We start from the raw sequence: 144,179 nt of genomic DNA, 5'->3' as shown, positions 1-144,179 counted from the left end.
CTATGCAAAGCTTTTGCTATTAGGCTTGTTATTCATAAAACCTGTGAAAAGTTTGGTGTAACGGCGAGCAAATAAAAGCATCTCAGAGAATATGATCACTTTTGTGGCTGAGGGTGTGACCTACCTTTGGAAGACTGTTGTGCTGTGCGTTGTTACTTCTGCACGTAGATATTGTAACTAAATTCTATATGAAACCTTGATCGTGCATGAAAAAGCCCTTTACGACCTAAAGCTTTATGAAATCCAGCTATTTATGTTCAACACAGCGAGGACAATAACAGTACAATGTGGTGCATGACTAAGGCAGATCAAAACGAACATCTGAAATGCTCCATGAGGGCAGTGAACTGCTTGCTGATTCTAAAGAATACATTGATTTGCTTTGAACTTCCCTTTGCTGAGAATGAAGAACAGGAAGAAATACAGGGAGAGAGTAAACAATTCATTCCCTAACCATCAGCGCCAGTACTCGAATGCCTGCTTTTCTAACTTGGCATTAGGAAGAACACAAATATTACAGATAACCTTCCCTCCAGATGGCCACGAAAAGGTTTGATTTGCAGCTACACTCACATCACAGCTCTGTCCATCTATCCACGAGACACGTGAAAAAAAAGTTGCAGTTATTATATAAACATTTCTACAGTTAAAAGGAAAAAATGAATGCTTTGCAAAATAGGAAGAAGTAACTCACGTGGCCCGTAGCCAACCAAACCAAACCTTCCAACAGCATCATCCACAGGGGTGTACGAACCCCCCAGCAGCCTTGGACTGGGGGGAGCAAAACTGGTGCACTGCTGCCACCTGCAGCCCAGCGAGCTGCTGCCCGAACTCCCAGCTCACGCTCAGCTATTGGAATGATTTCTCCCTGCCGGACTCCTTGAGAAGCTTTGTTATCACTCTGCTAAAGGAAAGGCGCAGTATTACAAGCGGTGCATTTTCAGGGTCTGGTTTGCTGACAGCAGACTGCAGGCACATGAGATGCGCGCTGCTCTGCGCCGACGGGGGGATCACAAATTCTTCAATCTCAATACTCTGCATCCATTAACAATGCCCTGGACATCTTGGGGAAGCTCAAATATTGCAAGATCCAAAAGGAAAAATTATGATTGATGGACATCCTGCTGTACTGACACTCAGTGGTCACTGAAAACTATTACAAGTCTTCATGCAGGACTCCAGCATAAAATCAACAAGCTGACGGCCAAGAACAGCTCTGAAAACTGTAGACTGAAAACTTTGTGTAAGAGATCGAGAGCTTTGAATGGTCAGTTCTGAATGGCCTCAGTTCTGACATGATGAAAGTCATATATATATATATATATGTATATATACATATATATAAACACATCCATATATATATGTGTGTGTGTGTATGATCATGTTTGGGTACACGTGCACATGTTTATATATTTTTAAAAAGGCATACAGATACACCCTAATAGAATGCAGACCCAAGGTAGGGGCACCAAAACATTAAGTGGGAAGCATTCTGCATAACCTTTCAAGTGACATTTTAAGAAGCTATAAAAGAATAACAACATTAAATCAGAGGAGTGTTGAAGAACCTAGAAATAATGCACCAACATGACAGAAAAAACATGTTGCAATAGTATCAGGTTTGAAAGTTAGTAGATAAAATGTGCCCAGACATCAAATAGTGCAACAGGTGGTATCAGTGCATGGAAAATGAGCATCTCGCGAGGGACCCAGAGAATGAGCACGGAGTGCTTCACATCTTTGTCCACGCAACCCATCCTGTTGGGCACACCAGAAACACGGCTGCCACCACAGCCCCACTGCCTCCCTTCTCCCCAGTGTCACAGCCCTGAGCTCAGCACTGCTCCTCAGCTCTCTTGTCAATCACTATCTACCACATAAAACACGGTGAGCTCCTAATGGCATTATAATTCAATCACAGCAAAAAGAAGAGTGACTGTCATGCTGACAGGCAGTGATTGACATGGCCTGGATTTCTGCTGTCAAAGATTTGCATGTCAATCAGTACGAACCCATATGGCATCTGTTTACACTGATCATAAGTCATCTGAGAGAAGTATTGTAGCAAAGCACTGACAGAAATGAAATGAGACCCCCATTCCACGTTCCCAAGCACGCGGACTACAATAGATTCATTTAGAGTTCTCAGCAGCTGAATTAATGCACATTAATGCTGAAAAAGGTTTGAGAACACAAAAGTTTAACAAGAAAAACATCAGGCAGTGTTTGCTTATTAAATTCAACGAGGATGCCATGCCCACTCCTGGCACTGTCACATGTTCCTATCGATTTTGCAGCTCTCCATTTTATGAAATAATACATCTCCTCTAAACGTGTGCGTGTGTGAAACTCATCACCTCTGGTAATGTCATCAGCCGTGAGTTACTGCAGGGCTGCATTGAGACTTCTTTCAGGGTTTCTTTTGGCACTTCAGGCGCTCACTTCCACTTTCTGTCTGAAGCATTGCAAGATCATTAGTTAAATTTGGAATGCAATTGGAGAACAATCAGGCTGACAGAAGGATCTGAGTGCTGGATTCCAGAGAGAAAAATAACTTATCAGGCAGATATCCTTAAATACCTGGCATGGTGCTCGCCGGGAAACCGTGTTGGACAAGTGCCACAAAAACTCACATGAACTCATGCTGTTTTTATTGCAAATTCTTGATCGCATAAAAATGCATGTCTGGTAGTAATCACAGCTGGGCATAATACCATCCTGTAATGCAATTCTGTGCATCCAAGAACTGATAAAAAGCACCTTGCCCCTTTTTTCTTGTGGCTGAGGAGGCTGCAAATTTACCCAAGCGCACTGCCAGAGCAATAAGGCTTTACTCTCCATAAGTGAGATTCATGTTCTTTACCCTGCCTGCACATGGATGGGTCATATCTGAGCATTCTTTCACACTGATATTCTGATTCAAAACAAATATACAAGAAACCCCATCAAGACTGCTGAATGTCTGTAAAACTCTTTTCTTTTTTTGTGCAAGTCCTTCCTGTTTCTTCTCACAGAATCTCTTCTAATGACTGAGCTGCTCCAGCTAGCTGCTAGTGCCAGTTCTTCCAGATAAGCCGAATGTGCGACATCCAGTCTCAGTCTAGATGTGTGAAGTGCACTCACATTGTATGCAGCCCTGTTTGGACCATTCACAACAAGGCGGATAACTGTCAGATTTTCCGTGTCTCCCAGGGGACACATCCAACCACGCAACCGAATGAGTTATCCAGCAGTACAACAAGGATTTGAAACCTTTTTGATGGGAGAAAAAAAAAAAAAAAAAACCCAAAAACTGGGAGAAAAAATGCTAGGAAAAGGGCCACATCCGTGTAGCCTTGCTCTGTCGCATCCACACTGCCTTGCCTGTATCAGCTGTACACACTTCCTGGATGGTCACTTAATGAAGTAATTACCTCATCATTTTTAAGACTAAGTGCTATGTGCCTGGACAAGTTTTGCTTCTGAATATATAATTCCTTTATTCTTTTATTGGCTTTAGCACAATTCAGCGGTGACTCAGTTTATGAAAGAGAGATGCATAGCTTTGGTTTGCATAAGAATTAACTGACTATCCATTAGTAGCAAGTTTTTCTTCTCTGCACAAAATGTTTTTTCACTCTAGCACATCATTCTTCCATTGTGACCCTCATCAAATAAAGTGATGAATGTAAGCACCTGTAGTTCAGGAGGCATTTGATCACAGCTTTCCTCTGCTTTGAACCCAAGGATTCTTTTCACAATTTAACTGCACTCTCCCAGGGTGGCACAGATGATTTCCCAATCCCCGTTGTCACAACAGACATGCTTAAACCACCCATTGTGTGCACCATCCGTAATGATACCTGTGGTTTTGTACAGCACTCTTTCCTGGTCTGTGAGCTCCTGCCTCTCCTAATCCTCGCTCGATGCATGACGCACAGCTCCAAGGGCCAGAGACCTCGTTACCAACAGTTACCAGTTTCTGCCTTTTTACAACACTGAAGGAATCGAACGTACAAAGAAGATATTAGGATCTTTCAAATAAGGGAATCAATATCTCACGTTGTATACACAGATTAAAAGAATCTATTGGCAGCCCTTTAATAAATCTGGAAGCATTAAAACTACGAAATATTACAGTGACCCCAGGTTAAGTACAGGGGAAAATAGATGATGAAATATGCCTAATGATTGCATTGAATGTGTGCAGAAGAGATGCTAGAGGCTGAAATCGCAGAGCCAGGCTGTTCCCCCTGCCCTTAACCTCATCCCATACGATTATTTTCATTGCTGAGATATGCCATGAATGCTCAGCCTGTGAAACTAATTAGAGCAAGGAGCCTACCCTAAGTAATAGAAAGACTCTACTACATACTTGCATCCCCACAGTCTGGTTCTACAGCAGTTTCTCCATTTTGTCTTATTTCTCTTACTAAAGCCACCAACTAAGACTCCATTGATTTAAAGAAATCCTTAAAAACAATATATGCTGAATACATATTTGTTGTATTTCAACAAACATCAAGGCAGTGTCCCTACAATAATAACCATTCCAGAGATTAATATTTTATAGACAAGCTTTACAGTACAGTTAGTATATTAACTGCATTCTTTTTCCAAGCACAAGAGACAAATTAATACACACATTATGCTGACTACCACGCAAAAAAGAAGTAGTTAATTTAATTGGAATATCTGGTAGAATAAAAGTATTAAAAAAATTGCAGACAGCACAGGAATGCTAACAAAACTTTACAATCTGCAGTATATTTATTTCCTTATTGCCCAACTCTGATGGTTTTGTTTTCTTTCTCCCATATAGAGCTTTTACATTTAAGTTGGATCGGAGAGATTAGAAACCGGCTGGAGAAATTCATTGCAAGCAGCCAAGTTCTGAAAACCCATACATATTAAATGCATTTTAGAAAGTGTAGGTGGACCTTTATGAGTGTATGTATACATGTCAGCCCATGGGAAGTGCCTGAAGATGACAAGCAATATCAAAGTTCAGGTATGCACAAAATCCCAGCTCCGGACCAAGCTAGGCACCCATCTGAATCCACTGCACCACTCTTCTGAGAGTTGCCAGAAGCAAATGAGAAAAGGAACACTGGGACAACTACAGTGACTCCAACACATATTCCAGATCACGGATTTCAAGAGGTGCTGCAGTGTTCTCCCTTACTGACATCTTGCCTTCAGTTCTTGAAACAATTAAATCAGCTCTTGTTGAGCTTTCTTCCATGAGCATTCCTAATGGAATCCATTTACACAAACGACACGTGTAACAACCTGTCTTAAGAAGTCTCACGATTTAATTCAGCAATGCATGAAAAGCATCACAGTCTCACGTATTTCAAACACTCCTCGTGCATTGTTGAACTCCTCTTTTTCCTCAATAGAAGCCTTCCTGTGTACAAACAAAGCCATCAGAATTCACCAACCTCACTGTGAGTGCTTTGGAGGGCAGCCCCCGCTGCCTGGCTCAGGCAGGCACACACATGGGCAGGATCAGGGCACAGAAGCTCCTGCAGGAGCACACAGTTGTTCAGGATTTAGTACTGTATGCAATTCCTTATTTTGAATCCATTTGTTCTTGTTACAACAAAGAAGAGAGGCTAACAACAATAAAGGGCTGCCCTTGTCTTTCAACAGCTCTCAGATATTCCTCTTCTGAACATTCTTACTAAATTTAACCTCATATTGTTACCAAATTAGACTCCTCCCAAATCTTTCAACATGTTTTTGATTCCCTGTCATTGGAGAACTCTTCTTTTTCTCTGCTGCTAAACACACAAGAAGAAACTAGCCTAATCTGCAAAGATTAATGCTGCCTGTAGGAAACCTCTCAAGTTCTAAAGGGAGTGCAGCACTCGAGCAGGCTGCCCAAGGAGCTTACAGAATCTCTTTCACCATAGAATTTTAAGATGACAAGTATCTGGCAAAGATGGTCTAATGACATTTGATCTTGTCTCTGCATAAGGGGCCAAGGTAGAATTTCTTTCTAGTCACATCGTTCACTGATTTTTATGATGGATGGGTTCCTTTCAAGTTCCAGCCTCTGCGCATTGTGCAAACAACATTATTTATTATTATTAATTTCAAACAACTCCAATCACTTGCTCATTCAGTCTGTAAGCTTACAGACATCACAATGCATAAGCAACAGACACTGCATGCCATTCAAACTCTGAGCACAACTGAAGTTTATGCACTAGTAAATCTCAGGGCATTTTCTTCTTTTTAAAGAGAAATAAAGTAAGCCAGTAGAACTTTGTCCTGTACCCCTTTAAATGCGGTCTACACATGCTCCTCAGAGACCTACCATTCATGCAGAGACCAATACAGTCCAGGAAGCTGGAAAGACATAGGTTGTTAAAATATAGTTACAGAAACAACGGCATTTATTGAGCTCGCTGATTCTACTAAATGAAGTTTGATTAAATGACTGTGGCCTGTAACTTGGCATTAACCACTGCAATGCAAATCACTTGAAAATGTTTCACTAGCAGCAGATAATTTATTATTTATGAATGAAAGTCTGCTCTAAAGCACAATACCTTGATATGGAAAAACGAAACTTCATGTTCAGTTTAATCCAAACTGACCAGCTTAAAGCTGGGTTTTTTAAGTTTACTAAAAAATACAAACCTAATCATAATCAAAACGCATATATTTACATGTATTTTCAGACAATTAATTATTACATCATGTAAGAAAATAGGGTAATTTAAGATAAACTGAAACACGGATTTTGTTGATGGCTTCTGCACTGCAGTTGACGTTGGTTTAACAAACTCCTAATAGAACTTCAACCAAACAAAAAAACTGCATAGCATATCTAAACCTCCATTGGGAGAACTACTCAATTATTTTCTACGTGTACAATGACACTGCATAATAATACTAAACTCACATACAAAAGGAGTTTAAGATTTTAACTGGGGATTTAGTCTCACTTCATCAGTATTATATTTACATGAGCTCAGCCAAACACAAGTGAAAGTTTTACTGTCAACTTACTTTGCATGTACTGTTATTAATCCACACAAAGTCCATTGAGGTAGTCCCCAGGGCACAATCAGTTTCCAAATACTGTGAAGAGTGTTTAAAATCGAGGCTAAATGGATTTGCCAAGGCATGAATTCTGTCCTACAACAAGTTTAAAATGCTGAACGCAATTGAGAACAACCCGCAGTATCAGCTTTAAAGGAGAGTTATGTGGGATATTGAGCATGAGAACATCGTGCGTCCGTTTGATTCGTACGTGCATATTACATTTGTACACTTATGCATTATATAAATGATATAATGCATCATTATGAATACCATCGTATACAAAGCAGCATTCTCCCAAAAGATCCCAAAGGGTGCAGTCTCATCACACTACATGTTGTCTAAGCTTATAGCATGTAATGGGCTTCGAAGGATTTGCCATCCAGACAGAGGAGTCCCATCTGTACTGATGGATATATAGATCCTACCATGCCCCAACTATGGGGCAGTATCATCAGTGGGTGTAATAATGCAAAATATTTGATGCAGATTTCTGCATTGCTGCAGTACTTTGTAGCTCTTTATTATCAATTACCAGAGGAGATGCATAGGTGGGAATCTAAGGTTTAAAATGTAGGTGAATATGAGCTACTCTTAAAGCAAGTCACATAAAACCGAGCATTTTAGCACCATAAACTTCCCAGTCTATTAGAAATAAAGCATGCTTGTATTTTAAGAGGTTTTCCAAGCGCAAGTGTGATTTACATTGTTCAGACACTTGCAGTTATTATTCATTTCCGTGAAGCAATGCCCAGGAGAATGGCTTTGCATGATTCATCTGAAACTTGTGCCATTTCTGCCTTTTCTGTTTATACCTGTGTAGATGGCAGTTTTGCGGTGCTTCTGAGTTTTTTTTTTCTCTCCAAAAGCCATATTGTCCCTCTGAAATACCCAAACAGACACCTTGTCCTTTATGTTACAAGTATCTGCAATTCATACACAATTCTTCATACGTTCTATCTGTTGGCTCTAAAAAAAATCAAAAAGTAGTCAGGAACTATCAAGGTCATTTCCTCTAGAAGAATTATGTTTTGACTGGATTTTCCAATTTTTACTATGGTAACACATGGCCAATCAGAATAAGAAAGCCCATCTGGTTGCAATTGGTTTCAGCTACTATATTTTAGACTGCTGGTAATATTTTGCATATTAAACAAGGACTTCAGATTCATTCTAAATAGTCCTCTAAAAGGAGGAGATTCCTAAGCAGCTTTAACTCAGTAGTGGTATTTTCAAAAACAATTTTAAAGTTTTTTTCTCTACTACGATTAGAATCAGTACAATTGCATTTGCACAGTATCTTAAGTTCTAAATATAAATGCACAGAGGAAAACAAAAAACCATCCACAAATACTTCCAACATAAATACTATATACCTGCAAATGTACATTGCACTGAGATCAATACTTTTCCCAAGCTTTGATTTAAAGTATTTAGAGGAAATCAATTACAATAAGGCATGACTGCTTCTGACATTGAAACTGTGTGACACTGGATCTGCTCAACCAGCTGGGAGTGAAATTTCTCTCTCATCACATCTCCAGCAGACCTCCTGCTAAACAAACACCTGGGTGGGGAACGGAGCTGGTTGAACCAGGACTGCAAGCCTGGGCCTACATCCATTTTTTACTGGCTTGCTGCAATCCACGCCATTGCTTCTTTCTACAAGTCTTCCATTTTACATAGTCTTAGAAACTTTTAATACAACTTACCCCTACTTTTAAAACCAAAGCTGCTTTAACAAACAACAAGGAAACAACAATGGCAGCAGCCACTGATGATCAAATGTTAATTCTTGTTTCTATTTTTTAATGAAGGTAATATTTATCACATTGAAGCTTATGTTCACTTCATGGTGTATTACGGACCTCCATACCTTCTGAAGCAATTAAGCAATACATGAGATGCTAGGAAAAGAGATTTAAGAGATTGTTGTACTTACTAAGCATCAGCTACAGCAAGTTGCATACTCACAGAACATGGAAGTCTTTTTAAGATTAGTGTCTGATAGGGGAGTAAATAAACCATGCACCAAACAAGAATAATAATCTAAGCACTGAAGTTATTAAACCTACTGTGCTTCAAATCATCTCACCACTGTATATGATGAAAACTTGTGAAAATAAACACCTGATAAATCATTCATGCAGAGACACCATTAAATATCAACTTATACAATGTACACAATCAAATGAAAATTTCAGGACAGATTTATTAGCTTGTGGATGTTCCTAATTATTTGAAAAACTGTAGTCTTGCTCCCAATAGTAATGGCAATCTGTAATAAGACTCTAAATCTCAGGGATAAAAAAAGAAAAGAGTCACTTAGTAAAGAAACGAGGAATAAAAAGAGAGAAAATTAAAGAAGTCTTGTAATATAAACCAAACATATGGTGGGCAAGGGCAGCGTCCCTTGCATCAGCACTGTTACCTCGTCACTACCAACAAGGCTTACTATAAGCATGAACTCTAAGATACAATGCAGAAGGCATAGCAGAAGGAAGGCAGGGGAAGATTTATTGCATTCAATTATTTTTGTTTAAAAGTTTCCTCTGGGGCACAAGCACATAATATATTGTACTTTCCATTACCTGGCGCAAATGTAAAACATACCTGAAAAACACATTTCATGCTTATAACATATTAAAATAACAAGTAAGATGTCATGGCATGAGTTTGATAGATTAACTGCCAGTTACTGATGTTGTACTATATTAGTTAACAGCAAATTAATATCATCAGGCATATTTCCTCTCTTATACCCAAAAAATATTAGTATGGAAACAGTGTTTCCCATAAATTCTTTCCACTAGATTTCAGAATAGGGCTTTTAATCTAATCTGGGACAAGATAAGCAGCAATTTATTCCTTTATTATCAGAAGTACTACCCAATTGAAACTCCTGCCTCTGTTATCTTTTGCAATTTAAGAACTGTTAGGAGACTAAAAACCTACACGGATGTCCCCATGATTTTTTCACTGTGATATTGATTATACTTGACACACACACACTTGTACTTTATGAAGCAGCCCTTAAAAACCATTTCAACAAATTGTACTGAGCCGACAACAACTGTACTTGCAATAAAATGAGACCAGATGCTTTCATCAACGCCTTTCATTTACATTTATGTAGCACTGTAGATTCACCATTACTAAAAATAAAATGAAAATGTACTTATACAGGCTTTATACCACCAGACTTATTTATGATGCAAGCCTAATCATCTGGAACGCACTGTCACATTATTCCCCTTTTTTTTGCTGTCCACGTTCTTTTTCCTATTCAAGGAGAGCAAATAAATAAACATGAAACAACTTGACATAAAACTTAGATGTAAGCTAAGGTCTAAAGAAGAATCATGTTGAACATCCACTGAAGCTTAGTCTTTTATGCTTAGCATCCCACGTGCTCCAGTGGATGTGCATTTTGGTATAATGTCAGTGAAATAAGAAATACATTGCTACTTGATTTTCCTGTTTCCACCATCAGAAAAAGTCTGCACGTTAGATATTGCTAATAAACTTCAACTTCCATTCAGACGAGAGTTTGTTAAGCTTCAATCAAGTTCTTCAAAAGTTATCCAAAACTCACCAAGTCACCCTACTGTATTTATTCTGAATTACAAAGCTTTTTCTTCCTCTCTAAAACAATTCCATTTCTCAATTAGCAGAACACTATCTTCCACTGCCAAAATTAATAGGTGCAAATGTAAGTTCTCTAACAATTGGCATTAACAGCACTAGATAAGCCAGCCCTTCTAGGTGGGTAACCGTAACTACAAGCAGAGTCGCCTTACGTGACTGGATCAGGAGCAGTAATTCTATTTAAGACAGCCTTGGGACAACAAAGCAAGCCTGTGGCTGTGGCTCCAAGCAGCACTCCTGACCTGTGACTTATACATTAGTTCCTAGCTTAGGCTGCCATACCCAGGCTGCTATTTTGGTTCCTGTCTGGCTCCAGAGCCACTGTCTACAACCCCACTGCTCCCACCACTTACTCCTGCTTCCTGGGGGCTCCAGGGAAGATCCTGTTTGTCCCACACACTCACAGCTTTTCATCCAGTTACTATTTTCAGTTGGGAATCATCAGAGTTTCCTCCATTGTCCCAGGTTCTGAAGGTTCATAGCATAGGGTTGACATGATATGGCTGACTTACATTTCGGTAAAACACAAGCAGGACAGAAATTTCGTAGCCCAAATTCATTAGTTATGCATACATCATCTCATTAGCAACAGTCCAAAAATCATGACTCAGGTCTCTGAAAGCCTGAGAATGAGACAAAGTCTACAAGATTGAATTATACATCTCTGTTCTGCTGCCTCAATCTCTACTGTAAAATCTTGAGGATTAAAAACATTTCATCAAAGAAAGCTGATGTTCATCCATGCTCACTCAATTCTAGGAACTGAAGCTTCATCAAAGCAACCAACTGCCCAACTGCTCCTTGCACTTTGTCTCCTTAACATCATCTACAGAAATGAAAGTAGAAAAGTACCTTGGCTGTTTAAAAGGAAACAGACAAAAAGACAAACTGGAAGGATGTCATTTAAGTGCTAACATTAATACCATTTTCATGTAGCATGTCATGCAGCAGCTAGATGACAGATATTCATGCTCTTTCATGGGAGCAGCTAATAAGATACCTTACCCCTCCTTTACAAAACAAGTATTTTCCAGGGTTCTAACATAGATTAAGTTATGACAACATAAACCCAGCAGACTTCAGAGTCATGCTATTGAAAAACACAGCAAAGAAGGAAGATTCAATCTCCATCCAGGTCATTGAGGACAAATGAGCTATATAAGTTGACATACCTAGCTTTTGCCAAAGGAAAAAGAAAATCAATAGCATCTTACGTGACTAGCAATCATCTTTAATCAAACCAAACAAGTGGTTGAGAACTCTCCTGTGATAACATCAGACCTGTTAATGCAGTAAAATATGATGTGCTACAAAACAGATAAATGGTTTCCTTTGAAGGCTCAAGATGGCATTCATTGCAAAAATACTGGTAATAAGATGATATGCAGAGAAAATACTTTGGGTATATTCACTTGTTCTGTAAGCCCAAAGCCATAAATAAGTAAACATGAATCTCTATTCAATCCATATTTTCATATTTTACAGATCCAGACCACAAGCAAGGATATATTGAAAGAAACAGATCTGATAATTAAAAAAGAAGCAACAGAAGACTGCAGCTGTTCCTGCTTAAGCACATGGTTTCAGAAAACTTTGGTTTTGCAACCTTGACTTGAGGCATCTGTCCTGGTTTCCTTCAGCAGAAAAAGAACTTCAATAATGCTGTTCAAGAAAGCCTACCTTTCATTCGTAACATCTCTGTTTCTTTCTTTTAATGAAAGAAATGCATTTGTATAGAATTTAGGGGGAAATAATCTGATACATATAAAAGCTAGGTACTGAACTAAAAAGAATTGTTATGAGATTTTGATTTTTTTTTTTTAGTGCTAAGCAAAAACTGTCAAAAAATGTCAAACTGCATTTAGAATATTTTAAATAAAAACGGACTGTGTCTACTTTATTAAGAATCTATTAAGTGCTCTTAATGTAAAGGGGGGGAAGAAAGAAGTTCTGTGCAAGAATCCTAAAGGACCAAGTATCAGAAAACTAGTGGAATGTGCAGCCCAGTGAAAGGTTCAGTATCTAATGATAACAGCACAGCAGTGATTCAAAAGCAAATAAATCCTGCTAGAATGAAAAATCAATGAGCTTTGAGAAATTCTGACAATGACAAGGTCTCTCTCCGTGTGAGATCAAGTGGAGAAGCCCCATTAACAGAGCAGCCATCTGCTTTTTCCTGCTTCTTATGTACGGTGCAACCATTTACGCTACTTTCTCCTACATCAATACAAAGGCATTTACAATTGAGCAAATAGGTCCAAACCTTGCAAAAAAAACCATCTCAGGTGACACAGATGGGAGCCAGAGAACAGCCTTTAAAAACAAAAAGCAGAGCATTTGCAAATCACAGGAACAACTTCAGCTGGCTGCACACACGATCTCCGGTGACAGAGAACCAACAAATCCACAAGGCTCTGAGCTCGATGCAGATCCCGTTGAAGAAACCAATTGTTCACACACCCAGAAACCAAACATTTGTGGAAGTTCTTTTGAAAGAGCACCATCTGACACGACAGTGGGGATGGAGTTTAAAGAAGTCAACAGCTTCCTTGTTGAGCGGATAATAGAATTTCTGTGAAGCTGCTAAACAAAACCTCTTTGGAGGTTTATACTGCTTTACGTCCCTCTTGACTTGCCTCCTGTGACTGCCCACCAGCTCACCGTCTTCCAAGGCACGATGAACCTTTTCACATAGATTGAAGGGCACAACATGGAGTAAGAAATTTTACAAGAGGTTCAGTGTAACAAGAGGGGACTAGATAACAGAAGCTTAAAAGTTAAAAAAAAAAAATTAAAAATCCCACACTGTTGTATACTAAATTGGCTTTGGTTCATTCCTTAAAGGTGACACTCGCAATAAACACCAGCACAACAAGTGGTTTGGATTTGGTGTCTGTTTTATCTGATGGTTGAAGTCTTGCTACAAGAACGTAAACATTCAGGTTTCATTCCTGGTAATTCCTGCTTTTCATGCCTTTCAAAGCAACAAAATATTTGGGAAACCAATTAATAAAAATCTAAAGAAATGCATAATATATGCAATATAATTAAACATCTGCATTTACTCAAACACCCCAATAAAGCCAGGTTCTTAATCCCAGCCAGTCATGTGAATGGTACACTGCAGAGGAAAGTAATGAATGTTTTGGCTACAGCACTAATTCTTTTAAGTGAATAAATATATTTGCTTTAAAAGTAATACAAAACATGCATGTTCCTGTCCACATTCTCGAGAGCTGTCTCTTCTTCCCCATCCTGTATTTAATGTACAAACGTTTCTTCAATTTAGTACTGTTACACAGCTAATTAAGAGGGTACACTAGTTCTTTACCACTAGCATTCAGATCTGTTTCTCTTCAACAAACAATATTCTTCAGAACTGAAAGTATAATGTGAGCAGATTGACTTTATAAGTTCTCAAGTTTATGACATGAGAAAAACATTTTCTCATACTATAAATTCCAATGATTTATTTTAAACTAATTTTTCTAGCCCCACTGATGAACTTACATGTACAGTACTGGTTTACCTTTTAAACAGCAAAAGTAGTAATGCATCAGAAAGAAACAAACCCAACCATCCACCACTGGCTTTGTGACTTACAATAAAAATCCAAACTATAATTCACATAATTGCTGTTTGTATGTTTATTTTTCTTCTTCTGAAATGTCCTAAAATGATGAAATTTGCCATGGTATATAGATACACATCAAGCAAAACAGTGTTTTATGGTGATAAGAGGGATGACAAGAGTTTAAGAGATAAAAGTGATAAAAGTGCCTGTTTGCGTCCAGAAGAATGAACTGTAACCTCTCAGTAGGGAGGTTCAAAGTAAAGCTTACTCAAAAAAACCCCGAATTTCTCTGTAAGCTACATATTTCTTACAGCTAAAAAGAATGTACAGTACTATCATGGCTTACTACCATTTCTCAGATGATTTCCAAATGTTTCATTACTCCATAGCATGGGATACAGTTTCTGATCCAGATGCTTAAAAGAACAAATCTAACAAAGAAACTTAATCTGAGCTAGACTTGGCAAATTTTCCAGAAAAGGAGTAGAATGATGTTTTGGAAGCTGCTCAAACAAAAGCCAAAATGGAAATATGCCTCTTTCAACCATACCCTAGGCTGCAGTTAAAAATAAAAGGACACTTATAGTTTCCACAAGTGTGAACTGCAGCTGAGGTTTATGAAATATAAAATGTAGATGTCAGAACTGCCCAAGGAAAGTTGTTTGCTTTTGTGGTTTTTGTTGTTTTTTTGTTTTACTTTTATCTGAAGTTACAACAGCCACTTTTTCCACTGCATTAAAAAAAAGTAATATATAAATGAAAGGTACAAGAAAAATTCTGTGCAATTAGAAGGAATATACTCATTAGCTTTATATTATTACATCTTTAAAAATAGATCACACAGAAGGATATAAATGGGAGAAAACAGACATAAGTCCACTAAATAATCCGCGTGCTGCTATATGAACTTCAACCTGACCGTTTCAAAGCACTTAATGAGCACAAGCTAAACGTATGCAGAAGTTTTTCCGTTTACATATCAGGAAACCATAGGACAGAGAACTCAGAGAAGTTGGGAGTCACGTACGATTTACGTGAATTCAAATGTGCTGAGGTATTGTTTTATCTGATAGTGTTCTTTCCTCCCCTGAAGACAGGCACGGCTAAAAATCTTTGTATAGCCACGCATCTATCTATAAACACCATAAAAATCTTTAAAATCGTGGCCAATTTTTTTTATTATTATTATTTCAAGCCCTTCAGAGAGGAGAAAACCAAATTTATCCTTGGCTCCAATGACTTCAGGCAAAGAATTTGGCCAAGTGTTTGTATTCCATCAAGAGGAAGAAACTATGAACTTAATAAAAATAACCAATACCATATACAAATTACATATGGAAGAATGGTGGTAATTGTCTGTCTTTCTACCCCCTACCTTATATTATTGCTGTATGGTAACAATTTAAGGACTAGAAAAGTTCCCAAGCTAAAATTCCTGCACCGAACGACCCAGACATAGACACTGCAGAAAATACTCCTGCACGCCACAGCCTGCATGGGCTGAGGTATTCTATAGAGTTAATTATGTAAATCTATGTCACACAACTTAATTTTCTTCTAATTTCCCAGAAATGAGGAATGCCTTACAGAACCCAGAGGTATCCAACTCGGAAAACATCTGCATCAAATCTAATTCACTCTTTCATTCTACTACAGCCACTTGGCTCTTAAAGTGTGAAAAATGGCTTTCACTTAGTAAAATTAGTGTCAAACTACTTGAAAGTACCTTAAGAATGAAAGTCAAATTGCAAAATTCTTACCTTGACTGCAGATTTGCGTTTTATGAGAGAACAGAAATTTACAAAAAGGTGGAGTTCAGCATACAGAACTGATGAGAAATTTCAGTGCCTCTAGCGAACGAAAGTTCTGTGGCACTCAGAGCTTTAGCAATTTATAATTTAATTATGTAGAAATGTACAGTAAAACTTCAAAAAGGGACTCACGTATAACAATGTGTATGAGATGTTTAGACTCATGTCAACGAATCATGGAGCTTTTAAATTTTTCCTGTGCACGATTGCTATTCTGTTTTGAATTCACACCCATAATGGCCAAGATATTTCCCATACTGATAACAAAGAGGGTTTTTGTTGCTGGTGATCGAGGGGTCAGTGGCAGCTGCACTATGTGACTGACATAATCAGTATAAAATACCAGCTTGTCACAATGGATGTTCATTAGAATATAAAACAACCAGAATGTTGAATCTGTAATTTCAGCAGCTGCTACTGTACACTTCCCATAACTCTGTAAGCATCAGCTATCGGTGCAATAGCTTCCTGCTTTCCCAGATCTAGTTTTGTTGATAAAACTGTTTGTGGTCTTATACCATAAATCAGATTCCTGAAATGATCCAGCATAAAAACACCCCCACAAAACAATGGTAATATTTTTAATCCAAACCATTCCAGAAATACATTTTCCAGTGCAGCTTCATAAAGAGCTGCCCTAATGCAACAGAGGACTACACTGCTCTCAAAGTCCAGCCTTGGATTTTAAGAAAAGAAATAAAATATGGCAATTGGCAAAACTAGCAAGAAATATGGCAAAATGTGAACTCCAAACTATTCCTTCTCTGCCCATGCTTTTTTTCTCATACCACTTTCACAGCAGCCCCACAGACTGGTGTGCATCCAAGCAGGCCCATTGCCAGTTACTTGGGTCCATTTGGACAATGCAGTCCTAAGGTGAGAAGGGCACAAGATTATGGGTGCAAGAGTACATCCAAAGAGCAATTGTCTGTCAGCACCAATGATTGAAGATTATCCTCAGGTAAAGCATGTTGTGTGGGATGCTGTGAAATCATCCTGCAGTCCTTAAAGAGGCATACACAACTTCATGCCTCTAACCCAGACAACAAAGAAAAATGGGAAAGAAAACGTATCACTGCATTTACTGATATCTCCTTATTTACCCTCATAAAGACTCCTTACACACATGAAGACATTTACAGAAGCTGAAGAAATGGTACTTCTGGAGGGTAAGTCAACTTGGCTGACCACCATAAATCGTACCATGATAAAACCTGGAAGAAGAAATGGACTTGGTGACCTAAGAAGTTGGTTCTGTCCCTGTGCTTTGTAAGCCCCCTTCTGCAGCCATCCTTATCTGATTAGAAGTTACTCAAGAGTTCTCTCTTCTTGCCAGCATGGCAAGATGGTAACATTCATCTGTCAGCTGTTAAGTATCTGGTACTGTAATTCATGGGGCGGAGGAAAATTTAAGTCTTCGAAGACAACAAAAGCACAAACAACTGTAAGGTGGCACTCAGCGCCTGACATGTTTCTCACTAATGAGGATTTAGTTTCACTTAAATATAGCCCTCAAATAACTCAGTAAACAATAATATAATCAGTCCTTGATACATAGAGCTTTCAGGCTTATCAAAGAATAAGGCAAGCATGGATACGATAGTAAATACAAGGAAGACTTTGCAATGACAACATGGCATACACATGTATCTATAAAGACATTTGATAAGACATCATTTACCCTTATTTCCAGAGCCATAAACCCATTTCTTCTTCTTTAATAAGGTACGTCCAACAGCTTTAACAATATTCACAAAAAGGCTGCAAGCATTCTTTAAATGAGAAGGTAGGAGTATCCTGCAAGTACTTTTTTCAACGCGTTCCATAAAATTCAAGCTTTAGTGCCATATGAAAACAGCAAAGACAACAGAGAGAAGACAGAAGCAGCAGAAATGAATGCATTTTTGGTAAAATGAAAATAAAAAAATACGGCGGATCCAAGGTTTCTTTCAGCCATATGCCCAAGAGCAAACAGCAGTGCAGTAAAAAAGAAATTGGTGTCTGCATTAAAAACTTCCATTTTTATTTTTTGGAAGATATCTGTCCCTCATAAATATTCAGTAATGATCCATTAAACATGAGATGTTTAAAAAATAACTTCTGACTAACCTGCCCCATTTATTTTAGCTCTGTTTGCAGCAACCATCACACTGAAATAGTGCCAGCTGACATCAGCAACTATTCAAGACTAGCCAAATACAGTTAAGACTCCAAAATATTTAATGTAAGTAATTTTGGATGAGTGGTATCCTCCTGACTCTCAGAGATACCTTTCTTGTTGCTCAAATGTAATAAATAATTGCCAGCTAGGAATGCTTTTCTTCAGAAATACTCACTGCATTTAGGTTAGATTGTCAACAACAGGCTAAGAAAGCATAAGCTGTTGTAATTGTTTTCATGATGCTTTTTTGACAACAAATCTTGCATCTGCAATCTGACTACTCACAATTTCTAAACCAGATTATAAAGCTAAACCCACACAAACCCTTAATGGATCAGGGTTTTATTTCCAGTGCTGCAAAAACTTCAGTTGTGGCCAAGTCTTATCAGCTATGGTGGCAGACAGATTACAGAAGATGTGCCACGGATAAGTACGAAGCACCACCAGCTTAAACCAATTACACACTTAGCACAAAGTTGTCAAACTACAGACAAATGCCAAATCCTAACATTTAATTTCTATAATGCTTATGAATCTTAAGGAGAATTACACTGAAAAGAGAGCCTGTAATAAACGCAATGACTGGGAGAACATAAGGTGGAAGGAGCAGTATTGGGAAATGGAAGCTTTTAATGGTGTATAAGGGAACCATGCTCACTGAAGAATTACCATTAAAGAATTGACACCGTTTTTATTTTACTGTAACTCAATGGTTCAAGCCTACCTGCATATATTCACTGGCTGACATACCTACTACTAACATACCTTATACCTTAGGCCAGCTGACAGTACTTTCTTACGCAGTATGAAATAGCGTAAGCAAAAACTATCCATAGCTGTCCTAATTACTCCTTACAGGCAGGAAAACGTGTGATAAAATGCATGTTTTGTGATTCACTTCCTCTGGTTTACTTGCTTCAGTGCTGCTAACCTGTAGCTTCTGATGGTCTTCCACAGAACTCTGGATAAAAAAATCTAGACAATCACTGCGCCATTTAAGGCGCATAATTAGCAATTATTTCATGCACACTTCACAATAATAATCTGTTACATACTAAGGGGAAAGAAACATTAATGAGCTACTTCTGGTGCCGCTCTGTGTACTGTGTTTGCATAATAATGAGGTCCAATCTGCTGGAAAACACATAAAGGACAAATTAATAAGGTCGTCATTTTTGTCTAATGATGCTTAATACAGTTTTAGCAATCTGCTCAAGACAAAAGACGGTCACTCAGACATAGCCGATTATGCATTCGCGTGGCAGATGAAATCTTTATTAAACAGAATGATGAATCTGATTAACATGCGATAACAAATATACAGTCTGCGAAAATGACCGCGCCACCTCCTGCAAGCATCCCTCACGTCGACTATTAAGGCTTTACTCAGATTGAGGTCAGACTGGTATTCCCGATAGGCGCATTAAGATAAAAGTTTGCCAAATGTGGTAACATGATGAGCAAAACAATATCCTGTTATATAAAAGCTACTGCCTCAACAGCTGACTGTCTAATCAGTGGTAGCAACAACTCCTTAATAAGTTTAAAAACTTAATCGTCAAAGTTTCCTTCACCTTTTCACATAGAGAAGAATTATATTAGCTCGGCTCCCTCTTAAAGCATCCTGCTTCTGAAGTGCTGTCATCTACCAAGTTGCTCTAGTGGCACAAAGACCACAAACATGAATACACAATTATTTAGAGTCATCTAAGGAACATAAATAACAGTATGAACTTATATGCCACTGATGTCACATAAAGCCTGAATAACCTAATGGAGGTTTCTAGGTCAGCAGCTAGCATGTGATGTAATTGAATTTGTAGAAACATAACAGCAAATCTAAAAATCTTATTTTCAGCATAAATGTGTAATTTATATATAAGAAAGTAGGTTCTCAAAAAAAGATTTACCAAAATTTAATTTGATAATCACACCTGCAATTTAACTCATGAAAATACAGCATTACATCTAGTGGGTTACCAACCCTAGAAGTAAATCACAGATATCAAACCCAGTGATTCTACATTAAGCTTGTTTTGCTACATGATTTCTACTAAAGGAATAATTCCCCATCTTCCAGAACTAACTGTACTTGATTTACAGAGAGCACATGACAGAAAGTACTTTAAGATGACTTACGATACCTCGTGACAACAAACATGATTTAACATAGGGTAGGCAGCACTACAGACTACAACGTTAATTTCACTACCAATATATTGCTCAATAACAGCAGGATCTGGTATTCAACGATACACAACTGGGAGCTAAAACTGACTCGATCACACTTCTTCACTTTAATGCATGTGTGTTTGTTCTGGCATATGGCAGCATGTAACAAATCATAATTTTATACTCCCTTTACTCATTCTACATGTCTTCATTTACATTCACATACTCCCAATTAAGGAAAAACAGCCACTTGATTTAAAGCAAGGAGATGATAGAATTAAAGCTGCATTTACCTCTAACATCATTCATTGCCAGGCCATTCCACCTTTCTAAATAAGGAACATTACTTTTACCAAAGAGAAAAAAAGAAGAGTGGCTTCTCCACAACTCTCACATTCAAGTCATCTGCCACATAAATCTAGGCATGGCACATACAGTTTGCAACAGATCCAAAGGAGAGATGTCAGTTCTGACAATTGTTTTACGGGTCTATTGAAGATAATGGGATCTTTTTTTCCCTCGAGTCTCTTTGAAACAAAGACGTGCATTAAGAGATTAGATATGTTTCTACCGAAAGCCACCAGCTTGCAGAATGACTCCCTAAAGCCAGATGTGGTCTTTTTTAGCCTGTGTTGCTCTTCCCTAGCCTAGGAGCTTACCAAGATTTCTTTCCACTGCACAGAAACAGAACGTAAGAAAAGAGAAAGAGACATATTCAGGAAACATAACAATTAACCACATCTTTCTAGGAAAAGAAACAGAAGAAGTTAGGAGCTGCAGGTAGGCAAAGAGCACAACACTTGTTTATGTTAGACCAGCAAAAGCACATACTTGTAAACCCAATACCAGCTGATTACACATTTGTACCTGCTGCATCTGGTAGGAAGGGAGCCCCGTCCCCCTTCAATTGCCTACACAGAGAGCTGCATGAATGAAACTGCTGACATGGTTCAGTTTGCACAGCTAGTATTGAAAAACATCAAAGTGGAATTAAATTTGATTCTCTATCACAAATTAAATTCAATTATCTTTCTACCCACAGTATAAATGGAGGAAAATTCAGGAGATAGGTATCCTGAGGTTATTTGCAAAGTTCATTCACGATGAATCCTGTTCTTTACCTTAAAGCAAAGCATTATTAAATGTACAATGAAGCATACATACCTTTCTCATCTAGATTTCAAAGAGTTCTATTGACTTTGCTAACAGTGTTTGCTAACCTTACTGGAAACACAGTATGTATAATTTTTGTCCTGTTGACTCCTTTAGACCTTATCCATGTTAATTATTCAGGGTCTGATTAATATTTTTGTGTCTGATGCTTTGTTCTGATTTTCCCTTCATGAAAGACATGGATAGCTGCTGCCTCTTTTCCTATCCCTCTTCATAAAGCATAATACCACAGACATTGCATCAAACTAGATGCAAATAATGAAAAATGTATTAAGGTATCTGAATACAGTTTTTAATATAGAAAATAATTTCAAATCTCTGTAGTAGAAATCAAATGAATAATATATAATCAATCTAGGTAAAATTTTCATTCTATCTTTAAAAGAAATTATATTTTAATATTTACAGTCACTCAGTAACCATTCTAGTGTACAAAATAAACCAGTTTACTTACCCATGACTGTGCTTTATTGCTGAAATGAATAACCTCAGCTCCTATCAAAGGGCACGGAGACATTGACTGGACGAGGCAGTTCCTGCACTGTAAGTAACTTGTCAGAGAATATTCCTTCTCATTCCAAACCGCATTTAAAGATAAACTGGCATTCGTGCCTTTCAGAAAGAAAGAAAAGAAATGCTTCACATCAGCACCGGGAGATATTCTAAAGAAGTTAAGAGATCCTAGGATGCACTTCACAATTCAAAACTTAATTTTCATATTTTAGCAGAAAGTCACATGATAAGGAACTCTTACTCATCTCTGCGAATTCAGTATCATTTAAAATAGAGCCTGTGTGAAAAAATCCACACACGATTGTGCTGTCCTAATAGTAGAACTGCCCATGCACTTACAAATACCAATACTTTCCTTCTGGCTTCTGTCACCTGAATGTTGCTAAAGGATCACACACTGCAGTCTGATATCTGTCTTCATTTCCTACCAAACACACTGCAGCTATAGAGACCTACTTTATATATCCACTGTGGCTGGGTATGCACCTCTAATTCATAAGTTTTATTTGTTATAAGGAATGTGAACAATTCTCTTTTTGCTATTCTTATGCTTTCTTTTTGATCAGAATATTACGTAAGGACATGAGGGATTTGGGAATGGAGAAGAGCCTGGTGCCCATCATCAGTGTTTGATTAAACATAAAGAGTTCCACAGATCTCAGCAGAGTTCTGCTGCTGGCTGGCTGGAGCTGTGAGCAAGCTGGTCTAGAGGAAGAACCAGTGTAAACTCAAACTACCACACTGGCAATAAAACATAATATTGTAAAAAGAATTATTTCTTAGCAGAAGCATCATGAGGCAAGATGATAAAGAGGTGAAGATCAGAAAAATGAAGTCAGGGTTACACAGCAACAGGTAACTGAAAAATCAATACCCAGATCTGACACAAAGAAAGCAATGATTGCAGCAACCGCACTGAGCCAATGGGTAACGAAAGAAAACAAGTAGAGGGTACATTTTATAACTTGGTATCGTGTCACTCAAAAGGAGGAAATTTCCTAATAAGGAAAATATACAGAAAAAGATTTAGTATAGCTTTGAACGTTTTATGGAACAATTTAATGAAAGACAGGTTGCAGTCTTTTTTGAACACTCAGGCGTTTCTCTTGGCTTATAAACATCTTCCAGTAAAAATATCTGCAAAACGTCTAAGTATATTGGAGACTAAATGGGGCAAAAGACTTGTACTGGTCCTCTCTATAGAAGGAAATTTCATACGTAGATTAAGAGATAAAAGCATGTTACCAAAATCAGGAGTAGCTGGAGGAAATGAAAAGTATTTCTTTTAAAGCTGCAGGGTTTGACAAATGCTAAGTGGCATTTACCAATAATCAGTAAAATTTACCTTTGCTTTTCACTGGCATCTGATAAATCTTCAAAGTTTCTTTAAGATGACTGAGACTTGCAACATCTGTGATGACCAACATCATGTTATCATCATCTGAAGTGACATCTAGTTCACATGTACAGTTATTACTGGATTCCTTACTTCTTACATGTGTACTTCTGAAGAGTTTCAAGATTACTTTCATCTCAATATCACCATAACAAGTTTTTCTCAAAATGCCTACAATTTAGAAAGTAGGGTATAAGACTTACATATACACATGGTTTTGAATGCAGCACTGTTCAAACATACTGCAAACTTTCCACATTCACAAGATGGTAACTTAGGCCCTGATCCAATACTGCCTTAAGTCAGTGAAAAGACTTCTATTAACGTAAATGGACCTTGGAAGAAGGCCTTATTTAATTTTATTTTTTTAATCCATCCAAAATTTGCTTTTCAGCAGATAGTTTTCCTTTTGCTATAACTCCCAAATTGACTGAGGAGTTTGAATTCATTTTGGATAAAGTCACATATTTAAAATTTTCTTCAAGCTACGTCAGATTATTATGTTTTAAAATTCTCATCAACTGACATTTGAAATTCAATTTAAACAGCATTAAACTTCTCAGCGACAATGGACACCATGGTAACTGTTAGCATTAAAGTACCTCAGCAACTCTAAGTGATTTTATTTAACACATAGGATTGCATCAAGAGCTTTTCTTCTTGCTACTATCTCTTCTTTGATGCCAGTTCTGTAACTGTTTCATTACTTAAAGAGCTTCTGGGGCCATTGAGAAGGGATGCTGTGGGACTATCCCACATCATAGTGGTTGCTGTAAGCATAACTCTGGGTAAGAAACAGGTCTCTGCTCATGTCTCCATCTCAATCTTCTTATCATTTCTAGCACCATCCGAAAACCCAGCATTCTGGCTTTCTTTCAAGCTCCAGAGATGTACTTCAATGCATACAAAGTCTTCTTACCTTTCAGTTTGTAAAACTGGGACCAGTTAAACCCACAACTATCAACTATCACAAAAAGATTCCTACATTCTCCTGGAAGACAATGATTTCATATATCAAATGTGTTAAGCACCTATTTCTAATTGTTTGTGCATGTAACTGATGACAACACACCATAATTAGATCATTACCACATATGGCCTAATAGACTGAAAATACAGGGCGTTCTTAAGAAGTAGAAGAGTTATTACTAACATCAGCTTTTAGACTTTCCCAGAGTGAAGAACATCACAAAAATAGTAGAGGCAACTTTAGAACACATCTAGTTAACATTTCTTAAAATGTACCAGCGGAAGGCATAAAATCAAGCTGAACTAATACGATGTAGGTTACATACTGAAGAACAGCAATGCAATCCTACGGTTCCAGTTTGTCTTCATTACGACTTGTATTAGCTCCCTAGAGTTACTGTGACAAGACACTACCAACTGGTAGCAAATTAACACTTAATCCTGAGAAGCAACACACCCCAGTGAATGGGCAACTGTGTTACAAATAATCTCTTTCAGCCTTCCATAATACCAGGACAAGTTGCCTTCAGTTAACTCTTCAATGCCACTCAGATTACCATTGTATTTCAAGATAAATCAGTATATCTGGAACAATCAAGACTTATCAAGCAAGACAAATCTGTCTGGAAAACTACAGTAAGAGTAATTTATTTTCATTGAAATACCACTTAGAATTTCCTGTAGAGAAATTTACCAATTATTCTAAAATACCCCCTCAGTATCCAACATTGTGAAAGTAAAAGGGTGAAGAATCCTACAGTTCCCAACCTGAAAGAAATGATCAGTTTCATAGGTCTTACCTTCTGCTTTTGGTAGTATTTCTGCTCCGCAGATAATACAATAAAGTCCTCTCTTGCAAGGCTGTTGTTGGTTTTCCTTCTAATAAGCCAATATACGAGTTAATGTGAATAGTCCTTTGCATATACTAGCTGTGCATCTATGTACATTCAAGGACTTTAAATATAAACACATTAATAAATGTATCAAATCTACTTGAGATATGAAACGCTCAAATTTATTCAACTCCACGTTTATCATTTATATTAACTCATAATGTAGTAAATGCTAAAATCATTTAACCTAACCTAAATAGAAATGGCTTTGTATAAAATATTTTACAGCCAATAATGCTGCAGACTGTCAGAGATTTAGACTAGAATTCTGCAGAGGAATCTTGAAAAATGGCCGACAACTCCGTTTCAGTATGGTTATGTTCTTATACTGCAAGTCATAGAATCACTAAGGTTGGAAAAGACCTCTAACATCAGTAAGTCCAACCATCAATCCTGCCCTAAAAATTACTTTTGAGAAATTGGAATTGTGGCTTATATTGAGGCAAGAATCCCATCTACAATGGGTTACGAGATGAGTCTCTATGCTGGCAATAGCTGTGGCTTCCATCTATGCTAACAGGACTTGGTAACACTTGGCCTTTTTGTTTCACATGGAAAAGAAGGGTTTCTATTGATTGTAAAGACCTAGAGCAAACCATACAGACTACACACACACTGTTGCTGTGTGTTTATCCATGGATCATTTAAAAGATCATATAATAGACTGTATTTCCCCTGCAGCTTAACATTCAACAGTAATCACTTCAACAGTGATATTTATCTACAGGGTACCTTTTTTTCACAGGTGTTGCCTCTTTCCCTAACAGTAGATTTTCCTCTTCTGTACTGTCTCTGAACTTTCAATCCTTTAATAAAGTCAAGATATTATGATTAGACATAAAAGATCACGTCAAACTAATACATATATGAAGAATTTTGCTTTTCAGTAATTTTGCTTTTCTACATTTGGGAAATCAAGCAACTCTAGGAAAGCTGGTTCATTGATTTTGCTTCCCTTCCACTTGCAGACTGGCAGTATTTAATATAATATTTTAAATTGCCATAAATTTTTTAACAAAAGAAAACAAATATTCTTACCCACTGAGATACTGAATGTTAGAACTAGTTAGAAGGATCAACAAAGATAGAATTTACACGGCTTTTACACCAAAAGAAACTCCCCCTTTCCTCTTCTTCCTCCTCTCCACCATTTCCTATGGGACAGTTCTTTCCAGAAGCCAGTCCCACAGAGAACTGCAACCTTCAATCAATTACTTAAATTTTAATCTGAAGTAGCTACGCTTATCTTTAAACAAGTTTTATGTTTAAATGGCTCCCAACATTAGAGCTTGCTTCTACCCTATCAAGTGGGAGCATGCACATAGTTACCATCATTACCTGATGACTATGGGAATTCCATAAACCTAAACGTGATCCTTACATGGCACCAGTAAAAGAAAATGCTTAACCAAATGGTAAACACTGCATCGTAATACTGGTTACAGAAACTGAACAATATTCTTTCCATCCTCGGACCTAATTTTATAAAGTTGTATTTATTACATAAAGAGAATTTAAATCACTTTTGACATGAACACATTCACAGTTATGTAGAGGTGGACATCAGAATGCTATTTAGATAAAATTCTGTAGAAAATGACCAGCAAAATTTTACTCAGCTCTCACTCAGAACATACAAATGGCCATAAAGCAGTTGTAAAAACCTTGCATCTGCATATTAATACACGATAGAAACAAACAGTCTTTTCTTGAAAATCATGCCTGACATTTTATTACAGCAAAATCTTGGTTGGTGTTTTGATTGCAGTAAATCAAAGAAGTTTTTAAGTGATTAAAAAAAAAAAAAAAAAAAAAAAAAGCAGACAGACAGATTTAAAGTTAGTTATGTACAAATTTACATTGTTATATATGGCATGAAGGGCAAATGAGTCCTCATTTTGATGAGTACATACGAAATCTGACCCCCAAAGGTTATTACCTCCCAAAAGGAAATTTTAAAGAAACCTCAACTTCCATATAAAACAAAAAAAGATTAATTCAGAAGTCTATCATCATCAAATATCCAAGTGTGCAAACGCTACTATTGCACAGCCTCTGTTTTAACACACTCATTTTAGCAGAAGAAATGTGAGGGAAGAGAATTCTGAAGAACATACACCTATTTCAGTATCCATTCTCAAGCTACAGTATTACTTGATCTGCAAAGCTGCCGTTATAAATTTTTAATTAAAAAAACCCTAACAAATGCAGAAAACCCTAATTTTATATGGATTTTTTGCTTTCTGATGTAAACTCAACTGCTTGTGTTTAATAGCAGACTAATAAAAACCTGTAAGACTCAGACCTCCTCGCCGTACAAGCAAGAGAATTTTCACACATGATACCTGTCCTCTGGTCATAAAATTAGGGTGAAGAATCTTATATCTGCAGATAACTGAAGGGTGCATAATTTGCACAGTGAAAAACAAAACCAACATGATATATTGAACCTGATAACAGCATGTGAAATAGAATGTGAACTGGAAAGCAATCGTTGCTCTCCAGTGAGGCTATGTTGTAAAGACTGCTCATCACATTTCCTATGGAAGCTATCACTATGTGCTAGTATTGTCCAGTAAAAAAAGTGACACACCTTTATTTCTTGATCTGGAAAGACTGATTTTCCGTTTTTTGGTGTCCGCCTCTTGAGATTCTACCTGTTCTGCTTCTTTTCCATTAGTCATCTTTTCAATATTAACTGCACTATTCTTACTGATATCATTCAGCATTGTTCCAAGTAAATCTGTGTTTCTGACATCATCATTAGTAATTGCTTTTGGCTCACTTCGTGTTTTTGAGGTATTGATTACAAAAAGATCATCAGCTACTGTGGGTTTTCCACATTCAATCTGATTCTCATCTGGATCTAGTGGTCTCATTTCCTGTTCCTCAGATTCTGCATCATCATAGAGCTCTGGAGTGAAGTAAAGGCTCTCATCCTCATCCTCAGCTTCTGCAGACATGTCTAACACTGAAAGTTCAGGCTTCCCTCCTACTGAAGGAAGCTCACTACTGGGCTCAATGTGAAGCTTTTGCTCATCAAGATGCTCCTCAGCAACTGGGGCCTCTGCATTTTTGACTGAAAAATCAGTTGTTTCCAAATGTGACTCTGGTATACTTTGTTTATGTTCTAAAGAGAATGATGACTGGCACTGATTTACACCACCAATAAGTTCACTAGCACTGTTCACATTCTTCCTTTGTTTGCTGCTTGCTGTGGACACGCAGTTCGTGGCTACAGGCAAAGGTGTTGAAGTCAGTGGTTTAAAGCAGCAGTGCTCTTTCATAAAATCAGAATTAGTCCGATCACTCTTTTTTTCTCTCTCTGTTTTAGTTGCAGGCCTTCTGGGTTTGGAGTCCATATGTTTTCTTCTTTGTGTTGCATTGTGAGAATGACTCTCCACATCAACTTTCTGGCCACCTGTGAAAAATCACAACACATTAATTAATTGTATATGCCTTCCCCCTGCTGATTTACAGCATGTTTAGCACATCAAAATTACCACTGTTTTATTAGGTTTGCAGATATTTTATAATGCTCATTAAGATCCAATACAAACAAAAGCCCAGATGTTACAACTATCTTTGCACATGAATTGTCTTAATGAAATCAATAGATTAACTGGCCCATGTAAAGTGAGAGCATATGTACGACTGGATTTCAAAACCTGTATTTTTTACTCTTTATTCTCTTACATGATTTACATCTATCTCACTAGAAGTGAAATGACAAGCTTTTCTAAAATTGAGGAATGGATAGTTGCTTGTAAAGCTTTTATAGGAATTGATTGTACACAGGGAGTCTCACTGTATCTAAACAGCAGATACAGCTTGAATCAAAGCAATAATTAAACCTTGAAATAACGTTCAAAATCACGTTTCAAGCATATTTTAAATTATCTTCATATTTTTCCAATGCCAAAATCAATTTAAGTGAAAGTAATTTTGATTGCACTGCAAACCTTTCAAACATTATCAGTTGTTTTAAGAGTAACTGCAGTATGCTGAGCACAGCTCATATACATATGTGAATAATTATTTTCCATCATAGCATTTCAATACTTAAAAAAAATATATTTGTTTCTTCCAAGAGAGATACGAGTGAACACTTGAAATTGTTAATGAAGCCCTTTCCCCCCCCCCCAAAGGAAATGAACATACTTTGCTGCATTATTGCTGTGATATTACTTGGCTGATTTGATGGTTCGGGATTAATTGAGTCGATGGTTGTAGTTAAATGAGTTCCTGGGACCAAACTTTGCTCCTCAGTTTTAACAGGAACATCTGGTGACAGGTGAATAGTTGCCTCCTGTTGAGAAGCTGATGACAGCTCTTTTGAATTTAAAGGTACATGGGAAAATTCATTGCTACCCTGCGACGAAAAATCAATGCCTTTCTGGTTTCTTTCAGCAAATGCATGTAAGGATTCAAGTGCACTACCAAAATTTTCATGATGCTGGACTTGTTGACGAATCCATTTAGATAATCCTAACGGGGGAGGAAAAAAAGAAGAGTTACAGCAAAACTACTTTATGTATACCCAGTTTTATTATTATATATGCACTGCTTTTATGCCTGGGTATTCATTTTTCTTGTTATTGAGAATTATTAAAAAGACACTCAGAGTATAGATATTTATGACTGTACTAAAAAGTTATGACAAAAACTAGAATTTAAGTAAATCAGAGCTTTATTTCAGATTAAGCAAGATATTCAGAAATAACCACAACTGTCAATTGCAAAAAAATAAAATGCAATATGCTTTCATACAGCAATCATTTTTACAGCTCTCAAATAGCAGAACAGATACAAATGTATCTAAGGAAGCAGAAGGAATATAATTTGAATGCATTTGTTGTGCAAAAGACATGTCAGAAAATGGTTTGACTCGTACCATGGCAGCTGAGCTCCACCTGCTGACTAGACAGCAACATTATCTGCTGACTCCTTTACAGATCTTTTCCAAACCGATCAGGAACAAAGACACACAGTGCATTGCCTCCTAAGCAATTTCTTTTCAACTGCAGATTTTTAGTTTCATGGCTATGCTTTGTTACCTCCTACAATCATATTTCTGTAATCTTCATTTATTAATAGGAACTTTCCCAAAAATATTTATTTATTTTATTATTTTAAACAGCTTACCAGTTATGTACTTGTTAGGGTTATTCCGGAAGCGGTCATCAACTAAGATAAGGGCACCCCAATCACTCCTATGCCTTATACACCTACAGCAATGAAAAAAAGAATGTCTGTATAACTGGAGGCCATATAGTAAAAAACTGTGGGGATCAGACAGGAGAAATAGTAAAGAGGCAGCCTGCTGGGATATGCAAAAATATACAGAGCATCTTCCTACTCCCTTGCAGCAAATAATGTTCATTCTGGATGCATGAATGGTACTATCAGAGTGTATCACAGAAGCTTAATTTTCCTTCATTTCCGTTACTATGTGGAAACAAATTAAAACCAAACAAATATTCAGCATCTAATCAAACCATGTATTTGTTTTCTACTCTTAACCGGACAAATTAAATACTGAAAGGAGAAAACATAAGAAAATAGGAGAAAAAATTAACTCCAAAGCAATGGCAAGCATGTGGGGTTTTTTAAAATGACCTAGGCATTTTCCTAAAGCAATGTATAGAGGTGCAGATCAAAGCTGTGGGTGATACTGTTTAGTTTGTAGCTGAGGTTTTATAGACCTACAAAAATGTTCCAGTATTCACTTCTCACGCATTGACATTTTTAACATTATTTGGATTTCTATACTGCCTCCCAATAATAACATGAGTGAAATATGGAAAACAATCTGTCAGTGATAGTTCAGGATTATTACCCCCATTGCTTAAGAAGTGGACAGTTTTTGAAGATGTTTGCAAACGTACATGAAAACACAAGTGTATCAGTCAGGGCTTAAAGTGACGACACGGAAGAAACGATAATTGTTCACATTTGAGATGTCCCCATGATGAGAAGAGCTTTATTCAGAAACAGGCTTCTTCCCACTTCTCATTTTTTCACTGCATGGGTAAGGGTTGACTCATAGTTTAGATGGATGACACACGCTGGAGAGACATCCTGCACTTTTAGGAGAAGCAGCACTGCAAGGAATTCATTGCATGGTGTCACCTGGCCATACACACCATCTGTTCAATTCCCAAAGGCTGCTGTTTCATGTCAAAGACTCGTGTTACTTCACATACTGTAAGAGCACTGAATTAAGAGAAAAGTGCCAGACTGAGGACTAGCACGCTTCTGCTCACTTCCATCCCTGCAGGCATCTACAGCAACCACTGTTTGTGTACCTACAGCAACTACTTCCTGTGTCTGCCACAAGAAGCTATACTTTATAATAACTTAGTAGGCTGTTCTGTTTTTATAAGAACTGTCATCATTTGCCATCATTCTTCACCAAACCTCAGCCAGTAAGGGCTTAGTCCAACAATAATGCACACCATTTACATGTTTGTTTCAGAATGGAAGCCTATTTCCTCCTGTTAAATTTCGACTAGCACAAGTTTATTCACATGACAAATGACACAACAAGCAATTTCACTAAAGCTAGAATCAAGTTAAAATTTATTGCACAGTGACAAAGCTTCAAATCAATTTCTTACTGCTAGCATTCCACCACTTCTATTAGCTTTTTTCTTAGCTAATTATAACTAAGAGGAACTTAAGAATGGACGATCCAAAGCAACAAGAATTTACAATGAGATTTTATTTACTTAGACTATATTGTCTCAAGTTTGTTCCTAAACCTCCATTCATATCACTGTATGTTGTCTGTGCCTCTATCATGCAGATGTATAATATACATACATGTACAGCATCTACATTAAATGCAGCTGATAGATAGCTATACAGTAGCTATCTGCATACAGTAAACTCTGTTGGGGAAGGATGAACTAATTCTGTTCTGTTAATTAAATTTGAGTGAATTATTTCATTTGAGAAAGTAAGCTATACCACTTCTAAATCTGGAAAGAGATCAGCAAGCATGATAATTGAATTGACCTTTAGCAAAGGCCTGCAAAAAACAGAACAAAACAAATATTTATCCCTTTCAAAAATACTGTAGGATAAACATTAAAAAAAAAAAAAAGTTCTAAGCTCACCAAGAGTATAATTAGTACATTAGAAAAGACTAAGATTTTTTCATTTGATTTGTAAGCTCAGTAATTATTCCTCCTCTGCAGATGCTTTCCTTTCTGTATCTGGAGTAACAACAAGTGAACCTGCAGCCTAACTTTGCAGAATGAAAAATGAAAATTCTGAACTCTTAACAGTGCTCAAATGCACAACAACTGGCAGACAGCTGCCAGTACAGAGCAGCTGAATACCTGATTTATGCAGTATCAGTTTTCTGGTCTGATTTACCCCGTGTTAATAACGAGGAATCAGTCATTGAAGATGTCATACACAAAAAGTTCTACAAATATGCATGTTCTTAATCACACTAGGTTTATCTCACCTTCCCAGGGCCTGATTCAGAGCCCTGTAAGCCTGGATTTCATACCACTGGCTCCCTGATAAAAGGCCTCTTGTAGTTTTATGCTGATCATTATACTTCCTCTTTAATTCAACCTAAAAAAGAAATCACAAAATATTGTTTGTGATTATGCTTTTGAAAAGAAAATATTCTAAAATGGAAAAAGAATCAGAGCCTGATTTAATCAGTGGATATTATAAGGTAAAAAAGAGAGTTTCTTAGATAAAATAGATCAGAAACAACATTAATAGAAAGTCTTCCAAGTTTTGTCTACAGTTATCATTTATCCACAATTGTGATGCAGCAAAGGCTTCAATGTTTCAAGCTGCCAAAGTCAAAATATGCAACTGATTCATACCTGCAATTTAAATGGACCAAGTACAATAAACTGGAAACATATCATCAGATCTGCTATGCAGCAATCGGAATTTGAAAACATTCAGTACAAATTTCTCAACACAGAAGACTGCACCTGCATTACATAAACACTTCAGGAGCGTTTTAACAACAATGACTTAATACACAGAACATTTCTAACCATAAAACATTTGAAAGGTCTCATATCTTTGGCCAAGAGAGTCCCTTAACTACAAGGCTCAAGTTTGCAATCAGCAGGTTATGAAGTTGGGAATTCCTCCGGTGTGCCAAAAGGAAATGCTGGAAGCTCCAGAAGACAGCAGCTCTATAACCTATTTTGCTGCAGAACCCCCTGAACGTTGGTTGCCAGTAGCTGTACTTCAATTATTAACCAGAGTGCGTGCCAGGACACTGCCTTATTACCCAGCATCAGTACCCAGCAGGCAGCAAGCTGCTCTAGCCACAAAAGAATGAATTCCACCATGCTCATCAGGACAACCATTAATACCCCTTTTACTCACAGATCATACCAGGCAGACATAGAGGGTTCTAATATTTACTCAATCTTTGAAGGCATGTTTGAAGTGCAGAAAAATACACTGTAACAGCACAATTTGAAGCAAAAACAGAGGAGCCACGTAATACAAGCTGCAACAGTACCCTCAGAGCGAGCTCCTGCTGCCCACTGCCTTTTGCTGTATGATGCAGTATTAAGCTACCCAGTATTTCAGGCTGGGAAATAGAAGAAGAGGCCTCTCCCACTGCTCCTAAGGCAGCTCTGACAACAACTGCAAAATAAATTCCTCGATTCCCTTTTATGATCATCTGGGCAACTGCGCGTGAACTGCCTGACCTGAACAGGAGCAAGAATTGGTTGAACTAACATTATGCACAGTTACAATAACATATAGCAAAAGAATTTCTCCTGACCGTGGGGGAGCTGATGGTTGCATTTGTTGAGGTTTTTATTTTTAAACAAACAAAACTACACCAACAAGGGTCCTTCCTTTGCTCTTTTGTGCAGTATTAACCTTTCTAAACTGACAAGTGAAAGGACACGCTTCAGGAGAGAAAACAGCAGACTTCTAACCTCTTCTGACAGGTAACTTTCAAGTTGGATTTGGATAAGAAATTTTATTTTATGTACTTATGCCCTTTAAATTGCCTGTCAAATTTACAAATTCAATCTTTACAGCCAGAAAATAAATTCAGTTTGATTTCACAGATTTAATATTTGTTCCAGTCACCCTGAATTTATTGACTGGCATATGAGGTCTCCTTTGTAATTTTCAAAACAGAAGATGATTTCTTCCGAGCAGCTTAGGAGCATTAATACCATTCTTTAAGAAGGAACCAAAGCATAACTGAGCATTTCCACATATGTAGGTGCTACTTGGAGGAACAACAGGGTACTCCTCAACATTTGAAGTGAGGTTGGAGAATTTCACTCAAGTTTTTAAAAGCCTAACCAATGGCAAATGGTAACAGGAGAAGGCAGAACAGCCAGATCATCTCCATCACAACGTATTATCCCGTAAATAAAATACACTGATACTACAAGCCAATACATGTCAGCATTATGGAAATGTATACAACTTGTAATGCCCATCAACAATGGCATTTTGTTTTTCAAATTATAAAAAAATAAGTCACTATTTGCGTTGGTCTTTTCTATCTTATTGAATAAAGGGTTAACAGAAAATAAACACTGGTTTTTCTCACTTTGACGATCATGTCTCAGCACGAGATGACAACTTACGTTGCTGAGAGTTCAGTTTTCATTATAAGTCTACGAAAGGTAAAAGGCCAGGGCATGTCATTTTAATGCAATCAGAATCTATTTCATTGTATAACTCTTACATTACCAAACATCAAATCAACGCCCGATTCAAAATGACATGTTGCATATGTGAAAAAGCCAGTCTCTCCTGCTAGCAAATATCCTAAATGCGCAGTAAACCACAGGCTAGAAGGGATTAGTTAAAATGTCAGAAGACAGCCTTTTACTTTTACCTGTTCATCCTTAAAAATATACTCTTAGCTATCAGGCATGCTTTACAGACAAATAGCTTCAGCAGGCAGCAGCAGAAGGCCCGTGGCAAGCTCTGCCATCTTGTAGCTGTCAGACAGATTAGGCTTTGATCTATCTGGGAGGTCACGGTCACATTCACATTTACTGAAGTCTAACAGCATTATACCTGCTAACCGCTCGTTCTTTTAATGCTTAATTAGTTCGACATCTTTCACTACAGAATATCAACTGAGAAATAGCAACAAAAAGTAAATGCCATGAACAAACTTTCTTATTTAAGACTTGGAAAAATCTTTGGAGGCCGTTTCTACTACCACTCCAAAGAATTTTTGAATGTTTTTTTTTTTAATCCAACTTAGTAAAACGAGTTTGCTTTTTTCCCCAACAACTGCATTAAATATTCTACAATTCTCATTATACCGCATTTTAAAGTGTTGACAACTCAGGAAAAGAGGATAAACAACAAGTACACACCTGAAGAAACCCAGGTTAATTCAAACGATATGTAAATAAGCAACAAAGTGGGTTTATACTGTAGTTAATATGGACTGTATTTGTCAGCCTATGACACGAATCTCAGAAGAGTAGAGATTGTTTCTGACCCCCAAAATAACATGCACATGTACATGCAGAAGCCTGCAGCCTTTCAGCAGTATGCCTGCCTGACCCAGATGTATTCAAAATTAACATAACGTGGCTGTATCTAACAGCAGGATATAAAAATAGTTATCTATTATGAGCTGCTTGCTTAAACAGGAAAAAAAAAAAAAAAATCAGTGGAAAAAACACAAAACCAGAAGAGGCATTTTTTCTTTCCTTAGAATTGAGTTCTTTCATTTCTGCAAACAGAATTCTGCTCCTTACCAACGTCTGCCCTTAGATCAGCACCCAGCAGTGCTGTACTAGGCTAAGGAGTCAACTGCCGGAAGGACAAAGGCAAATAACCTGAGAACTGTATGAATACAAACACACACACGTAGGCAGGGATACAAAGACACACTTGGAAACTCATGCCCAAACCTCCTCAGCATTCTCCTGCATGGAAATGAAAAACAGAAAAGGGGTATGAATATTTTCTGGCATTTCAGTAGCTTCTTTATCACAGGACAAACGGCAATGGAAATGAAGACTACTGTCTGTGTCATGCAGTGAACTTCACAACATGCATTTAAGTTTAACATCTAATTCCCCGCCTCCTGAAAACCAACAAAAATTCAGGTGATCACCTCATTCCCCACTTTCACCCCTTGTCCCCTAAAAAGACATAAAAATGGTTTTTAAGCAAATCTACCCTCTTAAAAACCTCATGCGTCTCTCCCCCACCTGAAATAGCAATAATCAGAATTCTCCAAGAATATGCTTGCCATCTACTTTCCTCCTGACGAATGCCAAGGAATCATAAAAATCGTGCAAGTGCAGGAAAGTAAAAGACACGAAAACTTTTTTTTTCTTTTACATGTGAGAACTCTTAAATGGAAGAAGCATTAAATGGCACAGCTTTTAACTTTTCCTTCCTTGCTTCGAAAGTAGTAACAGCATCTGAGAGATTTAAGACTAAATAATGCACGTACACAGACACAGGCAAGGCACAAGACTCACCTATCTAAACACAGCACCTCAACTTATTAGCCCATTATTTTAGATGAAAAGTATTACAGTAGGATATTATCTTCAAATGCTCCAGGCATTCCAAGTACAAACAGATTTAACATAACAGTACGAAATAAGCAAATGCTCATCATCTACAGTTTATTAGAGTCTGTGTATTACAATTACTTATTAAGGCCATTCCAACCAATTCATGTATCTAAATATTACAATCAGATACATAAATAACACTATTCTGCTTTCACACACAATGCATTTAAGAAAAGAAAATCAAAACTTTGAGCAAAGTAACACTGTATACTACGAAAAGGTTGATAGGGGCTGGAGAGGCTCAGTGCTGCAGCTCCATCCTGCACAGGTCTCTTTACCAGGTGAATCACCTCTTCCCTTGCAGGGGCTTCCAATTCAAACCAACAGTTCTGAGCAGCAAAGCCACCCCATGGCATATCAGACTACTAACTGGCCAACCCTACCTTCAGGGAAGAAAAGCAGCAGTACCACTTTATGCAAAGCCGTATTTCCTCCCTTATGTGCTCACAAGTCATTTTATGACTAAACGCTTCCCAAGTATTCTCGCTCTTAATCCCAGTGTTAAAGAGATGGGAAGCTTATGTAATGCTGCAACCTCTGAACACTTTGAGTATTGTCAACTACACCACGTGGCATCTCCGATCCTGGAGTTTCACAGTTTGACAAACCTTGTAGCACATTCACCCCAGGCCCATCTACTCATCTCAGTCTTGTAGGCTTGGAGGGACTGTGAACAAGTGACTTGATTAAAATCTAATGCAACCAAAACTGTGCTCTGAAGAGAAAATTCAATCCATTTCCACTGAAGCAGAAGTGAAAAAAATCAAGCAGCTTCCCCTGAGGTACAAGGTTGCTGTGTACGCTCGGTGCCGCTGCGGCAGAGGTGAAGTGGTAAGTGTCAGTCATCCTTACAAATCCCCAAGGTGATAGCTTCACTTTTAAAGCTTTCAACATACTTTGACAGTGAAGTAAAAACTTAAAGGTCAACGCTACTTGCTAAGGATAAGATAAACACAAGAAAATCACTTCAGAATTTTTTATGGATCATAAAAGTAAACTATTAAAGGTAAAGGAAAAGTTTTGATTTGCGGTATTATTTATCCAAAGGCTTAACTTCCAGATATATTCAGAGATGATTTCTGTAATCTATGGCAACACATTGACATTAGCCTTGCACCAGTAGAAGAAAAATGCCATCCAGCAGCCTTACAAGCAAAGCTGAACTGAAACGTTACCTTGCGTAGCCACAGGAATGCTCTATTCCACAGGATTTTGCAGCTACTCCCACAAATGGAGCCTCCACTTAAGAAAAGTGCAGATGGCTTTGACTTTCTACAACCATTCTTGTTTCAGGAAAGGTGGGAAATGAAAGGCTTCTGTGACATTCTCCTGCTGATATAAGCAGCTGTTACACCATCACCTATTTACTGCATTGCCTGTGAAATGTTACAGCAAAGCAGAATGAGACCTCACCTCTACCAAAACTTTGTTTGAAAAGAGACATAAAAATAATCTCAAGGAAAAAGCTCATTTTAATATACACTTCCACATACATACTTGGTAATGGAAGTAGCTCTATATCCTGACCTTTTCCTTCGGGGATAAGAAGAAAAGTGATGGAGGTGTACAATATCCAGAGCCAGCCACCTTGTGAATGTGCGACCCAGCATGCTGCCTTAGTCCTTCATGAACATCAGAGCAGATTGAAATATCTACAGTGTGGTGCCGCAAGATACTACCAGAGTTGGCTGATTTTTTAAATAAATATTATTATTATTATTTTTACAAAATTTAGAAGTAGGTTGCCCCAGTAAATGTATAAATTTAACACTCAAAGGCTTACCAAATAATATTGCACATTCCAATGCTCCATTTCTTCCTTACACACTTCTTGTTTTAAGAAGCTACTTTACAATTAAAGCATAAAATAAAATTGAATATGAAGTGTGGCATGGAAGAAAGAAATGTAAGTGTGCACACACAAGAATGAACATACATTGCACTTTCACCCTACTCTATATGTTCCTCTTAAAAGACATTCAATAAATAAGAGGACATTCAACAAATAAAATACTGCAACGCATGGCTTTCCTATGAAAGTTCCATTCATTTATCTCTGCTCCTTACTTTATTTTTTTTTTCCCTTCAGTAATAGAGTGAAGGAGGAAGTAAATACAGATCAGGTTTAGAAAACCATTAGAAGAGATGATCACACACAAAATAAGACCACTTTCTACAATCATTTAAATCACACCGATGCCAGGTCATCTGCAAATGATATCTCACACATTTTAGGCTTCTATGACATCAAATTAGACAGGAAAGATGACGCAAAGTTTCTCAGAAACATCTGAAATGATACAAAGATGTCAATTTTTTCGATCCCTCCAGAAGAAACTTCAGCCTTTCAGCTGCTTGAGGTTGCACGTAACCAAGAAAATTGTAACTGAAATTGTGTTACTTCACATTCTACAAAATACAATCACTGGAAACAGTGAAGAAAAAATGTGCTATCGTAGTTCATAATCACAGTATGGCAGTGGTGGGAAATACTTCTCATTAACAGTAAACTCAGCTACAGTTCTTGAGTAGTGTCATTGCACAGGAAGTCCAGCCTTATCTAGTTTCTTTCTTTTGCACATCTATTGCTGCTAAAGGGTTTGACTCTGTTTTCCTCTCTATTTTGCTAAGTTCTCTTTGCTGTTATATGATTATTTACACTCTACTGTACTACGATCAAAAGCATCTGGAAAGGTGGAAGTGAAGAAATGCTCTCTGGGAAAGTTAGCTTAATGCTTGCACTTCAGAGCCGCCCATTATCAACATTTCATAGCGAGTTCCTTTATTTTCAGGTCCCCAGGGTAAAAGTAGTAAATTATGACTTGAACTACACAAGTCACACTTGGCTCCAAAATCAGATTTTCCTACCTCTAGTTTCAGGTCCCAGAGGTGGGCAGAGGAAATCCTGGTCACAGCCAAAGAAGTCATTTTTGGCTCTGAAATACATTTTCCTGCTTCACAAGAGCCAAACCCTACCATTGAGAGCACCGTAGCTTTAAGCAATACTTCAACATTTCTTTTATATATTTTGCTTTAGCAACCTGATTCCTCAGCAATATGAAACCATTTTCAATCATAGAGAATTACAGGTTTGGTCTCCCTTTCTTAACACAGTATTGTTATTATGAAGTACACTTATGAAACCTAATCATTGCTTTCTTCCTAACACTGACAAAGAGTTTTAGACTCCTCTCTTTGTGGCAGCGATTGAATGTAAGTTACCATGGGCTTAAAATTCTTAAGTGAAGCAACTGGAAAAGAAACAAAAATACATTCCTTAAAGGTTCTACACAAAATAATGCACATACAAAAGCATACAGTTACTGAAAGAGACCAAACGCTCTCCTTTTAACACCTGAAGTTGTAGCACTTATTTACAACACACATATGGAGAACATAATATCACATATTTTACAACATATTTGGTGATGAGTTTCTTGTCCAAGAACGATGCCTGGATCCAAAATGCTAAACAGTGGGCCTAAACAGTATGTTAGCATCAGATAACATGTATGTAGGACTACGCATCTTTTTCTGCCACATTATTTATGTTCTCTAATATTACGGTTCACTGGAATTAGCATCAAGTTACAAACCATAAAATTTATTTAGAAAGCAGGTTGGTCACAGACAAGTAATATTAGTGGAGATGAGCCAATATCAAGCTGCCAACATAAAATACCGGTCTCCAAAGGCACAATTCAATAAACCCTTATGACTGTGCATAGTCCTAGTAGTATTACAGGGATTACTCACACAAGGAAGAGCTATGTGCAGGAGTAAGGGGTTATAGAGCTGAGTCTTAAGAGGACTTTTACTAGACTTCTACTAGCCCAAAAAGCAGACAAGCAAGTGTGGTTTTACGAAGAGAAAGCACTTTTTTGTTATTTACCCCAATTCCAGAAGTATCCCATGATTTTCCCTGGGGAATTATTAGCCACTTGCATTTTCTATTTATAAAGGGATATAATTACTAATAATCTTATCAGTTTCTTCAGTACATCTACCAAGCATCAGTTGCTTTGTAAAACAAGAGATGCAACTCTTGTTTCCATAGGTGTTAGACCTACTTAGCTCTAACTTGATTTGCATCGCTGTGTTTAGAATTATCTCCTCAGAATTTAAACACCATACTAATCTTCAAAGCTGGAAGTTTTAAGGTTTTCAGTATTTAGCCTATCTTCTGATGCAGCTAGCCATGTATACCACAAAAGCAATCGTCTTAACTATCCTATGAACTCTGAACCATTTCAGTTAGCAACTCACACTTCCTAAAATCCTACAAAAAGAAAAGAAACAAAGCAGTGTCTTCTAATATTATAAAATCTGGATTCTTCTAATCCCAGGAGAAAAAAGGATTTCAAGTGAAGAAATTGTACATTCAATGAAGATCGAACACCCTAAAAGAAAGTCACTCGCTTGTACCTGCAAGAGAGAATTCCTCTATTCTTACTATGACAAACACAACTACTATGTCTTGAAAACAACACTGAATAGGAAAACGTATTTTAATGAAATACTGCAATTATCTTTCATGATAACTCTTATAAATTATTTCCACTGTTTAAAGCAAGTATTTGAACATCAACTTTCACTTTAAAACCCCATTCCCATCTCAGTTTCAAAGGATTAAGATCTAATTTTAATAAGTATGGATAACAAAGCTACACCACAAACAGAATGGTGCAAATATCATTTAGCCCCAGCAATCAGATATTACATTAGTTTTACATAAAATTTACTTTTTTTTTTTTTTTAAATGATGTAGCACATACTTTTTTATGCCATTTTTATTACATTTCTTCCACTCCTTTGTGGGAAACAGCACTATAGCTTTAGTATGCTTTCTGTGTAGCCTCCCTTATCCAGCTGACTACATGAGCTTAAGTGGTAAAAGAAGCACGCAGTAATCCAGACCTTGGACCAAACAGAGCATTATTCAACATGCAGGGAAGTACTGCTAGTTGGAGATCATTTTGAATCCCAGCTGTTGAGCAGAAGACACACTGACAGTAAGAACAATTTCCCCTAGCACCATTCTAGCAGCACTACCACACACCAGCCAGCTTCTCAGATCTGATGCTAAGAGACCAGTGCATGCCCTTCTCTCATTTAGAATTGATCAGTGCAGTGCTTTGTGCATTACTGTATCTAAATATACGCACACAAACCTTTAGCTGTGCGCAATTTGGCAGCTACTGTTTCTATCCTTACTTAACAATTTAGAGGTTTTCTTCAGTCTGATTTAAAAAAAAATAAAATAGATAAACCTAACATTCATATTTTGGAACTGTTATCAGTAATGAGGTGCACTGCCCAAATTTCTACTATACTACATATTTGGTCATATCCAAAAGAAAATCAAAAGCAGTATTTTTAACCTTAAAGAAGATAATCCATTGTGAGCATAATTCACCATAGACACATACTTTTCAATTCAATTTTGTACAGTTTAGAATACAAAAATATTGACATTCTGGAAATCGTTTAAAGCAAAATGTAACAGTTCCAGCTCTACTACAGACTGAGTGTTTCCAAAATATCATTTCAGAGAACACTTCTAAAACAAAGCATTTCTAACTCTAGAAACCGTGATGAATTTTCTTTGAATGTACATGTCTTTATACTAAAGGACAGGGTATTATGTTCTAGTAGAAGAAAAATGTTATGGCTGAATAAGCGCCTCAAGAAAGTTATGCAAACATTGAGAGAACACCACACCAGGCAGCCACTGCTAACACAACCCTACTAGTCCTCATAGGATGTGGGTTTTTCCTACCAAGGCTTTAACTAGGCACATGCTGCAGACAACAAAGAAGTCTTTGGCTGTTCATTTAAGCTCAGAACACATCTCTAAAACCAAAGCTGAGGCAGCTCGAGCTTTCAAGTGCAGCCCCATGGTTTTCTTGTTTGATTTGGCATTATTAATAATAAGAATCCAGCTGTTTCTGATATTTATTCTGTAATACTTTTTTCTTAGTTTCACAAAGAAGTCTAAAAATGCTCTAAAATGCACACAAAAAGAAGGACAGACACAGTGGTCATCATACTGAGAAGAAAAGTGCCAGCCGTGAAGCATCATGCACTTAGCTTATTTTTAGTGATCTTCCAGATGAGTTAATAATACATATTCCTTTCATTAAGCAGAAAGTCAGTCTAGAAAAATACTTTTCCATATTCATTGGCTTTCTTTTCCTTAATAAATGCCTGGTCTCAGCTAGAAACTGCCTGCTCTCATGGAACATTATCTAACTACACCACAAGCTCTGCTGAAGTCAAAAGAAAGGAAGTGTTGATGTGGGCAATTACACAGCAATGGAAAAGCAACAGGATGTTACTTTGGCCACCTGCTGAATAATACAAATAGTCTCCAATTTCTGTAATTGGAGACACATCAGAATACCACTTTTAGGCAAAAAAGAGCACTTTAACAATATAAAAGCCTTCACTAGCAGTGTCAAAGGAATCTATGGTATTTTTCCCTAGCGTGATATACGTGTATTTAGAATTATAGAAATGGGTCAACAAAACATGCTGGGCTGCTCCTCCTTTTAACTGTGTAGAAAGCAATAAAGGGTTCAAATAAGACTGGAGTCCAAGGGTAAACATTTCCAACAAATGTTGTGCATATGTCATATTTCAAACAGGATACAAAAAACAACATACAACTCTTTCAATTAGACATCCATGTCCTACCTGAAGGTCTTTCACATTTGGGAACGGAATACCTATGGTTATAACTGCTCGAGCATTCTCATCACAGAAATCCAAGCCTTCACTAACTTTTCCTCTGCACACAGCTATTAGGAGTGCTCCATCTTGAAGAAGCCAAAGAGGGACATGCATCATTCCCAGAGGTAAAGTAAACATCAAAAGAAAGTTTCAGCAATATCTTTTAAAAGCTCAACATAATATAGCATAATACATTGTGCATCTGTCTGGAAAAGGTGAGGGGATTTAAATTTAGAAGTGTTTTTTGTTAGAAAGATGAGATCAACTGTATTTTCATTGATAAAATTGTGATCTTTAATACAAGTAGTAAAATAATTTCCATTATATACAACAGTGGTACTTAATTTTGCATGAACTATACACATTTACTACAGTGTTTCAAATTGAAAACTTTCAGTTCTGTATTCCAAAAACTATGTTACTGTTGATATGCTATCATGCTGTATTCTTTACACTAACATTCAGGTATTATGAAAAGAAATCCTACAGGAGCTGCAATGTATGGTATAGGTGATTCTTTGAGAAGCCAGTCTGCACCCTGCTGGATACACAAACCCACATTCCTACACAGTTCATTGCCTCTTGGACACCACTATCAGGATTGTGCATCATTCTGTGCATCCCTTTCTCTGCATGCAACAATGAAAACAGCTCTTAATCTTCCTCATTTATAACAATAATTTCTTAAGATAAAGCTAATTTCAGTATTTAACCATATCTTATAATTTTTAAGAATAATTTATTTCTTTTTTAACTTGAAAGGACAGTGTAACTATTGTCTGCAGAAAGTACCTTTTCCTCCTTTAAATTTTATTGCATCGTAGTATATTTTCAGCAGTTCATCGAAGTCACTTTTTGCTCCTCCTTGAGGCTCTGCAATGACTGTCTTAACAAGCTCCAGGTTTCTCCACAAGCCAGTGTGCATCCAGCGATCTTTCAATTTGTCCAACAGCTGAAAAGAGAAAAATCCAGAGGAGCTGAAATAAATTGTCACTTCCTCAAACTGTTCCAATAAAGTACAGACACTTACTGTAGTGCAACTGCATTATTCAGTTTTTGCATTTATGAAAACAAGTTCCACAGTTATGCAAAACTGGTATTGAAGTCGGTATTTATCAACAGCCTCCTCTGCTTCAAGGCCCATCAGTTCTGTTATAGCTACCAGATTCTGAGCTGCACTATTTTACTCCAAATCAGCACGCAGTCAAATCTTGTAAGCTTGTTCTATATATACTGTGAGCATAATAAAAATATGTATTGCATTACATAAAGCTAAGTCTAGAAGTATCACAGAAACTGAATTCAGGTGGGCAGGGGTTAATTTTGCAATTACCTGCTGTCATGTCTCTTTCCCATCAGTTTCTAGATGGAATATTAAGAAGTTAGGGAGCAAAAGTCATTCCTTCACCTAATACATTTGTTTGACAGTGCACAGCACTTCCCTCAGACCAAAGAAATGCAACCAATACATTTGAGCACAAGCTGAGCTGATCCGGTTCAGTGGACAGAAGGTAAATACTTGATCTCACTCATCATAGCGTTCAGTGTGCCATCACTAACTGCTGGGCAGTAGAGCTGCTACACTCTGCAGGTACAGAAGATTTTAGACAAACAAATTCCATAATATGGGTTACACTCCTAATTCCTACTTCCCTCAGCTCCACTCATTGAAGACTTGCTCACTATTTTGCTCCAGGCTGTATAAAGTGCTCCAACTGGATCCAGCACCAGTCCCAGCCCAGTGCTCAAGAGCCGCAGCATCCCTCGGTCCCTACCCCACTCGCCTCTTTGATGCACACCAGAAAAAAAAACAACAAAGGATCCTGTATGCTTGCAAAATTCATTTCTTCATACCAGAAGAATATGTTAAGAACATGTTTCACGTTCTTAACGCTAGATCTGAATTTATTCTGTGCTGTTAAGTACTTGAGTTGATCCCTTTTGAGGTACATCCAGATCAGAGGGGACAAATAGTACATTGCCTTCGGTACGATGACTATCTTTGTTCAAGCTCCTATTCAGGAATACTGATTACACACTGGTGTTGGGACACTGTTCTCAAACAAGCACAGAAAGACCAAATGATGAACAGTACTAACACTTCCTATGTGTACCAATGTCACTGCAAAAGAAAGCATCTCTTCTAAAAGTGCCTGGCCCTGTGTTCATCCACTTCTCTGCCAGCTCAGTCATTTCCTGGCAGCATCCTATCTGTAATCTCTTTTTGTAGAAAGGGTTATATTATGAGCAAGCAATGAAGTGCATCTGGCCATCCACAGCCTGCCACTAAGTCCTCAGTTCTTGGACATGATGTGAAGATAATTCTGGTAAAGAAGAGAACCGAACAAATGATGCACCTAAGGACATCCACTTAAGGTGTATTAGAGCTGCCACTGACTGTAACATTATCAGCTTTTCAGATTTCATTCTTCCTTCTGCAAAGCTAATATCTGCCCAGGCACCTACTTGATGGGCTGTGCTAAATCCACTTCTGCCTTCTCTCTGCCATGCCTGACAAAAGGAAGCTGGGGAGATACCACAGACAGGATGCACTGGGGTATAACTGAACTTGAACTTTACATCCTTAAAGCTATTCATGTTCTGGGGATCATTCGCCCCAGCCTTCTCCTGCTCCTATCATCTCAGCTACTGAAATCACTGGGTATTTTTTGCAAACACAGTCATATAAAGCATCCTTGGTAGAAAAATAATTTCCTAATTTAAATGAATCAAAGCCTCAGAAAGGACAAGATTCCTTACCAGAAGTACTCAACACCCCTCAGCTCCACCGGATTTCTCCCATACTTGAAAGCAGCATAACTTCCATGCATCACCAAAAAGATGGCATTAGAAAACCTCCCTCCGAATTCTTAAGAAAATCTCTTTTCTCCTTTGTGTTGGCCCCTCTAGGCACACATCTATTAGACCATACAAGGTTCAAGTTTTAATCAACAGCATCATCATCTACAGTTTTTGATGGAAGTTATTACCTCTTCTATTTAATGGCACTTCCAGGATATGAAAACTTTCCTGTGCACAGAAAACTATGCAAAAGCACATACAATACCCGGGCTATTGCCACAGGCACTAAAACAACCAGAATTACGGACATGACTGCGTACAAATAAATAAAATATGAAACACATACATGGCTCGTAAGAGCTACGAATCAAAGGCAAGGTTCTCATAAAAAATTATTTCACTTCAGATTGGAAAAGTGTAAATGGGAGCAAGATATAATGCCAGGAATCACAAGGAGCAACCATTAATGCCCACAGTCAGTCACTTTTTCAACCCAAGGGAATAATAGCTTCTGCAGTGGAAGGCAATCTGCGTATATTTTATTAAATCCCCTAAAAATGGATTCTCAAATGGTTTATTAACAAACGCTCTTCCTCCAGAAGAGCAGAAAATCTTGTTAGAAAGAATCTGTCATCTTCCCATGCACTGAAGAATGTTTACTTTGATAGCTTTTTCCTTGTTTTCCTTCCTGCAACTTGAAGACACCTGTAAGCTATGACCCACAGAACTTCTGAGCTCAGTATTTAGATTTACCATTCATCTTTGTCAGCGTTCTCTTTTCGAGGCAGCTTTTGAAGCACTCTTGAAGTTTAGGAATGGAGGAAAAGGTTTTCTTAACATCTCTTGCCATTATGTTGTGCTCCTATGCTAAATCCTCTCATCCTGTGTCCATGAAGGAAAAGCTTTGCCCCTTTCCATTTGCTGTTTTGTTTTATTCGATGCCAAAAATTGCATTAGGGGTTTCCCATGTCATGAAGCGAGACCAAAGATTTGTTTAATGTGTTTTACCCTGAGGCAAGTTCACTGTAATTTCCAGCATCTTAAAGAAGCCAAGAAGCTAACTCGCAGCACTCACACTGCTGCACTGCAATTTGGGAATGCACTTTGTTTTTGCAGCATTCAGTAGCACTTGATGGTGATTGTTAAAGCAGCAAGTACCTGTGATGAGGAAGGGTCTCCTGGCACACACAACAACACATGGAGTTACAAATTCCCATCTACAGCTCCATAACTCATCCTGCTACAAGCACCTGTTACTACATTTCTTTATATAGATTATTCCTGCAATATTTTGGCTTTGGTTCAGATTGTGGATGGATTGTACCTCGGTAATAGCTTAAAAAGGGAACACAGAAATAATCTGGCCATCAAAAGTGCTTGGGAAAGCTTTGGAACACTTAAAAATAAAAGAGGATGATCAAAGGCAATACAGAAAAGGATAAGAAGCCATCATGACCCAAGTAGCAGCTGATATAATAAACTTAGGTTTTATTAGCTAGTTTAACAACTATTAACTAATTTAATAACTGTTGGTTACAGCTGCAGTGCATATTCTTGTGCATCTTTAAACGTGCTATCTTGTTACCCATACATTTATGTAACAACTGAACAAAAGGTATTTCAAGGGACAAAATTTCCACAAATCTCTTGTAACCCTCCTCAATCTGGCATTAAATACCAGAAAAGCACTTCTCCCAAACTTCAGCATTTTTCATCTCATTTGCATGAGATTCATTTTCATGATAAAATGTTTGTTTTCAACTGTTAAGATACTGAACGTTTTCTTCGTTATCTGGATACAGAGGGTAGCTGAGGAGAAAAAGGAAGCAGACATTAGGTTTTTCTTAATAAAAATCACAGTATTGGCACCACTGTTAGTGCAAAAAGTCAGAGATTCTCAAGAGACTAACATTGATCTAAAAGCCTTTTCCCATGCAGAACTCTTCATGTGTTTGCTACTAGAATTTTCTTTTTGAATAAGCACTGCTTCAAATCAAAGTGTGCCTCCAGTGGGCTGGAAACGTGTTTGAAGGGTCAAATAGAAGTTCTACACACAGTCAGCACAAAACTTCAGAAAGGGAAAGCAGGCATCCCCAGCTAGCCCTGAAGCTGAGCAACAGAAGTCCATCACTTGCTTCGCTCTGGTCAAACCAAGAGGGCTCAGGACTGGGAGAATGGGAGATCGCTTGCAGAAAACAGGGTTAGCATTCAATCCACCAACATGTGCAAGTGACACATAAAGATGTGGAGCTGCTATAATGAGGAAAATTTGCATCATCTTTTGAGCATTACTTCAGTAAGGCACTTGTTACTCTGCAGTACCAAAAATTAAGAAATTGCATGAAAAATGAAACACAGTTTTCTCATCTTACTACAAAATGCTTCCCACTATTTGGGCTGTCTGCAGGCAAACAACACAGGCTGCTTTATACATCACAGATAACTCACACTGCATTTGCATCAGCTGCATCTTCTTCCTTCCAGTGGCAAAAAATTTATATATATATACATATATATAATATTTATATATACATATATAAATACATATGAAATCTACAGACTGACAGATCCTTCTGCAAATTTAAGCTATTACGAGAAAGATCATCATATTTTCCACAAAAGTAATCCTCTGAAGATCCCAAGGCACAGATGTTTTTATAATGTATCTAATTCCATAGGCACTGCATTACCTTTAATAAGCTCTCAGGACGAGGCACAGCTTGCTGAATCAACTGCTTAACTACAGCTCTAACTTTTTCTTCAAACCACTCTCCTCCTGCTCTGAAAGCTCTCTATTCAGCATGATGGCTAATTACCTGGTCAAATGTTCTTCTACTATTTTGAAAGAATAAAGCCATTTCCATATTAGTGATAATCCCAAAATAAGGGCAGTACATGAATGCATTTAATAAGTTGCTTAAACACGAGTGGCCTCAAATTCATGCCATTTCAAAGGAGACTTGGAGACCATCCTTTGCCAGACTCCCCCCTTTTCCAACATCACTTGCATTCTGGTATTACAGGCTTCTACTAAAAATACTTCTTTAAGAACTCAAGACGTTCTGGAAATGTATAGAGTTGGCAGAATGTATTCGAAAGTTCTCTGAATGTCAAAGAACCTCCAGGACCTATTAGAAGCCTTCAGCTTGGGGAAAATGATTGTTTACCAAGTCACTGTGGTGGCACAAGAACAGTAGTTTCATTCTATTTCTATGTTTAAAAGAAAAAAGCCATTTGAGGTTAAAAGTGAATACAAAGGAAACAGAGTAATGAAATGGGAAAAGAGGACTGAAGGGACAAGAGACAGCCAACTGCCTGGAAGGGTTTGGGTGAAACGAAAGAGCTGAGATTCCTTCCAGAAACAAGGAATAAAACATTTGGATGAACTGATCGAGAAACTCCGATCAGCATTATTCCAAACAAATCCAGAGATAGTACTCCAAAACTACTAATAGAGAGTGCTCTAAAAAGCAGAACATCCTTTAAATAAAAAAGAGGAAAAAAAGGTCATGTCATGAAGAGAAAACAATCAAACCCGATGTTTAGGAGTATCATCAAAAATATTAAAAGTTTACAAAAGGGTGTGAAGAGCGTGCACCTCTCAGCCACAAGTCATCTCCTACGCTGTCAGAGCTAATCCGTACTTCATCTTTTTACCTTTTTCTTTTCAGACTCTGTGATTTTTCAACTGTGATTTTACTCTTAATCACATCCATCACCACAACAGAGAAAACTCAACTCCGCATGACACCCAGTCACTTGCACTGCACGAGGCTGAGGCTACACCAGCCAAGAATAACGCGGCCCATTGAATTATTCAAGCAGTTGTTCGCACTCAATTAGATTTTCATGAAAGGTTAAGCAAGAGACTGATTCATGGAAATCTCTTCATGTTTATGGAACGTAGCTAACACAATACAAAGAGGTCTTTAAAACGCATTCTTTTGAATGACTAAGCTGATACTAAATAATAACTTATCTATTCACACGCAAAAAAAAAAACCACCTAGAAGTATTTTCAGCTTCAAATTGAAGGAAAGCAATAAAATACCTGTGCCCCAAATATTTCACTTGTCAAGAAAATTTGGTTTCAGAATAGAACATCAATTCGCCACTGTTAACAGGTAACTGAAGAGAAATACCAAATGCACACATAAATGCATACAGAGGTACTGCTTTCTTTACGTGCCAAAAGTAAACTTATTTAATATAGAATTTTAATGGAAACAGGCCACACAAAGATGCTATTCTTACTCAAGAGAGGCTGTGCCTCCCTTCTAAAGCACATTTCCCCAGCTATTTATTATCATTGTGGGGCTACAAGCAGCAATGAAGTGTTGCTTTTTAATCAGCCTTCCTTTACAGAATACTAATTCCAGATCAATTTCTATCTCAAAGTGTCATAGAATCTCTGTAATGAAACACTCCATAACTGTAAAACTGAAAATACGAACAAATATTATCAAGCATTTTTCTCCTGCCAGGAAAAAGAGCATTGTACTTTAAACCCAAAAATTAAACCAGGAAACACAATATGTTTAGAAACTTGAATTTCTTTGTTCTAAGGAACACGAAGCCTAGGCAATACAGAGAGGAACTCTAATGTGGAAAGAGCTTAGAGAAGTCCTGAAATCAAAAGGATTGCAAAGGAACAAGATCTGAATGTATACTTAGATGAGTACAACTTCTGAAGGAAAAAGTGCTGCACACTTTAAGCGCTTCTCCTTTTCAGCTGATAAAGATTTTCTAATGTGAATTTTACCACTAACCCTTCCCTCTTATTACAGCAAAACGTAAATCAAGTGATAAAACAGGAGTGCATCTATTTAAATAAAGCAGAAGGAGTTAGAAGGAAAGTCACTTCACAAATTCAAGCCTTGCACCGACAGCCTTGATTCCAAAACTCAAACTGCTGAAGTTGATCAATACTAAGCAGGTTAATCTCTTCTCCATGAAAAGTCCATTTCAGCAGAAAGAACCCCAGCAGGATGGAGGCAGAACACAGGAAGCTGAAAAGAGACTTCAACCCAAATCTCACACTTAACTCTGACATCTTGCATTCCTTCCCTGAGTTATGATGAAAGATCACGCAGGCTGTTTTCTAATCAGCTGCTCTGCCATACACATCTCCCAGGAGAAAACTGTCCGCAACAGCAAATCTATATTGCTACCGTGTGATCCATTGTAAGAAATTTCTCAGCTAAGTCTGATACGCTATCTTTACAACAGAAAATCAGCTTGAAGAGTAAAACCTCATAGGTGTCTATGATTTCCAAGAACTGGTGCAGAAAATGTGTCGTCTTAAGTTTAGAAGTACCATGCTTACTGCCCCAAGCACAATTTTATACAATCATCAGAGGAAAAAGCAAACATTCAGGACCAAGTCTCATGTGCTGAGAGAGGAAACATGGGGTAAAAGCTGTGCTGGGCCAGGCAGGCTGGCAGGCATGGGGAGGGAGGGGGAAGAAAAAAAATAAAACAGATAAAAGCTGCTGTGCAACTCAACTACATAATTAAACTAAACCCTGAACATGGTGAAAAACTCTGTATTAAGAACAAGATTCTGATCACCATGTGCTCACTCCAGCACAATAAAAGGTGAATAATTCATAATCATATTTGAAGGAAAAGTATGCATCACTCAACCTGGGGGAAACACAGGGGATTTCACTGGTATGATTTTTCTTTAGGGACAGTGACAAAGTGCCGCTCACCAGCAGGAAACTGAAGCACTGAACTGTGTTCCATGTGCCATAAATCAACACTGCAGCCTACAGGATGTCTCTCTGGTACCAACATACCATCAATTTTTCAATAACCTCCTTAAATAATGGAATATGTGAACGGCGACAACAGTAATGAAAAATGAAATGTTTTGCACGCCAAAGATTCTAGAATAACATGGTTAATATGTTACTTCTACAGTTAAAGGAGGTGGTTTTTTTTTTTCCTAAATACACAAAATCTTTTTCAAAACACAACAACTTGTTTTACCACAAAACAATTTGGAGGCTTTGAGCTCTGTCACAGCTGTTTCTAACCAACCTGGTTCAAAACGGTTTTGTTTCCTGCGGTTTTAAAATTAACCAAGACAACAGCTTTCTGTGCTACAAGAATTGCTCGTACATCCACCCTAGGCTATCGCTACACTTCCCAACAAAAAAACAATCCTTCATGCATAGAAAACTCTCCAGGAAAATCTGCACATAAAGGGAGCGTTTAGGATCCTGGTTCTGAATCAAAATATGAACAGCTCATTAATGAGGTCAGCATCTTGTACTGCTCTTCTCTCCTTCTGCAGCCCCAAATCATGCTCAGTCATCCCTGACCTCTTTTCCCCATCCCGAGGAGGAGGAAGGGATGAGTGCGGCTCGGCAGCAGCGAGGCGTGGGGCCACGAGGGAGAACCAACCTGAAAAAAGAGTTAGGTCATTTTTCCCTCATTAGGCAGCAAATCATGGCATGCAAAAGGACTCGGATAATTTCTCAGCAACAACCATGCAACGTATGCACAGAGCTCAGCTCTGAATCGGTGATTATGGAAAAAAAATTAAGGAATGATTTTAAACAGGGAACCACATCAGCTCTGACTGTCAGAGACATCTGAAACCTCTCCTTTGGGAGTGGACCACATCCTGACAGATCTGTGCAATCCCAGCTCCAAGTGAAAGAACGGAGCAAATGTTAGAATACAAAGATGCAGAGTGACAGAACTTTCTGTAGTCATGGCAATAAAGAATTACTTTCAGAAGCTATGCAATGACTTTAACAAAAGTTATATATAAACAATATACCACAGCTAACTAAGTAGATAATATTTTGATAACAAATGAGAGATAAGATAGGGTTCCTTAGACAGAAGAACAGAGGTTTCTCACCAATGTTTTTCCCCAGTTGGAAACTAGATCTTGGTTTTCTAAGATACGACTTCGTAAGCAGTTGCAGGTCACAATGGTACAGAACAACATTAATGGCAATGTAACCTGTGCAAGGTGCAGCCTCTTAAAAAAATGTTTTTTTTATGTATTTTGTTCTTTATTAATAAATACTTCTCTCCAGCCCACTTTCTCAAGGAAAAAATAATTCTGAGTGTAATTGTTGTTTATTGTTTGGACTTCATCATCCACAAACTGGGTGCAGTCACTCCTTGACTGCCTAAAATCATTTCCAATTACTGCTTAGCAAGTAGGAAAAAATATGGTAGGAAAAAGTCTTATTAAAATAGAAATGAAAGTACATGTTAACTAGATACAACAGTTCAGTTTGCAGCACTTTGACAAGTCAGAGCTCAAAAGTGAGAAACAGTAATAGATTTTTAGTTTATTTTCCTGATACTGTATGCTAAGGGTATTTAAACTAACAGTGCAATAAAATATTAAACTGCACTGCTCTCGGGGTGTGAAATTCACAAGGAAAGCACTCATCTACCAACACAGCATATAATTTTTTAATGCACTATTCCCAATAATCTGCCGCAGGCTGTCACTGCAGATCCTATTCTCTATCAGATGCAATCAGTAAGTCTATCTGCACTGCGTAAAAAGCAACTGCCAGAGGGCACTTCTTAATTTCAAGTCTCTTGCAGTACTGATTTCCACAGCCCAGAAATTACCTCCCAAGCTTGCATTCGTATTCTGCCTCCATCTATTTGATATTTATCGTGGTACTACTCTGGGGAGGAGATACTATAGTAATGCTCAATGAAGAACTGAGGGCATCTCATCCTCACTTCTCACAGAAAGCAGCAGTTGTTTGGATAGCTTTGTAACCAAAATGGCTCCTGTTGCCATTTTCCAACAGGATTACCTGAAAACTTTGTTAGCCAGTTCAATTGCCCTGCTCCTCAGGCAAAATTATTTGGCTTACAGATTGAAAATGCTATGAAGTTTCAGAGTCAGAAAATAATGAGTCACTCAGATTCTGGAAACCAAGAGGAATTGGAGTCCCATTTATCCTACAGCTCAAACTTCACTGCTCCTTTAATCTAGTCCTGGAATTCTCACTTCTTCATGTAAGTGAAGTCAAAACATCTCATTTCTTTCATATCACTTCACCCAAATTCCCACTCACCCAGAATATCCACCTGAGTAACTCTCCACTTAAGACACAGTCTGAGATTACAGCGCTACAGTTTCTAACAACTTGATTACAGACCATACTTCATCAAATTATCACACCTTCCAAAGCAGCACCTTCACAGATACTCATATTAAGGTCAACCTTTGAAAAAGGCACGTTAAAAAAAAAGCACAGGACATTGTTCCATCTCCAAGGCTGAGCTCTAGCTGTAAAAGGGGTGACCACGCTCACAGCCATGGGTACACTACATGAGCTCTTCCCTTGAGTCATCTCTGACACTTTTCTGACCTCTTGATGAGCCAACTCAGTTCACAAGGCCAGAAGAAAACTAACCAGAAAAGAGGAAAAAAAATAAAAAGAAAGAAATCCCTTTCCATTGCTTACACGAAATTTAGAGCAGCAGGAAAACAATCGCAAGGAGAAAGAAGGTCCTTGGTCAGCAGTAAGCTGTTGGATCATCTCATGCATGGATTACTTCTAATTCCCCAGAAATCAGGAAAATTACTGCCATAACCACAGCATTCTTAGGAGCCGGTCATACTACTTAGAACAGAAATCTTTTGCAGCTATTCAGATTGTCAGCTGTAAGCCTGAGAAAGTATAAAAATTATCTTTGACACATCTTTTCTTAGCCTGCTTTGCAAGTACTGCAAGTGTATGGTCAAAAGCAATCAGTAACCAAGCAGTGGATTCAAACAACTCAAAAAGTTAAAAAATTCTAACTGAAAACACTGTAATAAATCTTTACAATAAAACAAGCATCAGCTTTGAAAGCTTAGGAGTTATTTTACAGCGCTTCAATTATTCATTTTGAATGTAATTCAGCACGACTCTGGTTTTCTTATTTTAAGGCAATATTTCTGCTGTAGCCTCCAGGATTATCTAAGAAATGATCATGCCAAGGTGTGATCCACCTGTGCTCCGTCCCCAGGTTTAGTTTGGCAAAGCAACTTGACTGCACTGACGACATGAAGCAGGGAGGCCTGCACCAGAACTTGAGGGCAAAGATTATACACCTGTTTAGAGAAGAATCTTTACTTATCTTCTCGTATAAACTTCAATATTCCTTCTGCTGCAGTTCCTTCCTATGTGAGGCAACACCACCTCAGCAGTCTTCAGTGAAGAGTTCTGCGATGCAATGGCTGAACACTTCCATCACATGCAGGGCCTTTCACATACCTCCGTGCTCGAGTCAGCGCGATAAACTGAAACTGTAGACTTCAGAAATTGCATTAAGATTTAAGAAGCCATTGTAGCTCTCAGAAGACACCTCAGATAATCCACACCAAGCCTGAAAATTGGCCTTTTGGATGAATGCAAGGGCTCCAATATCAAGACAGTTTATATTACAGACATTTAAAGTTCTAAGTGACGAAAAACTGGAGAATAAAAATGAAAGAAAAGATATTGTATATGATTAATGGGAGCAAGAAAACCATAAAACATGAGGAAGTTGAGATAAAGATCAGAAAGAAAACTACTAGTACAGAGTGAGAGTAAAAAGCAATGAAAAAAACAGTGGTCAACAAGAAAAGAAAACTTCATCTGCATTTATTAAGTACAAATGTTGAAATGCACTGTTCAAGTCATTAAAATTCAGCTTTTTTAGACCACTTATTTTCTGCCCCATCACACGAAAATCGGTCTGCTAAGATTTTCATCAGAGGAAGGCAACAGACACAGCTTTAGAATCTGGCATAAGTCTTTCTTCTCAAATTAAACCCACACCAAAAGGGTCACTTCGGTGTCACAAGACCAACCTCAGCAGTCTGCAGTCCCTGAAACAAACCTTAGTGACTTCCAAGGGGCACCGCACAGAGCCACGGCTGCCAGGACACAGACTGGTTCTCACTTGTTTAGTTTCTCTTCCATCATTTTACTCTACCTCAGCTGTTAAGTATGGGCACATAATTTGAGTCAGCAAGGATGACAGAACTCTATTCCCTAAAGCCTTTTCTTGGTTTTAGGGTTTGTTACATACTGTAACAGCAGCATTGCAGCTGTTGGTCTCAAACAAATACGGCTTCTGAAGTAAGAGAATGCCTTTCCCTTGAGAGTAGCAAGCAAATGCTTTGCAGAAAGTGAGTATCATTATTAATTTACAATTATTTCATAACTTGTCTCTGATATGCCAGCCTGCTTAAAGGCCTCCTTTCTTTTCATCCCAATGAATGTGATGCTAGATATTAAGCATGGTTATGACATATGAAACTATAGACACATTGAAATCAGCGGGCTTGATAATCTCCAGAGATCCCTTCCAACACCTACAATTCTGTGATATGAGAAACAACATTTTACAGACTCATTTTTAAGCTGTATAACTCTGAATTACATTTTATAATATTAAAATGATGCAGAAAGTTAATGTTTATGCAATTTAAAACTACGTATTTGTGTCATAAAACATGCTGGGTGCAAACAGATTTCCATTTCCTGCAAAGATCTACACATTGGAGCACATCTCTTCCTCAGAGCACTCCTACAGCTACCAAACAAGGACACCAAGGAGAATGTTAGTCCTGGTAGATTATTCATCCCTGCAAACTATACCTAAATGCAGCCAACAGAAAAATGTGAGCAACCTTGTGGAGCCCAGACGGTGGCATCAGGTAATTCCTCTGCAATCAGTGCAACTGCACCTCAGAGCCCCATCTGGGTGCAAATCACAATTTTCCTCTTTAATTCCAGGTTTACCTCTTAACTGCACAAACCTAACGGTCTCCAATTTTTCCTCCACATACACTGCAAGCAAAAAGGCATCATGGAATGTTTATCTCTTATCTGGATATTGTCATTTTACTGTCTCAAACTTCTTAAAACAAGCTTTTCGCTGGGGAGGAAATCAGTCAGCATCAGACCTAGTGGGGAAACCCTGCACTTGCTCAATGTCTATGGCTCTTACACAGTTCCAGATGTTCAGAACATTAATAATGCACTAACTCAAAACCTCTTTTTGAAACTTTAGAACGTGCAAATTGCATTAAAACCTCTTTGCCCTCATTAATGGTATTGTTACAACCCCAGTACTCTGGAAAATGTTTTTTGGCATTTGTTTAACTTTGTGATATTGCCATTTACTCATTTTAACAGCCAGTGCTCAAATCTTAATGCTTTTAATAGGCCTGGCCAAACAGACTACCATCTTTTGTGAATGTACTGAAGTAATTCATTAAATAAATAGAAGTTGTCAGAAAGCAGCATTTTTTCTTATTGATGATAGCAAAAATGGGTTTCATATAATTTGTTTACAAAACTGCATTTCAGGAAAGTTTTAGAAATGAGCAGATTCTGCTCTTTTTTCACTGTTAGGCCCAATTCATTTTCTGCCACTATGACAAAACTCTGAAGATTATTTTTTTCCTACCAACCTCAAACGAATCTCAGTAAAGAAAAAAAAAAAACAACAACAGAAAACCAAGTCTTGAAGTAAGAAGAGACAGACATTCAGAATTAATGCTGAAACTGGATCCTCCTCCAGCCTGTCATACATGGAGGTGGCACATTTATGTCCAGGCCAGGAGACAGAATATCCCAGGATTTGGGCTCATATCCAATGCAGACACACTGCTGTGCAGTGGCAGGAAAGTCAACAGTCAGAGGTTAAACTGAGGTCCAAACTACCTACCTAAAGGGAATCCAAAGAGCCTGCCTGCTGAAAACAGCCTGAGTTGGACCAATTGCTGTGCTCTGCTCAGAGAGTTAAGTGATGTTGATGAGGTGTGCTTACCTAAAGTCAAGTAGCACTGCCAAGACCAGTATACCAAAAGAATAGGAAAAAACACATGTCTGTAATGGCACCTCTACTTTGGCTGATACCTAATTGTGAAGAGCCTAAGTGACAAACACAGGTGCTCCAGTTCAAGCAGGTTAGCTGGCTGCCTGCTCTGTCTGTCCTTACTGAAGACAAGGTGACCAGTCAAGACACTCAAGAAAATGGAGTAAGATGGATAGAACTTCCATCAGGATCCATGGAAACTCCAAAATGAAATTCAGCATTTATTTCTGCCAGTGAAAAAGTGACTCTCATAGTTTAAAACTCAACAAGGGTGGAATTCTTTCACATAGGAGCATAGCTGCAAACCCCAGTCCACTGCCACCTGCATTTTAAAACACACTGCAATGCAAATGGTACAAGAAAAATCTCTGCTACAGACATTTGAATATAAATAAATCATAGAGAGTACAGCAAGTAATATTTAAACTGTAGATTTAGGCCATTTAGCCACTTCTTAGAGGTTCTCAAAAGAAAGAATAAAGTTAATATTTCTATATTCTTAGGCTTGTATTCCTGGAATTCCCTTATTTTCCCAGCTATCCCCCCCACAAATCTATTCGAGGCAGCATAACAGAAATACACAGCAACACTATGCAAATATCAATTAAAATTGGTATTTGACTTCAAAAGTTAAAGTTTTGTAAAGGAAAGGAGATACAGAAGAAATACGATCAATCTGAATCAAAGGTGGGCACTACCTACCTTTTAAAGGTGCAGAGAGAGAGTAGGAAAAAAAAAAAAAATCTGATTCTCAAGCAAATATCTTAAGAACCAAATCATCCAAAGCCTTTTGGCCACCTATTTTAAAGATTTTAATTCTAAGTTATGAGTCAATAATTAGCAGATACAAATTAACAAATATCTTAAAAAAAAAACAAAAAAAAAAAAAAAAAAAAAAAACATTAACATTATTGTCCAGAGCTTATTTTGTAAAAGAGCTACTAAAGAAAGGTCAGTTAATTCATCATGATGGATTATCACTAAAATTTATAAGCATTAGCATTTTTCTCCTCGCTGGATACCTTGACTTTGATATGACACATATTGAATGAATCATCTAAGATGCAGGCACCAGGCAAGATATATCTTAATGCAGACAGGTCGGCGACATGAACCTTAATGGTCCTTATCTTAATCTTGTTTAAAAGCATCTTAGATTTCTGAGTAATCTTTTCACCTTCTGATATTCTCTTTTATAGAGTGTTTTTCCTGGAGTTGCTACTGATTTTCACATAAATGCATTTTTGTTGCACGGTATCAACGGTGTGTTTTTTAGTAGCCCTGAAAAGCATCTTGGTTTGCAATTTAATAAGTTCAGCTTATTTTAAAAAGAAAAAGTCAACAGGCTGGAACTTGTTAATTACTTGTTAATTGTTGTTAATTACTGAAAAATAATGTTACTGGAGACTACTCTGTATATTAAATACATCATCACAGCTCTTTATAACAGAAGACTACAAAATGTGCACTGTTTTCTGCTTGCGCATGCATTTTTGTCCGTTGTATTATTGATCTCAGGTATTTGCTGTACATATACAATCAAATGCTTAATTAAGGTAAAGGCAAGTTTCTCTGCTACTGCTTTTTGGAGTTTTTGACTTAAATGCTAGCTCCTATAGCACCATACCCTGGTGACATTCCTACTGTTCCATAAGAAGCATCTTGTTCTCTCACGATTAGGTTAAAGTTGCGACATTTAGACATGTGCTTGCCTTCCATTTATTTGCACACTGAAACTTTCAAGTACCTGGCATCTGCACTTGTTGAGTAGACTTCTATTCAGCACTCGAATAGTCTGAAACAAATCACTACATCTCTGCTCAAGTTTCACAGGCTCTGACATGAATACATGGCTCATCACTTTCACCTGGAATTGGTGCATTACTATTTACAATGCTACCTGAAATCCCAGGCAAAATACAGAGAAATAAACTTATAAAAGCCCCTTAAACTTCAAGAGCTGAAAGAAGATTAAATGGTTCAATTTGTTCTACTTTTGCCATAAATTTATTCTATTTCTGATGTTGAATAATGACATTGCCCTGTCTCAGAGGACAAGCAATGACAGAACAGCACCTGGCTCCTGGCTCCCTGCTCCCAGCACAGTTCATCACAACACACCGTGCCACACAGACTGGCTTCTCTACCTCTGCTTCCTGTGGGCAGTGGTTCACCTCCATTCCCTCTGTTTCCAATGATAAAGGCTAGAAAGCACACCATTCTCACAACAGAAAAGAAAACGCACTCATATTTTATTAAAGCCTAAGATGCAATTTCTGCCTCTTTTTTTCTTGTCCTTTTATTTTTAAAGGAGTAGAAACTGAAATTTTGGAAGTAACCTAATTTTTGAAGATATCAGACCAACTCATAATCATTAATTTAGTGAGGAACATGACCAGGTACATTAATCCTATCTCTACAGCCTTGAAAAATTTCTTGAAAAGGTGCAATCTCCCCATGAAAATCTCTGAGAAGCAGTTTTGAAATGCAAATCTGCAGGTAAACCATATTCTGTATGACGATGAAAGAAAAATATCTTCTTTTCCCTGTACTAATATACTTATGCTTACATTATTCTGTATTTTCAACAAATTAATCTCTTAGTTTTAAAGGCAACCCAATCCAGAATAAAAGCAGCAGCAGAATGAAAAAGGGCATCCATAGAAAAATATTGGCAATGTGATTTTAAAATATCATCCTTCAATTGTCTGCAATTTATATTTATCAATACTTTTGCTGGGTTCATGGAAGTATTCCCACAAAGAAAAAACACTCAACGTGTTTAGCTGGGTGACCTTTAGCAAAGCATAAGGGCAGTGAGAGGGGGAAGGGTACCAGAGCTGTCCAGCAATCTCTTTCCCTCTTTACTAAATGTCATTACAAAGTCTTTCCATACCTTCAATTCAAATTATTGTTCTCATAAAAACTTCCCAAAGCATTTGCCAGGTCTGTATGCAACAAGATCAACTGTCACATGCTGCTTAACATTAAACGCTAATTAGAACAGCGATGATGGTGGAAACTGAAATATGCCCACAAACTCCTTAAGAAAATGAACCGAGTACAAAATTTGTCCTCAGATTGTTGCCTTTGTGTATCAGCAGAGTTTTGCGAGCTAGGCTGAACGAATTTATAGTCAGTAATCCACTTTTTTCACTGACTGCACATTACCTGGTCTAATGTGGTCACCTAATGGCTGCAGCCAGTAACTGCACTGATGACTGGAACCCTTTAAAGACGCTCAGAAATAAAAACGAAGAAAAATCCTTGCTTTGCTAACCCTTGTTGGTTTTATCATTTGTCATTCAGTTAAATGATCAAACTAACATGAAAGCTTGGAAAAAAAAATAATAGACAAGTCTTCTTTCACTTTAAAAAATATTCTCTTGCAAGGAACCCTGGAGATGAGCAAAAGGGTCTGAAACCTTTGTTTTTCCATTAGACTGCAGGGCTTTTTTTTTTGTTGTATAGCAGGGGCTTTCATGGCTTTATTGTGGTTGGTTGTTGAGTTTGGATTTGTTTATTTAAACATTGCTAAGATTTTTTAGAATTTAAAATGAAAAAAAAAAAAGTCAAATTCTTGCAAATATTACCTGAAAAGTGGGCAAGAATAACAGCTTAATATTGCAGGTTAATACTCCTGTTCCCTAGAGCTGACCATAAATAACCAGAACTAATGGAGAAGAAAGCAGAACTTCTGTGAGGTACAAATTAACCATAATTAGATATCTGTTGTTAGTGAAATTTGATATCACATAGTCTGAAATTGAGAGATCTGATTCTTTTCAGCTGATGCCAGAGAGCAATTCCCATCAGGCTCAGGAAAAAATATACCACAATCTTCAGCACAATGAAAGCAAACAAGAAAGAAGGAAAGCAATGAACTGGATGAACACTGCATTCAAATAGTATACAAAGAATATGCAGAGTTGTTCTTTTTACTTCATAGGTTCAAAGCACTCAAAAAACAAAGAAAAAAATCGTACTCCTTTCATCATTACTGAGATGCAGACATTGCTGAAAACAAACACGAGCCTGCTGTTTCAAAAAACAAATCAGCATAGCAGCCAACACGAGCCTGAAGAAATTGCAGTGCAATATAATTATGTTACTGCAATATATTTCTTCTATGTGCACCCACATGTTGATGTGTAGAACGAAAAAATTCACAGTATGTTTTTCAAGTACAGCAGCTGTTTTTTAAATGAAAAATATGAAGAGAGATTTCCTTACCTTATAAGATGGCAAAAAACACAGAATTCCTTGGCCAACTCTTTGACACACTGAAAGTAGAAGTGCTCCCACCTCATCTTGGAACTCAAAGGTCTCTGTATGCTGGAACGTGGCGCACAGCTTCCGACCATTCGGGCCTGCTCCAATGGTGCCAACCCAAACCTTGTGTATTTCACAATTAAAAAATTAATACTAAAGTAAGTGACACAAAACGTGCTAAATTCCATTATGCTAAACAATGAAACTTTAAAGACGAATTAAAATATTGAGATGTCTCTCTAGGCAAATGACTCCTGGCACTTAAATACTTCAGAAGAGCACAGTAACTGAGATGAAACTGAATTACCAAATGGCACAGCATTACATCTTCAAACGGAGGGGGCACAATCAAAAGGTTACTTTACAATTGCATAATTCCACGTACCAGCCTGGTCTGCACATTTTTTTCACACTCACAGAACGCATCTGTCAGTATTTTTATTTGCAAGCTACCTTTATTTCACAACGGCCAGCATTATACCTGAAAGGAGGGAACAACTCTGCAGGAGCTTACCTGTGAGTTCCGGACAACATGATTGGCCTCCAGCTGAATGGAAAACTTCACGCCAAGTTCGGAAGAAAATGAATCCATTGGAGAGAGCGTACCAGAGGTCAGAACAATTGTTCTGACATCATTTAGGTCTGAAAAAGCCTAAGTTGGAGAGAGAAATGAATTCAGAAAACAGATGCAATCAGCTACATCTATTTGCTATCATTCAAAATTAGTTCCTTCACACCCAGCTTACCACAGCAGGATTCAAGCACCAAAAATTAAGCATGTGGACTGCAGTTTTATGTCGCAAATTCTTTTTATGTTTGGTCTTTGCAAGGAAAGCACTTGTATCTGAAACATCAGGTTGGTTTTCATTGGTCCAAGCGTAAGTCTGTTGCAAAGCAACTCTGTAATCATCTGCAAACCTACGAAGAGGCACAGAAATATTAAAACTACAGTTAAGCAAATTGTAAGCATTAAGTCCACAAAAGGCAAAGACGATATGTTGCCACAAGCCTTTACAATTTAAGTATAAATAATTTTATATGCTGCAGTATCTGAAAACAGAAAAGCTGTTCGTGCAGGCTGTGAAGGCTTCCTCACTACAAGAAGGTAACTCTGCAAGAGATGTGAAGTTTCAATAGCTGTCAGTTCTCCTTTTGGATAAATAATGAAGCCTCGCAATAATTATTATTTTTAAACATAAGGTTTAAAGCAGAAAGTATTACTAGCTGCTGGAATTTAGTAGGCAGAAGTCAAACAATAAGTGCTACATAGAACCATGCACATTTAACTTGGCAATGCATCAAGAAAATTCATTTCTAACCTTCAAATAAATTTCTTCAACACTTGAATTCATTCCTGAGTGAAACCAATATAATTTGGTAGTATTTAAATTAGTTCTCAATGAACTCTTCCCACATAAGTAAATTTCCCAAAGCTTTTTGAAACGTTGGTTTCTCCTCAGAGTCCAGACACTATAACAAAAGTGTCACACAAATGAAACAGACTGGCAACGCAGCTGAATTAACCACCACCACTCAGCTCAGGCTGTGTGTTTACACTGACCTGCTGTTATCTTTAAAAAGATATAGAAGAACCATGAATAACCCTTTCAGCACAATCTGAGTGGCAGAGCTCACGATAGGTATCTCAACAAGCTCCTCTTTACCAAACATTGATATTTTTTCTTCTTTTTCCAAGACAGCAGAAAGGTGTTTCTATGAGAGGCAAACAAATTCCACGTTAACATTCTGATTTATCTTCCCAAAAGCAAAATTAGTACAGATGCAAGACAACCTGCTTTAAAAATTCACCTACGACACCTATAAAGTCTGACTGAAGATAGAACTGGAAAGGAAAACTAACAGAGCTTTTGGCTTACACAAAAAAGAAAGGATAGGGTTGAAAATACTCTAAGTACATTTCAGCAGTCAATAAAAAATGCAGACAGATAGAACAGACAAAGCTATCAGTGACTAACTGGCTCAATTTAAGATAATTGTACATGATCAATTTTAACCTTTAAAACATGGATTTTCTGCAAGTTGCAGCAGCTCAGATGGATTACTCCTGGTTTTCATCACGTATAATTTTTAGACAGCTTTTCAAAATTGTAGTAAAGTAACAGATGTGTTAACATTTAGTTTACGGGTATTTTAAGATGTTTAACAACTCTGGTACTCGTTTATACAGCTTACAACATTACCTGTAAAATGGGAAAACTAATATTGGTTATTCCCATTTCGTGAAAATGGTTGAGCATTTCTTTTCCACTCCAAACCTTACAGGAGGTTTCATACCCTGTTTCTACCAGCTGACTAGAGCTTGCCCGTAGCCAGCTATAAAAGAAAGAAATCAGAATCAATTTTAACACAAACTTTGAAATACATTCCAAGTACCAGAAAAATTGAACCTTGAATTGCACCACTCTTCCATAACCGTGATAAATACTTGACCACATTTTCCTTTCTGCCAGCTGATCTCTCTTGAAATGAGTTGCTCTTGATGCAGCTCAATGACAAGAGAGGAAAACTTCTCCCTATGCATTCATATTTTATTGTTATGTATTATTTTTACAGTAAGGAAAAGAGATTAAAATAAAATCTGTTCTTATGATATAAGATGTCAGGCTCATTTAGGAAAGATTTCTACCGTACTTTTAAAGCCACTCGTGACTCTAACTGATAAAAGTTGGATTGTCATCCTCTCAATTACAAACCTCTCTAAAAGAAATAAATCTTCAGACATAAAATGATTCCTTTTAGTACCTACACAGATACCTGTAACTCTGCTACAACTTGAAAATTAAGCAGAATTATAACCACAGTAACAATGCAATACATGATAGGGCTTTCTAAAACCAGGACCTAAGCAGGCACATCATCTCATTTGTGGCAGTGCTAAGATTTCCACTACCTAAATATGTCTTTCATCATCTCTGCACCGTTACAAAGGCTCTCCCCCTCTGTCTAGAAAAGCAGGCAGGCTCCTTCTTTCTCAGGAAATGCCGAAGCTGTCTGTCTCATCAACCAGCAGGAGGCATCAGAAAGACAGCTGTCATTTCTACAACAGTTCAAAATATGTATCTGTAAAATCAGTTAATCATTATCAAATAAAGCAACAAGGCTTAGTAACTGTTTCAGCTCCAGATTTCCTGTCCTGTCACTGCAAATCATCTGCTCAACAGAACAATTAGAAAACCTTCCTTTTTGCCAGGTTACACACAAAAAAACAATCTCCATAAATACTACCAGAACAATCACTCCTTTGGCCATAATTTGCTTTATCTTGTTGAGGAATGATGATCACTAATACAGGCATAAGTTCAACAGTGTACTACTCAGCCCTAATTCCTCAAATGTAACAACAAAAAGACCTGGAACTAAAATTAGGAAGATGCAGACAGAAATGAATGCGTGACAGCACGCATGAAACAAATGGATAAAACATTTCAGGAAATGTAAAACCTCTGTTTCCCTGTTCTAAGCCTTAAATACCATCACATACTTTAAAGATGGTTTTGCTATAAATGCAAATACAAACACTTTCCTAATCTAATGCAAAAGGGCAAATTCTAGAAAAGAACAGTCATCCTATTAAATCTAACAGTAAAGCATTTACCTGAAACACCTGTTCATTATTTTAAATAAGTATTTATTTCCATAGAAAAATCATAAGCATAAATAAAATCAGCTTCATTCTCACATATCTATGGTACTGAAGTGGAAACATCAGCATATGCAATATTTTTAGGAAAGGATTCAGCACGTGTCACAGACTGCCTTCAGCTCAAGCATGTTTACCTCTTCCCTCCCTACCAGAAAATCCTATTGTTGACACCAAACTACCAATTGAAGGAGTGATTGATTGGTTCTCCATTGACCAAGCAATCTGCCCTTTTAAACCTGCATCTCATCAGAAGAGCTTGCTAGCAAACCTCCATTGCTGTATCTTCAAATTCCTCAGAAAGGTCATTTTGGCACCTCAGTGGCAAAAAGCCCATTGCTTAAGTGCTGCCTGGAACGAGGGCCCAGGACCTTTCCAAGTGAAATCAGATTTTTCTAATTACCCATGCATTTGGCAAAGCCACTTCACTTTATGCAACAGCACATTACCAATTACTGGCCATTTACACCCAGTCCTCTGCTTTCCAACCGCTTTCCTTATTGTTGGCAGTTGCCAAGACAATCAACCTTCATTTTTCTGATAAGGTTAAAAGGCTTGGGGCAATCAAATCTCCAACCATGCTATTCCCATCTTGTACTAAAATACAGCATTTGAAATAGCTAAAGTAGGAGAACTGGCTTCTGCAGAAGAGAAAACCAGAAGCCGTTTCTCTGACACAAGCATTAACTCTCAGGACAGAGCATAGGAAAACGATGAACTACTTGCTGTAGTGCTGCACAGTGTATTCCACCAGCCACTGGCACAACAAAACAATGATCTGACATGCACTGCTTCAGAGCTCAGATCACTTCAAGGCCATGGCGTTTAGCTTTCTCACGTTCCCACTCCACACAAAACACTCTTGTGCCCTCGTTTTCTCCCCTTCTTCCCAAGCTTCTGCCCCTACTCTACTGGTTTATATTCCACTTCCTCTGAAGATTTCCAGCTTCTGTTGAGGCCCCCTCTTCCAATTCTCTCTGTGCTTTCTGGATTTTACATGCTTTTTTCCTCTTACTACCTTTTCCTTTACATGAACAGCAATAAAAACAAAGCAGGGGAGAGGAGAACATTTTCTACTTTCTCAGCTTCATTCTGCCTTACTTATCAACTCTAGCTCCCAAAACTACACTCTCAGTTACTCATATTTCTCTGTTCACTGAACTCCATGACACTTGTGTTTCAACAAGGCAGGTGCGCAGAGATTCAGCACATCCTTGGTTTCAAATTCAGTACAAAAGCAAATCATTAAAATCATATTCTGCTGACATAACGTAGGGAGAAAATGATCAGGAACAGCCGTGGACAACTTGTGCCTGAGAACGATCAGAAAAAAGAACAGGATGAGCTTGTGCAAAGTGTTTGCTGACGGAATCCTCTGAAGACTTAACAGGTCTCTACTACAAATCTGTACATGCTGCAGGTTTTCAGAGCTCTCCACTCAAATTTGAGCCAAGTTTTGCAGGGAAAACAAAGGGCATGAGTGATAAATCCACTTTCAAATATGAAGAATCTGCAACCAAATCAAGAAGGGACTGAGATTCCTACTATTGCAGATTATGAACATTTTAAGAAAAGACAAAAGGAGTTTGAATGCTATTATCTAAATACTAATTGACATAAAGCAATTAAAAAGAATTGTCTTACTTTGTCAAAGAGTAGCACACAGCCCGTAGGTGCTCATGATTCTTCTGTCTGATGTTGTTATTGACCATGAAATCTAGCTCTTCTCGAGCAGCATTCAGCTGACTTTCTGTAACACTGTAGCTCACTGCCTCCCGAGCACTGTCCTCAATATTATGGGCTTCATCCAAAATGACTACCTGGCCTTTCAGGTTAATTTCCATCTTAAAAAAAAAAAGGTATCTGGTAAAACAGAGTAAAATGTAACAATGAGAAATAGCAACTAATAGGATTCTGTTCAAAAATGGTCTCCATGAGCCCAACAAGTGACTGATGAGCTAAGCTATATGAACAAAGGAAACATTGCTTGAAATACAGAAACATCCATTCAAAAATAAATCAATAAATAATTTAACCCAGGAGTTACTTGTAGATTATATCTGGATACAAATAGGATTTCAGTGACCACTGAACATTACAGCTTTGTTTTTTTTAACTTCACTTATTGCAGTGACTCTTACAAATATACTTACACTCTCCCTTATCTGTGGATCTAGGAGGTAGTTATAAGGACAAAATACAATATCTGCCCCCACCATGAGTTCTCTGGCTGCAAAGTATGGACAGGCCCGAAGTTTCTTTCCCAGGCTCACTAGATCCTCAATGTCCCAAGCCTGGTATGTGTTATGTGCAGAGTGCAGGGCATAGTGTTCAGTGAGTTTATGAACACCATGATAGTAAAGACAGGACTTGCCCTAAAAGCAAATGAGCACAGAACATTTCAGGTTACAAAAACAACAAAAAACAAGCAAGCTTAAAAGCCTCACAGTTGTTACATACATCTGACTTTACTTCCTAAAAACATTTCTACCAGTTACTATTCTTTAGTAGGGGCAATAATGAAAAGCACATCTTGAAGAGATTAACGTGGCCAGATCTGCAGTTCATTCAATAAACAAAGGGCACTTTGCATTTATGTATACAAGAAACTAAATGCTTGCAAAAATAAAGATAGCTACTTCATTCCACACATTGTAGACAACATTATCAAAGCCACATACAGGCCACAAAAATACAGTGCAGAGGTACCAGTCCTTGATGTGTAACTTCATAATTTAAAGGAAAATATTTTTAATAGGACTGTAGAAATTATAACTGTGCTCACAAATAGGATGAGCAATAGAGGTTATTTCTAGTGTACATTTTTCAACATAGAAAACGTTGATAGATGGTGTCTGTCAACTAAAAATGTAATTTTATCTTAGTTACCAGAAGAATGTAACCAACACAGCATGAAGAAATAAAAACAAAACTCAACTACCTTTCACTCTACGTTTATAATCATATGCCCAAAATTACTCACATGCTTTCCTTCCAGTAATTCTACACACAGTTCATTCCTGTTGCTACTACTACTGGACACCACTGGGTGAATACAGCTGTAATCCCGGCTGGAGAGAATGGTCATAGAGACACCGGAATACGCTGTCCTCTTCAACTCCCTGCTAATCTGGGCAATTTGTTTGTGAGTTCGCGTTCCAAAAAATATTTTGGGAATGAACGTCTGATCTCCATTTGCTTTCTTCTTTGTGTTACCAGCATCTTTACGAGTTTCTTTTCCAGAGGAACAGGAACACTCTGTGCAAGGGATGGAAAGCTGTAACCCAAACCGAAAAAAGATTAGCAAAATCCCACTGCAAGATGAACAAGCCAAATATTTTTACGGTCTATTTAGAAACTGCCCTGTGGGACAGTTCAAGATATCCTGCTAAATCATCACACCGGCCTATCAGCGTTAAGAAATGTTAAAGAACATCACATCCTCTCACACCTCAAAATCTTAGAATACTTTCTCCTATCACCATATTCAACTTCATCAGAACCCAATCTCAGAGAAAACTGCTGCCCCCATGGAGTGCGCACACAGGTAAGACACACAAAGAACGTAAAGGAACTTCTGACATTTAAACTTGGGCAGAAGGATACTACTGTTTCAAAACAAGAAGCATCCAGAAACTTAAAGGGAGAAAACTTTGGGATGTGACACCTAAATGGAACTACTGAGAGCACTTTTCCTTAAAGCACACAAAAGGAATCCAGACAGTTTAATGAAATCTGCAGAAAAAATACCAGACTACCTCACACAGACTCAATTAGGAACAAATTTGATGTGCTACTACATGAAAGGCCTTCTAGTAACTATGAAAAAAGACAAAATGAATAATTCTAAGCAGAACCCATAAAATATTTGTTAAAAGCATTTTCTTTCTTCTTGAGAAGCACTGCCTTTCTAACGTCTGTCATAACACGAGACAGTGGAACAACTGTCTCCAAACTGTAACAATTAGCACAAAAAGAAGCACGGAAAACAAGAAACTCATGAGTAAAAGTTCCTATGTACATCTCTCATAAAAATAATGAATTCCTCCAGTGTACCAGGATTTGTATTTGGTTTTCAGCTTGATAGTGCAAGTACCAACACGTAGCTGCCAATTTTCCTCTCTCCCTTTTTAATTGTAATCAGTAAGATTATCCATTATAAACAAATGCTAGCCATGCTGTGTGTTACACCACAACTGCGGATCAAGCTGCCTTTTAGCCTCCACTCCGAGGCAAAGCAAGTTGACATTACCCTCAGCCCCACTCAGCCTTGTCCACCATTAAATATTACAATACATGATAGGATGCATGTAAATGTAACCCTTCTGGGGCTGTCACTCACTGGGATAAAAGGTTCACTGACGTGCCAAATAAACAGGCCCTCAAAGCAGATACAGTTACACCCGTGCTGGAATTGTTACATTCCCCTCTCAGGTTGCCAGTAACAGCAGATTTCGTTACCCTGTGCTGCCACATTAAATAGCCAGTTCCAAATATCCTGCCTTCAATATTGAATAATTACTTATTCACCGAAAGGATAAAAAGAAGAGTCATGAATGGGGCTCTTGTCAACAGCGAGGCAGGAAACAGCTGACATGTGGTGTATGTTACATACGTGGCAACGCTCAACTCTGTTTGTACTCAACACAGAAAGCTGCAAATTGCACCTTGATATTTCTACTTTGCTCTTTGAAACAGCGAACAGCATGTCAACATGCTGACAATTAATGCATAAGAAGCAGTTTGCCTACTCCATGAATGCATTTGGCTTTTCAACTCAATTCAAATTGATTTGCAGAATTCAAAGATAATAGTTATCACTGACACTTGGTGGAGCTTAGCATTAGCATATTTCACTTATGAAATAAAAGTAATAGAAAAATATTACAACCAGTCGAGCAGCCATTTTGTAAAAGTTGTTGTAACAATGGGAAAATGCAGATCAGAAATATATAGAAATATATATACACACAAAGAGAAATGATGTAAGAGTGTATAAATAATTAAGAAAGTAGAAAACTATTTCATCGGGGCTACTGGCTTTAAGACCAAACCTGTTTTCAGCTGTATGAATCCGGGATAAATTTTTAGAGAGGAAAAACATATAGCCTTCTGCACTACTTCATCAGTGACATCCAGTGGCAGATGTTAGAGATCAGATACCAGCTATATGGACCTGGGGCAATCCAGCCTGTTCTCCTTCTGTCAGCAGGCAGATAAAGCTGCCTATCGCATAGTATTTATACAGCAAAAACGCCCAAGTCAGATTAATAAAAGAACAATCAAGTCTGCCGACCTGTCCTACGTGTAAAAAGGAGCAAAACAAACATTGAGGCTGTGATCTGTGAAACGCAAAGAGATAAGAGGAGTTCTTCATATCTGCATCTACATTTCCCCGTTACAAAGCCATCTAGATGATAAAACAGTGAACGCTGCTTGTGTGAAGTATCACACAAGCGCAATCTAGGAAGATATCAGCAGCGACATTACAGAGCTTTTCAACTCCTCCTTTATGGGCCTCGGAAAGCACAGCACCCTGCGGCTGCTGCGGCCCCTTGATTAAGGCACACAAAGCAGCTGTTTATCCTCTGCACTAACCAGCAGGTGAACCCAGTTCAATATTTATCACAGGCTTTCACAGATCACTGCTAACCAAGCAAACGTTTTAATTAAGCTGGAACCTGCTTCAAAGAGCTCATTCAAAACGTCAATCAGCAGGTAAAGGATCAGATACGGTGTCAGGTGAGAGCGTGTAACACAAATCCACAACTTTCTTCATCCCATTGCGGTAAATTAGCCTATTCTGGAGTCCAGACCCTGATTGTAACAGGCTGCCAGTCTCCTGGAATGTGTAACAGAAGTCACTCAAACTCCATTGTGAAGGTTGTAAGCAATATGTTCAACTGCAATAGGCTAGCACATTAAGACAGATTCTTTTCACAGCTGTTTCTTGATACCCCAAGTGTTTGTTACACTACTCTCCATTTACTGTTTACTTTTCTTTTTTTTTCAAACCGAGTATAAATGGGGATTCCTCAACCCAGCTGCCCCAGTTTCTCAGACCATGTGCTTTCATGGGAGAAATAAAGAGAGCAGCTTAAGAGTACGATTTCTCAGCCGAAGCTCCTGGAGGGCTGCCCCCCTCAGCTGGGCACGCAGCAGTGGGCACCTGGCCGTGGGTCCTGCAGGTGCACAGCAGCCCACCCTGCCTCTGCTCGAAGCAGAAGCAGAAACCTGACAAGGAGACAAGGAGCTGGTTTTGCCAAGTTCCTTTGCCATTCAGCAAGTACCAGGCAACAGCGTTCAGGCGATGCGCACACTTGGAATTAACAGGAACGACCTGCATAAAAACAAGGGACTTCACTGTCTGTGAACTGATGTACTGTTATGAAAAATGGCCTTATCTTGAAAATAATAAAATCCTGATTCACAGTTGATTTTTTAGTAGAGATCAAGCGACTGTTTTCAATTTTCTTCGCTACCTAAAATTCCTTGAACTTGAAAAAAAAGGAAAAAAAACAAAAAAACAGAAAGAAGTTTTGCGCTAAAGTACCAAAAGCAAATCTGACAATCAAATAAGAGAAGCCTTTTTATTTGAAAATCAACAGCACACTCTGCTGGCCTTTGTATTTCAGAGTGCCAATTGAAGTTCAGGGGCACAAAGCACTTCATATCCTACTCAAAAATCTATGGAGCTTTCCAAAGCTCATGAAAAATCACATCAAAAGACCCAGAGAATTGCTTCCACTCATGATAAGACTCAGCTCCCACTCGCTCAAAGTGATACCAAAGCTTGTGGCTCCTTTTGCCAAAGCAGAGCACACCGAAAAGCAGCTGTTGAAGTGAAAACAAACAGCAATCAAAATAAAGGCTACTCTGAGTCATACAAAGGCCCAAGTCAAAATAATTTCAGAAAACTGCCCCTGACCTAATAATCATGGCATAAGAGCTGTTTCTACGTTACTTACCGTTTTGGGAGAAGTGTTTTTCACACTTTTTTCAGAGTGAACAACCAGCTCCCCATTTTTTCTCTGATTATAAACTTCTAAAGCATCAACCAGCTGCACCTCTTTTGAAAAGCAATGACGTTTTCTAACCTGTTGGGGTGAAAAAAAGGTATTGTGATGAAATGTATTGCAGAAATACTGCACTCCACGCTGCAGGCCAGCGAAAACTACATTTGCAAGGATACAGTACATAGTTCTAATAATGTATTATTTGTACTTTTTATATATATTTGTAAGAGCACCCAACTCTAAAATCTCATACTTCTTCAACTTCATATTACGTATCTCCTAATGATAAACATACTTTGTGGATATTGTGCATTTAAATAGGCAAGAAATCATTTAGAACACAGTACTCTTCATAACTTAATGCAACAATGGGCTCTTGTTACAACAAGAATGAACAAAATCCGTCCACCTAGATCACAGCCATGCCAAGGATTCGCCTTTCTCTGAAACACCTTTTTCTCTGAAAAGCTGTTTTTGAGGGCTGCACCTGGATAGCCTCACTGCCAAAGAACTCTGCTCACCTGCTGCTCTGTTTCTAAAGGACGAATCCTCTTCCTGTCTACTTGAAAGTCATCGCTCTCGTTTCCACATACAGATGCCCTTTTTTTGGCAGACAATTTTGAAGCTAGGGTATTGTTTTCCTTGCATTCTGTAAAAATTAAAAGGAAATAGTGAAAAAAATCATGTTCATTTGTAGAAATGCATAAAGCAAGGGCAACATTTTAAATATATCATTTATTAGAAACATGGTTAAGACACAACATAGGGGGATTTCTACATAACAACATCCACGCAGGGCAGAATCACACAGCACTCTGCTATTACGATGATAAAAAAGTCCCTGACTTGAAAGCATGAGATGTGATGCCAATGGCAATGCCTTTTAGTGCTAGAACAGATTTTCATCTTCTTCTCTTCAAAATTACCTGCGTCTGTTTGTTGGCCTCCAGTTTTTACAGAGCCTCCTGTTTCATGATTACTGGAACACGCAGCACCATGACTCGCTCCCGCAGCCTCCTCGCTGCTCTTGGATAGGGAATGACAAACACAGCAACACGGTGGGGAGGCTGCTGGCTCCTTTCTGTCCTCCTTTTCACATGATGATTTCAGCAGTGATTTCTCTAAGGAAGATAAAGGACGCAGCTGTTTGTCTTCCAGAAAACTTTTTCAGGCTTGTAGATGAGAACTAGACTTTCAGAGCAGTTAAGATGAAAGGCTTCATGTAGGTACTGGTTATAAAACTCACATCTCCCTACATGCTACACAGCCTGAACAAGCTGTCATCACTCATTCAAGATCTGCTGAGCAAAGAAACTGTAACAACTCACACAATTAAAAAAACCAAACCCCTCTTCTGCAATTCAATCCACGTCACTGCAAACCACAAGTATTTTCCTTTTAAGTCCAGAAGCCATATCATTCCCATACGATAACAGACAGCTAAATCCACTTGAACGTGAAAGTTATTTTGCTCAGTGCTACTGGCAATTAGGCCATTACTCCTGTGTTTGCCTACTGCCACACTGCCAAGGAAGCAACGCATGTAACCACAGATGGAGCCCTACCAATATCAAGTATTTAAGGACTGAAAAGCAACAAGAGCAATTCATTCCAATACATTTTGGTAATCAAAAGCTATGCAGACAGACGTTACACTTACCATACAGAGCCTGCTGCCATGATAATGCAGAACAAAGTAATGCCAAGCTTTTGCCACTTCCTGTGGGGCTCTCCAACAAGCAGTGCTGCCTGTTATTTAAGCCCTTAACGATCTTGAAGGAGAACAACAAGAACAAAACAAGAATTACTAAGGAAAAGAAAATTCTCAGGAAGGTGAACACTTACTGAAACACTAACATTTTGTTTCAAAGGTGTGTTGTATTAAATCATTCTCTCCTTATATATTTGCAGAATTTTATAAAATCTAGATTAGAATACACATGTATTACAGGCATTTACAGCATTATAGAACTTTCTTCTTAGCATGAATGTTGACAAATCCAAAAATGCATTTCAACATTCCCTACCTGGGGCCATTATTATTGCACAGCACAAAAAACAGTAAGGTCCATCATGAGTGAAACTCTCAAGATGTTGGAGAATTAAATACGTTATTGGTGAATGAAATTATTTTTCTACAGGCTAATGGGTACTGAAAGCTGGAAGCTGTTTGCTCAGTGGATGGTCGTACAAATGCTACTTACAGCATTCATCATAGCAAGCTGTGAAGGGTAAGCCTTGCAAGGGAACAAAATCTTCACTCCCCCAATAGTATATTGTGACACGTCAGAAGACATTGCTGCTTTCTCCTGTTTATTTCAGATTTAACTGCAGTAAAAAACAGAATCAAGTCAATGTTACCAACAAGGAAAGCTCAAAACAACAAATGGCACCAAACCAAGCAGGAAGAGAGCTGAAAGCTCTGGACACTGGCACGCAGGAATTTATATTTTGTGTCTTCTGTTCTGGCTTACTTGTTACAATGAACAAGTTACTGCCATCTGACGAGTAACTCCAGCAATACAAATAAAACAAAAGATATGGGCACAAAAAGAAAGAAAAACACTATGAATGAAATGCACGCATCATTTTAGAGTCCATTTCTCAAACTGAGTATTTTTGAGATAACAACCCAGATCCCATGGGAAGGAAGGCAGAGGTATTTTAGGGGACTGAAATAACTACTAAAAAGAAAATGAAATAATTCTTTAAAAAAATAAAAATAAAAATCAGCTTTCCAGTCCTTCAGGCCGTTAGCTTGAACTTCAAGATGCTATAATCTACAGTGACACAACTGGCCAAGCTTGCAGTGCTTGTTTCATAGCTACAAAAAAGTGAAACTGGGCACTGATGTTAAAAAGGAAATGCTTTAAACCAATACCACCTTTATATTAACAGTTAATCGAGGGTAAATGGGCTGCCACTAACTTTGCTGTTCTACTCGAGTTACCTTGCATTTCCCTCACTGTGAATGATAAAGGAAAGCCTGCTTCATATCATGCTAAAATGCTGAGAGTTTGAGATACTGGAAAATACATACATGGGAGGAAGAAACAAAACAAACAAACAAAAAAAAAGCACTTATTTTTAAAAGACATAAATCTATCTTTTTCAGCACGTACAAACCAAGAGAGCAGCCTGATATATGAAATGCATCCCCAACTGACTTTTCAGGAGGAAACACAGACATCAGAAAACCAGCAGCACAGGGCACGCCTCCTCACCGTCAGCTCCCAGCAGCACAGAGAAGCCCTGCCAGCAGAGGATCGCTGACGGGTTTCTGCGGTCACAGCCCTTCCTGCCAAAACGCAACCGCGACAGTCGAGGGGCTTTTCTCTAAGACACTCGGGGGTCTCCCCAACGATCAGCTCGGAACTGAGTTTATGCGATCTCTGACAACGAACAGGGGTGGGAAGGACTCCCTGAAGGACCGAACGGGGCAGAAGGCGGCAGCAGCCGGGAGCTGCGGGTGGGACCGGGCGATTCTACTGCTGAGGGCGGGGGAAGAGAGCGCCGAGGGAGCGGCTGCAGTCATCCTCCCGAGCGCGTCATCCCCGCTCACGCTGCGCACCTGGGCGTTCCTTTCATCTTCTCTAAGAGGCTCCCAGAAAGCCACCCCGCGGCCTTCTCCGAGCCCGCTCCCCTCAGGGCCGCGCTCCGCCCCGCGGAAAGCGACGAGCGGCTCCGCGCGGCCGCTCACCTGAGGCGACAGCTCTGTCAGCGTCCGACCTTCCCGCCTCCCGCGCGGCCTCGGCACCGCCCGCCAATCAGCTGACAGGAAAAGGCGCGGAGCCACCAATCAGCAAACCGCATACTAAACAGCGCCCGCTCCACCGTTAGAACCAATCGTGGAGGACCTTGCTGGTTTCCGCGTTGTGCTCGTTGCTACGCAACCGGGCAACGCGGCTCCCTAGGCCGTGCCCCTGCTGATACCAAAAATTCACTCCAAATAAAAAGTTTGTGCAGCTCTGAACCGTTCCGCAGATCCACTTTTTTTTTTTTTTCCTAAAAATTATTTATTTAAATATCAATACTGCATAGAAAATCGAACATAAGAAAAAAATATATATTTACATACATTACACCGAGATGACAAAAAATATAGCTGGGTGTCACCACATGGTTACACTCAAACAATCCTGGAATGGTGGTGGGAACTCAGCATTAGCCTCCCAGTTAACGTCCAGCAGAGGTCAAAGACAGCTATGCAGGACTTCCTCCAGCCACACTAAAAATCAGACCGTTATTTCTGAAATATAAGCTGATTTTAATGGAAGAAAATATTGTACTTAATGAGGGATGCTGAATGCTGTCACTTCAAATCCAGTAAAGATAGGCTGCCAAGCTTAGCAAGGCAAGTACAACATCCAGTTCTGGCACAACAGCCCAACAATTTTATCTCTCTGCTGCCTCACACCAGAGCTTGCGCAACCATCAAGAAAATTGCACCATAAGCCTCTTCTGCAATGCTACAATACATCCATCAAGGCCAAATCCTGCAGCTGTAAATGAAAGATCATGTACACACATGGATTTAGCCTTCTTGTTCTCTGAGCTGGAACTGCTGTGGTCTGGCTGAAATTCATCACCCTTCTCACTCCTGTGACTTCTGTCACAGTCATCTCCAATACTAATTTCTTATTTAATCTTATCCTGATGACAAGTTATCTCTACACTTAATCTAACAACATTCTCATCTCTTTTAAACTGAGGTTTAAAAATACTGAACAATCTGTGCTACAGTTCAGTTTGTTCCTACACCAGGAGGTTTTTGCTTGGGTTTTCATTTTTTCAGTTTGTCTCTTTAGTTTAGTTTGAAACTGGATTCAAACTTTTCATGAAGGCTGGCTGATTTTTAAATCTGTTTTGAACTTACAGATCTCGAATTGTCGACAGTTTACAGGCCAGTTCAGCTCAGTTCTATGACTAATTCACACTGTGACCAATGATTCAAAAGGCAAATAAAAAAGTTAAAGCTTTTTCTTAGTAATCAATGTGATGGTGCAAGTTATTTACATAACTCTTCAAGTGTTCCTTGGAATATTTTATTCCATCTTGCTCTGCAAGGCTCTGAAACAGTCGTTCATTTGAGTTCTAGTAAAGCTCTCCAATCTCAAATTTTTCTTACCCATCATTTTGCATTTTGCTCAACAAATGAAGTCCTCACTTCACAGTGTTACAAAACCCATTATGGGTGTGTTGCTGTATCAAATCAGATATAAAGCACACCCAAAAATTCATGCCTACATTCAAACGATCTACCAAGCAAAATAAGTCCTTTTGAAGTATTCTTTTCCTTCAACAAGGTTCAGCCGTAACTGAATCCAATGAATTAAAAAAACAGACTTGTGCTTCAATCCACTTTGGCAGCTCTCTCCAAATCCAGACACCATTTGCATTCTTCCTAAACTCCACTTACACTCATGTTAATGATTTCAATTATAGTACTCTCAACACACTGGCACAACTGAACATCAGGGTCCACACTTGTAATGTCCCTTGAACAACTTTTGTAAGGCGAATCTTTACAAAGTCCCAACACTTCATTTGGTCTCTCCTTTAGCTGCTGGAGACCTAAAAAAAAATTAAGTTAGAAAAACAAAGTGCAAATAAATAAATAGTTACATTATATCTGTAACACCATTAAATTACTTGTGAAATACAAGCTGCCTTACTTACGTGTAATTATTGGGTCAAAGTCTCTTGTCTGTGTAGCAACATCAGAAGCACAAACTTGCCCTATCTGTATCAGCAGAGACATAATATCCTCATATAAAGGAGGGAAGGCTTGACAGAACGACACCAAACAAGGCAGGGTTGGCATGAAAAAGGCATAGCGCTTCGACTGGGTTAAAACTATGGGGAAAAAGGAAATAGTTAAGTAGAAAGGAACTATTACCAAAATCTAGTCAGGAATTGTTTTGTTACCTTTACAGTTACCATTAACTTGTTGGCATTTTGGTACCACTGTACATGACCTAGACAAATCTAACTTGCACAGCAATGCATTCCGGTGTTGCTGGACTGCTCACCTGTGAGTAGGGTTCCCATCACATTGATAGCCAAACGAGCCACACTGAGAGATTTCGGTAGAGCATATTGAATGCACAAAAACGAAAGTAACTGGATGGCAAATATCTGGGAAGTAGGTAAAAGGCAAGAAAGAAATAAACAGTGAGTTATACATTGCTTTGCAATTATGATCCTCTCCACATAACTTAGGAGTTAGTAAATATTCTCCATTTCACAACAAGGAAGAGAAGCCTTAAAAATAGTTATTGCAAAATTTTTCTGCTGACTTTAAAAAAAACACAACACAGATGTTTGACATTAGTCAAGCATTAGTTAGACTTCCAGAATTTCCCTCACAGACATAATTTGTTCCAACACTTCAATGAGCAACAAAGGAACAAACAATTTACAACGTAATCCTTGTAAAAGCTGTTAAATATCCCATGTGTTCTAGCTTAAATTTCAGCTGAATGCCATCTCACGAGCAGTATTTAAAAGGGATTAAATAAACGCAAACAAGAAATTTGTTTAACACAGAAAACAGAAGAATCTTTAGCTCCCAACTATCCAGCTACCTAGGACTAGAGAAATTTGTTATCTCCTATGTTGCAGTATACCAAATCAACATTTATCATTGCTTTAAGAACTACTAATTAACAATTTTTTGCCCTTGTTTTTCACAACCATCACAAGAAGGCCTTTCAAAAATCAAATTTCTGACTCTTCCTTTGCTAAGCTTCAATTATGTAATAATATTCCTTGGGGAAAAAAAAAGACTTGGTGGTCAAACCTTTCACAAGGAAAGATAAAATTTTGATCCTCAAGCTGCTCCATCTGTTCTGCAGAGTATCTCTGCAAAAAAAAGCTTTTCAAAATGTGAACATTCGTGCAAGTTCCTCTAGCGATCAAGTATCAGCTAAAAAGCTAAGTAGGCAAAACTTCTGCCAACTGAAAGATACACAATATAAAAAATGAAAGCTGTTACTTAAAGAGCTTTTATTCCCGTTCTTAGAGGTGAAGTAACACCGAAATTCAGGAGCATCTGCAAAACAAATGTACAGAGCTACGTTGGAGGAGTCCTGGATTTGGTGGCAGAGCCTTGAATTCAAGCTAAAAATGCTACAGATACTACCTTAATATACTGGGCAGGTTAGAGAAAGACTTTTTTTTAAGTGTTCTTTTTCTTTTCTCCCCCTAAGACTGTATCATGGTTAATTACTTACAGTGATTCTCTGACTAGATGATTGCACAGTACCTGTTTTTCAAGTTCAGGCTGGGCAATGAGCTCAGGTATGAAATCCAAACAGATGTGCATCGATGGAATCCCTGCCACTGTCAGGGCCAGCAGTTCACACGGATAACCCTGCCACATTGAGAAAACAGATACACCAAAGGTGCTTTACAAATTGCTTCACTAATGTTTTTTTCTAAACAAACATACACTTTCAACTTTCCTTCGCTCAGAAAGACAGCAACAGGCCTGCACCTCTAAGGCAACTTGAGGGAGGCTTGGTGAATCTGATCCACAGGACTCCAACATTTAGTGTTTGCCCTAACTTGCTTATTTCACAACAGAACCATCAGGACTTTTCCAGCCACTTAATCAATCCCAGGTCGAGGCAAATTAGCTGCTTTTAACGAGACTGCCATCTGGCAATGTACAATTTAACACACACCAAAAACCAGATTTATATTAAAAAATTGCTAAGCTTCCCAGGCTTCTTTTTTTGAAGGCCTACAGTTGCCCTGACAGGGGCATTCTTTAGCCTTCGACTCTGAGGAGATTACGTGTGCCCTAACAAAAATGAAAGGTAAGAGGTTTACATCTGAAACCACATGACGGCTTTTGAATAACGGATATTTGAATTTCAGATCACTGCCAGAAAAAAAAGTAAACCCCCCGCAATATGTGGAACAAGTCATTAAAAGATGTGCATGCCAGTTTTCTTTGGCCTAGAACGGACACGCTATTTCAGTATATAATAGGGCAAAGGCACAATCAAAGCTTGTGTTTAATGATGAGGAACAGACATGGCTTTGCTGCTCCCTCTCAGCTACAACAGTGAGCAAAAGCTCTGAAATTCGGAGGGAATGTGGTTACTACAAATGTGGGAGGACGGAAAGAAGAGTGTTTTTGTAATTTGTAAGGAACACAACAATAGCACCCAAAATCCTTTGAACACTTTGTTTGGCTCTTTCCTAGCCAGAAAAAAAAAAAACCACCAACATAAAAGAACTACAATAATGCAAACCAGACCTGGAAATGAACTAGCTTTACTATGTTGGGGTCAGCTATATACATCTGATGCAGCAGACAGCAGATCAGACACTGGACCTCTCGAAGGTTACACAGCAAGCTATCTTCCTCTTCCTCTAGATCTGAACTCTTAGGACCTGTGGTATTCTGAACACTCTTTAGCAAACTGTAGGTACTGCTGCTCTGGGTTTTCTCCTCTTCTGTCGGTAAGCAGATCTCTAGAAGAATCTGCACGGCAGCGCTGTCCTGTGAAGAAAAGCAGCGGGAGAACATAAATAACAGAGAAACAAACAAGGCACAAAACAAAATACAAAGTAACGGCAATTGGAGAAACTAAAGGCAATTAGATTGCTGTAATTTCTGGCCAGTGAACTCTTTTTTTTATGGAAAAACAAAAACAAGAAGCAAGAAACAACAGATCAGGAAATATAAATCCCAGAAAACATTAAAATGTTACCTGAACAAATGCTCAATTCCAGTACATCAACATAACTATAGATTAGAGCAGCCATTTCATGGGAGTCAAGTATTATTTCAAAATGTATCTTCGACAGACCATTAAAGCACCCAGATCAAACAGAACATGCATATGCCATGCAATTCACAGTATTCAGAGGAGACTACTCGTTTAAATATAAAAACTTTTACTCACTGAAAAATCATTCTCTAAGGGACAACTTTGTATGTGACATGCTTCCAGACAAAGGTAAGGAAAGAATGCCAGTGAAACACAGTTAATCAAGAACTCCCCAGAAAGTATTTAACAATCTGAACGCAGAGACTGCTTTTTCTTTTTCACCGAAAAAGAAAGTCAACTTAAAACAAAGCAAATAATCTATTAGGTCCCCTGTCTTTCCTTCTTTTATTTTCTATTTCTGTATTTCTGTTACATCATTTTCTTTCTTCATGACACTGACTAACCATTTTCCCTCTTTACCTGAGCAGCAAGCAACGCATTTTTCAATTCTTCCCTTGTAACTTCTGGGGTTTCTGGACCCATGGCATTGTTCTGGGATGGCCTAATGTCCTGCTCTGCTGTTTCTTTCAGGTGAGCATTGAGGTAAGCTTTTGAAGCAAGAAGATATCCATTCAACATGTGCAAAGTTATATCCATCAGAGGAGGGCTCCTGGTACAGGAACAGATCAAATGGAGCCTTTTCAGTAAGCAGAACAGTAAGACAGTAAAAACAAACCGAAAGAACTCAAAGATGCACTTGGCTGTACTCTGAATCATACTAAAGCTACTTTCCCTATCATCACAGAATACTGAAATAATATACTATAAGCCCTTCTGCTGCCCTGCTGTTTATTCCTGCTTTTGTCACGCACATGCTCTGCAAAAACAAGGAACTACTGAAGACAGTAATGCTTGATAAACAGACAAAACTAGAACAGAATCTGCAGTACTGATTTAAGTAATCAATGCTCTGAATGATGGAGGAAAAACAAGCTCCACAAAACTGCTCCCACAGTACAAAGACGACAGCTTTCAAATCACACCGTCTTACAGATCTCTCTCAATATTGGAAATGTGAGATTTTCATCCTAGGCTGAAGGGACGTACGTGTAAATATTTCACCTATGGGTTGATGTTAAAGATGTCTCCAACAGAAAAGTCCAGCAGAGTTGTAGCTGAATGAAAATTGGATTAACAGTTCAATTGCTGAAAGGCTAGGAGGTACAGATACACACAAACAAGAACACATCAAGATGACTGCCACTCATTTATTACTAACAGCAGGGTAGTAAAAAAAAAAAGAGTAAAAAGGGAAAAATTAAACCACAATTGACAGAAGACATAAAAAAGCTTACAAAAAGGAAAAAAGCTGGAGGCTGAAGTACTCCTAAAACGGTTAACCATATCCTTTTTAGAACAACAAATGCAATTTTCATCAGTACTGTGAAAAAATGAAGTTATAATGTACAAATTCTGACTTAAATTCTTAGCGTTATTTATTTCAGGTTCTCCTTACAAGCTGCTTTGTTGCTATCAGTTTTTCCACTACTGACATTCTCAACTAGTTCTTCTGCATCAGAGCCATAACTCAGCTTTACACATCCTCCTCTGTCACCATGACAGCTCCTGGAACACATTTCTGAGTGCTGCTAAACGAGTTACTTGAGAAATGAGGCAAATCTACCTTTGTTACAAGCACCAAACACCCTCTGGCAGAAACCATCACCCAAAAAGATGCAGTTATCGACAGGCCCATGAAGGGTGGTAGAAGACAGCTGTGAAGAGGCAGGATGCTGCAGTGACAACCCTCCCCACCATGTGGCAGCAGCCATTTTAAGCATATTGCAAGATCTAGAACAAATTCACACAGACAGATCTAAAATGGATGACCTATGTGTAAACCCAGAGTTTCCAAAACAGAGCAATGTGTAAGACTATTTAACAAGGCATTCAGCTGGACAGTAAGACGTGCCCAAGCAGCACGCACGGTTCACTCCTCAGACCAAAAGTTCAGCACAAACAAAAAGGTGCCCTCAAAGCTGGAACTTACCAGCTCACGTGACAAGTTTGAAAATATGTTGTGAAGTACTGAAAGTTGTTGGGTTTTTTTATCAGACACCTCGGGGCATAAAAACTAACGGGGATGCTTACCTATGAACTCTCTGATCACACCTCAGCACGATCAAAGGATCAATCATCAGATCATTCTGAGTGTACTTCTGCTGTCGGACCATCTTCACCGAAGGCTGCAGAGCATTAACAGTCATCACCCACAACCTAAAATGAGATAATTTTTAAGATATATATTTTTTTAATACAGAGAGAGCAAAAGGCTCACATAAGCATCCGAGTACTCACCGCAGTCAGCTGTATTTTTCTGCTCCCTGACAGGCCTACAAAAACCCACACTGCATTTGCAGATGTTGAAGCTAACCATGATACAGTTAACTTACATTCACACCAGAAACACAGCACTCTGTTTTCACTGCAGTCGTGTATCCACTTCCTCAAAAAAGGCCCCTTCTTACTAGAGTCAGGTCCTACTTCAGAAAACAATCTTCCTATACTATAAGCAAACGAGAGACTTCCTTTCTCCTGAAAACAGGAACTATCTTCCTCTTCAATATAAACAGTTAAACATTTTAACAAAGCAAAAAGGAATGCAACTCCAACACATCATATTCAGTCATGATCTACACTTCCTCAGACAAAGGAATTAAGTTAGTACTTACAGAACAAAAAGTGGCATTCCACCTCTATCTACACTAACAGCACCTCAATCCTACCTTCTTGGCATCACAGTGTTAAGAACCATCCACAGTTTGTTGACAGTCTGAAGAATCCTCCGTGGGACTCCAGCATTTAGCAAGCAATTCATATTTGATGTCAATACTTCTGCATATGGGATCAATTCACCAGCCGAGAGAAGTGTTAAGTGTTCTAAAATCTGCATCAGCTGGGTATGATTTCCAGGCAGCATGGAAAATGCTATAAAAGAAAGACAATGGGAGCTTGGTGAAACTGCACTTCTAACATCCTCTCTGATTTTGCGACCTGAAGACTCACACATTAACAAGGCTGCGGCAGAACGTTCTCATTACACAAATGCAGTATTATGCTCACATGAACCGAATGACTGCAATTTCGAAACCCCCCACATTCTACCAATTTGAAAAGAGCACTGCACAGTACAGCTGTTACCTTCCTGGAGCTGTTTGGGAGAATGATTCTTCGCAATGGTTGTGAGGAGCATCCTCCTCAGCAGGGCGTCAGTGCCTGTGATCTGCTCCTCGCAGATCCAGTCTTCCACAATGCACAGGTGTGGATAGTTAGTTGCAAGAAGGCGCAGCAGTGCAGAATGCAAACCTGTAAGAGTATTAGGCAAGTGCACACCTTTGATTTAAACAGCTACATCACTCACCTGAACATAATCCTGCCTATTATTTTAACAAGAGACCTTAACAGACACCGCTGAACATTTCTATGAGCTTTGCACATTTACTGCCTGAAGTTCTACCTCCAACAGAAAGGGAAAGTTCTATTTTGGAGACGTGAGAGGACCCTACAGTAACACTTAAGTTCAGCCTGAATGAAAACTTAATCCTAGGTCATTTCTACTTTAAAAACTAGTTTATTACTCTTTAAATTTCCCTCTCATCTCACTAGTTACTACTGACGTTTCAAAAGAAGCAGAAAGGCAAGCACACTATGAAACAGACAACAGCAGCAGAGCTGGAAACAAGCTTAGCTTTCCATCCTGATGCACATTAGGCTTTCACAGACAGCTGTACCTCCCAGTTCCTGCTGTAGCCCCTGTGCCTGCCGGATGAGGTACTTGATGGGAATCTGATCCATTAATGCTGAAGAGTAAGACTTGGGTTTTCTTTGCATGGCAGCTATAAAAGAAGAGGAAAAACAGCCACATGTAGCAGTTGCAAGACAGCATTTAATACAAAAATCTAAACCTATTCACAAATACCCAGTATCTTTGTGTTTGCCAGAAGTGCTTCTTCATATGACAGGACATAGTAGAGGACAAGCAGTTGCGTTGTGATGCTGTACCGCTGAGTAGGACGAGCGTTTTCTCCCTGTACAGAAAACCACATATAAAGGTCATATCACAACCCCAATAGCAGGGAACAAAAATTTGGATTTACCTACAAATAGGAAGGAGGATAAGGCAGCAAACCTTGCATAAGACTGTCAAGCCATATGAGGTCTAAGCTGAAAGCTGTAGGGAATTTTGTTTTTTCAATTATCTTCAAACATAAAATGTACTTTTGATTTCTTGGAGCCCCAGGATCCCAGCACAAATCAATGCTTGCCACTCATTCTACACGTATCCACATGACCCATACTTCTATCAAAAAGGTGTTTCTTACAAGAACAGCCAGAATGTTTCAGTTAATTTGTATTTTTGACCTAAGAAGGCCAATAATAGAAACCTTAGATAAACACTACTCCTTTTCAATCCATTTTACTGCTAGAAAGAGTTCATGACTTTTCAGTGTTTTAGTTTCTATTCTGAACAGCACAAACTGATCGCTTCCAAAGGAACAGCATGAAAGAGTGACAAACAGCAATCCTCCTAGAGCATGGGCAGCATGAACAAGATTCACTTCTGTACTAACCATCACTGCAGGGCAAAGCAATTGACCACGTAGGGATTAAAGACAAAAATACAACTTTCACCATGTAAAACAAGCATACATACAATGTACTGAACCACACCCACATTGACTGTAAAAAAATAAAGAGCTTACCCCAGTAAGCCCTTGAAAAACATTCAGTATCTCCTGTTCTGTGACAGGCTGGTTTGTGGCTTCTGGGTTGGATTTTGATGCAGGAGTAAGAATGGAGTTAATGTAGACATCAATAAGAGGAAGCAGCTGAGGGTGGAGCGGAGTGGTGGTTTCACAGAGCTGCCGGTAAATCCAGTCCTGGAAAAAAAAACCAACCATGCCACTATGCTTCATTCCAGAGCTGAAAAGAACCACATTTTTTGTTGGTAATGGGCTGTAATAATCACAAATAACACTGGTCATATTTTAACTTTTTTAGGCAATTCTTATTGGAAAAGCCAAACTTGAGAACAGAAATGAAATGAAGGTCATACCTTAATGGATACTTTGTGCTTGGTGAATGATCGGCTCCTTAACAGCTGGTAAATGCAGTGAATGGGCAGAAACCCAGTAATGTTGGCACTGAGACTGCCTGTAACGGGCACACGGACTGCGTGGGCTGTGACAACCTAAGAGGAAGTTACAAATGTCATGAACAATAACACAGCTATTCACCGTGTCACAAAGCAGCTCAACGCGACGAAGCTGCAGAGCTGCACCCTGTTGGACATTGACTCAGTTTTGATTGTTTGGAAACTAATGAATGTTTTTGTGTGGTTTAACACAGTGCATACGGGATGTAAAACTGCAGCACAAATACATTGAAGAACAATTTCCCACTACTACATTATTTATGTAATTGCATCAACGTGCAAAAGAAAAGGCCAAAGTTTTTCAGTCCCGGGAGGGCATGAATTCTTGTAGGTCAAACTTAAGTGACTGAAGAAAAACAAACAAAAAAAAACCATAAAAAGGCTAAAACTTAAAATACCTGTTCAGTGAAAATCTCCTGTGTGAAGATTGTCTTCATTCTGCTCAGAGAGCTGGGCTTTATAACAATCTGAAACACAGAACAAAGCGCTTATGATGCTAAGTTCTAGCTTTAGCACTCCAAAGACAGATATTTCTTAGAAGTACTTAAAAGAAAACCTTAGCAGCTCATTTTGGAAATGAATTCAACCAGTCTTCTTAAAAATATCTTTTCTTGCAAATGATTTCTACAATCCACTCAATAACTTGATGGTATCTTTTATCATAATGTTCCTCTTCCAATTCTACACACAGGGCAACGTTTTCTAGATGAGCTTAGATACTCTCTTCTTCAGTATACATCTGCTGAGGTACATCAGCAAAACTGAAGCTTTTGTATAAAAGCAAAGTAAACATAAGAGTTTAAAAACACAGAAAAAAAAGCTCATTTTAACAGAGAGGTACGTGTCAGAAACAGCTTGGGGTTTACCTTCATTCCCAGCGTGGAGCAGACCAAATCAATGATAGCACTGAGCTGATTGCTGTGGAAATACATGGCTACCAAGAGAAGCATCTCTCCGAAGGAAGCAGACACACCAGAAATGCTACAGCAGCAAAGAGGAAGAGTTAATTTCCAATGGAAATAAAACCGAGATTACTGGAATCATTGAAAACAAAAGCAGCCTCCTCTCACCTTTCAAAGTAAGCCTCTTCCTTTATCATCCAGCTAAGCCACATCACCATGAGCTGCTCCTGTTCTGGTGTACTGCACAAAGAAATCACATAACAGATTATTTGCCGCAGATTACAGTTGGTTTTACTACCCATTATAGCAGAAAGAAAAAATAATATAAAAATGCATTAACTGGAGAAGTACCTGACAAGAGTGGAGAAGGCCAGGAGCATACAAAAGGAGAGAGACACAAAGCGAACACCAGCAGGGGTTGCGGGCGGCCGGCTGGTCATCAGCTGCAGCAGCTGCTCAGCTTCTTCATCTGTTGGTCTGAACAGGGAGAAAAACCACAGAGAACCACTGAGCATTTCACAGTGACTTCCATCTCATCACAAGGTTAAACGTGAAGTTTTCAGTATTATTCAATCTGTTTATCAGGTTACTATCAATATATGAGTGTTAAAATTCAACGGCACTTCTCTTGAACTGAAGAGTCACGACACAAATTCAAAGTTCATCTGGTGTGTGTTGCTACAGCTTTCTGTTCTACTCTGCTCCAAATGCTTAGGCTTCTTTTAATGAGTCTGTAGAACTGATGTTGCAGCTTTAAACAAGAGCAGCGCATTTCCCACATTAAAATTTTAGATTAAATAAAACATCAGTGAAGTTCATACATGGATCTTCATCATTAGAAGGAAAAACTTTTCTGGTAAGAAAAGTACCAGAAAGTAAAAAGCATACAACGTCTCTGAAGGCCTTCGGCATTAAATAATAGTCACTCTCAGCACTCATTCACATTTCCATCAGCTCAGGCAGTCCTGAGCACATGAGAAGTGCCTCCTTCAGTACTCAAACAGTCTGATTCTACCAAGGAGGGCTTAAGGATATTACGATACAGAGACATTAGCAGTGCCCAAAGCTCTCCTCCTCCGTTTCAATGAGCAGACAGTGAGTAAAAGCACAGCTCATTACTTCAGCCCAGCAATTCCCATCAAAGCGCAGTAGAGCCGTAGCAGCGCGCTGGCTTTCACAACGTGCTCTTCCTTCAGTCCAGAATACACAGACACATTTGGCTCCGTATCAACATCTGCTTCCTCAACAATGTGTGTGCTGCGAACCGTGGGAAGGATTCCCATGAGCTCCAGGAGCAGCTGTCTCCTCATTTGCCAAAGCACAGAACTGATATTATCTCTTTTTCTCTGTGAGGGAAGTTAAAAAATGAGAACAATATAAAACTCATCAGACATTGTATAAGAGAAGAGCTTCTGCAGTGATGAACTCGAGAAAAAAATAAAATGAAATGCATGAGAGCAGGGAAAGGAGGGTTTTTTTAAATAAAAGCTCAGTACTGGGGGAACAGGCAAGACATGACCGTCTCACAATGCTTTATTTCGAAATAAACACAAACAGCTGCCAGTTGGGATTCAACTTCTTATTGTGAACACTGAGCATGAACAGTAATCACTGACACCTCACCATTCACTCGTTTCATGGCCTGTTTGCTTATGTACCTAAAAATCTCTTAGAAGCACAACTGAAGAGCCACCTTCAGCAACTCTAATTACAGACCTGAAGATCCCTTACCAGCAAACTGCCTCGTGAAGAGAGAGGACAGATGTGCATTCAGAAAAACATGGATGCCCACGAGCGGAGGATTTACAGCAAGAACTACTTGTTAAAAGCAGTTCATTCAACGACTGCCTTACCTGCTGGCCATTTCGGATGAAAGTTCCAAACCAAGTTCGAACTTTTGCATTCGTTCCAAGCAGCAAACCACTCACAAAACACACCAGGTCGCTCACTCCATCATCCGAAGATTCATTTTTGGTGTGATCCAATGTCAAAGCCACACCAAGACCTGGTAGGTGGCACTCTTCCACCTAGACGAAAGGTCCACACTAATCACCTTCTTGTTGTCAACATTCCAGTACGGACCACAAGAAGTCTCACATCTCGTCTCACAAGAGATGTGTGTCAGACTCACCACCATGCCTCGGACCCTCAGAGCTTGGGAAGGGTTCATCTTACAGAGGTGACGGAGCGCTTCTGTTCTGCGACGGCCTCCAACGCTTTCCTCATCTTGCCGTTCCCCGTTCTTAATCAAACCCCTACAGACTGAACAACCAACAGGAGGTGAAATTTAATCTCATCTTTCCAATAGAAAGCCACAAACACACAGAGCCAAAGCGTTCTGCTGAGCTCACTATGATCTATTAGCTGGATTACACCAAGAAGCAGCGATCAACACTGAGTAGGAAGAACAAGGAAACGGTCTTTCCTTTCTTCTCTAAGAAATCACAGGATGTTCACAGATTTATGCATCACCCAATTACTGCTTACACTCTGCCTAATGCAAGCTGTGCATCTGACAGCACTGGAGAATGAAATTTTGTTGTGTGGTAATAGATTCTGTGCAGTCATCGTCCTGCAAATGTTTCACCTCATAGTATGGCTCGATCTGAGGGGCAGGTACTGATAGCAAGGCCAGACCAGGTTCATAATCCGAGTAGCTGGGATTGGACTGTTGGAAGCAGCCTTAAGAAAGGTGGCCTACAAATGGGAATGCTCACACAGTGATAACTACAATTATGCTGATAAAAGGGGGGTGGACGTACTGAGAAGGAAAGATCTACCAGCATCCCAGTTCTAATATCTACAATAAATAATTTAGCTCAGAATCAACTTTATTACAAATCTCCAGAACAAGTAAGCTAGACAAGAAAGAACCTCAGCTCACCCTCATTAAAGCTATCTGGAACATTTGCCACCAGCAGGCAGAGGAACCAGGCTCCATTTTTAACGTGCAGCAGCGCTTCAGCTACATCAACTATAGGCAACAGCGATGGCAGCTCTGGACAAAAAGAGTTTTCACAGTTAGAGCGTTTCACTATAAAACAAATAAAAACATGCTGAGACACATGAATGACAAAAATGCATCAATCCGTGGTTTGTTCCTCTTTCAAAGAGGTGGAGAGCCCAGATGAACGTTCCATCAGCCACAGCAGCTCAAGAAGTTATTTTTTTATTTATTTGTAAAAAGTTATGAATTCAAAAGCAAAGCAGTATTAACGAACACAGCACGACAGAGCGCCATACCTGCTTGCAGAATGCAGAGAACATCTGCTGCCTCCTCCAGATAGACAGGGCTCTCAAAGAGCTCGGAAGATTTGAGAAAAAACTCCCCGTTCGATTCCGACACCTAGGAGGCATTTCCCATCAGCACACAGAATGAAGAAGTTTGTCTAATCAGACTTTCATGGCATTGAATTCAACAGATACAACATATTAAAATTACCAAAAATGTACAGTTCTAATCACAGAATAGTCAAGATGAATGTTTAGAATAATTAATATTTACTGGCAGAAGTACTCCAATAAAACCAGTATTATTGTTTCTTTCCAGAAGAAAAACAGCTCAGTGAGAGCTCCAGAAATAAGTAAGTTTGCACAGGGAAAACAAAACGCAGGCAGAAAGAACAAGAGAAATGCGTTGGCCAATACCACGCTGCAGCAAGACTGAAGAATAAGATAGAAGCAAAAGGCATGATTTCATTTTCAGATATGGCTTCTGCACTGAAGCCTCACAAAATCACGCTATATTTGAATGAAGCACATTATGAGCCATATTGAGTCTCTATCATATTAGAGAAGATTATCCTCGTTCGTTCTGAGCAGGAAAGGTTTCCTCCAGGGCGCTGGGTTCACACAGAGTTGAACCACAGGCCGGTGCTCAGTAAGACTGAATCTTTAAACCTTAGTGAAGCAGACCAGAACCGGACACACGCTGACACGACAGCAGCAGAAGCAGGCAGTAAGTCAGCCCACCTTGTTCATGATGGCCAGCAGCTCGCTGAGCACCAGGCGGAGCCGGCGGGGCGAATCGCTGTGCTCAAACTCCAGCGTCAGCCCGTGCTGCAGCTGTGACACCAGGATGCTCTCCCCGCTGCCTCCTCCCAGCTTATGCCTGCCACACAACGAAAACACAGCGATGCCATTTCATGCAAATTCCAGCCATTTCAGCAGGCATTTTTTCTATCACGCTTAAAGTTGGAAAAGAGCATCGGAACTGTGCAGCGTTATGAAGTCAATTCCGTATTAAATCTATTCAGGCATTAAAAGAACGCACTCGGAGAACAGAGGCACCATTTCAAAGGCCTCCACTCCCCAGCTGCACAATGGAAGCGCTGCCCCTCGGTTTGTCCTCAGCACCGTGCACTGCCAGGTCACATAAAGCCATTTTCGACAAATTGAATAAATAAAACGATCAAATTAACATAAAACCGCGGAGAAAGCGGCCTCGATCAGACCGCCACAGAACCCGGGCGTTACCGGAGCTGCTGCTCTTTGCTGGCGTCCTGCTCCAGCGCGTGGAAGTCGACGGACAGCAGAGCAACGATGGAGTTGACGGCCTCCACGCCCGAGAGGAGCCGCAGGATGAGCTTCTTGTCCTGGGCCCAGCTCTGGCTCTGGTCCGCGGGAGCGCAGAGAGCCATGCGCACCAGGCAGGGCAGCAGCAGGCGCAGCTCGGGGTCGCTGAGCGCGGCCAGGCGCACCACGTCCACCTTCTGCATCGCCTCGAAGGCGTACGGACTGACGAACTGCAGCCCCGAACACTCCGCCATGGCGGCCGCAGGGCCGCGGCCCCGTCCCACAGCCGCACCGCGCTCACTTCCGGCGCGCGGTGATGACGTCACGGCCGGAATCGGGGCGGGCTGGGCGCGGGAGGTAGGCCTCGGCGCGGCCCTGCCACCTCCCGCCAAGGAGGAGATAGCGCGATCCAACCCCCGTGAATTATTTATTCCTCTGAAATTCTTTCCTGTTTTTTAAAAATTATCAACCTTCTTCCCCCGCCCCCCCCCCCCCCAGTTTCCTCGATCCCAGTTCGTACAACTCAGTGTTTACAGCATCGGGCAGCGACAGCGGCCGTTCCTCCATCGCTTGTCGCGATAAATGTTGGGCCGTTAAACAGCACAGCTGTGAGCGTTGTAAACAAAAGGAAAAAAAGAGACAAACCTCCCCGAGAAGCGACCCAGCGCCGCGCCCCCAGCCCACAACGGCTCCAAAGGAGCCCACAGCCCATCCTGCTGTAAATTCAAAGCGCACCCCATAACCAGTAATGATTAAAAACCAACAGCCCCTGAAGGATGAAGCACAGTGCCGGGTCCTCCAGTCAGGAAGAAGCCCTCAGCTGGGGCTGGCACTGAGCTGACAGCAATCCCACCCAGCCCAGCTCCCAGCAGTGCAGTGCGGCAAAGCAGAGGGGGAAACAGCCTTAAAAAAACCCAAACATTTCACTCGTGTTGATAGCTTTAAAATAGCGCTGCATCGTCCTGTGGTGGGACAGTGTTAACAAAGACAGGGGCCGTCTTCATAGCAACACGTAAAGTTAGAATTAGCACTGGAGGTAAATATAGAAATACAGTGACTTGTGCCATACTGACAGCTAAGGAGGAAGATAGCTGAGGATTTAAATATAAATTCATTTTTAATTATTTTAGGAAACGTCAGGAAGATCTACACGTGAGAGCTACTTTAAAACAGAAGCATTACTGACAAGTAGGAGTGGGGGCCTGCTGGTCTGCACTGCGTGCTCAGAACGGACCCAAATAGCAACAAGGCAGAGGTTACTATGTGACTTGATTCCTGCAGAGCTCGACTGAAATACGTATTTTTAATTGGAATGGAAGGATCTCAGATTCCTCTTCGTTGGACACACAGGAGGAGTAGATGTAGAAATTCCCCTCAACAGAGCACTGCCAGAACAACATGTTTTCACAAGACCACTTTGAGAAGCCAGGGCTGAGGTTTTCAAATATTTAAGATTGCACTTGCTAAAGAACCCGAGTTATTGGCTCGTGACAGTTTTATTTATAAATCTGCAATTATGTGCACTTAAAATAGTGGAAAGAGAGTAGCTAATGAAAAGGTTTGCTCAGTGTAGCAGTTAGCTGCACAGTGTTGGCAATTCTGATGTGCACACCTCCAGCTGTGACTATCGCTTCAGAAATGGCCCTCATTTTTTTTAGTAGTCGCAGTATTAATTTAATTATCATTTACTTTAACTGCATTGGAGATGGGAGGGGAGCACGTGGGAAACTGGAAACTGGCAGCTTTCACGACTGGAGAGCTTCGCAGGGAGGGTTATGGTCTGGGTAACAGAACTGAGTTATATCACCGTTTAGGCAGCTGATTCACTTACCTGTATGAACAACACAAAAAGCCACACCAATCCCAGCCCTTGGAACTTGGCTAGCTGAGCCAGGATTAAAAAAGACCATTTAAGCAATAAAACTTTTTTAAAAAAATAAAATAAAATAAAAAAAAATTAGGACATGTACTTTGAAGATTCAGTTTTAGGAGCAGTTCTCCACTTCTACAATCTCAACCAAATGAGGGGAAAAACCCTCTGTGAGACAAAAACAGGTGCTGCTTCATCAAGAGGACTGAATGGACAGACCCAGTTAGTAACTACGTATTAAAAGATGCTAACTGCTGATTGCACTCAAATTACTTGGAAGAAATGACTGAAAGTTTTCATCAATTGTACAACTTCTTTATACAAAACAAAAGAGGCGCTAATAATGTATATACATAATTCAAGGAGACATTATAAGAAAAAAATTCTCAGGCAGGTATTTTGCATTTACAAAACCATAATTTTCATTAACATAGTACGTTTTGTAAATACAAGTGATTCTTCCTTGTAGAGGATTAACAGTGGGTGCAAAAGTGGATCTTAACTTGCTCCTGTACAGGTTTAACCAGCTCGACGGACGGCGTTAAGACCCAGGACATGATTACAGCAACAGACTCACGTGAGCGCTGCAGGAGTTGAGCTTTCAATCTGGCAGTCAGAAGATGAGGAACCAAAGAAAAGCAGATGCAGTTGCTCTTCAGCACCCGTAGGGGCTATTTTAGAGCACCATCAGACATTTGGTGTCTGCTAGGAGGAAGAAATGGTGAAGGAGGAGAGGTTTACCAAAGCCTTGTCATTTCTCAGGCCCTTCCTCAGGGAGGGCTGAGCCTCATTAGCACACACACCCCGGTCTGAAAAGGGAACATGGGGAAGGCCATACACTGGTACTTGGAACCTTCACCACAGTGACAAAAATACATGAACAAGGAAAGCATTTGGGGCATTTTGTTGTTGTTTCAGGTTTTCGGGGATTGGGATTTATTTTTTCTTTTAGTTTCCCCCTTCCCTCCCTCCCCCCAACTAAGGGAATAAAATCTGAATACCAGAATTCACCGAGAATCTATTTACATCACGTTTTAGTTAAACACACACCAATCTTAAAGTCAAGATTGACTGTTTTTGCATTTGTAAAATGGCTAGAGCTGGGCTAAATTTCAGCCTCACCAGAGACTTTGGGTAAGATTTGTGTTCCGTGCCTTATGCTTTAGGTTTGTGTTTCATCGCAAACAGGAGGAAATAATGCTCACCACAGTGCCAAGAATATCTAGCAACAACAATGCACAGCAGATATTCTTGCAATGATTAAACTAGGATACTGGAAATAGATCTGAGAATCTAGCCACAGCCCTGAACCATAACACAAACTTCAGGTGAAGAGTTTATTCGTTTTATTCTCACTACAAGTTAAACCACCTACAATATCACTGATATATTGCCATTGTTACTCTGTAAAGGTGTGATATAAAATGCTGTAAGACCCGGTACCTTTTCAATTTATATAAACACAGTGAACTTCATTACTGTACATGTACTCTGCAACTACAGCTTAGCTGTAAATCCCCCACACACAATGGTATGGACATTAACCCCTCTATACCCATTAAACTGTACATCAAGACAATACAAATTTACTGTCCCCGCCCACCCCTTACAAAAAAATAATACTCTAAAAGCAACCTACTGCAACTTTTAATTAAGACGATTACATATATTTTAGACCAATTGCTTTAAAGCAAGAAGGCAGTATAAACCTTCTAGGAAAATTTTTATAAAAGAGGTTAAGAAATATAAGACAATTTATACATTTAAAAACTTACAATAAATAAGAGATGCAGGCATTTTTGAATACTAGGTACTATAATCCAATACAAGAACATCTTGATGTTCTGAAGCCATAGGGTGAAACTCATTGTTCCTCACGTTTCTTCTCATCTCCATGCTTTTAATATTCATTAACCGTGACTGGGTACTATGGCTCATTACTCTTCACAAATACTGTGACTGGGGAAAAATGGTTAATTTTGCTACTAAAAAATGTTATAATACACTTTCTGATCATCATTCTAAAGCGTCCCCTGTAGTCAATGACTCAAAGACAGCAGGTGATAAGTACCCCTCTCACAAGTCAAAACAATATTTGCTGGAAGTAACAAGATTCATACCCCATCACAAACAACTTGCACTGAGAAGAATTATAACTTAGTCCTGCAGTGAAATATCCCTTTTCCTCATTTTTGTCTTGCAAAATTCAGGTGAAGATCACAGCATATTCATGATAAAGTTATACAACTGATTCAGCACCACAAAATGAATTGGGAGACATGACCGTCTGTCCTGGGTTGCAGGATCACAGGTTAGCCAGGAGAGTGCATTGTACTGTTCCAGAACAAACCTGAAAAGCAAATAAGCTTCCATCAAGCCAACAGATTTTTCTCACCAGCATTTTACAGCACTAGTTTAATGTGATGCAGTTGCTTTGGTATTAAACATATCAAATGGGTTTGCCAACACTTTGAAATAACTGTAGAATTATTGAGAGCAGATTAAAGCTAAACTTCATTTCAGTAGAAAATACTCTATTATTTTAATCAATAATCGAATCAAATCTAATCAATAATTAACCTAATCATAGTTGTTGATGATAATTAATGCTGAGAGATTCACATACTAAAAAACAAATAAATGTGATACTTTCTCATTAACAAGTGTCTTATGTGCACACAACTACCTGCAAACTCCTCTACTTCAGTATTCCCACAACTCACATAAGATTCTGGCTCAAGTATTATCATCCTCCTCTCATTTATGCACTACTTTTTTAGTGAATTTAATGTTTTTCAAATAGTTTCAGTTGTAATCAACATTAATTAGTTAAATAAGAGTTTAGAGATATTTGCATTTCACCGCTGCCTTGTGGTGAAGACGTTTTTTCATTGTTCAGTGCACAGCAGTTTGTTTTGTTTGTGATGTACAGGGCAGTGACAATGAAAAAACTAATGGCAAGAAAAACAAATATCCAGATCCACTGCAGCACTATTAAAAATGAAACGCACAACTGTTTTTGCAAGCAGTCAATCATAAATACCTGAGCACATCAGAAGTTTGATTAGAATCAAGTGGATGGGAGTGTTTACTGTGGAGTAGCTCGTCTGATTGCACTGAAGGCACGTGGAGGTGCAAAGAGGCCTAAGGAGGAAGGAAGATGTTAGCAGTCAGTGTCTGATTCAACTATAACTTCCTTCCCTTTGTTCTGCTGACCCAAATATTGCAGCCACTTCCTATTCTCCGGCATACAAGTTAAATAAATCCTATCCTCGTGCAGCTCATCAGTGCAGGAATTCTTTCTCCTAGAAGCACAGTGCTAACAGTGTAATGCACCTTAGGAAATTGTTTTTAAAATATTTGTGCCTACATTCAATGATGACTAAAAAGGCAAACTCCAGTGGCACAAGATTTCTAATAATACGCAGACTTTAAAGTTCACTTGCTGTCCCCTAAGGTCAGACTATTACATGCAAAAGGTACTCAGGGAAAATAAATCCTCTGTTCAAAAAAAATAATAATAATAATTAAGAAATAGAATAAAAAAGCCAGTGCAGCCTGCTGAAGGAACAGTACCTTAAGAAACAAGGGACACTGATTTTGTGCTTGAGGACACGCTGACCAAAACCAGTCAGGCAAGGGACCTGCTTTGGCAGTTGACACAAAATAACCAAGGGCCAGTGGCTGCTGCAGTATGTTTGTTACTTCGTCGTGAGATTCTGTTGAAAGCAATCGATCTGTACCTTGACCCTATAAAAACAACAGGCGACGGTTTTACTATTAGGAGACCGCAAAGTTAGGAGAAATTATCTGCAGCTTTCAAACCACAAAGTATTTTGAAAGATCCAGGATTTTGACAATGACAATCCAACCTCCAATTAATGCAAAATATTTCATAGAAACCTTCCATTCCAGAAAGGAAATAAGCAGGTGTCAGAAAGCAAACAACCACACACACACACACACACCCCTCTATATTTACTCTAACAGTTACCTTGCCCATATCACCTCCATGGGGGTAGTGGGACCCTGGAGAATGTACAGGGGATCCAGTAGGGGATGCAGGAAGAATATTTATAATATCAGGATCAAGATCATCTCCAGTGTCTAACAAGTCAAAGATGCCCATTCCATCTGCTCCATCTCGAAAAAGAAAAGGAACAGTTAATTTCTACAGCTTCTCAGCTTACCTATGGCACATGACAGCACACTGAAATCAAGTGATTTTCCACATAAATGTTGTGGTTCAGCAGAATAAAGTCTTATTCCTCCTACAGTGGGAGTGATGATGGGTTTTTGGTTGGTTTGTTGTTAAAACAAGAATAAATCCAATCTACTTACCATTGTTTGTGTTGAAGGCTAGATCCAAATTTTCAGTGGTATAAGTTGACGATGCTACTTGCACAGAAGCAGATGTGGGAAACACAAGTATGTGAGTGCACGACGTGTCCTGTGGGGTATTCAGCTGAGATGTCTGCATATTTAAAGTGGTGCTGCGTCCAAACACAGAGCCTGTCGATACAGAATCTTCGGAAGAAAAATATTTCCTTAGTTTTGCAAAAGCAAACTGTAAGTTTCCTCCCACCAAAATATGCTTTCTCACATACCTGGCATAATAATGAAGGACCCCTGTGGTTCCATTGCTACCAAACAAGCACTGAGAATGCTGGGAGAGTCTGCAGCAGAGATACCACACATTCTGCACATGTCTTTCAGCCTCTTACTGAGGGACTGAAGATTTCGGCGACTCAACAAACAACTCCAATCTGAGGAAACAAAGGACATACATTTGCCTAGAAGAACAGTGCATGCTGAAGAATGCTTATTCTACATATGATGTAGTATTCATGTGTGTTAACTTAGAGCTCCTTTGCATGCTTTACCAAAGTTTCCTTGCAGAAAGAGACTGGCGCTATACTATTATACTATTTAAAATGAAAGCTTCAAATTGAGTTTTAGCCTCTAAAGTCAAACATTACCTTTTAATTCCCCATGCCCTATTCTTCCTAAGCGGCCTATTACGACTCTCCAAGGCAAAGAACTCATCTGCACGAGTCCCAGGCACCATTCCCAGAGTTTCTGAAGACCAAGCCTGCGGGCAGAGCCCTTTTTCCTGCGAGCTCTAGAATTGAAACAGAAGAGAAAACAAAACTTGAACCCATCTGCAACAAACTTCTATTGCCACCTTCGGAACTTATTTGCACTAACCTGAACGTTTACAGGACACAAAAATGTGAATACTGTGGCTCATTAACAGCAACTTCAAATCAAAAAAGGTTTGACTGGTTTGCCTTTCATTCATCACATCTTAACACTGACATCAAAAGTCAGAAGGAGGAGTGGAAGGGGAAATCACACAAACAAAAGCACTCACAAAGCACAGGAAACCATATGACATTCCTTCTAGAAATTTAATTCAATATACACGTAAGACTGAAATTATCCACTTGGTTTAAATTTGCAACATAGTGGGTCTACAAAAGCAAGAGATATTCTTACATCATCTTGATGAAAATAATTCTTAAAAAGAAAGAACATACACATGCTAAAAATAAAGGAGTTTGGCACTTACCTGTTTGGTACATCAATATTTATTATGCACGTCTCTAACTGTTCTCCATAGAGATCTGTACAGGATGCAAGAAGCCATCTTTGATCGTGAGACAAACAGTAGCCTACAAAAAGCACATTATACTTCTGGCCAGCTTCTCCAAAAGTTTCTCCAAGCTCTGTTTGCTTGTCCTTTACAGGAGCCAATATAAAAGGAGGGGTGTACAGTCGAATACACTCAGGTCTCTATAAGGATGACAGAACAGAAAACCACGTTTCAAGTAGTGATTACTCTTAAGAACTCCGTTCAGTCCACATGAAAGACACCAACAATTGAATAAAAAGGGACGTTTCTCTCATCTGCATATTAACAGAACCACATTAATCATAAGAATACTCACATCAGGGCTCTTAAGAGCCGTTTCCATGGCTAAGCCTGGGCCAAAGCCAGTTAACGTTTTCACGTTGGTGGAAGATGGAAGAGGTCTCCGACACTGAGTAAATGCTGAAAATGCTAAAGACTTCAAATGCTGAGTGTAAATCTGCCTGTCTTCGTGTTTCACAGGCTGCAGAAGGTACTGACATGGAACGATCTAGAACAGGTCACACAGGGAAATAAAATGGTTTCATTACTACATTTCTTGAGATAGTATTTGTGTATGCTGCTTTCAGGATTTAACTCTATAATCATTTCTAATTCTTTGAGGTCTGCCACTTCTACTAAAGCTACGTGGTGCAGGAACATGATTTAGTGGAGGGTTGCTAGAGTTAGGGTAGTATGGATAGGTCGTGGTTGGACTTGACGGCCTTAAGATCTTTTCCAACCTGAGTGATTCTATGATTCTATGACTCTCCTTGAAAATTTCCTCAGAGAACAGAAGGGCATTATCACCTCCAAAACACAGCTAAAGCCAAAGATATTTTGTTAGGCACATTTCTGCGGATGTCGGCTCACCTGCACAGAAATTATATTCTTGATGTTAGGAGGAAGAACCTGAACCATCTCTAAAAAGCAGCGCAGAAGTCCAAGTGTCCACAGACTAGATGAGCTACTGTTCTCATCCTTTTTTTCATATGTGAAAGGATCAATTATGTAAACTACAATGGCAGGTGGGTAGGTGATAGCATGTGAATCTCCATCTGTAGGAACTCCGACTTTATCACGATCCATAGTGCTGAAAGTGAGATTTTGAAAGCAGTTACAAAACACTGAGTTTTAGAGTGACTTACTTTTACTTACGTTAGAACTAAGACAAAACCATCAAAGATTAAAGACCTTTAACTGTGGTGTAAGAAATCATGTTCATAAGAAATCATGTTCATAATTCAATTTGGTATGCGAGCTTGCCAGCAGCTCAACATTACTTGTTTTTTTTTCTTTTGCCTTCTTTCTTACAGAAGCTCATCAGCACACAGCTCTGTTGGCAGAGTGAGTTTTAACAGCTCCATTACCTTTCAGAAACCTCCGGGTGGGGCTGTGCAGGTGCTGCAGTAGCATCTCCAGACATCCCTGCCGTTTGCAGCACCGGCTGTTGCTGCTGCCCTCCTGTTTGCCCATTTTGGACCGTTGCAGCCTGAGAGGGCAGGGAAGCAGAAGTGGTATTGTTCATACTGCTAAAAGGTGGAAATGAAGAAGGCTTGTTTGTTGGGATCCCACTGCCTATGTTAGCAGACGAGGACGACGTGGCAGTGGTAGTCAAAGTTGAGTTAGCTGTGGTAGCTGCAGAAGACATGGCACTGTTTGACGTTGCTGTCATGGTACTACTGGTAGAAGCTGCAGGAGCAGATGGAGTGTTGGGATTTCCAGTGCTGGCTGTCACTGGGGGCAGGGCAGAGGCTGGCTGGCTAGAGGGAGGGACCAGATTTGTTTGGGCAAGCAATGAATTGTCCAAAGGCTGAGAAGCAAGATAAGGACCTAAAAACAGGAAAAAAATGCATACATTTTATATTGCAACTAGTTTTGTGTATACTTAAGCTAAGCCTACAGCAGTTTTAACAAAAGTTAAGCATATTTTATCTTTCAAAAAAAAAAATGCAAGCATTAATATTTCAACTTCTAAGAGTCTCATAACACTTCCAGAAACACTCAGAAATCTATTTCTAAAGTAATTTTTGTTTTCAAGTCATTAGAACTTGAAGAAATCACTGCCTCAGAACCTAAGATAGCAATGGAAAAAGACAGTAGCAGTCTCCATCAAGCAAGAGCACTGCCATTCCCTAACAAATACTGATAGATAAGCAGCCATTTTAGAACGTATCTAAGGATATGGATTTTCTGTCTTTTTTTTTTTCCCTAGCTTAAAATCAGAAAACTGCAACAAAGAGTAGATTCAATAAGTAAATGCAATGACTTTTCTTCTGCAGTGGATTAGGTGTTAACTCCATGAAATAACAACAAAACAAAAAATATTCATACCCAGCTCATATCTGCAAACTTGGGCGTACAGTTTGAGTTTGGAAAACGCTTCACTGTTGGCATTAGCTGTCTGTGAGAACCATTCTGTGACCAGCTTCTCAGAAAGTTTCTTTGAAGCAGTAGGTCCAACTCTCATGATTCCATCAGGCAATAATTTACAGATAGGTCTATGCTGGCCAAGTCTGCATGACTGCAAAGGCAAAATAAGATGTAAGGTAAGGATTAAAAAATAATAATAATAAAATATCGAACAAATGAGCAGAGAGAGACAGAGATTCATAGCTTAGTTATGACATTCCTAAGTAATATTTTAATTCTAGAAAACTACATCAGTATGAAATGCTGTATAATGATTTTATAGCACTGTATAATGATTTTATGGTTTATTTTCATGTTTTACTGAATACAAGAAAAAAAAGCTTGACCTGCTCTAATCTTAACCACAAAGTAAGTAACACAGGCGTTTCATGAATTCACTGAAGTTAAAGTGGCAATACACAGTTTTACCACTGAGCGGCGTTCATCGGATCCACATTACATCTATTGCTAAAAGGAAAGATGAGCAGCGTGAACAGCCCTTATCTTTCAAGTGCCCGTTCCTAAAATCCTTCCTAGCAGCTTTCTGAGATAGGATTCTGAGCAAGCATTTATATCACGGGAGACAAGCCTGATAAGTAGTTATGAGCGCGTATTAGAAACAGTTTTTCAAAAACCCATTTCACTGCTAACTGCCATAAATAATGTACCTCGTATATTGCAGTCAGATCCCTAAAGAAGCTTTTTGCTCCATTTAGCAGAGCCTCGTTCTCAGGGCACACCACAACATAAGCAACATCTCTTTGAGATCCATAAGGTTCCAGCATCAGCCTCTCCCAGTACGGCAGCGCAAACGGAGACAGCACCAGGAAATCGTAATCGTAGCCCAACAAAAACGTTGGGATTGGCAGTGGTTCTGGGGACTCATCAGTTCCTGGAAAAGCAAGATAGATTTTTCCAATATATTAAGCAGCAAGCTTAAAAATTAACAACCTGCTTCTAGGAAAACACGAAAAAAAGGAACACCAGCATTCCCAGCATCTAAAAGGAAGTAGCACTGATTACAAATGGAATAGTTCTCCTTTTAACAAACAAACAAAAAGCATGGATTGCACGATCCAACCCCCGGAAAATAAGCACACAAAAAAGAAAAAACAGCTAATTATTCTCATCTGAAATCTCTCAGGGCCTAAAGAAATTACACAGTTGTTTATTATGTTCACCACCATACAATCAGGAACAGATCTTCACTGTCTAGGAAGCCTTCCTCATAGAATCTAAGGAGTCAGCGATCAAAAAAGAGAGGGAAAGAGATGCAAATAGTTTAAGTGGATACATGAAGGACCACAGAAGGAAAACAGTTAACAACACACATTTACACATATCCTAAATGTGTAATTAGGGTGTTCTAAATACTTGAATAGCTCCAAAAGATCCACTGGTGAAAGGCTGATCTTTTCCATGTTGGCAAATGAAAATCTCACACACGCAAATGAAATCAGAGTTTAAAGCTTCAGGTGAGTGCACAAAATTGACTGCCTTATCTGTAAACACGCATCACATGCTGGCTACTCCAATTGCTTGTAATAGTCATGGCACACTGGATGATCTCAGGTCTTCACTATAACCCAAACCACGGATCGATAAAGCACACTTTACCAAGTATTTCAAAGCTAATATTTAGTAACTGCTCCATTTTCAACACTAAACCCATCCTGATAATTTCAGTCCCTCACTTGGATGAGCGCCAAACACACACAAGCAGCGCAATTGGCAATTTTAAGTACACAGACACTTTAAATTCATTTACTGTTTAAAAAAAAATATTTTCTGCTCCTGCAAAGAGAAGAACTCCCCCCAGTCTAATGGCTCTCATTAGTGTAAAGAGCCGTCCAGATGCTGTTCAGAATTCCAACAGGCTGGGCAGCATCCAGACAGTGAGGTTTGGTGGCCGGATCAAGCAAAGGCCAGCAGACAGGAGTCTACACAGCAGCTTACCATAAGAGCCTCTGCCAGCCATTTTGTGGAACTGCTGCCACGTGAGGGGGCCTTGCACACCCCATGACCGGACCGTGCGCTTCTTCTGAATGGCGTCTTGAAGAACGGGCTGCAGTGAGAGCAGCATACGAAGGATGTCCTGGGAACACTGCATGCTCACGTCCACAACTGAAAGGACAAAAAAGCTGTCAAGGCCTGCCGCTACAGTAGGGTAAAATACAACTTCCACAGATCCTAAGACACCTTGACTTTAGACAACTGCTTTCTCCCAAAAAGCGTGTGCTGTTCATGCAGGTCAGCCAAAGGCCAAGATAGAAGTTTGTACACAGATTTAGAGTTTTCTTCTTCCTCACTCAGTCATTTAAGAGTAACAAACAGTTTCTTGTCTGTAGAGTTTCTTCTCCTGAAAGCCTTAATATCTTAGCGTTTTTTACTTCTTAGTCTAAAATCACAAAACAAAACAAACTAACCACCCCATCAAGCTGTGCAAGTTAAAAACTATAGAATTGTCCCCTCCCAACAAGGAAGTTTAGGCAGTCTGCCACCCAGTGCTCACTCCAGAGGAGCCAACAGAAGCTTCTGACGTGGGTCCATTTCATCCTATTCCCACCACTATGCCATCTAACACACAAACTTTAAGAATAATGAAGTAAAATTTGTTAGGGCTACAGTTTCACAGCCTTCCTTTAAAAAGCATCTTGACATTTTTACATCCCTAACCACCAAGGTCACATAATACCAAGTGTTTTTTCTCCTGGGTGCCTGAAAGCATTGATTTATCTAGAACCAGAACCAGGGACTTAATAAACTTTAATGCCCCATACAGATACACAGAAACCCATTCATGCTTTGCTGTTCACCCTCTTTGCCCTCGCCAATGACTATTAACTGCAGCTAACTCCTTCAAGTTCCATGTTTTACTGTTTACCCAGCTATAGCTGCTACTTGAAGGACTGCTTCTGAGAGGAGAGGTAGATATGCAAAGATCATAGGCTGTACCATGAGACAGTACATTAGCAGACAAGGCACAGAAAGAGAAGTCCAAGCGCGTTTGGTAGATCCAACGTACAGCAAAGGCCACAAAGAAGCACTGTTTACCACACACACCATTAAACTACCACCCCCTCTTACAGGGGGCAGAAGCCAACTGAATCACACATCTTTTCACTCTACTACAGTAGCCTTTCAAGGCACAGTCCCCATTTGAACCACCTACACTTCCCAACACTCACTCATTCCACAGAACCTCTATGGATGCAGTCACCACGAGTTGCCTAAAGAATCATTGTTGTGAACACAGTTCAAACATGTTTGGAACAACACTACATCTATGCACACAGGTGGAAAGTCTGTTTTTTAAGTATCCAGTAACCAACAAGGAAAACACACAAATAAAAATTCATAGGTGGACAAGTAGTAAATAAGTTGTTTTCAGGATTTACCGTTTCTTTTTGACCAGTGGTGCAAGCAAGTAGTTTTCACAAGTGCTTCATCAACTTTCCCTCCTGACATATTGTCCATGAACTGGCGTCCATGTTCCAAGGCTAAGTAGCAGTCATTGCAACAATCCCTTTCTTCTACGCGTACCAGGTTGCTAACTGCACCGACTTTGGGAATAGGATCTTGATCTGCTGCTCCAAACGGTGAGAACAAGTTGGTGCATTGATCTTGCAGCAACAGTATTAACTCATCAGGCAGTTTCTCCGGTTCTTTCAGTCCTGCACTGCCATGTTCAACAGAAGTAGCTCTGAGAGCTTCAAAGCGTTTTTCTGCTTCTTTGCCACACTCTGTGTTACGACCTAAAATATCTAATTCATCTTCAAGAAACAGCCCAGAACTGTTGCCAAACTTCCTATTCATAACAGCACTGAAACCACAGGTACACCGATACTGGGCCTCTTGTGTTGGATCAGGAATGTAAACTCCAACATCAGCACCTTTGATGTTCATATTGCAAACGCATATGCAGCAGCTGTCAAAGTTACAGTCTTTGAAGAGGTTCATTACAGACTCTGAGAGGATGAGATTCACGTACAGACTGTGTGCCTCTGGGATGGAAGGCACAGTTGCAGGTTCAACAGAGTTAAGTGGTCTACACGTTGATGGCGTGGAAGCTGGTGAGTACAAATCAGAGTTCTCGTATTTGACTGACCCCTGCGCGCTCGCCGGCCCACCAGCTCCACGAGGAGTCCGAGGAGTCCTTGGTGTTCTGGGAGTTGGGAAACGAGGGGTGGAAGGAGAAGGGAGAATCCCAGCTCCACCATTGCTGGGTGGTGCGCTACCCGGGGGCATTCCAAACGGAGTATGAGTCTGCGGCGTGTATGCAGGGCCATACTCTTGATCCATAGTGCTTCCGTCACTGATAGGAGCCACGAGAAGAAAGAAATACTTTAAATCAATTTCAAAATCAAGGAGTCAGTCTCAAATTGCTAAACAAGGACCTCCCTAATTAATATTTGCTTTTTTTTGAAGTAGTCTTTCACAATCTACAAAAAGATTTTCATTCCCTAAGGAACTTCAAGTGTGTTTGTTCTAAATGACTTTGCAGAATTCCCATTGTCAGTGCTGTTAAAGAATCCTCCCCCTCTTCCTTTCTTGTCTTTTTCTTTCCACAAAGCTTCCAGGAAACAAGTGTAGACAGTAAAAACTACAAGTTCTGTGGATACATGGAGCCTAAAGGGCACCTCTTTCTTTTCATGCTTTATTTATATGTTGTGTTGACACACAACATTAAGAAAATATACTGGGTATACCAACAGCAGACTCAGCCAGATCCACGAGGAAAATATCACCTGGAAATGTTTAAATTCTTTTTTTTTTTTCCCCCCTAAGCAGCTGAATAACTCCAAAGACCTGCAAGACTGATGAGACTCGAGAACACACTGATTATGAATAGCCTTAATAGAAGCAGCAAGAGCATTTACACATAAATCAAAATTCACACACTTTTTTCAATAAATACACAGCCTCCTCATTGCCTAATCTGTCTATAGAAGTTACTACTGCAAAAGAGAAGGAAGAATAAATATTTTCTTCAAGTGCTGCCAACAAAACCATCACTACCAAATGCAGATTACAAAAATGCCTACTACTGGTGTTACCAGGCAGTGGTACATAGTGGTAACACTGGACATAGCTTTCAACCAAAGGACATGTTTTTTCTGGTCCCAGTATAGCTGACATGATGGCTATTTAAGAAAACATTTTAAGAAACAAAAGAATCACCTATGAAGCCTTTACAGTACCTACAACACCACTGCAAAAAATAGTCCCAAGTTTACATGCATCTTCATTGTTACCATCTCCATTACTTATTTAAACACTGGACTTCCACCATTAAGCTTCCCCAGCAAGCCTTTAAATGAGACAACAACTAAGATGTATGCACAGTTAAGAAGCCATTGAGAAGGCAGCCTCTTGAATAAGGTTTAAGTGTGAAGTTCTATTAAATCTCCTGTCAGTTGTCTGAACACAGGGCCTTTATAAATTTTTCTCGTTATGTGCATAAAAAAAATATAAAATGGAGTACTTGCTATGTTGTCAATAACTTCAAGTCTTACAAAGATTAAAGATAATTCATACCTATCTTTGATAAATGGCATGGCAGGTCCTGGAGGAAGCAAATCCAGCTTTCCCACAGTCCAGCTCTGGCGATATATGCACTCTTCTGGCAGTTTGATGGGAGGGAGACACTGGCTGGGAAGTGTTTTCAGTGGTGCAAACATGGAACATCCCACTAAGGCTTGGCAGTTCTCAGGTTTATAAACATAAGAATAATCCTGGAAGTTATACACAGTAAAGCATCAGCATGCTAATTAGGTTATATCAGCAATTAAAACGCTTCTTAAAAAGAATGGCTGAATGAAAGTTGAGATTTACACATTTGTTGTTTGCACTCAGAAATGATACCACTATGCATTACTTCAATTTACTGATGGCTAATTTGAGATCACGCTTTCTTCAAGTTTAAAATATTAAGTAGTACATGGTTTTCTAGATGCCTCTTACCTACCTCAGTGTAATACAAGGCACAAATTACAAACTGCACACAATTTCCCACAGTTCTTATTCAGGATTAATTCATAGATTGAACAGTACCACAAGAAACATATCAGGGCTATCAACACTACCTACCTTTATTTCAGCAGGTTTGGGGCTGCAAAAACCCTCATCTACTTCAATCCTGAATTGAGCTCCCATACTGGAACTATTCCCTTCAAGTACTGTTCCTCCAAGTGTAGTGTCCATACTGCCATATTCCTTGTTATTCATGTTCATTGGAGAAAATCCCATGATGTGTTGTTCCAAAGAAGGTGGAGTTGGATACATTTTATGGAGATCTGCAGTGCCTAATTTCAGATTAGAAGTTCAGATTAGGCTTTAGAATACGACAACATTTAGAGTTATTTCCTTTGTCTTAATATTTCAGTAGGGCAAAGGAAGCATATGCTTCCAAATTCCCACAGCATATTAGCAATTAAATGTTTAAAGCTAGTATTCTAATTAGAGAAGAAAATAAAGCGTACTTATGCATGACAGTGGATCTAAATTTCCTGCTTTTGCCTCTTTGCAGTTGGATTTGTCATCAGCACCATTCACTGTTCTTTTAGATCCAGGCTAGGAAAGAAGGGAAGTATTGTAATAAATCATTTCAGACACAAATGCATTCATTTTTCCTGCTAACAGCAACTTTCACGTGTAGTGGATGTGCAAAACTGGGATTATAAACAAAATAAAATAAGCTGAAGCCTAACATTAGTATTTGGGGCTGTGCTTGTAACTCAGAATGCTCTCCCATAAAATCACAATGCTATTAAAATGAACACCCAGTTACAAAGTAACTCTCAGCCTGTTAGCAGACACTAAAAAAGCAACTAAATAGGGCTACCTACAATCTCTCAGATAAAACATACATACTCCCAAAGCCATGCTAGCATTACTGATGTTACCACACGAATAGAATAGAGAAACAAGTGCTGGAACAAGAGGTACAGGGAAGAAAAGGCATTGAAATTGAAACAAAAGATATTTTACAATGTTTAGACAGTACTGTAATCTACAGAAAAGAGTCTCCATGCTGAAAATCAAATACACTTGCTTTATGCTTTATATAGTAATGACCTTTGATGGCTATTAAGATCCTTCACACAGCTCCCATTCAAGCTGATGGGTATTTTGTTTGAGTAAGGGAATATAGATTTGTTAACTGAACAAAGTCCAACTCAAAAAAGACAACTGATTGCTAACAGTACTGAAACAGAACTGTAGAGATGATGAATTCAGAACCATTGGAGACTGCAAAAGAAACTGCATTAAGAAAATAACTACTGCAATGAAGCATCTTATTCTGCAGAATGTCCACATTTAAATTCCTGTTTTCCTTAATGTTTTTGTTATGTTTCAGTATCACCTGTGTTGACAAGTTAAACAGTACCTAGGCCACAGGAAAAGAGCACCAGGATCAGTGCCAGATCTGTGAAACTATAACTAGAGATATGAATGTCAGAAGCATATGCTGACTGTGTAGTAAAGATATAAACAAGTTTTTGATCTTGCGTATCAGAAACGATTGCATGCATCAATCAGAACAGTGCATCTGCTGTATCTGCTGTATCTGCTATAGAGAAGTCATGGCACTTGCTTATTCACATGTGTTGTAAAAGCCAACACATACACATTCCTTGCAGTTTTTTGTCTAGCTGCTACCATTACTTTTGCACATCACTTACTGTTAGCTCATCCTCATCAGAATTGAAGAGATTGTCAAGGTCAGTGTAAGAGACCACCAGGTCTGTTTCATGGATCAGGCTGGTTGATGCAGTGCGAGCATGAGCAGCAATACGTTGGGCATCTATAAGGAATAACAGATTACAGAAACACTGGTGATAAACAAAACTAAACCACATTTCAATTACTACTCTGACAGCCAAAAAGAAAAACGTGTAAGATACTTGAGTGATACTGAGAACAGAAGTGAGATCCCTACAACTTCATTACGTTTGGATTTTATAGCCATCTTTTATCTGCAAGGTTCAACAAGTAAAGTATGTTACTGAACAGATTCTGAACCAATTACAAGAAGAAAAAAAAAAGCCTCTTTACCTTGTTTGACAGAAGGACTAAACAAAGACATAGCATCCTCTCCTTCATGGGACAGAACTGTAACACCAGACGTACCGTCCTCAGCCTATTAAAGAAAAATGTAGGAAAGTTTGCTTAAAATCAGTTTGGGTGAAGGACACTTCATCTCCCTATGGGAATTCTTGCATGTATCAGAAGGATCAGGTTCTCATTAGCCTTCTAGCCCAGTAAGGTGTAGCCTGGGGCTCTGGTTAGCAGTACCTGCTCAGGGAAAAGGAAGTCTGCAATGCACAATGCTATCAACACACAGAGGGAGAGCAAAGATTAGAAATAAATTGTAGCTTTTGTCTTGGGGATAAACACTTTAAATTTAAAAAGCAAGCTGAGGATTCTTGGTACAACACCTCACTGAAAAAAGCACATTATATCAAACACTATAAATTAATTATACTGGTAATTATTAATGAAACTTGATACCAGGAGAGCATATGATAAAGAAATTGTCCTAATAAGTGAACTTATTTCATATGCAACCTCCCAGCACAGCTGTATTTTCTCCCTTTCTGGAGGTGTAGGGATGTAGGTGGTCCTTCTGCTTTAAATACAGCCTCACCAAGTCAGCATTAGCTAAAATACAAAAAAAAAAAAAAAAAAGTGTAATCCACTTCCCAGGCAACTGTTCAGAGCTCACCCCAGCTACCCTCAACCTTTCCACACACAAACAAAGCATTTGCCTTGGTTTTAACCTCTTGCACAAGCACCTGCTATCACCCATTTCTAGATAAGCACATCTCTGTTGGGATTCAGCTGTGTTCTCCTAGCACAAGCCATCAGCCCCAGTGCAACAGCACCAGCAGTGTGCAGTCATTGAGGGAACGCTGCTTGCTTTCATTGGTTACTTCTGCTTGAATGCACGTATTTAAATGTACTTCTTAACACATAGGAGAAGGATTAAAACTGTATTTAGTGACTAAAGCAATTTTTTCAGTCTCTGATTCGCATTCTCATTCCCTTACCTTGTGTTTCTTCCCAGTTTCCCTCTCGATGTTCTGTCGGTCTTTTTTGCTGTCAGGAAATAAGAACTCCACGTCACCTTCAACGAAGGCATAAGGATCAATTTCAGGTTCCTGGTCAGCTTCTGACACTACTGCTGCTAGGTACTGGTTTTTACTCTGATACTGCTGCACCAGTTCATCCGAAACCTTTAAAGGCTTCCTACATTGCACCATTAATCTGTGCAGACAAAAAAGGACAAGATATTATTTATCACTAATGTGCAAATAATGTTGCTATCATGCAGCCCCTTACAAAAACAACTTCATCTTTCCTTCTCCCTTTCTTCCCTTCCACTCCAGCTTCAAAAAACTTTTTGGGAAAAAGACAAAATCATTAGTCATGTAATTCATCCTCCATACACGTGTCAGCTCCAGCACTGTGACTCATTCTGACCAGCTCTCCTCAAGCATTGTCAACCCAGATAAAGATTAGTAATTCATCCCAGGCTATAGCTGTCACTTATTATGAAGTACAAATGGATTAAACAGTCCATTGCCACTGAAGGAAACTCACCAGGTTAGAAAATTACTTATTGCCATTCCCCATCCACATCTAAACAAATGGTCAGAAAGAAGTGGCTCAAGTTTTCCGTATTTTAAGAATTTAATTCCCAAGCATTTAATTCCACATAGAAAGACAGTATGTCAGCCTTTCCAGTAACACCTGGCTGTGCCTAACCAACAAACAATGCATGTCAGTTGGTTTGTTGGAAACTAAGGCAGGCTATCCAAAAATCCCAAGAAATAACAAATGCTGCTACGTTTAGTGGTCACTTATGTCACTCCTATAAATACCACATGAAGGTCACAGCACACCAATATCTAATTTACTAAGAAACAGATTTCTCACTGTCAGCATTTTTCTTTTTGTCATTCTTGGAGCCAAAAAAGGAGTTGATAAGCACACAAATTAAGTTTTTGTAACATTCATTGGTTTCACCAATGTAATATTGCACAAGCAAAAAGAATTTGGGAAATATAAAGCCATATTATGAATATTAGCTACAGATATGCCTCTCTATCTTCTACTTTATATATCACAGTGCACAGGAGGTACCATGGGAGGAAGATATTTCCTCAACAAGGCAATCATTCCAGCAGTGTCACACCATCACAGCTGTACAATTTCTTCTTGCTCAGAGACCCTCTTCATCCCAAACTGACACAGAACAGCCAGTAAGAAGTATTCACAGGGATTTCACACATGAAATCAAAAGGCATTTTCCAAGAATGAAGATTACAGGTACTTTGAGTCCAAACACAGTTTCCAGCCCATCTATTCTGCACTTGCTTAAGCCACTAGTTAGAAGGAAATGCTACCCCATAGGAAACTAATGCCCCTCACAGTTAGCAGGGCTTGGTTTTGACTGCCTAGATACTATCTGGAGATCAGAATAAGGCTTGCATTTCTCCTTGAGGAGACCAGAAAGCAAGAAAAGTGTTACAGAACAATTCAAACCCCTAGACCTTGAGATTTTGTAAAGAAAGATACACAGTTATTCCTGAAGAATTTCCTCACTGCCTTGTATATCCCTGTCAACTTAAGTAGTCTGCAAAAGGACACAGTGGCAGTTTTACTCTGTCAAGCCTTCCTAGAAATAAGCTTTCCAAAGAAACATCTCACAGCCAACAACATCAAATCCATCTATGCTGCTCGTGGCAACAGCCCCAGTAAAATCTTTAACATCGCCATTACCCCCAGCCAACAGTGCTGTGAGCGTGGCTTCATGTCAAGAACCATTGGCATTTATGTATGGAGTAGCACTCAGAGCTGAGAATTTCATCCTCTATAAATCCCACAGAAGGAAGAGATGGAAGACAGCTTTCTAGGAACAAGGAATTCAACACCAAGAAAAGTACACAGCAAAAGTGAGCAGCAGCTTCCAGTATTTTCTGATGAGCAGAGGAAAAGAAATTAATGGTAAAATACTCCAGGATAAAATACACACACACACACACACACACAATAAATTGTTAAACTACAGACCATGCAAGGAAAGATCATTTCTTGAACAGAAAAAGGAAAATACTTAAGTTAAGCATGTCTTTGGCTGACTGGAATTAATTCAGGGGTGAAAAATGCAAAAATCCTATAAATTCACATCTTGAAAAAGCTGAGGAAAAAAAAATAAACCTAGCTAATGTAAGTTCTTAACAGTTAGAAGATACAGCTTAGAACACGTGTATGACAACAGACCAACAGCTACAGCAAACGTATCTCTTCTCACAGCTTTCCTATGCAGCAAATGCAGCACGACTGCTCTCTGTAGCTTTCCACTGCCAGCAGTGAAACAGAACAACCACATCAATTTTCAGCCTCGCAAGGAGCTGCTTCAGCTCTATCACAAATTAAGCACACCGTGTCCTGGGGGTGGAAGGGAACTCAATTTGGTATCGGTCACGCTGAGATTCTCTTTTCACCTGAACAAAAACACAATTCTGGATCAAAATAATCAACGGCAATTGAGTTGGCAGAGGCAATTCTTGGTGCACTCGCAGTGAATTTTTTTTGGTCACTGATCAGACCCCTAAAACCAAAGTTTGTCACCTCCGCGCCTACGACTGCATCAGTACAGTTTACACAACTATTCACAGCCCTATCAGCACCTGTTGCTTCCCATTACCACCCCTATCCTGCAGCATTCCCACTTCAAACTACACCTTCACCAGGAACTGAGCTAAGAGGGATGGCGAGAAGAATTTCTTAAGCAGTTTGACAGCAAAGGAGGCAACACAGAGGCAAGAGGCTTGGGCGGGGGGGGGGTTCTGCAAAGCTGTTTTTTGTTGTTGCTGTTGGCTTTTGTTTGTTTTTAAATTGTTGTCAGTGGTTGTTTTAGGGTTTTTTTTTTTGTGTTTTTTTGGTGTTTTTTTTTTTGCTTTAACTGGGAGAGAAAAACCACGTTGATTCATTCTGCAGCAAAACAAAACTCACACAGCTACACCCCTGCTTTGATGGAATCAATACAAGCTTTAACACTAAAAACACTATTGTTGTTTTTCCTCAACTGCCTCTAAACTTCACAGTTTATCAACACTTAGACAATAAACCACCACAATATCAGCTTAAGCAAAAATAAAAAGAATTCAAAGATCCCAGACACATTTCCTGTAGCTTCAGGCCTGTGGTTTTAAGACGGAACCAGCATGACTCTCAATTTAAACACGCTTCATTTAATGAATGGGGGTTTTCCATCTGATCTGAGGCCCAAAACAGTAAGAGCAGACAACATTGGTCACTTGTTCCATTTGAATGATAACCTGAAGCCCTTAAACCTGCTAAACAACAAACCCAAGTCACAGCAAGAACATGTTATATGGAATCATAGAATGTTATATATGTTACATACTCTTGAGAAATTTCTGGTATTAGAAAGTAGTTGTCATCCATATTAGAGTAAATGCCTTCCAGGAAAGCAGATTAGCTTCTCCACTGTTCTCAGTCATTTAAATAACCAGCTTTCAAATTTAAAGAATAAAGACAAGAGCAGAACTGTTTGGGACCGTGAGTCTCAATTTGGCTACAGATTAATCTTTGAGCAGAAACATAATATTCATTATCATCTGCTAATTCAGAGATCTAACGAGGAAAAGCTGGAAAGTCTTACTACATATTTGACTGTGCTTTGTGCCCACATCTCACAAGTATTACATCCTTATGGACAGACAGCACTGAAAACAAGGCTCATTCAGCAATGCTGCTCAAGCTGATGAGAGCAACATTATGCTTTAGTGTCAAGTTTGTTTACTGGGAGAAACCACTGCCTTTGGCCTTTCACTTTCTCACTTTCTCACATTAGTACAGTAACTAAGTATTACTTACTCTGTAACTGATGTTATGTTCTCCTGTCCAGCAGGTATTACTGGATCATCTCTCAACTTATCATTTGGAAGCTGAGGTGGTAAGAATTCCATATCCTTTTTCTTTGGAACTTTGTAATACTTCCAAGTAGTATCAGCTTCATCTTCCTCCAAATTCACTGCAGTACCAACATACATTGTAGGCTCTATAACTTCAGGGAATTGAGCTGGAAAAGGCTGAGACAAGCCATCGAGTCTGTCTTCCATTGCTTTTGCGGGAACCAAGGGATCTGGCGTTGGCATCTGGTAGAAATGTTGACTCTGAGGAGTAGAAGGAGCTTTAGTTACCCCTTCATCAACTACATCACATGGGTGAGGACTAAGTGGTGGTGGCTGAGGTGAATTTGCCATTTCAGCATTATGCATCTCAGCATTATGCATCTGAGGAGTCTTTGCTACATCATTAGTTCGGATATTTGAAAATCTCACTTGACTGTCTGGTGCAGTCATCACAAGCCTCTGACTTGCTGAATCTGCCTCCATGGCAACATCATCACTGATAGATACACGATGATGAAAAGGAGTCAAAGGGCGTTTTTGTGGCTTATCCCCTTTGTCTTGCTTCTCATTTGTCTTGTGCTTTGGAGCTGCTTGCTGTTGCTGGCCCACAGGTGGTGCCTGCCCCTGTTGACCTGAATTCCTTGGTTTGAGATTTTTGTGCCTGCAGAATTAACACAGGGGAAAAGACTTCACGTTAATCTTTCAAATGTGCCTATCATGGCTTTTTCACTAGGTGAGAACTGGTTCTAAGTCATTAAAAATGTGATTATAGAAATCCAAAACCGATACCACTTTGAAATGAAGCTGCCTCTGACCATAGCTTAATTTGAATGACTCGAGTATCACTGCAATATCTCAGAATACCAATTTAAAAAATGGGAAAAGCTGTCCTATGAGCCCAACGTGCACACAATCCTCAAAGGCAGTTCTAAAATATCATCTTCCACTAACAGAAATAGATAGTTATATGAACAAAACGTTGCTTTTAACTTCCACCAACACTGCTAAATCAATAGAAAAAAGCTAAGAATTAGCAAGTGACTTCTTGGATTCAACCAACAGTGTTATGCAAGCCCCCGTGTTAAGGAGTTAGAAGTCAAGCTGTCAGTCCCACAAAAGCTACAAAATATTTTGCACCTTTTGTAGCTATTTACCCCTGAGAAAGGTTACATGCCTCCACTGCATTAATGCAGATAAATTGTTTCTTTCCCCCCCAGCCCCCCTCCCCCAGTATAAATGCACTTGAGATTAAGCATTTCAACTTCCAGTTCAAGAGACCAACTTTCAGGATGATCTAACAGAATGGGTGACACAAAACAACAAAGCCTAGAATTAAGCATGTAGGATTATGCTACTGAACTGCAGGGCCCGGGTACTCTCTGCCACTCTTCCATTAGTAAAGTCACAAAATACACAGCTCACATTGAAACCAGAAAGCTAAAACATATTTCAGTAAAGGAGAAAAATGCATTTCTTTCAACACGCTACACCCTCCAGACATGAATTCTGAATATTCTAATACTCAATTTGCAAGGTAATAACAGTAACAATTTAAATCAGAACAGTTTTGAGCCTATGCAACACTTCAGTCACCTGAACATTCTACAAGAGTGAAACTTGGGTGAAATAAGCTGTGAGTCTGCCGAGTGCCATACCTTGAACAATTGCAATTTGTCCTCTGTGTGGCTTCAACAAAATCCCAGGATGCTACCTTGTCAGCTGTCTCCTCATCACACAAGCTGTTTGATGTAGCAGAATATTTCCGCCTATGATTCAGTATGGGAGAGTTATTTGAGATCAGCACATATTACCTTCTGTCAAGCCTCAAGAACAGTTTTGCGACACAGGATTCAGCAAAGAAATTATAAACAACCATTTATGGACACATTAAACTTGAGAGATAAGCAATCCACTAGCTAGGAACAAATTAACTCCTTTAAAATGTGTTATAACAAGAAGAAAAACACATTCTACTAGCAGACACAGCATATTTACCACAGCTACCTTCTACAACACACACAAAATATCACATTTCCCTCTGTATCACAAAGGGAGAGTACATACTTGTTCTGAGTTCTATTCATATTGCATTCTTGCCAAACTCTGTCCACCACCTGATTGGCCAGTTTTCTAGGTATTTTGCCACCATGATGGCTAGTACTGTCAGAGATAAATCCATCAGAAACTGAAGAAAACTTCACCCATTTCTGGGCAGACTGAGCATCAACTGAAAAGCAGTCACAAAGGAAAGAGTTTTAGGCAATGAAGTGATATGCTCACAACCACTATTCAATTCAACCAGCTCTGGAACATCAGGTAAAATAAGCATCTTCTTCAATTATAGGCAATCAAAACAGACAGAAAGTTTAAGTATAGCAAGAAAAGAAAAAAAAAAGACAAAAACCCAAACCCACAACCCCCCACCACAAACTGCTCACACATCCCTCTTCTGAAAAGAAACAAAAAAAAAAAAGCCACACTATTTATAAAGCTGTCTGAAACTACTGCTAAGTCTTACCTGCTTTGACTTAACATTTACTGTTCACACGCAGCCTATTGGAATCTCAACTACAAAGAAACGTCTGAGGACTGTGAAAAGGCTGAATGCCATCTTGCCAATTTCTGAGCTGCACAACAATGCTTATAAAACTGCTCCAAAATGCTTGGATACACACCACACACACAGAGGAGGAAAGTAATAGACTACACAGCATCAGGTACAAGAGCTTGATCTAAAGAAATGTCCACACAAACCGAGTTGCATTGTACCTGTTTGAACTTCCTCAGGGGATGTTGGAGGAGTCAGAGTGACTGAGGACATGGCAGGATCTCGTGTGGAAGCAGGCACTTGGTGGACACCCAAGCAAGTAGTTGAACAGTGAGACGTCCCAGCAGTGCTGGGAGCAGGGATGTCTGTTTGGGGAACCAGGACGAAGCACGCTGGATACACCATTCGCACACCAGCTAAGAAGGAAAAGAAAGCAGGCCTATTTTACAGCTGTTCACCAACAACTTACATTTAAAATAGCCAACAAAGGATCACCTTACCAGTTGCTCTTAAATTTACCAACCTTGCACAGTCTATCATCATTACTTTATGCTTTGCTTTATTATATGGAAGATTTTGGTGAGTGAATAAAAAAGGTTTATTTTGTATAGCCAGAGACAGCCCTGTCACATGCATCCAACTACTTGTGTTCATCTTTTTTTTTCATTTATAAAGAAAACTGAAGACAACATTTTTTAAGCATAATATAAAACTGACAAGATTCCTATCCCCATCAACATAACAGTCTCCAGCTACCACTGCAATACAAGCTTTTAGCACATATTACAGAGAAATGATTACATTTGTTGGCAAATCAAAGGTCAATAGCCCACCGCAGACAAACAAACTACTGTGTCCCAGGAGCTTACACTTTAGGAACAGCAGCAGATAAATGCAGTGCTTGAGTACATTAAGTTCTTTAGGATTGTGGTTTTGAAGAAATCCCTGAAAGGCATGTCTGTTCTGTTTGAATTTGCACAGATTCCGAAACAGCACAACGTGCTTTTGATACATCTCAGATGCCAACAGTGATAGTCTAGTGGTTTGTTTGTTTTGGGGTTTTTTGTTTTGTTTATAATATAAAATCAACTGTTTCGCTTCTAAGGGCACAAACTGAAACTCCTCACCCACCAGGTCTGCAGAACCCAATTTAAGTAACCGTTCATTTCAGACAGGCCTGAGAATAAACTAGAAGAGCAAAATGGTCACAAAAAGTTGCAAAAGAACAAAAGCTCTGAATGCAAACGTGACCCCACTTCAAACCTAACCTGTTAATTTCAGTAATCAAAAGACAGTGAGAGGACATACCAACAAGGACTTCAACAGCAGCTAAAGAATCATCCTCCCAATCCATGTCTTCTTGTTTTTCCTCAGACCCCTCCTTCAAGTTCGAAGTGACAGGATAGAATTGTTTCCATTCACCAATAAGCTTTTTGGTAGATGAATCAGAGAGCTTGAATGACTGCCCTGTGAGCGTGCCATTTAATCCAAAGGGACTTAGAATAACTAAAAAGATAAACAGAAATAAATTAGATTGTATCTAACCAAAATTTGCACTTGCCCATTAAAACAGCATTAGTGTTATTTCAGCCACACCAAATTAACAACTTACCACTGGCAAGTCAGAATGCAACCTGATCACATTTTACTACATGGCACAAGTTGTAGGCAATGTGTATGCAGTTAAATGTACATGTACTGTAAGAATCAAGTTACCACAATTACAAATTAATCTGTTTAAACAAGCAGCAATCAAGTTTTGATCTTGACCAGCAAAGACTCTGCAATACACAGGTGGGATAAAGAGGACCATCTCAAATTCTGGCAGAGTTAAGGTGTTTCCCCATTCTTTTGTTCTGCTGGGTACTGTAACAACAATGCCACATGTATAGAAGGAAGTAATCTGTTTCATGTTTAGTCTTGTCCATATTAGGAAAGCACAGCTGCTGTTAAATTGCATTCAAAGAAAGCAAGTTTGGACAATGAGCATTAATAAACAAGGGCAGCACGTGGTCATGCAGGAGAAGTGATTTCTGTAGCCAACATAAGTGTGTCTAACATAGGGAATGATCAAACAGCCCACTAACCAGACTCAGGCCCCATCACTCCTTTGTCTTCGAGAGCATAGCCTGCATCTGCTGGTGGAACCAAAGGAATTTACAGGCAAGGGAGAGCCAAATAAAAAGGGGGAAGGGGAGTGAATAGATTACTTAAGTCAGGGCAGAAATGGACTCCTAAAATAGAGTCGAGGAAGGTAGGTGGGGGTTATAAAGCATGTTGAGAACACTGTTGAAAAAGCTAAATATTCGAGTCACCAATAGGACAGCGCTTGGAAATTAAATTTACTGTGCCATAAATCACTTTATTGGGCAACATGCCAGAAGAGGAATATGGAAATCATCCACCTGCAGAAGATCTGAGATAGACCAAATACTTAACCAGCTATGTCAATACAGCAGACGTTTGAGTAGAACACAACATGTAACATCCCTGCTCCCACTCCCAGCCTCTATCAGAAATCCTCACTCTGAACAACTCAAAGGACTGATTTATTTCAACAGACATTAGTGATAAGGAAAACCTACCTTGAAAAGGGCTGTTAGACTGCTGGGCAAGGGTGAGGTGTTCTTCACTAAGCAGATACACAGGTTGATGCTGACTGATCTCCACACTGGTGCAAACATTACTATCCCCATGTAAGAAGAAGGTGAATGAGCAGGACAAGTGCTCGCTGGGGAGAGGAAAAAAGCAAATCCTAAGTATATACATCTTAAAACAATAGGTTGATAAGTTTTTTTGCTAATTTGAAAGAATGTCATTCCAGAAGTCTTACTTAATTAGCACCAAAAAAAAAAAAAAAAATCCATTCTATCTGAATAACAAGGAAATGCTAAATACACATTCCTTGAAGTACTTACAAAGTATTTCAGTTTAAAGATAAAACCAGAGATCAATCAGGAGGGTTGATCAAACAGGAGATGCTAAGTCTTCAGTCTCTTTAGACTGAGATTTCACATTTTGATTTCTGGAAGAAATTTAAACTCTGCTTTTTGCAAATCAATTAAAAGTAAACTCTGACAATGTTTGTATAGTGTATTTATTTAAAAAGCTGCAAACGTATTTCTGAACATTCATTAATTTTAATGAGGTCGTATCTAGTCCTCTTGCCACAGATTCAGTCAGCAGAATTTATATTTTAACATTTATATATATTTTAATTAAACCTCAGGCAAAGATTTGGAAGGAAAGAAAAGCAGAACCCAGTGAGCAAACTGCAGAAATAGTGCATCTAAGTGTACAGTTACATCTGAAAAAAAAAAAAAAAAAAAAAAAAAAAATCACATATATATATATATGTGACAATTTGAGTTCTATAGCTATAAGTTATCTCAAGTGTGTGACAGACCAATAGATGCTCATAGGAAGACAGGCGTTAAAAGCAAGATGCTGTTCACCTAGGACATCAGATTAGAGCCAACATTTCAGCAATAGAAGGATGAAAGTCAAGGAGAAGCTTAAAAAATCCTTCATAAGCTACTGATCAGAAAATAAATCTTTCTTTTTAAGGAGGGCAGCATCAAGCACCTGCTCAGTCTCAGGAAAAGAAAAGATACAGGTCAAGGGAAACAGACTAAATGAAGCGAGTCAAAATAGCAGATGGCAGTGCGTTTTTGCAAGGTCAAACAGAAAGGCACTTCACAAACATACCCTAAAAAGACTGTATGAATGCAACATCACCTTTTGCCCCAAAAATAAAATTAAATTCTGTCGATTGAACAAAAAAAGTCCCCAGGTCATAGAAGAACTGAAGTATCCCTATTAAAATAAAACCTGCACAGGCGTGGTTACCAGATACACGAGTGTCACTGCCAAGGCATTTCCTCCAGCAGGAGGTAGATGGTAAGAGACTGAACTGTGTGGGGAAAAATATTTCTGAAACTGGCACAGCCTGTTCTATGTCACCAGAGATAAATTGGTTTACTGATCCACACCCCAAAGAGCAGCCACCACGATGGGCACTGCAACAAGACCACTGCTGTAGTGTAAAATACACGACTCTGACTATCAACAACTTAAATTTAGGGACCCAAAGCTCTTCAAGGATGAGAAAACCCACAAACTGGTTGAGGAGGAAGAGCAAGTGAAGCACAGGGTTTTTTTAATTACAGTAACTGAAAGCTGCAGGCCATGAAGTGAACCAACAGAAATCTCTATGGGAGTTTGCCTTGACTGCACCACGACCATTTTCAAGGTGCATCAAACCTGTGACAGTATGCTGAGCTGCCCTTCAATTTTATTTCTTTTATTTTTAAAGAACAAAAAGAGCCAGGATCCAGACATACAAGTGAGTTATCACTATTCATTGACAACTACTTAGCATAATTGCTTCAGTAATCCAGCTCAGGACAACCTACTCCCTGCACATGAAAAGCTGCCCAGGAATCCCAATAAAGATAGTTGACAAAATCCTGTGGTGTTGGAGCTCAGCATCATCTTGATGACTTCAAGTTCAAGCCAATCCACACGGTTATCAAACACCACCGAATTCCTATATAGAAATCTCATTAAACTTTAATCCTTATGCAAATAGTTGAAGACTGATCTTGTCCAATTGGATTCTACTTTCAAAATATTGGGTGGTTCAAACTGAAATAGTTGATAGTGTTGTTGGTCCCAAGTGACAGAAGCTTAGCATACATGAGGAAGAGTTAAAAATAAAAGCACATATTCTTTAAATACACTTTAAATGGGATTAAGCTATGTCTCTAGTTAGCTCTACATTACTACACAGATAAAGGGCAGACATCTGTACTATTATCTGAGAGAATTCAGATAAACCAAGACAAAGAGAAGCATCAGCATGATAACAGAAGCACATCAATTCATTATGCTGCAAAACCATACCTAAATAGAAGCAAAAAGTCAAGGTCATCATGCAAAAGCCACATAAAACAAACCAAGAATTTTTTACATAGTGAAAGAAAAAAAAAGGCATTCCTCCCCACATTCAGCAGGTGGGAAGTTGCCATCAAAATTTCATTAGTAAGACAGTAGCCATTGTTGTTACCAACATCATTCAAACTGGCATGCAACTGCGGCATGAAAGCTGCAAGCAAGCTGTTTCTATGGGAGGAAAGCAGACCCACTGTGCTACAACTGATTCTTGCAAACCTGAACATCAATCTATAACCCTGAATTAGTGAATAGTCTGAACATGAAATAAAAGCTATGCACATCACCTTCGATATTTGCCTCCGCATCTACAGTGATGTTGTTTCATGCACAACAGAATAAAACTGCTACATAGTAGAAATAGAGCAAAACGCTGCTCCTTAAACACGAGCTGAGGGAAAGATTTCCACATGGTATCTCCTGAAAACACGGATCTTCTTATCTAAAGCTTAAAGCGAAGGGTAGAACTAACGCTTCATGTACTCAAACACCGCATTAATTTTTGTCCTAACTAGTCACACTCCAAAACCCTTTCTTCACATGTAACATCGTTGGCACTGTGATATTACACAGCTGCAGGAAATACAGGTGCTTGTAAAAAAAGTCACAAGAAATACAATAATAAAGCCAGAAACACACTGAAGCTCTTTGTAAGGGGGTGGAGAAGTGGTGGTAGGAAACATAGAACCAGAGTTCTAAGTGACCAGCAGTACCCATGCACTCCATTTTACAGACTAGCAAGATACTGCAAGCATGCTTGCTTTTTGTTAAGGTTTTTAACACCTTTGCACATTCTCCAGTTCTCTGTATTTCCAGAGATTCATTGCTGCCTCAACCTCAGCTCCAGAGTGCTCTCCTCAAACCCTTCCAAAAGCTATTAAAAAGATCCCGCTATTTCTCTAAATTCCTCTCCTGTTCTCAATGATTCACACTGCAGCCAAAAATCCTAATCAAACAAAAAAAGCACAGTAATTAGCAAGTCCACTTAATTGGTCAAAACGCATTTCACTTAAGGGTAAATAGGCAAATTGCCTTTACAATTTAGTCAAGCACACAAGAACAGTGAGAAAATTGGTGGTTTCCTGCCCATCAATACAGAGTTCAGCCTACGCTTCTATTTGCAGACTTGTTCGTTTCTTTAAGCAGCTCAAAAGATCATTAGATAACCTGTGCAGAGCATCTCACCACTGCAATACAAAGAACACCTGTAGCACAGTGCTCAGAACTGACTGTACGTGCAGAGGGCAGTCCTTGAGGAGCAGACAGACATCCCCTCCCAGCACCAGAAGCTTGTCTTAAAGCTGCTGTTCACAGCCCACTCACTTTCTGTTAGTTTTTCGCTATGATCATGCCTTGCCACATGTGCACATGTAAGAGTAGTGCACAGAATTTTAAATAAAGTTCTGAAAACAAACCCTAATTCTGCCCAAATATCTCATCACCTCGCCCCACCCTGAACAGAGAGTTAATTTCAGGGAAGTCCTAACCATAAATTGTTAATACTTATCATCCAGTATTGGTAACTGGCCACTGAATTATAAAACGTCATCAGAATGAGCATTCCTGATGAATGGAAAAAAATAAAATCCTTCAGAGGTGGAAGATTATGTGAAAAGCAGCTGAAATTCATATGGACAATTTCAATAAATTTCCACTTCCACCTTTGTAAGAGAACTGGAAGGAAAAGAGGGGAAAGCACACCAAGGAAGTGCATATACATGCTTCTGCATCTCCATTAGCAAATATGAATGCATCTCCTTGATAAAAAGATAATTGGGTCTGAATTTTTCCCCCCTCCCCTCCTGCAGTTGCATATCTTCAAATTGCCTCACACACATCAGCTGCACCAGAACTTCCCTAATCCACACTTCAGTGGATTACATCGAGTCAGCACTGTGCTGAAAGGCAAGGAGACTGCAACAACATCAACAGCAATGAGAAAGTCTCCAATTAAAAAAAAAAAAAAAAAAAAAAAAAAAAAAAAAACCTACAGCAAATTTGACGTTAAATTCAAGAAAGCATCCAAACGTTTCCACTGGAAGTGTGACTGCTTCTGTTTTTATAACTACCACCACTTTCCTTCCTAGATTGCCTTTCTAAATTACTTCAGAGCTGAACCAAGTAGCTGACCATGCCAGAGTGCTTCCAGCCTACCAAAATACCCACCATATTCTCACTATGTATTTTTCTACTCCCATTTTGTAGATCAGGAAAATGGACACTGCAAAGCTAAAATTACCCTCCCAGAACTAATGACTTACACAATTACTTTTCAGTTGGGAAGAACAGTTCATTCAGGAGCACAAACACACCAGATAGAGTTAATATCCTATTAATATGCTTCACTGTTTCTGTTATGTTTGCTAAAAATCAGTATGTAGTGGCCAACAATCCAAAACATCAGGCTGTTTTGACCACAAATCATTGCACTGTGACTGGCTGACAACGGCCCACAGCAGCCACTGCCCAGGGAACTCCCAGCCAACGCATTCTATCTGCCTAAATGAAAGCATCTCCCAACAGTTATTCCTCATCACAGCCAACCAGGGGTGGTATGTTATTTAAATAAACTTCAGCATCAAGAAGTTTCTATTTAAAAGATAACAGTTGCTTTCTGTAGTGAATTAAGTAACCAAATACTTCTGAAAGAAAATCCTTGCATGCTCAGTTATTCCGTTCTTGGTTAGCCTGTTGCCTGTTTTTGTTGGGGCTTTTGGGTTAGTTTGCTGTTGTTTGTGTTTTTCCCTCTTTAACTTCATTGAAAAACAACACTGCAGCAACCAGGGTAGAACAGAAAACAAAACAAATGCCAAAGAGCAAGTCTGGGGGAATTGTGTACCTGAGCACAGGCTCAACCTGCACTACCACTGCACTCTGATCTCTGCTCTGCCTTCTGTTATCCATCAGGCAGCACTTCAGGCTTTTCATGGTGGAGAAGGAGCAAAGCTGCTGAGCCACCTGAGGATATCTGGGCTCACTGAACACAACAGGAGCTACTCCCTCACCACAGCCCACCTACCACCCTGCCTTTGTAAGTGCTTGCTCAGAATAGTTCTTGGGGACTATATCCATCTTCCACAAATAACCCGTAATGCACTGATGCAGAGCAGCTTCCCGTGCTGCCACATTCACACCTTCACTGCTATTTTAAGTGTGGAGTCTTCAATTCCTGCTCACCACGCCATAATCCTGAATTAGGAGACTCCAAAACCTTCATTCAGACTAGAAAAGAACAGGAAATTAAATATGCTTTTGCTGTAATAAGCAAAATATGAATGTAATTAAAATACTAAAATTAGGTTGTTCCATTAAATCAGCATTAAAAAACAAAAAACATGAAAAATATGTGGTGGTTGTGGGTTTTTGCTTTGTTTTATAATTGAAGAAATGGAAAAAAACCCCCGTAAGTCTGCCTACCTGTCCATCTCAATTATGGAACACTCTGGGAGCTTTCTTTGTTGTCTTTCTGTTGTTGTTTTATTTTGGGGGGTTATTTTTGCTTGTTTGTTCAAATGCTGGGGGGTGAGGGACACAGAGGATAAGTTCTCCAGGAAGAACATGCTAACATACATACTCATTATCACAGAAAGTCGTGCTGCTATGTCAGAGCTGGAATCATCATTAATCAAGTTCACAAACATGCCTCTCTTGCCCTTGGCTACAAGTTTCCCCATAACATCAGGGTTTGCATCAGCCCCTATCACAGGGTCTGCACTTCAAGCAGACACAATGGCACTAATATCCCCAATGTGAAAGCTCGAGGAACTCTAAACAAATGCACGTCTACATTTTTCTAGCAAGTTACATATTCTGTTTCTTAACATGAAGTAATAGCATCTCAAAACACAGATGCTTCTCCAACTACTGACACAAAGATGGCACAGCACACATCTTGCTAAGCATCTCCCAGTAACTCCCTATGGTCATGAAGGTAAACATAGCAGAAAGCTGATTTTGATGATAACACAAAGCAAAAAACGTAGCTAATAGCTAAGCAGAAAAACTTTCAGCTCAAAGCACATCATTAATGACTACTGTCAAAGGCTCTCCAGAATATTTTTCACATAGCTAAGGACATTCTGATGTTAGCTAGAAGTTAAGATAGATCAATTTGTTTATTCCATAAGCCAGCCATGTAATCTACAACAAATACTAATGTAGGAAGTAACTCATCACAGAATAAGTCACAGCCACCCTAAAGACTTCTACATTTAGTTATTAATTACGTTATTAATGAGCCGAGCTTCACCCCTGTAAAAAGGGTTGAAACAAAAAAACAATTTTTAATACACAAATAAAATCATAGAAGCAAAGCTGATCTTTCAGAATGCAAGAGGAACTTTAGATATGTATATGCACATAAAACATATGCATATTTCTCCAGGTAGAACAACTGTAAGTAATATTTAGAAAGAAAATACCTGGTTTGTGTTTCAGAACTTAGATGAGACTAACAAAGCTGTTACCTTACATTTTAGAATCCCTGCATTTTTCAGGATGCAAATCTCAATTATCTCAACTCGTGCTTCACAAGGAAGTATATATATGTGCTATAAAGAATATAGAATTTATTTGGAAAACAGAACAACCAGATTTTACACTATTTCAAAGCAACAGCTTTCAGTGAGTTGCTCAGCCCCATTCCGAAACCTTTAGAGACCATCTTGTTAAGCCAGATTTTTCCAAGCTGAAAACTGAAATGCGTTATAAAATTTTCATTTGACAAAATCTGATATGTCTGTATGGCTTTTGTATTACCTTACTGCTCAGTGAACAAATACATAGGAATTTATTGTTGAAAGCTAAGAACCGAGAGCCATATTGCTACCAGTTTTTCCTAATGAGCCAAACTAGCATTGTAACTTAAGCCAAATAAGAGAAAACTGCTTTCTGATGTAAAGTGCTAAATTTGTCTGCTTGTAGTCTCTGTAGCAACCCAATATTCCAAAGAGACAATCATGTGATCAATGCTCTCAGCTCCTGCTGTTTATCCTGCACTGTCCTACTTACAGCAGCTCTCAATTCCAGCTGTCTACAGTAAAAGGAAAAACATCACCTGCTCTCCTGCCGGTACACGATGCCAGAACAGCCTCATTAGAGCTGTTGTAAAAAAAATGTTGACTTTGTTTGATTTGAAGATTAACATAGGGAGGAAAATTACACAGCAAAAAGATTGAGCAGACTTAAAAGATGGCAGAAAATACTCCAGTAGTAGCAAAGAAGAGCCACTTCATTTCAGGTATTAAGGTTTCAAGTTAAACATACAGAAATGAAGGTAACCCACGACTACAGGTTATTGTATTTTATAGTTATAACTGTTACTATGTACAGTTAATTCTCAAGCATGAACAAGATCTGAGTTTTAGCACTCAGAAATGCTGCTCCTGAAAAGAATTATTATTAATAGTAATTTGGAGCATCCTCCTTGAGGAAGCAAGAAGAGCTATTTCATTGCTACTGAAAGAAGTCCCCGCAGAAAACAGGGAAGACACCAAAGAGGGGAACGTGGCAGGAACCTGGGCTGCAGCACTTCATTCCCTTTGTCCTAAGGGCAGCCAAGGCCAGACAATAGCCAGTCGCTTTGAGTAACTGCTGTTACATTACCAGCACTCCTGAAGAAGGCAGCAATTGCTACGTCCCAGTTAAAAAACTGCTCCCCTGCACAAGCCATGGGCATTTGGGACTGCACAGCTGCCAACACACTCATGAAAGATGCCCACTGTGGCTGGTTTTACCTTTTCCTCTTGGTAAGGCAAGGCAGAGGAAAAAAGCACGTGCGTGTGTGTACATACACATATACATACACAAGACACAGACACACACACAAACACACACGAGGAATATTTCTCAGCAGTCATTTCCCTTGAAGCTCTGTACTTGCATTATATAATCCCTCACCCAGGCTAAGGTCGAACAGCACAACTTGTGAAACTTGTGCAGCAAGTTTTATTTTGTAAGCTATGATAAGCTTATCGCTTGTGTTTTTCCAAGTGGTGGGAGTGTTGTGTTTGTGGGTTTTTCTTCCCCCCCCCCCTCCACATGAACAGATCAACTTGTTTACTATTTAAAAGGAATCCCACCAAATCAGTATTGCTCAATTATTTGCTTACTGGTGTTCCAATTATGTTAAAATTTAGCAAGTTTTACTTATTACCTAAAAAACTGCAGCAGATGAGCTCCACATGGGCCCTTCATACTTTTCAGTAGGAGTGTCAGATTTAATCTTCATTAAGGAATTTTGCCTGGAATAGCATTTACTCTGACAAGTTTCCTAATAATATTTATGCTAGGTATATGCCACTATTTTATCATCCAGCTGGCAGGAGGAAAAGCCTCATCCAAAGGCTGGTATTTCAGCAGTCCAACCAGAAAAGGCAGAGCTGGATGCAGCAGATCCCAAACCCTGCCTCATACTCTTAAAGTGTGGAGTTTTGAATAAAACATACACAGCTATTTCTGAACGTGACAGTAACAGCACAACAGGTTGGAAAGGAGAAAAGAGAAAGATGTGTTTATTTGTCAAACTTTGTAATTTAATATGTGGTCACCTTAAAGGTAGATTACAAGAGCTCAGTAAGTTATTGAGAAAGGATGTGACAAACACTGCAGCAATTTTTTCCCCATTTGGTTACAACTAGGGCTATTAACAAAACCTTCTCTTCAGTCTTTTATCCTACTGTTATCCCTGTAACTCCCATCACCCATTCTTGAACGTTTTGGAAGTTGCTTCCTTACGTATTAAGAGCAACAAAGAAAAAAGAAAGAAAAACCAAAAAAGCAATCGCCATACACAGCCACTTTACGGAGTGGGCCGCTCCATTCCCCTGTCTCTATAAACAGCAGTGGAACCAACACGCTCAAAAACCTCCAACAGTTTCCTCAGGCATGGCAATCGTGACTTGCACTGGCAGATCCAATTTCACCAAATACACGACTGTCTCACTTTTCCCAGCGCTGGTTTTAGACTGGGGGGAAGCAGGGGGAGGAGGGAAGAGCAGCTTGTGGCGATTGCCTTGCAGCCCCGTCAACCTGCAGCCTGGGACCCGTAATGCAAACATTTGACTTTTTTGCTTTACCAGAATTTTTTTCTTTTTTTTTTTTTCCCCATCCCACCACAACCTGCAAGTCACAGCCTGGGACACTGGGCAACAAAACCTCAAAATTCAGGTGGGAACGATCATATGAGGGGGGAAAAAAAAGCTCTATCTGTACCTGGTTCAAAGAGAAATAAAGTGAGGAAGTGGGATGAGGGTTCTACACAGCCAGCTCTAGCTCCAGCATACTGAAATCAGCCAGTCACCTTTGCAGCCAAGAGCATCAACTATTCAGTCTCTAATCAAAGTCTTTTGAGATTGTCTACAAGAACATCGAATCTTATCTAAATCTGCAGTTATAATACACAGAAAGCCAATCTACATAGTAACTAGCCACGTCCCAAAGTACAGGGTAGCATAAACTCTGATCTGAAGCAGACTGGTAGCAGATTTCATACCCAGGATAATAGGCATCTCTAAATTATATAGGCACACTGATTCCATACTCAGGGTTTCTGAAAGTCAATGCAAAGCACAGTCCCACAGAACACAAAGCACAGAGGATGAAAGCAGCCACTAAAGATAACAGCAACAAGGGCTGACATGAAGCGAAGCAATGTTCATTCACTGACTCTACAGAGCAGGGAAAATCCTCCCTCACCTCACCCTTTCTCCTGTATTTCCCCCATTATTCCATATTTTCTAGGACCAAAGGGAGGAATAAAAATATACCAACATCATCACCAGGTAACTTTGTTCATTCTTAGTAACAAGATAGGCATTTAGTGCACACAAGCAATATAGAGAAGCAATCACAACCCTCCTGAACAACAGAAGCTTTACTCTCCATGACACGTGCAGCACCTGCCACATTCACCCACGACCACCTCCACACAGGAGGAATACTGCTGTGTCAGAGGGAAATATCTGCATATAGGAAGAAGCAGTCTTCTGAAAATGGACTATGAGGAGTACGACAGGCTTTTGAAATCAGTGTGATGAATTTATGAACTGCTATTCCTATTACTAGGAAAATGGAGCAAATCCAAAAAAGAAAAATACAGCTTCAGAAAGAGTGTTATGTTTTTTAAGATAAGTGCATCTGTTGGATCAACAGAGGCCTCAGCAGATACCTCTGAACAACCTAACAAAATTAAGGCATTCCTAGAAGGGATGAGCAAAATATGCACATCTGTTAATTGCTCCCCTCACTTTAGTGGTTTATTTCATCCAAGCCACTACTCAGAAAATCAAGTGGTTGAGGTATCTGGTAGAAAACACAGATTTCTCTGCAATAAAACTTGCCCTCTATTTTTCCAGCAGTTCTGAACTACTTATGGTGAAGTGGTGTTGTGGGTAAGCTCACAATTCCTTCAGTTATTCTCATCAAGCATGCTGACCTTCTGAGCTTCTTAAAAAAAGAATCAGTTTCCAAATTAAACAAATGCTGCTATTTTATTTTAAAAGCTTTCATCAGCTTTTCCAGCTGCTGCAGAGAGCTTTATAGAATTACTCCAAGAGATGCCATGACATAATGAACGCTGGTTTCAAACAGCAATTTGGAAAACTAGTTCCTCAACTGAGGAAAGCCCAGAGTGTGCCAAGGCAGTATCAGTCCAAATAGGTAAAAGTAAACTCTTTATTATTGATTTATGGCACCAAGAGAGAGAAGAAACGGGTGGACAAGGACATTCCAGAAAGGACATATCTTTCCCTTACTGGGGGGGGGGGGGACAAAGAGATGCCTGGAATTAAAAGGACAGGTTTACCCATAAATTAGAAGCAGCAGTCCACAACTGCTAGAAGCACACAAACATGTGCTTCTGCTGCAAAACAATTCTAATTTCTTTGAGGTTTAAATTTACTGCAGAGATGCCAACAAAGGCCGAGCCCGCATCCAAAAAGTAGAGCCACCGATCTCCAAATATTCTAAATGCAGGGTTTAACAGATGCATTTAAAAACAAAAACAAACCAAAAACACAGAAAAACAAATAAGAAAACCCACCACCATCCTCTAAGCTTTAAATTACTTTGGATTTTAAAAGCTGATTTGGGAACAGAGATTACACTTGTTCCAGATAACCTAGTTTTTATTCATTTCATTACTTATTGCTAGGCAACATAGACCGTGCCAAACCACGTTAGAACCACGAGGAGAAGTTCTTCCAATCTAGATCAGAAATTTGCTCCTTACCCTCCTCCCCCCACTGTGGAGGCCACATGTATTCCTCTACCAGTAATGTCCCCAGATGCAACTTTCTTTCTGGACAGGAGCTAACAAACTCTTTTCCCAAAGCCCTCTGCATGCAATGCCTGTAAATGGTCCCTAGATTCCACTTCCCCAAAGAACAAGTGCTATTTAGATAGAATTAGTCCTGGCCACTACAGTGGTAGCTTCACAGCAGCTGTCCTCTTCTTCATTCCTCAAAGACTCTAGCTTCTTTTACAACCCTTCTTATCCGTGGTGTCCAATACAGAAGAGACAGGTTATTATCTTCAGTATTGCTGCATTTCTTCATAAGAAAGTTTTGAAGAACTCCCAAAAGGCAGAACAACAAGAAAGATCAGAGATTCAGGATCCCAAGCAACCCATAAATAGAGTGCTCTTAATTAAACGTTCCTTCCAGCGTAAAGCTTAAACTCTACAGCTTCTTTAATAAAGCAAAATGAAGCATCCTACCTTTTGTTTATAGGTTTTTCATCTTTCTCATAAGGCTTCACAAACCATTTCCCAATGCGCACAAAGTTCCTGTTCATTAAGCACCTCTCCAACAGGTTGTGAACAGCTTTGAAAAGCAGAGTGCGACATTCATAAGAAAGTCCATTCTCCCAAACACCATCTTCTTCTTCTACAAGGCAAAGAAAAAAAGATAAATTAACATTGAACTACATCCTATTACTTCACATAGCAGACATTTCATGAAATTGTTTCCTCTCCCACGAGCTCTTAAGGCAGTCACAGCATAACATACAACCAAAGAAAGCCTATAACATGAGCAAGTGATTTGAATGTTACAAGAGTATATCTGCTAAAAGTAATCAGTTATAAAGTCTCTCCCCCACACTCCATCCTTAAAAAAGGAAAAAGAGATTCAAAGCTATTTGTAAGCAGAAGGAAACAACCAGCACCAGTATGTTACATATTTCAGTCTGCAAAACCACTGATCTGTTTGCAGGGTGGCTCTTATTTGGAGTATTTTGATCTAGTTATCCTGAAATGCTAAATGACAGTTGTGCTTAAGAACAAAATAAATTAAATTGCCCACAGCCACATTTTTAAAATATCCTTGTGTTTTTAGCTATTGTTCATTGAGGAGCTGGGCAAAAGTATTAATGATTAACTGACCCTTAATGGTCATCCATTTGCTAATGAGGAAGGGAGGTATGGGGGTAAAACACCACCTAGATACAGAGAGCAGTGGTAGGAACCACCTGAACCCTCTCCTCACAAGATTCACACAACTGGAATTTTCTTTAAAATTTTAAAATAAATAAACAAGAAAGATAGAAAAATCAGGCTAGTGCCACTTTCAGATCTCTATACAGATCTATAAACAGAAAAACAAAGCTCAGGTCATACTGATAGGATTCTCAAGTGAAACACCGAGATCTGATCTGTGGGGCACGTACCTAAAACACAGGCACGGAATCCAACTTAGTGAGCCGAGCTGATTTCCCAAGTCAGAAAGCAAGATTCATTACAAGAAGCTGTAAACTCTTCAACCACTCTGGCTGGCATTTAGTGCTTTAACATACACTACAGGCCCTAGGAGTGGTAGTCCCAAAGAACTACAGTGGCAGCTACACCACACAAGTGAGAACATTTCACAGTTCGTGTAGCATCTCTCAATGGTTCACCCTCACCAGAGCAGTGGTACAGAGGGTGATACAGGAAAACTCAGGATCTTCTTCCATTACGGCAGTCAGGTCCTACCTTCAACCTACAACCCTTGGACATCACGTTTAACAGATATCCCCAAAGATCTGCTACTGGTCACTTTGGACTAGCTCAACAGTTATTCTTACAGCTCCATTGCTTTGGCACTCCAGGTAACACTGCAGACTTAAATGAACTACCTGACGTGGATAAAGAGACATTTTTACTTTGGTCTCTGGGTAGCTGTGGAACAATGTAGGTTGAATGGGACCTGTGGAAGTTCCTTGCTCCCACCTACACCTGGAGTTCAAAGCTACACCAGGCTGCCCATATCCCTTATCCATCACCCCTCGCACCTCCAAGACGTGAGTTTGGGCTCAGACTCCCGTTCCACACGAGGTTTTACAGAAGCAACCTGTCTGCTCCTCTCTTTCAGAGAGAATTTGGGCTCAAATAGATTTCCTCTGGACTGCTTCATGGTCAGAAAACCTCAGCAACGCAGCCACATCCTTGCATTGTAAATCTCCCTTTGAAATAAGCCCCTTCACCTTTATCTGGAAGCCACTTAGAAGCTTAAAAGGTTGCAATGGTATTAAGTCTCAATAACCTTAAATTAGAGAGCATATAGAAAACCAAACACCTAAGGGTTTCATTTAGAAGGAAACCCTTCAGCTTATTACAACAAGCAATGTCTAAGACAAGGGTGAAGAAAATAGAATTTCAAAGCACTACTGCAGCTAGAAAATCTGTGTCCTGTTTAATTCCACACAAGTAAGTGCACGCTTCCACTCCACAGCACTGCTGTGAGTTACAGAAGATTACTCACTGTCCCAGAATCCTTCTCTGAGAGATAGAAGAAGAGTAAACAGACCTGCCCCATAATTTGTGAGGGAAAAGATGCACATCACTACAGGTGAATCATTACATGAAATACTTTCCTGGTGAAGACAAGAAAAAGCAAGGAACTGCATTTCCTCAAAAAGAAACCCCACTGTGAGTTTCTCCCCTTCCATCACCTTAACTGCAGTGTTGAAATTCAGCATGAACTTGTTTTGCAAACCATAAAGCTACAAGATAATACAGTAACTCACTGAGGAAACATCATACAAGACGCTTGCAACAAGAAGCAACAAAGGTCCAAAGTCAAAGGGCATAAAACAGCGGTGCCAAGAGGACGCATTTTTCCCTGGCTCAGAGATTTGGAGACACACACAAACAAGCAACCCTATCCTACAGGCAGCTTTGCTGCTCAGCACACACTGCTCAACTGGTGGCAAACAAGCAGCTCAATAGAGCAAACATTAACTACAAAGCTTAATGATATTGGACTTTAACTGCACAATAAACTCCGCACCATTTCAAAGGTTAAATACTTGCTTCCTATATGGCTTTTGTAATTTTTAAAAAATCATTCCAAGAACACCCCCTGCATCAATTACCCATTACAGGAGGGCAACAAAGACAAAGAATTACCCCCCAGCCCTTATGCCCAGTTTTGTTTTGACATATCAGTACCAACGGACACATTAGTGCGTGTCAATGAGCAGAAAGATGCCGAAGTTGCACATACACTGAGTGTAACTCAGCTTTTATTTTGATGGCCATACTACAGGCACAAAGGAGAAGTTTCACTTTTCAGAGGATACTACAAAGCCCTGAGTATTCCATTTAACATTAATAGTTGTGCTGACAACCAAGTTATTAACAAAAGTTTGCATGCGAGAACTTGCCAGAAGATTGTTTCAGCAGCAAACTAAGCTAGGAGAGCTCTTAGGAAATACAAAAGAGGAGCATATTATGCGGGTAAGTGTAAAGCTTGGGTGGAAATCACAATTAGAGCTCTAGAACTTGAAAAAACAGCCTGCTATAAACATACCTGCTGATCAGAAAGAGCACCTGGGATCAACAACATCACACTTGCTATGGAAAGGGAGCATGAAATAAGATGGTGGTTAAAGATACTCTCACTTCAGAGCTTTATTCAAATTTGTGCAGAGAAACAGCAGTAAGTGTCCTGCAGAGTTGTGAAGCCTGTTTATCCATCACCCCCACCCCTCTTATTTTGGTAGTGGATGGAAGGAGAGAAATACACAGGAGGTCAGAGCCCACGTCGTATTTTTCTTCTTCATTCAAATGGTTGTTTCTCAACATCTGAAAAATCCTCTTACTTAATAGGAATCATAAAAAGTAAACCATAAAAAGACCCTTTTGTGAGGGGGATAAGAAGAGACAGTTTCATCTTCTGATCTTCCTTAAACTGAATAACGGTAAGCGTTCAACCTGATAGCAGCAATAAACCAAAATAAGTCGCTGATTCATTTTCAGAGGCGTCGAGCCACAGCTTTGCTTCAGACAAGCGATATCCACACAAGTGCCCTGGTAATCCAGAGGTTACAAACCTTTTGTTGCTATTACAAATACTTCTGGTTATTCCTCTCGCTCTCCGATTCAGTCAACTGCTCTGCAGCATCTATGCCAACTCCTCAGACAACTATTTACATAAACTGTCCTCTTGTCATTAATTTTCTTCCTCTCTCTTTATATCACATACTAAGCAGAAAGTTTGCTTTACCTGAACCGAAAGTCAAGCCAGCGCTTTGGGCTACAGCTTCCCCCTCCCCATTACTTTAACTACACAGGGAAAAAAAATCCATTCCTTCCTATCGTGATTCAGAAGCATTTCTAAAGCACTGCTTACTTTCATGGGCTTCTTTTCTGTCACCATTTGACAGTGAGCCAATTATAGAAATAGACAGATGCAAAACTGATTTACACGATCAAATCCCACTTCCTATGTAAGTGTCAGACTGCAATTGTTGCTGTATATTGTAATTACATGATAGTAACACAGGGCGATATTTCCTTTTAAAAGGATGAAAGAATTTAAAAATCCAAATACTTTAAGATGAAATAAAATTGTTCAGAGTAAGAATTACCCTGCTAACCTACGGAAAAACAGTTTTAAGGGCCTATATCCCTTACAAAACTAAGTGAGAAGCGCCAATTTGTGTTTAGACGTGCTGACTAGAACTCAAAATACCAGCTTCAACATACATTTTCTTACTTGGATTCTGTAGGGTTGTATCTGATCTACATTCACTGAAAACACTCCAGTTATCCAAACTTGTTGCAAAATTTCATCCCCTGAGAGACAAGCCAAAACACGAGCTGCTGTCCCAAATACCATCCTCAAAATACTCAGCACCACTACAGGTCAGCATGAGCCCTTCACCTGCACCACATGAACATATTTGATGCTTTTTCTACCACGCAGAAGTGGTTGTTCTCTGAGCATTAAAAGCCTGAAGGTACGACCTTTCTGTAAGTACGTAACTACGCTTGCCTACAAATTGCCTTCAGAATCTGCTTGCTCTGAATTCCCTTGCACAGAGACCTGTGGCCTGGCCATAACTAAAGCTGAACACCTTTTTTCACTGCGTGCTTCATTAATATCCTGCTCCGCACCATCTTTGAGTAATTCCATAAGCAGATGAATTGTTAAATCTCATCCTCAGCAATCGTAGGCTCCCTGCTCCTGTCTATGCAGGTATATTATGCTTGTGATGCTGTACCTGCCGCCAGTTGCAGAATTTTTAAAGAACACATCCTTTTCGTAGCAGCTGTAGTAGTGAAATGGGTTTAGGAAGCAAGTGGTATCTAAAAAACAAAACCAAACCAGCAAACCACCAGCTGAGCTGTTTTCCAAGCTCACTTTGCTGAATACTTGCAAGCAGCAGGCTTTTCTGCAGAGCTCACAGTATGGGAACTGGCTCAGACTCCTGTTTCCATTGTATTAGAAGTAATGAGACACCCGATGCTGACATCAGCACAAACCAAGCTGCTCTCAGATCTGTTTGGAGACAAGGATGTGACCTATAACGCACAGACACCCAGAACCAGACAACACACAGAAAGAAGCATTCGCTGCTATCGCCGTTGCTGTTTTTCCCACTCAGGATCAGCATCAAGCCGTTGTCACACAGACCTCACTCCTCCTTCCTTAAAGCTCTCCCAGAGGCTCAGCACGGAGCTAAGACCAGCATTATGCTCATACATTTATCCTTCACAGAAGTGGGAGGAAGACTGCTCGGCAAACAAAAAACGGATTAACTCGATATATGACAGATAGGAGCAAAACACTCTAAAGTAAATTAATGAGATTTAACAGACACCAGAAGGAAAAAGCTGCATCTTATAGCTCACCATTTCAAAGATGCAACTTGAAGGTCAATGGCACATTGAAGCTTTCCCCTACTCAAGCATTAATCAAAACGTAACCATTTCCTTGGGACTATGTCTTGTGCATAATTCATGCCCAACTGTTCTCAGGTTTGAAACTGCTACCAATTCCACCAATTTAAAAAAACATATAGGCAAGCACTTCAACAGAATTTAAAGAGAAAAGAACCTACCTAATAAAAAACAAAAAAACTGTTGACTAGACACCAGTGAGGGCTCACTGCCTTCTGAAGTTCTCCAATACGTCCCACGTTAAGGTTTGAGCTGCAGAAGTTCCTATAATCAAGCCTCATCGTCACAACAGAAACACAACCTTTGAGGTTGCTGGAGGATAAAAGAACACTTGGCTAACTTCTGTCTGCCTCTGGCTATGTTGAGGGAGAAACAGACCGATGGGTTTTTTGGAAATACATACAATAAGTAGCTTCTTAGGGAAGGAAAAGAGAAATGATTGAGTGAAGTCAATATTACTGATCAATTACTAACTCTGAACAAGTCTCCTTTTGACATGCCCCCAGGCAACAACAATCCCTGACCATCAACAAGACTGTTACCTAAGGCTTGATACAAGAATTCAGATACAGCCAGTAGCAGTCATTCAGACATACCTCTAGGGCAAAGGCAGAACTTCTAGAACATACTGGCTGAAGAGAGAAAGAAACACCTTTTTTATCTGATACGCACAGATGTACACCCACAAATCTGTATGTTCCCTTTTGAAGTGATCTTGCGAAGATGCTTCTGCAGGGGATAAAGAGATTCTCGAAGGCTGCCATATTTCAGGTACTGAGAGTTGATGACTGAGATGCATTCCAGACACTGAACATCCATTATTCATTGGAACAATAAATCACAAAGAAATCATCAAAAAACTGCCAAAAGTACCGTCCACTCCCTAACGAAACCAAAGGAAACCAAAACCAAAGCTGCCTCCCTTCCCTGTCTGTGGGCAGCAAAGGACATGCCAGCAGCAGCAAGCTGCTCCTACTCCACTCCTGCACTTGGTTCTTTAGGACAATTCTTCTCCTACTGAGTAGAAAAATTCTAAATGAGGCAGCACCTCAACCATCAGCAGCAAACAATTTCCAATCAATTTTGAAGGTAACAAGCCTCTGCCAGGAAGTAATTTATCTTTTCCATTGAAAATGGGACAAGCAATCATTGGGAGAACAGAGCAATGTGAATTACTAGGAGAAATTGTCCACCAATGAAAAAATCCATTAGGTCTATGACAAAGGTCAGATAACATTGTTTGGGTTCAGCCGTAATTCTTTCCTATATGAGGCTCACATTAAGATTTTGTGTAATGGGGAAGAGAAAAAGCACAGGTGTGGGCACTCCTCAGACAACGCAGCTACTGAATATCTTTATCAGCTTCTGGTCATGTAAGAATCAAGCAGGCTAATATGTTCTAAGAGATTATAGCATCCATTTTAATTAAGAGGAGACAAAAAAACAGCCTGTTAAACTACAATGTCAGTACCTCTACACATGGGCATAGGTAACAAGTATTTAACAGCAAAACACATAGGATAACCTGTCTGGAAGGACAGACATCCACAGGTGACCTGAGCAATGGCAGACAGCCCCGGGAGACACTCACCTGCTACTACATCTCCCTTAGAGCACAGCAGGGGTTTGGAGTTGATAACCACGCATCGGGGTTTATCTACATCCCTAAATACAAACACAAGCTGACCTAAAAGCTCAGCTACAAAACGGTGCTGTTTCAAAAGGTACCTCGACATTAGTGGGTAGATTGCAAGGGAATGTGGAGAGGAAGTCGTTCAAACGAGATTTGGAAGGCCACCTAGAGCAGAAACAAAGTCTCCAAATGGCTTCACTTGTAACACACAGACACAAGTGTAACACGCTTTAATCTCGCAGCCAACTGCACCCAAGTTCTACACGGATACTCTCCCACAACAGTTGGTCTTTGCTCAGGGCAGGCCCAGGCCAAAAATAGCCTTTAGTCTAAGTTACATCTCAGCCATACAAAGGATGTTTCCTGCAGGTCAAGACCGAGGTTACTCATAGGGCAAAAATAAGGAAGCCATCAATGCACTGAAATACCAAGCAACCTACAAAGTCAATAACATTTAAAGACACACAGTTTTTATTTCCAGGACAGACAGGAATCCCAGCAGCATCCCAACTCCGAAGTCCACTATTCCAACAAACAAACACTATTTCAGTATGTCGATTCTTTTCCAGATCACATCATGGGCACAAAAACCCACACGTTAAATTGTTTCAAGTCTGCCACAGCAGCACTTCAAATCTGTGTTTGTTCTTCAGCTTATCCACAAACACAGCATTAACAATGTCTGGTTAGCAGGTCACCAAACCTTGGTCTCGTTTCACACGTCAGTAACTCAAATACCGTACATTGTTTCAAAGGAAATTGCAGTGATGCAGCTTTCCCCCCCGCCCTGAATCACTGTGGTCTCACCAACAGATCTACAGATGGTCTAAATGCTGAATTTCATCACATAGCTTTCCAGTTGCTTATCATACTTTGGGAACTGACATCAACAAGTAAACGTTTTCAAAACGAAGTGCCAAGTCTCCAATAGAACAGTGTTGAGAAATATAGACAGTGTTAGCCTTTCAGAAGCAGCAGGTCTAAGTTTGAAAGCATGTACAGGTTCAGAGCACTGGTAAAGGGTGAGAAAAACGCAAGGTGTAAGGATTCTCACACAAAGACATGAAGCAAATTGTCTTCTTTTGAAGACTCTCCGTCAACAATTTGACTTCCAACCCAAACAATTCCGTACAGTTCAGAACTGCCCAGATCTCTACAATTTTTATGACATAATAAAATGGGATTTCAGATGGAATTTTGAAGTTCCAATTACCCAACAAAAGGGACCTGATCAAAACACATTTAAGGCATCACTTCTGCTTCCGAATCGCAGGCACAGCCTTGGGCACAAGAAGTCCCAAGAAGTTGCCAAAATCCATAGGTTTGCTTGCTTTGACAGTTTTGTGCATTCCAGTTCCCCCCACCCCCAAAAAAGAATGAAGTATAGAAGAAAAAAACTTGTTTCTTTATTATCCAGCAGACCAAGACCACCCTGATCAGTGCACTGCCATCGTAATTTGGCTTCTGACAGTTCTTCCCATTATCATAAAATCAAAGTTGTAGATTATGGGAATACATTTATCTTATCTCCAGACAACAGTTTATCTCACACAGACTTCTGTAAGGGCTGGCAGGAGAACACCACGAGCAACAGCACCCTTGCACTGACCAAAAGAAGGGATTCATTTCTTCCTACCTGAGAGATCATGATGGATAAGGTCAGCAAAGTTGGGGTCATCACCCCACCAAAATATCCACAGCTCCCTGCGTCCAGGCCTCTGGTCTCGGCGCCAAACACTGAGCACATCCGCCTTCAGACAGCGACTGAAGCTGCTCAAAATAGGGTCCTCTTCCGTAACCGGAAAGAGAATGGGGGCAGATGTCGGACCCTGCCATACGTATCGCTTCCATTTAATCCCAGTTAGATCAGCCTAAGGGAAAGAAAAAAGAAACCAACCGTCAGACATCGGGGTACGTCACCAACAGAAACAGCCAGCTGTAACAGAAACCACGCTTCTATGTTCTGTGCACCTGAGGAGATAAATTGGAAATAACCAGGCACCCTGTTTCTAAATCTCTTAATAGCTGCAGCAAAGCAAGAGCTGTGCATTTTCACTGCAGCCTTAAAGCAACAGAGAAGAAAAAAACCCCTCCTGATCTGATTTAAAACAAAAAAGAAAAACGAGTGACAATTATCTAATTATTTGCAGGTTCCAAATGTCCCATCTTTTAAGCGCTCGCCTTAGCAAATAACTACTCACTTCATGCTCACTTATGCTTACGCTGCTTTTTGAAATCCAAGATTACTCTGAGGATACAGGAAATAGGGAAAAATCGAACTCAGCCATACGTTCTGCCACTCCTCTGCTATTTCAGAAAAATTCACAGCTCCCCTATTGTAAAATTCCCTATCGCGTGCAGGAAGCTTCTCAAGCACACTTCTTTTACTCTGAGCCATCACGCTTTTCATTTCCCACACCACATTTTAAGAATTTAAATCCTGTTTCTCTCATTAAATTACACATCATTGGTTATGATCCACTAAATCCCCTTCTGGGCAAAGCTTCATCCGACTTTATAGAGCGAAGAGCTACCACCGCACCTACTGGGAAAGCGACAATTCCTGGATTATCCCCAAACCCAGCACCTCACTAAGTTCCAACACTGAGCCTCTCCCCCTCGAGCACTGCAGCCTCAAGGCCCTTTGGGGCCGCATCGCCCCTCGGTTCCCAACAAGAATGCAGCACAGAGGCGAGGTGCTGCTTGCCAACAAGTCACTGATTTCCCTCTTAGCACACAACGCACCTAAGATCACCGCAACATTTAAACCTAACATGGCAGCCTTCTACCTTGAGGAGGAGAAACGATTTAGATGGAAGCTATGGGGGCTGCAACAGTTGACATCCAGACAGCCAGGATTTACAAAGGCAGCAGCAGGATGGGGTGCAGGCCCCAAAGGGGTCCCCCCTCCAACAACCCCCACACAACAGCCTGGCACGGGTTGTTTTGTTTGTTTGTTTGTTTTTTTAACTTACAATGATCTCCAGAATTAAATATATAAATATATATATATATATATATATATATATGTGTGTGTGTGTGTGTGTATATCAGGCAGCCATCTGATATAGGCTGATTTGCATTAAGCTGATGAAGGAGGTGAATGCAGCACCCAAATTGCATCACAGCCCAATGAAATTCAATCTGTGTCGGGCGCTACCAAAATGAAAAAATCCCAACAATTTCGTCCTGAGGTTGGGGGGAGGAGGGGGGGAGGAAAAAGAGCACAAAATGGTGCACAACGCACAGAAGGCAGCGGGGCTCTGCAGAGTGCTTGGAGGTCTTGGGGTAAAGGCGATGGGGGGGGGGGGGGGATTTAAGGCAGGGAGAAGGGTTTGGGCCGAGGTTTGTATGGGATGCGTGCAGCGGGGAGGGAAAGGAGAAAGTTGGCCGAGGGGAAAAGGCGCAGCTCCCTCCCTTAAAGAGGAGAAAGAAAGCCCAAAAAGTTGAGGGCAGGGCAGGAGCCGCGAAGCCCGGGCTGAAAGCGGAGGGAGGGGCGAGGCGAGGCGGCGGGGAGCCGGGGGAGGGGGGGGGCACGGAATGCTGGCAGCCGCCCGGCTGGGCCTGCTCCGAGGGCTCCTCCAGCAGAAGCTCTGCTAAAAATGGCTGCTTGCTGCCACTGCCCGGCCTCCTCCCCTCCCCCGGCCGCCTCCCGCTCCCACTCCGCGCACGTCGCGCGTGTGCGCGGCCGCGGGCGCTCACCAGGCAGAAGAGGTTGGAATGGCAATCCTCCAGGCTGGCCCCGTTCGGCACGAAGCAGGAACTCATCCTCACAGCCACAACCCACACGCCATTATCCCACAGCCTCCGACAAGAAAGAAAGAGACAGACAGAGAGAGAGAGAGAGAGAGAGAGAGAGAGGGAGAGGGAGACAGACACTGCGAGGGGACGGGGGAGGGGGCGAGGCACACGCACAAATAATAATGCGGTTAAATAAGGGCTTTACGTACGCACACACACACGGAATAGTGGCAGGATAAATAACCAGGGAGGGAGTAAGAGAGGGGGGTTAAAAATTATTATTATTATTTTAAAAGAGAAACTCAGAGGTTTTCTCTGGATATGAAATGGGGAGGAAGGGGGGGGGGAGGGGAGGGGGGCAAAAGGAGAGGACAGAGGGAGGCAGTGGGAAATGCAGCGTAGATTGGGATCGATCCCCGCTCCTCTTCTTGGAGGGGAGGCGAAGGGGTGATGTATCCAACAGGAGAAAATGGGGTAACGAATCCGGGGATTAAGGGGAGAACCCGGCCGGCATCTCTCCTTCCCTCCGATCGCGGGGAAATAAATAATCCAACGGGGTAATTAATCCTCTTCCTCGGGGAGAAAAGGGCCCGATCCGTGGGTTTCGTGGCTCCGGAGTCCGAGGGCAACAGGGTAATATGTGTGTGTGCAGG

The 144,179-nt window shown here is 39.5% G+C and overlaps 3 protein-coding genes across 3 annotated transcripts; all 3 read right to left on the bottom strand.

Moving 5' to 3' along the window:
• Nucleotides 1–27,900: 27,900 nt before the first annotated feature.
• Nucleotides 27,901–75,563, bottom strand: BRIP1 (BRCA1 interacting DNA helicase 1; the record flags this gene model as incomplete). Its single annotated transcript, XM_079544957.1, has 19 exons — nt 27,901–28,766; nt 29,534–29,833; nt 30,491–30,573; nt 32,823–32,935; nt 43,624–43,745; nt 44,452–44,611; nt 62,551–62,712; nt 63,104–63,241; nt 63,336–63,507; nt 64,151–64,302; nt 64,791–64,923; nt 67,895–68,094; nt 68,404–68,625; nt 69,234–69,527; nt 73,219–73,347; nt 73,788–73,915; nt 74,193–74,387; nt 74,927–75,038; nt 75,471–75,563. 19 exons carry the CDS (start codon nt 75,561–75,563, stop codon nt 27,901–27,903), a joined length of 3,774 nt encoding a protein of 1,257 aa, XP_079401083.1.
• Nucleotides 75,564–78,670: 3,107 nt separating this feature from the next.
• INTS2 (integrator complex subunit 2) lies at nt 78,671–92,878 on the bottom strand (the record flags this gene model as incomplete). The annotated part of the gene is made up of 24 exons (XM_079545190.1): nt 78,671–78,840; nt 78,946–79,122; nt 79,299–79,404; nt 80,534–80,641; nt 81,536–81,781; nt 82,473–82,662; nt 84,144–84,269; nt 84,779–84,980; nt 85,194–85,358; nt 85,784–85,888; nt 85,972–86,080; nt 86,756–86,932; nt 87,109–87,243; nt 87,606–87,674; nt 88,074–88,188; nt 88,278–88,349; nt 88,461–88,586; nt 89,229–89,455; nt 89,963–90,136; nt 90,241–90,371; nt 90,994–91,107; nt 91,353–91,455; nt 92,082–92,220; nt 92,586–92,878. The coding sequence occupies 24 exons, from the start codon at nt 92,876–92,878 to the stop codon at nt 78,671–78,673; spliced, it is 3,579 nt and encodes a 1,192-aa protein (XP_079401316.1).
• A 3,794-nt stretch (nt 92,879–96,672) lies between these two features.
• On the bottom strand, nt 96,673–143,553 carry MED13 (mediator complex subunit 13; the record flags this gene model as incomplete). The annotated part of the gene is made up of 30 exons (XM_079545161.1): nt 96,673–96,844; nt 97,538–97,638; nt 98,071–98,244; nt 98,489–98,637; nt 98,836–99,021; nt 99,102–99,260; nt 99,474–99,616; nt 100,067–100,290; nt 100,446–100,637; nt 101,000–101,219; nt 101,497–101,959; nt 102,461–102,650; nt 103,207–103,430; nt 104,495–104,662; nt 105,937–106,853; nt 108,077–108,273; nt 108,629–108,843; nt 109,021–109,111; nt 110,224–110,345; nt 110,597–110,681; nt 111,592–111,808; nt 115,451–116,149; nt 117,144–117,254; nt 117,553–117,715; nt 118,258–118,452; nt 119,345–119,542; nt 120,622–120,767; nt 132,705–132,873; nt 141,422–141,656; nt 143,488–143,553. 30 exons carry the CDS (start codon nt 143,551–143,553, stop codon nt 96,712–96,714), a joined length of 6,552 nt encoding a protein of 2,183 aa, XP_079401287.1. The 3' UTR covers nt 96,673–96,711.
• Between the last annotated feature and the right edge of the window lie 626 nt (nt 143,554–144,179).

This window comes from Tetrao urogallus, assembly GCF_951394365.1.
Source record: "Tetrao urogallus genome assembly, chromosome: 20".
In the NCBI taxonomy this organism is placed as follows: domain Eukaryota; kingdom Metazoa; phylum Chordata; class Aves; order Galliformes; family Phasianidae; genus Tetrao; species Tetrao urogallus.
The sequence above is the reverse complement of the archived record's forward strand: the minus strand, read 5'-3'. Positions and strand labels throughout refer to the sequence as shown.